The sequence below is a fragment of the Plecotus auritus genome (assembly GCF_963455305.1).
Source record: "Plecotus auritus genome assembly, chromosome: 7".
NCBI classification, from domain to species: domain Eukaryota; kingdom Metazoa; phylum Chordata; class Mammalia; order Chiroptera; family Vespertilionidae; genus Plecotus; species Plecotus auritus.
The window spans coordinates 33258166-33400856 of NC_137774.1; the positions used below are offsets into that span (position 1 = coordinate 33258166).

Below are 142691 nucleotides of genomic sequence, written 5' to 3' on the forward strand. Positions count from 1 at the left end.
ACCTTGGTTGTGGGCACATCCCCAGTGGGAGGTGTGCAGGAGGCAGCTGATTGATGTTTCTCTCTCATCGATGTTTCTAGCTCTCTATCCCTCTCCCTTCCTCTCTGTAAAATATCAATAAAATATATTTAAATAAATAAATAAATAAATAAGAACTTGCAAAGGGGACCAGAAAACCCCATATTTGGGAGACAAAGAGGGTAAAAAGGTATAAATACAGGAAACTTCCTGTGTGATGGGGCTCCGAATTTGAGAGACATTTTCCTCTGGGCCCGTGCGTAATAATAATAACAACAACAACAACAACAATAATAATAATAATAAAGGTAACTCCATCTCTCTAAGCGTTGCTTGGTTCTTCTCCGGTTTTATGTAACATGACCTTGGGCACCTTCTGCCAACGTGGCACCTATCTGACCTTTAACTGTTCATTCAGGCTTGACTGATAGCTCATTGGTTTTCTCTCTAGCACATTGTAGGGACCTGCTTGACTTCAGGTAAGTTTATTGTCCCCCCACCCCCACCCCGCTCTACTTTCCAATCTACTCCTTGGACCCAGCCTATCTTGCTAGTCTCTGTTTAATCATTTCCCTTAACTCAGTGCTGAAGCCAGTTAAAGGCAATTCATTCAATGTTACCCTGCCCTCCACGTCATTTGAATAGACTTCTCTCTGTTGTTTTTTTAAATCCTCACACAAGGATATTTTTTCCCCATTGATTTTCAGACAGAGTGAAAGGGAAATAGGGTGTGTGTGAGAGAGAAACATTAATTGGTTGCCTCCCGCACACACCCCAACTGGAGCTGGGGATTGAACCTGCAATGGAGATACCTGCCCTTGACTGGGAATGGAACCTGTGACCCTTAGCTCCGTGGGCTGATGCTCTAACCACTTAGCAAAACTGGCCAGGGCTCTTCTCCATATTCTAAAGCACAGAAAGAAAAGGGAGAGAGGATGAGAGAGGGAAGAGAAGAAAGATGTAAATTCACTGAGAGGGAACTCAGAAGCTCCTGGGGTACCACTATAACGGATATCATAACATCCATTAAGAGGTTTTCCATTTGTAAAACATCTTTTTCTACATGATGATGTATTCATAAGAGGGACAGAATTTTAAAGGAGAGCAATACCTTTTTGTGAATCTAACTGTCCTCATAGAGATCAGGCTGCCACTAGTGAGCCCTGTGACCTTGGACATGTCTCTGAGCCTCAGTTTCTCTGTGTGTAAGGTGAGTATAACCAGGCCTTCCAGCACCACCACCACCCCTCCCTGTGTGGCCCTGTCAAGTAGCCCATTGTTTTCAGGACATTGTGACTGAGCATGCTCAGGCAACACAGCCATCAGGAGACACAGCCATACACCCACGGACAGCAGCCTCTGAAACTCGCTGTCATGTCAGTGGCCAGACTCTGTGAACCTGTACACGAACCGAAAACAATTCAGAAAGGAAGGAAAAGTCAGTGGAGTGGGAGTATCTGCTTACCTGTCCCTGAGTCCCATCCTGGCCCCTTCTCCCCCAGCACTTTCCCTTTCCCTTTCTATAAATCCACTTCCTCTTGCTCCTGGCTCCTCCCCATGGAATAACTGCCAAATAGCTTTGTTTTCTGTTTCATAGTAAAGTCCTTCCCAGTGCAGAGACTGCCTGGCTGGTGTGAGGAGCAGCCAGAGGTGACCACAGAGGTGGTGAAGAGATGGCCCTCAGCAGCGACCTGCTTTCCTTCGTGAACCCAGTGAGTTCCCAGGCTGTGGGCACAGGCCTGCAGGGCTGAGCTGGCTGCCTTGCAGGGAAGCCGCTCTGGGTCTCCTAGGAAACCAGGCTGGGGTGGCAGAGGGTGCATGGGGGGCTGACATGCCCGATGGGGCAATCCTGACACAACCTCTGCCCCAGGCCGGTCTCACCTGCCTCTCAGGACCGAGGGATGATAATCACCGCAGTGGTGCATTGCACAGATGGTGCTGAGCTCCCTCTGGGCGCCCGTCCTGTCCTGGGTGCTGAGGGGCAGAAGGTCCCTGGTCAGCACTGGGAGAGTGGGGCTTTGTTGGAATGAAAGGGGAAGCCAGCAGGGCTTCCGGGGAGCCCAGCAGCCGGGCCTGGGCACTGACTTAGGAGATGGCCTCCCTGGGTTCGTCCGTTTCCTAGCTAGGTGACCTCAGGCGAGCTGCTTTTCCCTCTCTGGGCTCAGTTTCCACATCTGTAAAATAGGGGTAATCCTTGAGCCGCCTCCCAGGATTGGGGTAAGGATGGAGGTAGCATATCTAGGGTGTTTGAACAGTGTCTGGCACGCGGTGGGGGCTTTTGAAGTGTTGAGCATGATTAGGAGTCTGGGGGCAGCAGGGAAGACCTCCTGAGGGGGTGTCTGCTCCCTGGGGGGTGAGTTATCAAGGGCAGGTCCAGGGTGTGTGCAGAGGGCCCTCTGGGGAGTGAGGGAGGAGGGGGCTGCCCTGTAGTGTGGGATGCAAAGGGCTGCCTTTCCCACCTTTTGGCCACATGTGTGGGCCCCGTCTGGGTGCCTGTGTTTAAACCCTCTGAGCTTTGTTATCCCCACGCCATCCATGAGAACCTGAGACTCACACACGTTGAGGCCACTTACCACATGTCCCCAGATGGTGGAGAGGGAGGGTGCCTTGATTTACCCCAGAAGGGGAGGTGCCCACAGGGAGAGCAGTAATGGGGGAAGGCAGGCAGGTGGCAGCCAGGAGGTCACTGTGCCCTGGACCGGCCCCGTGAAAGCCTCTCCCAGCCTCGGCAAACAGTTTCCCGAGGGCCGGGAGGTGGAGTGACAGGGCCCTTTCTGGGTGGGGCACGGGGTAGGTGGGTGGCCTCAGGGTGAGAGCGTGTCACCTTAGGCTCACTGTAAAATGGGAGATCCCAGCCTCCTTCCAGGCACTGACATTTTCTTATCTTGGTGACTGTTTTTTACTTCTCAGACCTTGGATTCAAATGCCAGTTCTTTCAAATTAGAATGAAAATCCTGCTTGGGCGGCAGAGAGTTCAAACAGGGCCTTGGAGTACAAACAGAAAAGGGATGGGTGTAGCCGCCAGAGGCGTGAGGAGAACCCATCCACCCACGTAGTCACCCTCTCCCTGGTGACCCAGTGATTTCCATCAGGCAGCATTCACCTCCCTCTTCCTCCAACGTGTGCCAGGAAGAGCCCCTGGCCTGGCTGTTCTGAGGACCAGCTGAACACATGAGGGTCTGCCCCAGGGGCCTCACCCCCATTCCTTGCCCAAGCCCCACAGGCCGCATCTGGCCCAGCCTCCTCAGAGGCCAGGGTGGAAGCTGGAACCGCATGCAGGACAGGACTCGCTGTTTGGTTGGGGAAGCCCTCAGGGAGCCAGGAGCCAGATGCTCTGTGCTTCATCCTGAGAAGCAGCCTGTGTGGGGCTTCACAGCATGGGTGCTGGGATCCAAACCCCACTCTATTACGGACCAGCTGGGTGGCTTTGGGCAAGTTACCAGACCATCTGTGCTCAGTTTCCTCATCTGTAGGGGTGACCCTGATAATGGCCAGGGCTTTTGCCAGAATAACTAGGAACAGCCAGGGAAATGGGCCCCAGAAGCACCTCAGAACCCTGAAAGGCTCCCACTGGCACCTGCAGTGAGCCCCGTGTGCCAGCTGTGGCTGGGTGCCCGCTGGTGAAACTGGGCCTCCAGAAGGAGGCTGCGCACCCTCTGGCCTGGGGGCCTGGCTCTGCTGTCTGAACCTCCAGAGAGGAAGAGGAAGAAAGAAACCACAGTCTCCAGGCCTGGCCAAGAGCTGAGAGCAAGCTCTGACCCAGCAGAGGGGTTAATCCATCTAAATTATTTACTTAGAGCTGAGAGGACGCTGTTCCTTTCGATGAGAGAGTTGGTGTCTACTTTGTCATAGTCTCTGCCACTCCCTATTGTCCCCTACCTGACAATCTCCCTCATACACATCACCAGCCTGGCTCTTATAAGCATTTCAGTTTTGTAGGGAGTTGACTTAAAGAGAAGACATTAACTACTAGAGAAATGTGAAGATTGACTAAGAGCTACAAGTTATCTCCTAGGTCAGTGGTAGGCAAACTCATTAGTCAACTGAGTGGCAAACAGCAGCTCGCGAGCCGCATGTGGCTTGCGAGCCGCAGTTTGCTGACCACTGTCCTAGGTTAATGCAGGTTAAGAGCACATCAGATAAAAGGCATCCTGGAGGTTAGCTTAAAAGTCAAGAAGAAACGAATTTTGGAATTTTGCTCAGAGAGACCAAGAGGGAAGGGGGTGGTAGAGACACCTACTATGTGCCAGTCTCTTTCCCAGCCCTTTTCTCACTAAATCATTGATCTTACGCAGAAGGTAAGATTTATCCCTATGTTACAGATGAGGAAACTGAGGCAAAAGAGGTTACATAAGCTTCCTGAGGTCACTCAGGAAACGAGCAGCAGAATTAGGCTCCAAACCTGGATGATGCCTGGCTCTAAAACGATGCAAGCCTCACCACAACCATTGTTCCTTTCAAGTGGCCCGGCAAGGGCATTTGACAAAGTGGGCTCTATGGGGCCTAGGAGGCGTGCAGATACCTCACTAGGGCCTCGGAGGTTGCCCAGGGCCTGGGGAGGGACTGGGGAGCAGCAGCAGGAGAGGAGGAGGCTGCCCGGAGGCTGCAGAGCATCCAGGACCAGGTGCTACCTGAGGTGGCTGGGAGGGCAAAGGTCATGGTCACCCTGTTCAATGGTGGGGTGGGCTGGAGGATGCCTTCTTCTTGGCCTTCTCAGGGGAGCAGAAGGTTTATCCTTTAGAATAGGCTGCTGGCCTCCTTGGTCCCTTGGGTTTCTGAGTCTTCAACCAGGGTCCTGGGGCCTTTGCCAGGAGCCCCTCTCACTACCCTGGTTCCTTCCCCTCTCAGAGCCATGTTCATGCTACTTCCTCCTCCTTTAGCCTGCTACTTCCTCCTAAGGGAGGTCAGCTCTGGGTTACATGGTCTCAGAACCCTGCGGTCTCCTTATCAGTCTCAGAATGAATGTGTAACTCCCCGGATTCAGGTCCAATTCCTCACAGGCGGGAAGATCCAAGAGACTGAGAGTCCATATGCCCAATTCACAACTGCATCCGGCCCTGGCATGTTGCTTGACACACCAGGCCGGCCACTAGCAAGTGCCAGAGGGATCAGACAGAGGGAGCAGGACCCTAACTGACTGCCTTCTTCTCCCTGAAGATCGTCCCCTTCTTTAGGGCCACACCATGGGGCCTCCAGTATGGACATCAGATCACTGTCAAAGGGATGTTTCTTCAGTCCTGTGGAACCAGGTACCTGGAAGTGTTGTTGCTCTCCAGCCTTGACCCTTTGTGAAATGTCAACTGTCTGCTCAGGGTGGTTCACCCGGCACTCTCCAAGCTGCCTGTGCCTGGCTCAGGGGATGCTGGATGTGTAGGGCCTAGCCCCTGCCAACACTGCATGGTACCTGCCCTCTGCCAGTAGAATCTGGACACCATTAATGTAGACTCCCCATAGACACAGGGAGCTCATAGTCTAAGGCCAGCCCCGGGGCAGATCATGGGCTAGGATTGAATTTTGCAGAGGAAGACCCAGAGATGCAAAAACGATGCCTCCTTTATTTCCCTTAACGGCCTTCATTCACGTCGAAGCCCTCATTTGGCTGATGTGGAAATCTTTTTTATCTATATATTTTTTAATTTAAAATCTTTATTGTTTAAAGTATTACATGTGTCTCCTTCCCCCCGCCCCCGCATTGACCTCTCCCTAGCCACCCCCAACCCGCTGCACATGCCTTCTGTCTATGTGCATTGGTTATGCTTATATGCGCACATACAAATCCTTTGGTTGATCTCTTACCCCCCTCCCACATCCTCCCCTGTGTTCCCTCTGAGGTTTGACAGTCTGATCGAAGCTTCTATGTCTCTGGATCTTTTTGTTCATCAGTTTATGTTGTTCATTATATTCCACAAATGAGTGAGATCATGTGATATTTATCTTTCTCCGACTGGCTTATTTTGCTTAGCATCATGCTCTCCAGGTCCATCCATGCTGTTGCAAATGGTAAGAGTTCCTTCTTTTTTACTGCAGCATAGTATTCCATTGTGTAGATGTACCACAGTTTTCTAATCCACTCATCTGCTGACGGGCTCTTAGGCTGTTTCCAAATCTTAGCTATTGTAAATTGTGCTGCTATGAACATGGGGGTGCATATATCCTTTCTGATTTGTGTTTCTAGTTTCTTGGGATATATTCCTAGAAGTGGGATTACTGGGTCAAATGGGAATTCCATTTTTAATGTTTTGAGGAAACTCCATACTGTTCTCCACAGTGGCTGCACCAGTTTGCATTCCCACCAGCAGTGCACAAGTGTTCCTTTTTCTCCACATCCTCACCAGCACTTGTCGTTTGTTGATTTGTTGATAGCCATTCTGACAGGTGTGAGATAGTATTTCATTGTTGTTTTGATTTGCATCTTCCTGATGATTAGTGACTTTGAGCATGTTTTCATATGTCTTTTGGCCTTCTGTATGTCCTCTTTTGAAAAGTGTCTATTTAGGTCCTTTGCCCATATTTTGATTGGATTGTTTATCTTCCTTTTGTTAAGTTGTAAGGGTTCCCTATAAATTTTGGAGATTAAACCCTTATTGGATATAACATTGGCAAATATGTTCTCCCATGCAGTGGGCTCTCTTGTTTTATTGATGGTTTCGTTTGCTGTACAGAAGCTTTTTATTTTGATGTAGTCCCATTTGTTTATTAAAAAATCTTTTTGTTGAGAGTATTACAGATGTTCCTCTTTTTCCCCCCTCTATTGCCACTCTCCATCCAGTTCCCACCCCGCCCCAGCCCTTCACCAGGCTATTGTTTGTGTCCATAGTTAATGCATATATGCATATAAGGTCTTTGGCTAATCTCTTCCTAATCCTTCTCTGAGATTCATCAGTTCATTCCATGTTTCCATGCCTCTGATTCTATTTTATTCATCAGTTTATTTTGTTCATTAGATTTCTTGTCATTTGTTTTGAATTTTAGATTCAATTTTTTGGTGGATATGTATTTATTGCCATTTCATCGTTCATATTATTTTTATTTTTATCTTTTTTTTTTCCTCTTCTTAAAGAATACCCTTCAACATTTCATGTAATACTGGTTTGTTGGTGATGAACTCCTTTAGCTTTTTCTTGTCTGTGAAGCTCTTATTCTGATCTTCAATTCTATGATAGCTTTGCTGGGTAAAGTAATCTTGGTTGCACTTAAAATATTTAAATTTGCCATCAAATGTAATTTTTTAGAAATATATTTGTATTGATTTCAGAGGGGGAAGGGAGAGAAGAGAGATAGAAACATCAATGATGAGAGAGAATCATTGATCGGCTGCCTCCTGCATGCCCCCTACCGAGGACTGAGCCCACAACCCAGGCATGTGCCCTTGACTGGAATTGAACCTGGGAGCCTTCAGTCTCCAGGCCAATGCTTTATCCACTGAACCAAACTCCCTAGAGCTCAAATGTAATTTGATCTCTTTCTGTTTCAAGTTCCTTCCTGGAAAATACTAAGTCATTTCAAAATACAAACATCTTCTCAGCACTGTTTCCCACCCAAGAGGGGACTTTGGGGAACAGGGAAGAGCTTGTACATCTTCCCAGAGGCTGGAGAGCCCTCTAATTCTCAAGCAGGCCTGGCTGCCCTCTGCTGAGGTCCAGGTGGTGTGGAGGTGTGGGGCTCTTGCCTGATTTGGGTGGGGCTCTGCAGGAATTGAATAGAATGTCTATCTAGGGTCACCTTTGGGCTTGGTTCAGAGCCTGGCCCTGTGGGGGGTGCAGAAGACATGAAAGCGGTTGGGGGGCTTCCCTGAGTGCTGTGCATTAGTTGGGAACACCAGAATGACCCCAAGAAGCAGGCTATGAACCATGCTCATGCTGAGCTCGGGGAAGGCAGGAGTATACAGTGACTCCTTGGATTGGGACTGGTTTTAGGACAGGTGCCTGGGAAAGGGCAGAACAAACATTTATTGCGCCCCTTTCGTGAGCCTGGCTCTTTGGGAAGGTTCTTTTGTTCTAATTCCTCACCTTAGAGCAGGGGTGGGCAAACTTTTTGACTCGAGGGCCACAATGGGTTCTTAAACTGGACCGGAGGGCCAGAACAAAAGCATGGATGGAGTGTTTGTGTGAACTAATATAAATTCAAAGTAAAGGAGCGGAGGGGAGAGCAAGAGAACCGGATAGAACAGCCGGATCCGGCCCGCGGGCCGTAGTTTGCCCAAGGCTGCCTTAGAGCCATAGCTATCCCCAAAGGAAGTTTTGAAGGCGAGGGCTTCCTTCTGAGGAAGGAATTAAAATTTACTTTTGTGGAGACTTCCTGAACTCCTCATTAATCATCCCCAAAAGAAGGAAGTCAGCCCCGCCCTGGATGCTTTGATACCAGGGTAGTGTTTTCCAGGTCACCTCCAAAAACTAACAGTATGAGTTGGGGTCAGGGTGGGACACACACCAATCTCTGATGAAGGACAGACACACATCCCGGAAGTTCTCATGCCTGGAGAGCCAATATTCATCCCATGCCTCCCCTGTTAGACACCGTCTTTGCAGGTAAACTCCATCAATGTCACATGTTCTCTCCATTTGTTCTCTTCCTTCCCAACTGAGCAGCCATGGGCTGGCCTCTAACCAGTGCCCACTGGGCATGAGAGGCTCTTGCTTCTGGGCATATTCCTGGATTTGCATCTTCATACAAATGTGAGATCAGTTTCCAAGACCTATGCTTCGTGAGGCTCGAGTCTACATTGTTCTTTACCCAGTTCCTGCTTATTTCTGGAAAGTCACGCTGGAAAGGGCAAAATGCAATAATTACACAAAACACACTAAGCGCAAATTAGGTAAACAAAAAGGAAGGCAGCAAAGTGGGATGGGTGCAAGCTGCCTCACAGGTTGTATGCAAGTTTCCAGAAACTGCCAAGTCAGAAGCCCCGGGCCCTCCTGCTCCTACCATTGGCAATAACCCAGACACTGTCTGATTTCCATCCACCTAGGTTTGCTGTGAACTTTCAGACCGGCTTCAGTGACAATGACATTGCCTTCCACTTCAACCCTCGGTTTGAAGAGGGCGGGTATGTGGTCTGTAACACCAAGCAGAAAAAATGGTCTAAGCACGAGGAGAGGATGATGATAAATCCCTTCCGGATGGGAATTCCTTTTGAGATCAGCTTCCTGGTGGAGAACTCTGGATTCCAGGTGAGCAGAATTCTCCTCCCTCCCTCCTGCTGCCTGACCCCTGCCCTATGAGGCCTGGAGAAAAGCCTGTAAATAATTACCCAAGCAATGCCATATAAAGATCAGAGGAGGTTACACACCTTCACCTGCACCTACAGAGCACCTGTTGCTTCTGTTGCCAGGAAATAAGAGCTGGGTAAGTTGCCCTCCCCACCTGCTCTTTGGCCTCGGGTGCCAGGTGACTTCCATCCTCTGCTGCAGCCTCGTCCGTTCCAGGTCCTTGACAGCATCTGGTTTTGGTGATGCTGTGGCAGCCCTTCTGCAGGCCCAGGGGTGGCTCAGGGCTGCGTGGTGTAGTCATTGCTCTCGCAGGCAGAGCAGTGCTGCTGGGCTCGGGGAGAGGGATGGCTGTGTCTGTGCTTCTCTGTGTGAATGGGCGCTCCCAGGCCCTCAGTGTGCAACCTGAGGTCCCCTCTCCTCTGCTCCCATGAGCACTTTATGCCCATTTAAATGCGCATATTGAAATGGCATCCCAGGTAGGCTGAGAAAGACAAACCCAGAGCAAGAAACAAACAAGCACTCAGAAGCCAAAACTAGAGCCAAGTGGTGACTGGGTTTGGCTGCATTTGGGATCACATGCGTGTTCCTGTACCTGGAGCAGCTCTGAAGGCTGGGCCCCCACCTACAGGGCACGGAGGTGAAAACCGGACAGGCCTTAATTTCTAGAAGCAGGGGTCCTAGTGCTCAGGTGTGCTCCCGCCCTGGTCTGGGACCCCTCTCCTGGACTGTGTGCTCCTGTTGACAGGTGATGGTGAATGGAAACTTCTTTACCAACTACACACACCGGGTGCCCTTCCACCGCGTGGACACCATCTCCTTCACCGGTGGTGTGGAGGTGAAACAGATCAGCATCGAGGTTAGATTGTCCATCTGGCACTTGTCCCACCGTCTGGGTGCAGGGACAGGTCTAGCTATGCCTAGGCCCTGTTGGGTGGGTCCAAAAGTTCCAGCCGATCTCTCACTCAGGTGGCTTTAGGGACACACCTTTGGCTCCCCCATCCCGCTCTTCCAGTGTCACTGTCTCTGTCCAGAGCACCTGCCTCAGCTTCCCTGACTCCTTCCACTCTTGCCTGTCCCTCTCTACTTCCACCCTAGAAAGAACCCAGCTTGGGAATCACACTGAATCTAGCTCAGATCCCAGCTGTGCCATTGTCACCAGCTGTGGGATCTCAGACAAGTGAGTCTGCCTCTCCCAGCCTCAGTTTCCTCATCTGTGCAAGGGGCCTAGTCACAGCCTCCCCAGGAGGTATTGTGTGGGCGCAATGAGGCGATACATGTCAGAGGTCACATAATGGCCCCATGGGTCCACACCAGGGTCTACTGGACCCTCTCTGTGTTTTCCCATTTTTGAATGTGTTGCCAACATCTACAAGGTCAGGAACAGGTTAGCATTGTGGAGCTGAGTGCTGGTGATGGCTGCACAACAGTGTGAAGGTATTGAATGCCCCTCCACTGTACTCGAAAAAATGGTGAAGGTGATAAATTTTATGTGCATTTTACCAAAAATTTTCAAGGTCAGGTGATATCATATGGAAATCTGGATGTCTTGCTTTTTGTGAAAACTGGGAAGATTGGGGTATGCCTGCCCCACTTTCCCAAGGGACCCCAGGCGCCTGGATTAGAGATGTTAGTTCCACATCGGTATTTGAGTGTGCTCCTGAGATGGGAAAAGCACACAGTAGGCCCGCAACAAATATGAGCTCCTCCCTCTTTGGTCCCATCTCTTACTCTCTCCCTCTCACCTACTCTGTCCCTGCCTGCCTGGCTTTCTCCCCCTTCTCCGGGCCCCTGCCTTTCCACTCTTCCTTGGCTCATTAAAGCTTCCCTTCACTCCATGTCGCCTTTTCTTTAACAGGACACCCGTGCAGTCTCTGACCAGAAGATGATCTCTGAGGTGCAATCCAACCCCAGTCCCTGTGGGTCACCTGAGTCCGAAGAGCAGAAACCAAAAGTGAGTTGAACATGGACACCTGAGAGGCTGAGCAGTCAGCAGAAAGGACAGAGGTCTGAGAGAGGCTACTTCCAGCCAGCAGGCAGTTAGGGTGTCTAAGCCCCATCATGTGCACCCAAGGTTCCCTATCTCCAACCACCAGGCACTCAGGCCCGGGACCTGGGAGGCGTTCTTGGTCCTTCCCTCCCTTCCTTAATATCCTTCCAGGGCACCAAGGCCTCCACTCCTGAAGCCACTGCCTTGGTCCAGACCATCTGACCCATCCCCCTCTCTCCCCTCACACCCACCCACTGCCACAGTGACCTTCCCTTAAGCAAATCTTGTCTCATTCTCTTCCTGCTTAAATCTCTTAAAGGCCCCAGGCTCAAATAAACCTCCAACTCCCCAGCTGGATGTGCAGAATTCTATCCATTCTTGCCCAGCCCATCTGCCGGGGGGCCCCCCACCACACCCACGAAGACCCTCCGTCAGCCTCCACTGCTCACTCCAGGCTCCTTCCGGCCACCACACTTTTGCATCTGCTGTCCTGGGGCGGAAAGGACCCTTTGCCACCTCACCCCAGCCAACCCCTAACTGCCCTTCAATGCTCTGCTGAAATGTGGCTCCTCACGGGCATCTTCCCTGCCTGGCAGGTTGCTGGATGCCCCAGCCCCTCCCTGTCTCAATGGACATTTCACAACTCTGCACGCCAGGCACCATGTCCTGTTGTAACTGTATTTACATGTCTGTCTCCGTCACTCTACCCGTCCTTGTCTCAACCTGTGAGCTTGGAATTGTGACTTGTCCTTTTGTGTATCCCCAGCACTTTGCACAGTGCCTGGAGTTCAGTAGGGACTGGATCAATGAATGAAGGATGTGGTTTGCACAGTCAGTAGAAGGAGAGACCAGTCAGGGAAAGCAGACCAGTCTGCTGGGTGGGGAGGGGCTTCGGGCAGGAAAAGGAGCAGGGCCTGGCCCTACCTTGGCCACTTGAACAGTGGGGGCAAGGACAAGGGTGTCTCCCTACCCAGCTTCCTGTGGCCCATCACGGTGCATGGTGGGCCCCTGCCACCTGCCACACTGACTTTAGGATGGTGGAGCTCCAAGGAGCCTTTGCAGGGCAGCCCGACTTTGGCCCTGGCCTTGGGCGGACAGGGTATGCTCATACAACCAGACATAACTGGGCACCATTTTGTTTTTGATCGCTTGCTACCGGGACCGGCTTGGGCAAGGTGCTTAACCTCTTTGAGCCTGTTCTCTCACTTAGCAAAACGAAGCTAAGGATGTCTCCCTCATAAAGCACTGAAGCCAGAGCTTGGCACACAGTAGGCCTCACTAAATACTAGTTGTCACCCTCCTGGTGAAATAGGACACGGCAAGCAATGGTTTTGCCTCTGGGAGCTGAGGTGAGCTGTATGTTCTATGTCAGACACATCCTTCTCGCTCTCTAGAGGAGCCGGCGGGATGTCCCCTCTCCTCCACCCGCCCCCTCCCTGTTTTCAACCATAGTTACCTGGGATGGTGGGTGAGCATCTGGGCACCACAGGCTCAGGGCGGCTTGCTTGGGAGCAGGAAGGAAGCGAGCGTGAGTCTGGCAGGCATTTCTGACCACTGTTTCGGCTGTCATCTCCCTGTCCAGTGGCACCAATATTAACCACCATTTTTATTTTTTGTCCCCTTCAGCCTCCAAGTTATTGGCAGGCCATCGCAGCTCCCATTGTAAGTCTCTTGCTCTCTCTTTGGAAACTCTTCATTTTGGTTCTTCCTGTGGGTTAAAAGGAGGAGGCAGGGCCAGGCATTAGGCCTCTGCCACAGGGCGACTGGTGCAGCTGAGGCCACACCCCTGGGCCACCCTCCTGACTGTGGTGGTGGCGGGGGTAGGGTTTAGGGGGGCAGGGGTGGTTGGCTGGGCTGATGAATTGGGAAACAAGCTGAATTGCCCAAGCCCCTGCCATTCTGTGGACACGATGGCCCGCAATTACTTCCTCCTGCAAAGTGAACCTGTGCTAGAGAAATTCCCCTGAGAAGGAAGATGGGCCAACAGGCAATTTTCAGTCTGGTCTGGGCTACTGAGAGGGTTCCCCACTGGCAGCTGCTGGGAGGGTGTGTGTTAAGTGGTGCCCTCTGGTGGCAGATGGCGGTCTTCGCGCTGGTGAAAGCAGGTTAAAAACCCCATTTCTTTCTTCCAGACGCAGTCATCCACACAGTGCAGAGCACCCCTGGACAGATGTTCCCTGTAAGTCTGCAAGCTCCAGTCAGCGCACAACCCCGCTCCCTCCTGCTGGTACAAGTCAGGCGGGAGCCCTGGAGTTAGGGGAGCTGCCTGTGGAGGGCTGAGGGCAGGTGGCCATGATGGGGTCTGGGACAATGGCAGGAAGTTGCACCAAGGCTGACAGGAGAGGGAAGGCGAATGGGAGAATCCAGGGGCGGAAGCCTCACACTGGAGCATCCCCTCTAGAGTGCGTGGGGGCCTGGGTGCAGGCGCAATCCCACACTGAATTCCCTGGTCTCTTTTCAACAGAATCCCATAATCCCCCCGATGGCATACTCCAGCCCCCCTTGGGGCCACCATCTTGAAACAGCAAAGGCCAACCCCCTCCTTTGAATTAGCCAATCGCGAAAGACTGTGCGCCTGAGCTCCAACCAAGAGATGCATCAGGGATTATAGAGCCGAGCAGACCACCTGCTTCCAGACCATGTGTGCGTGCGCTTCTGCATAGAAATAAAGATGTTTGCCTTGCTGCCTGGCTCCTGAGTATGTTTTGTGTTCTACCAGGACCTCTGAATTGGGGGCTTTGCCTTATTTCTAACAGGTATAAATACTAATACAGTAGAACCTCGGTTCTCAAACTTAAATCATTCTGGAAGGCTGTTAGAATAGCGATTTATTAAAAAACCGAATCAATTTTCCCATTAGACACAATGTAAATTGAATTAATTCATTCCAGATCCGCAAATGATTCTTTGTTTTAACCTTTCTTTTATACAGTGCATGTCTAATGTACTGTTTAATCTATGAACTAACACTTCTTTTCTTAAATGTATCTAACCACCCCCTAATCACGTTCGGCACTTGTTTCAGGGGTGTCTTTCAGGAAGTCAGCATGCTGCATCTTCACTTTTTCATTTAGAACTGCCTCAGAAATGCTATCACTGACTAACTGCTTTTCATTTATCCAAATCAGCAAAAGTTTCCTACCTCTTCAATTGCTTGTCATCCTGTTTTTTTTCCACAGGCTTAGCAACATTAGCACTCTTGATGGCCTCTTAATGTTTCAAAATGGTCCTAATCATCCATTTCACCAGCCAGGAAAGAAAAAAAAAAACACCACAAAAATATTCACAGCACGATTTCTTGAGAGGTTAACAACAGGAGGTTTAGGGGAAAACTGAATCTCATTCTTTCCTTTGTTTGTGACCTACGAGATGCTTTTTGTCATGCTGAGGTAGCAGCATGAAAGGGTTGTCAGGTTGAGAACCAAATCTTGTTCAACAGGAAGACATTTTTTTCCGTGAACATCTTGGTAGAGAACTGAATTGTCCAGGATGGAAGACCTCTGAGACCTCTGAGAAGGTCTGATTGTATTGCATTGTTTCATCTACACCCAAGGCCTGATGAACCGCATATGTCTCCGTACAGTCACCAGGGCATCTCTTGTTAGAAATGCTCTTAACCAGTGTCTCGGGGATAAAATAGACGCTTGAAAATGGATTGACAAGGCACTCTACTTCTGCAGAAGGGTGCAATGCCCCAGCAACAATATGGTGGGCAAGCACAAAGAACAGGCAGTCCGTCTCCTTTGATCCCTGACGTGTTACTGCACCATACCCTGACTGGCTTAAGGGCATGGTTTCACAATCTGTCACGAATGTCTAACTTCAGAGGGGCAGCCCAAGTTACAAGTGGGGGCCATTTCAAATGCCTGTCTGGAAATGGTGCAAAACTATGTCTTGTCTCCTACAGGAATGTCTGCGGTTTTAACTACCTGTTAGACTTTAACTAGGAAATGGGGGAGAGCTATGCCTTTGTCTTTTCGAGGAAGGGAGGCCTGGGTGGATTTGAGTACAAAATAAAGGGTTATTAAAAAAAAAAAGAAATGGAGTGAATATCTATACTATAGCTTTGATAGGAAAAACTTCCTAATTCTTACATCTCTGTCTCCTCATCCCAGAGTGTCAGGCTCTCCCACATTCTCCAGGACATAGGGGTCCAATGCCAGATTTTGCTCCTCTGACCCCAGCTTTCTGATTTTGGCCACTCTCTTTAGGGGGACACATTCCTGACGGTGTCATTATCACTGAGGAAGCTAAGGCCAGGGAGCTAGTCCTATGGCTGGAAGGCCCGAGATTGTAGATTTCACTAGTTTACCTCTCCTCCTGCCTGTCACCCTGTGCTGTGCTCTCCACATGGACAGAGAGCCTCCCCTTAGCACAGGAAGTGGGTACCCTGGAGCCTCCCAGGGACAGTGTCCTCTCCCCGGTGAAGACTTTCTGGACCCAATAAAACCCCTTGAAAAATCAGCCTGGTATCCTGCTTACAGAGTTCCCCACAGCCACACCAGGTGATTGAGGAAGGCCCAGGACCTCAAGATATTTTGAGAACCATGAGAAGAGAGGAATTCACTCAAATCTATAGGTATCCCAGGTGAAGTCTGATGGCACGTCCTTGGTTGCCTGGCTTCAGAAATATTCTAAAAAGCCCAATCTGAGATTCCTTATGAAAAACTCTAGCACCCTCTGGATATCAGATTCTAGTCCTGTTAATTGTCCTTGAGATTTTATCTTCCACCTGTACACTGGCCCAGATCCTGAATTCTTCTCGTTTCCCCCAACATTTGACTACAACTCTCCAAACCAATGTTTCCAATTTCCACTCCCACTCCTCCGACTTGGAATCCTGGAGAACTAACACTGCCCTTTTCCTGAAACCACGGAAACTGAAGCTGGACAACTTGATATAAACCGCAGAGAAGTCGACACAGCACACGTATGGACAATCCTCGTGTCTAGAGACATTCACACTGCAAACTAAGAGCAGCTGTCGGCATCACCATTGCCTACCCTCTCTCCATCTAAACATGCTGGAGCCAACAGCTAGGAAACGTCTTCCCTGGCTGACTCCAGACTCAGACTGGGTGCACAGTCTTCTCCCAGCATTAACCTGTGTTTCCACAGAAATGCCTTAGTAAACACCCGATAGCTTTAGCCATAGTCCTAATTTTTGGAACCCAACTGCATACCTGCGCCCTAAACTGACCTATTGTCAGGACCAAGAGACGGGTTCCTTGAGATGGAACAATCTACCTTCTTAACTTCTGAGACTTCTCCGGAAAGTTTCAAAGGCAGAACTGAAGGGGAACAAAAACTCCCCACAGCCCAAATATGTGTCTTTGGCATATGTATTATTTAAACTGGTTATTTTTAAGACAGAAAATTCAGGAAATTTTTTAAACCGCCTCTGCCCTCCAACTGCTTAAAAGAATTGGGATAGGGAGGAAGAGAGCTCTTACCAAAGACAGCCTCTATTTATACTAGAAAGACTTCTCTGCCTGGCATGGCAAACATTGGGTAAGCAAACGTTTGTTCTTCCCATCTCCCTGTGAATTGTCTTCCTTCCCTGGGAAGTCCCAGGCCCCTACTCCTTCTCCTGACCTTAGGGCAGCATATGAGCCTCAACTGTCTGACTGCCTGTGGGCCTCATATTCTTATGGAGCCCTTGTACATGCAGAATTATATTTGGTTTTTCTCTTGTTAATCTGTCTCACATCAATTTAATTATAAGGTAGAGGAAAAATGTTCCCTCTCTGACATGTCACTTCCATCCACCCACAAATCTTTTTTCAACTTACAAAACTGAAACCCTGTAGCTATTAACAACAAATTATTTTCCACTCCCCCCATGTGCCTGGAAACCACAGTCTACTTCCTTTTCTATAAGTTTGACTGCGCCAGGGACCGCGTAGGAGTGGAGCCATCCAGTATTTGTCTTTTGTGTCTGGCTTATTTCACTTAGCATAGTGCCCTCCAGGCTCATCCACGATGTAGCATGAGTCAGCACTTCTCTCCTTTTTGGAGAATCCAAGTGGGTGAAGAGGGCAAAGCGAGTCAACTCCACAGCCGCAAAGCTGGTGAGAAGGGTGTCCTGCTGGGCATCGACCATCTGCAGACAAACCAGTTTTAAAATGTCACATTTGCCTGGCGGGTGTGGTTCAATGGTTGAATATTGACCCAGGAACCAGGAAGTCACTGGCTCCATTCCAGGTCAGGGCACATGCCCAGGTTGAGGGTTCGGTCCCCAGTGTGGGGAACGGGATGGGGGGGGGGACGGGGGGGGGTGCAGGATGCAGCCAGTTAATGATGTTTCTCTGTCATTGATGTTTCTGTCTCTCTATCTCTCTACCTTCCTCTCTCTCTAAAAATCAATAAAAACATATTTTTTTAAAGTCACATTTGATATATCTACTGAAGATGTGGGCATCTTTGATGTCAAATCCAGATTCCTGGGTGTTGAGATGGAGAAGGTGCAGCTCCATATTCAGGATTTACTTGAGATGCCATCTCAAGGAGTAGCTTTAAGGGAAATGTTTTGATGAGGTTAAAGTGAATGTAAACCTTTGCATATACTTGCTGAACAAGAAATTCCATGACCCAGCTGGTGTGGCTCAGTGGTTGAGCATCGACCTATAAACCAGGTGATCAGGGTTTGATTCCTGGTCAGGGCACATGTCCAGGTTGTGAGCTAGATCCCTAGTTGCGGGAGGGGCATGCATGAGGTACCCAATCATCCTTCATCATTGATTCTCCTTCATCATTGAAGTTGCTATCTATCACTCTCTCTTCTCTCCCTTTCTCTCTGAAATCAATAAGAATATATTTTAAAAAACCCAAAATTTCATGGAAAGTGAAATGCCTGTGGAAATTTCATAGATTTTGTATCATCTGGATTAAGAAATCAATCTGTCGCCCTAGCCAGTTTGGCTCAGTGTATGGAGCGTTGGCCTGTGGAGTGAAGGGTCCTGGGTTTGATTCCAGCCAGGGGCACATGCCTGGGTTGCGGGCTCGATCCCCAGCAGAGGGCGTGCAGGAGGCAGTTGATCAATGATTCTCTCATCATTGATGTTTCTATCTCTCTCTCTATCCCTCTCCCTTCCTCTCTAAAATCAATAAAAATAATTTTAAAAAAAGAAATAAATCTGTTCAGTATTTTTGTTTTTAAACATGATTGCAATCACTGGTTATAAAAATGTCATTTTTAAAAAAGTATATTTTATTGATTTTTTACAGCAAGAAAGGGAGAGGGATAGAGACTTAGAAATATCGATGAGAGAGAAACGTCAATCAGCTGCCTCTTGCACACCTCCTACTGGGGATGTGCCCGCAACCAAGGTACGTGCCCTTGACCGGAATTGAACCTGGGACCTTTCAGTCTGCAGACCGACGCTCTACTCACTGAGCCAAACTGGTTAGGGCAAAAAATGTCATATTTTTAGAAAAGAAGACCAAAACTGTTTAGAAGAATGTACATTTTTGGTCATTTGATACTACAGCACAGTGATACGCAAAATGAATGACTCTAAACACTTCCACATATACTGTGGAATAGGTATAGAGCATTCTGTGATTTGTTTTAAAGTAGGGAAAAAAATGAATTAACTGACTAGCGGCAAATGTGTAAGCCTATTTTCTTAAGAAAAACATTTGTGTCCCATTTGAATGATGTAATTCTTCATAGAGTTTTTTAAATCTGTGTAGAAATGGAAACCTAATTATTTGTAATGAGTCATTTACACAGGTGAAACAGCTGTGTGACCACCATCCAGATCAAGTTCCAGAACTTCTGCTGCCAGAAGACTGCCCGCCCAGCTTCATTGTCCAATCTGAGGTCACTGAGGTTTCCTGTGTCACAGCTCCTTCTGGTTGCTGGGGCCCTTCCATGGTACGAGCACCATCATTTGTTCCTTTTCTCCTGCTGGTGCACACTTGTGTGGTTTCCTGTTCGGAGCTATGGGAGTGAAGCTGTTGTGAATGTCTGTTCTCATCTCTCTTGACTTGTTTTCCAAAGTTGTGCTATTTCACACTCCAATCGGCAAGGAATGACAGTTCCACTGGATCCGTGTCCCCATCAGTGATGACATTGTCCCTGGTGTCCCTGCTGCTGGAGAGGATAGCAAAGAATTGTGCTTCTGTTCCCTCTGTCCCCCTTAAACCGATTAAATTCCAGTTGATTCAGTAATATACTAGGCATGAGGGTGGCGTGCGGGGACACGTGACCTCGGTTTACAGGAGCATCTGAAAGAAGTCAATCTTTGCAAATTCTGGTGCATCTAGACAAGGCTCAGGAAGGAAGAGAGGTACAGACCTATGTGTGACCCTGGGCACCTTCTACCCACATGGCGCTTATCTGACCCTTAACTGTTCATTCAGGCTTGACTGGTAGCTCATTGGTTTTCTCTCTAGCACATTGCAGGGACCTGCTTGACTTCAGGTAAGTTCATTATCGCCACGGCTCTCCTCTCCTCCCCACTCCCCAACCCAGCTTATCCTGTTCATCTCCATTTAATCATTTCCCTTAACTAGGTGCTGAGGCCAGTTCATGGCAATTTATTTAATGTAACCCTGACCTCCATGTCATTTGGAGTACCCCATTATGTCCAAGACTTCTCCTCTCCCTATTCTTTTTTTTAAAATAGATTTTTATTGATTTCAGAGAGGAAGGGAGAGGGAGAGAGAGATAGAAACATCAATGATGAGAGAGAATCATTGATCGGCTGCCTTCTGCACGCCCCCTATTGGGGACCGAGCCAGCAACCCAGGCATATGCCCTTGACTGGAATCAAACTTCAGTCCGTAGACCAATGCTCTATCCACTGAGCCAAACCAGCTAGGGCACCTCTCCCTATTCTGAAGCCCAAAAAGAAAAGGGAGAGAGGAGGGGAGCGAGAGGAGAGAAGAAAGAGATACATTCACAGAGCGGGGCCTCAGAAGCTCCCAGGGTACCCTATAATAGGGATATCACATCCTCCATGATGAGATTCTCTATTTGGAAAACACTTCTTTCTACATGATACCTTTATATGAGGAGAGAAATGCCTTTTTGCGAATCTAACTATCCTCATAGAGGTCGGGCTGCCACTAGTGAGCCATGTGACTTTGGACATGTCCCCTAGCCTCTCTGAGCCTCACTTTCTCTGTGTGTAAAGTGAGTATAACCAGGCCTTCCAGCACCACCACCACCCCTCCCTGTGTCCCTCTCAAGCAGCCCATGGTTGTCTAGACATTGTCACTGAGCATGCTGTACAAAAACCGGACACAACACAATTCCGTCTTGGGTGGAGCACAGGAGGAGAAGTGAAGGAAAGGTCACAGGAGTCACAGGAGTGGGAGTATCTACTTTCCTGTTCCAGAGTCCCACCCTTGGGCCTCTTTCCCCAGCACTTTCTCTTTCTCTTTCTCTTTCTCTAAACCCTCTTCTTCTTGCTCCTGGCTTCCCTTTAACCCCCACCGCCCAATTTTGTTTTTTCTCCCCAGTGCAGAGAACTGCCTGGCTGGTGTGAGGAGTAGCCAGAGGTGACCACAGAGGTGGTGGAGAGATGGCCTCCAGTAGCGACCCACGTTCCTTCGTGAGCCCAGTGAGTTCCCAGGCTGTGGGCACAGGCGATGCTGCAGGGCCGACTGGCTGCCTTGCCAGGGAAGCCACTCTAGGTTTCCTGGGAAACCAGACTGGGGTGGCAGAGGGTGCATGGGGGGCTGACATGCCCGATGGGGCAATCCTGACACAACCTCTGCCCCAGGCCGGTCTCACCTGCCTCTCAGGACCGAGGGTTGATAATCACCGCAGTGGTGCATTGCACAGATGGTGCTGAGCTCCCTCTGGGTGCCCGTCCTGTCCTGGGTGCTGAGGGGAAGGAGGGCACTGGTCAGCACTGGGAGAGTGGGGCTTCGTTGGAATGAAAGGGGAAGCCAGCAGGGCTTCCGGGGAGCCCAGCAGCCGGGCCTGGGCACTGACTTAGGAGATGGCCTCCCTGGGTTCAGCCGTTTCCTAGCTAGGTGACCTCAGGCGAGCTGCTTTTCCCTCTCTGGGCCTCAGTTTCCACATCTGTAAAATAGGGGTAACCCTCGCCTCAGAACCCTTAGCTTGATCCACTCTGGGACACAGGACATTCTGAGGTTTCTGTGGGTGGACAGATAAGGGACTCGGTGTAAAACTCTTGTCTGTTGTGTGCACCTGTAAATACTGTACATAAGAGTGTCTGTTAATGGCTCTTTTGTTTCTCTTTGTGGCTCAGTTTAATTTGTTTAAAGATGGGGGCATATCCAACTTAGCTGGGGGTCCACCTGCTTGTGGAGGACTGAACCCTTAGCAGGGATTGCAGGAGCTTCCCAGCAGCTGCCAAGAGTTCTTTATCTCAGGGACCTTCCCTGCTCTCCCTCTCCAGGCATCCGCTGCCCAAAACGCTTAGCTAGTGTAAGAAAATCGGTCTGTTCTGTTTGAGAACTCTCTGCGAGCTCCTGTCTGTCTACAATGTAACTTTGATTACAGATATTCTTTGCTTAGTTTCTCATCTTTTGGGGAGTCAGCTGGCTGTTCGCTGTTGAATCCTCTGTCTCTGCTGTTGGAGCTTCGTGCCATTCAGGCCTTAAAAAAGGTCACTTGCTGCACCAGTTGGTATGAAATAAGATTCTAAAGCTAAAGTCCCCATACCTCCTTTTGAGTACTCATTGTTTTACTTTAGTGATTATTTTTGTTTCTGTTTTGAAACGGGATAAGATCTCTTTTGATATACAGGCTTTCATGTTGTTCCATCATAAGGATTCTATTCAGAAAGAAAAATACAGGGAATAAATCTTTTAAATGCCCCCAAGTCTTTCTCCTAGAGGGCTGGAGCTACAGAAGTACCCTCAAGCAGGCTGCCAAAGCTGCAGCGGGGGCCACTCCCATCATATGTATATATGTATCCTATGTAATAAAAGCCGAATATGCTAAGTGTCTGGTTGACCAGTCAGCCATTCAACCAATCAAAGCGTAATATGCTAATGATATGCTAAGGCCGCTCAACTGCTCACTACGATGTGCACTGACCACCAGGGGGCAGAAGCTTCAACCGGTAGGTTAGCTTGCTGCTGGGGTCTGGCCGATTGGGACTGATCGAGATGGGCCAGACACGCCCTGGAGCCCTCCCACTATCCCTCCCTGGTTGACCAACCTCCTGCATCCCTCCCTGGCCCCGATAATGCACTGGTGGGGTCCCTCGGCTTGGCCTGTGCCCTCTCACAATCCGGGACCCCTCGGGGAATGTCAGAAAGCTGGTTTCAGCCAGATCCCGCAGGCCAGGCCGAGGGACCCCACTGGTGCATGAATTTGTGCACCATGCCTCTAGTCCATATACATAAAAGCGACCGTTAAGGTGGAACAACCAGAATGACTGGTCGCTATGATACGCACTGACCACCAGGGGGCAGACACTCAACACAGGAGCTCCCACAAGGTTAGCGCCACTCAGCCAGAAGCCAGGCTCACAGCTGGAGAGTGCAGCTGACACAGCTTTGGAGCCTCTCACGACTCTGTGGCAGCACTATTGAGCAGTGGCAGCAGGCACAGCAGGCCAGGATGAGTGTAAGCAGTGAGGCACCCAGTCCCAATTTGGTCTCCTTTCTGGCCGCCTGCCTGCTCGGTGCACTGCTACATCCCCTGAGAGGTCCTGGACTGAGAGGGGGATGTCCGACTGCCAGCTTAGGCCTGATCCCGGTGCCGTTCTCTGTAGAAGGCAGTCAGTCTGAACAACTCAGTGACTCAGGGAAGCACAGGGAACTCAAGGTGAGCCTGCCTCCACTCTTGACTCACCCACTCGATGGTGTTCGCAGGACAGACCGTGGTGGCCCAGCCCGTGCATGTGCAGCAGCTACTGAAGCTCAAGCAGCAGGCTGTGCAGCAGCAGAAGGCCATCCAGCCACAAGCTGGCAGTTGGACATCCCCCGAGTTACTGGACTGCGAGAGGGCGCCGGCCAGGCTGAGAGACCCCCCTTCAGTACACAAATTTCATGCACCAGGCCTCTAGTGTATATATAAAAAGCAATATTTTTACATTAAAGCCACCGGGCCTGATATCTGCCTTCTCCCCCTGCCACTTCTCCAGGATCCTAAAAATTGTCAAGGTGTTAACCCTGTTACAAAATTTGCCAGAAAAGTGGCTTGGATAATAATGGACTTTAACATCTTATAAAATTATTAAGACAGAATAAATAAAAATAATTAAATGAAAGGTTTTTCTAAAACTTCCTATATCTAAACATAATTTCCCAAGGTATTTAATAACTTGAAACTTTAGAGTTTTACTGGGTTAAAAAATCAAAATTATTAAATATTTAGATATTTTAGAATAATGAATTACTGAAATACACCATGTCCCAAAAAAATGTATATGCACTGTAATAGCCGACAGCACAATTTTGGAAATGAAATGTATTTTACTAAACACTGACTTTAAAATTATTCCAAGTGTGTGTATACATTTTTGAGGGACACCCTATATTAATTAATCTGAGTTTGCCTACTTTTGGCTTCTTATTGCAGGAAAGTTTAAAAAATGGATTTAAATCTGTTAATAAATATATCTTATATTTTATTTTTAAAATATCTCTTTAAAATTTGAGTATGTTTACCAATAAAAAACCTGTTTGTAGAAACTATAAAATATATTTGCCAATCTGAGAAATGGTAATTACTTGCTTGTCACTAAAACGGTCAAGGTTTCTAAAAATTAAGAAGTTCAATTAAAATTTAAAAATTACATAATTTTTAAAAATATAAAATTAAAGATAAATGATTCTTAAATTTAATTTTTCTATATAAATTTATTTAAAAAACCCAAAGAATTGCAGAGGGTCTATATAAACTGAAAAAATTATAGAAAAAAGCAAAAAATATAAATAAACTAAATAATAAATGTAATTAAATAAGTAAGTCTAAACTAATACAGAATTTATTTGCTTCTTGTCAAGTCTGTTAAATGGAGAAAAGTTTTTCCTATCTGTGCCTAGGAAACAAAGGTTTCATACATTTTTACAATGGTTATATGTTACTAGAGGCCTGTTGCACGAAGATTCGTGCAAGAATAGGCCTTCCTTCCCCTGGCTGCCGGCATCAATTTTCCTCCAGCACCTGGGACCCAGGCCTTTGCTCCAGCCGCTGCCTTCTGCCTTCACTCTGGCCGGAGTCTTCGCTCCAGGCGGGAGCCTGCAGCCTTCGCTCCCAGATGCAGAGGAAGTTTCCGCCCTGCTCCCTGCCGCTCAGCATGAACATCCACAGCATCACCAGAGACGCAGAGGATGTTCCCGCCTAGTGGCGGGCGAGCCTGCAGTCTTTGCTCCTGGCCAGAGCGCCACTCTTGTAGCTCCCTCCACCCCCTGCCCTCCCCGTCATAGCAGGCATTCTGCCCCACTGGGCCGCTCTGTGCCTGTGCATGCAAATTAACCCGCCATCTTTGTTGGCTTAATTTGCATACTCATACCTGATTGGCTGTGAGTGTTGCAGAGGTATGGTCAATTCGCATATTACTCTTTTATTAGTGTAGATGTTATATTGGTCAGGTACCTGATTACTGAAAAACCCATCTTCTTAATCATGAAAACTGAACTTTATTAGCCTGTGTTTGTGTTTAATATCTTTTGTTGTCACTTGATAATACATTAATAATTTAATATTTTTCATAATAATATATAATCTTTTGGTAAAATATATATACACATATTTTATTTTTATTTTTTTAAACAGATCAAGGCCAGGACACACTTTGACTTAGTTGCTGTACCTGAACACTGACCTGCCTCCGGGAGATTGCCTTAGGAATGCTGACCATTCTCTGGTCCCAGGAATAGGCTGAGCTATTTGTATCATCATAAAAAATTAGCCACATCATCATCAGAATTCTTCTGAAGGGCAGACTGCAGAACTACAGAACCTCACCTCCCCTCTCCTTTTCCCTGTTATACTTCCATCGGCACTTAAAACAGGGCCTTGGAGTCAGGGCAAAAAAGACGGTGGAAGCACCTGTCCCCCCCACATAGTCACCCTCTCCCAGTGACCAGGTGAATTCCATCAGGCAGCATTCACCTCCCTCTTCCTCCAAATTGTGCTAGGAAGAGCCCCCGGTCTGTCTGTTCTGAGGACCAGCTGAACACCATGAGGGTCTGCCTCAGGGGCCTCACCTCCATTCCTAGCCCAAGCCCCACCAGCTGCCTCTGGCCCAGCCTCCTCAGAGGCCAGGGTGGAAGCTGGAACCGCATGCAGGACAGGACTCGCTGTTTGGTTGGGGAAGCCCTCAGGGAGCCAGGAGCCAGATGCTCTGTGCTTCATCCTGAGAAGCAGCCTGTGTGGGGCTTCACAGCATGGGTGCTGGGATCCAAACCCCACTCTATTACGGACCAGCTGGGTGGCTTTGGGCAAGTTACCAGACCATCTGTGCTCAGTTTCCTCATCTGTAGGGGTGGCCCTGATAATGGCCAGGGCTTTTGCCAGAATAACTAGGAACAGCCAGGGAAATGGGCCCCAGAAGCACCTCAGAACCCTTGGGGCAACAGCCTCTTTAGCTGAAAGGCTCCCACTGGCCCCTGCAGTGAGCCCCGTGTGCCAGCTGTGGCTGGGTGCCCGCTGGTGACACTGGGCCTCCAGAAGGAGGCTGCGCACCCTCTGGCCTGGGGGCCTGGCTCTGTTGTCTGAACCTCCAGAGAGGAAGAGGAAGAAAGAAACCACAGTCTCCAGGCCTGGCCAGGAGCTGAGAGCAAGCTCTGACCCAGCAGAGGGGTTAATCCATCTAAATTATTTACTTAGAGCTGAGAGGACGCTGTTCCTTTAGATGAGAGAGATGGTGTTTACTTTGTCATAGTCTCTGCCACTCCCTATTGTCCCCTACCTACCTGGATCTAATAAGCATTTCATTTTTGTAGGGTGTTGGCATAAAGGAGAAGTTAGAGAAGACATTAACTACTTGAAAAATCTGAAGATTGACTAGGGCTGGTAGTTATCTGCTAAGTAATGCATGTTAACAGCACATCAGATAAAAGGCATCCTGAAGGTTAGCTTTAAAATGTCAAGAAACCAATTTGGAATTTTGCTCAGAGAGACTAAGAAGGAAGGAAGTGGTAGAGACACCTACTATGTGCCAGTCTCTTTCCCAGACATTTTCTCACTAAATCATTGATCTTATGCAGAAGGTAAGATTTATCCCTATGTTACAGATGAGGAAACTGAGGCAAAAGAGGTTACATAAGCTTCCTGAGGTCACTCAGGAAACGAGCAGCAGAATTAGGCTCCAAACCTGGATGATGCCTGGCTCTAAAACGATGCAAGCTTCACCACAACCATTGTTCCTTTCAAGTGGCCCCGCAAGGGCATTTGACAAAGTGGGCTCTATGGGGCCTAGGAGGCGTGCAGATACCTCACTAGGGCCTCGGAGGTTGCCCAGGGCCTGGGGAGGGACTGGGGAGCAGCAGCAGGAGAGGAGGAGGCTGCCCGGAGGCTGCAGAGCATCCAGGACCAGGTGCTACCTGAGGTGCCTGGGAGGGCAAAGGTCATGGTCACCCTGTTCAATGGTGGGGTGGGCTGGAGGATGCCTTCTTCTTGGCCTTCTCAGGGGAGCAGAAGGTTTATCCTTTAGAATAGGCTGCTGGCCTCCTTGGTCCCTTGGGTTTCTGAGTCTTCAACCAGGGTCCTGGGGCCTTTGCTAGGAGCCCCTCTCTCTACCCTGGTTTCTTCCCCTCTCAGAGCCATGTTCATGCTACTTCCTCCTCCTTAAACCTGCTACTTCCTCCTAAGGGAGGTCAGCTCTGGGTTACATCGTCTCAGAACCCTGTGGTCTCCTTAACTGTCTCAGAATGAATGTGTAACTCCCTGGATTCAGGTCCAGTTCCTCACAGGCGGGAAGATCCATGAGACTGGAACTCCATATGCCCAATTCACACCTGAAACTGGCCCCTGGGACATTGTCCGACACACCAGGCCGGCCACTAGCAAGTGCCAGAGGGAACAGACAGAAGGAGCAGGACCCTAACTGACTGCCTTCTTCTCCCTGCAGGCACTCATCATCAAAGGGGGTCTCCAGTATGGATATGTGATCATTATCAAAGGAACTGTTCTTATGTCCAATGGAACCAGGTACCTGGAACTATTGTTTCCCCCAGCCTCGCCCCTTAGCAAACCATGGCGCCTGTCAGCCAGTGGCTCACCCAACACTGTCCAAGCTGCATGTGCCTGGCTCAGGGGACGCTGAAGTGTAGGGCCCGGTCCCTGCCAACACTGCATAGTACCCCTGCCCTCTACCAATAGCATCTGGACACCATTAACATAGGCTCCCCATAGACACAGGGAGAGTGGGAGCTCACAGTCTCGGGCCAGCCCAGGGGCAGATCTTTATGGTCTAGGATTGAACTTTACACGCAAAGACCCAGAGATGCAAAAACAATGCCTCCTTTACTTCCCATGATGGCCTTCACTTACTCCGTGGCCCCTGTTTGGCTGATGTGGGAATATTTAAACTTGGCATCAAATGTAATCCGATCTCTTTCTGTTTCAAGTTCATTCCTAGAAAATACTAAGGCAATTTAAAGGCAGTTCGAAATACATCTCCTTGGCACTGTCTCCCACCCAAGAGGGGACTTTGGGGCTCAGGGAAAACTTTCACATCTTCTCAGAGGCCGAGCGCCCTCTAATGCTGGCCCAGCCCTGGCTGCCCGTGCTGAGGTCCAGGTGATGTGGAGGTGAGGGGCTCTTGCCTCATTTGGTGGCTGCCTGCTGAAACCCACGGTGCCCACAGAAGCCCTTCTGCACACACAGCCCTTTCTTGGAAGCCTCTGTCTCAATCCCAGATGTCTTTTGTCCCCAGTGGTCCTTTCATCACCTCGCACGGGGCCTGGGGACCTTCTGGATCCCTTCACATCCCAGGCCCAGCCCTACCTCAACTTGGCTTGTAGATTCTAGTTGACTTTCTCCACCATCGCCTTTCCTGCCAGGTGGGCATAGGCACGCTCACCCTGTGACATCTCCCCGAGCCCTGAGTGCCTCCAGGAGACGCCAAGGAGAGTGAGGCTCCCAGATGGCCCCAAACCCTGCCATTGGGGAAGCTGAGCCCTCACCTCTGAACCTCCATTCCCTTCTCTCTCCTTCTCCCTCTGCCTACCTCCTATCCTACTGTCCCCACCTCTTCCCATGGGCGCTTTTGCACACTCTCATCCCTGGGGCAGGAGTTTGCAAGGGACCAGAGAAATGGAGCTGGATGACCACAGAGGGAAAGATACATCCAGAGATATTTCAGAAACGATAGCCTCCATGTACAGAGGAATCTGGACTCGGTTTTCTGGTTCCAGAGTCAGTGGGAGCCTCCTTTCCGGGCTTGCTGGGCTCTGGGCTGAGGGCCCCCAGAGGGAGCTGGTATTGAGGAGGCCCCCAGAGCTCGGCCTCCTCCACAGAGACACCAAATGGGCTCTGCAGGAATTAGATAGAATGTCTAATGGGCCACCTCTGGGCTTGGTACAGTGCCTAGCCCTGTGGGGGAAGCAGAAGACACGAAAGCGGGGGCACGGGGGAGCCTTCCCTGAGTGCTGTGCATTGGCTGGGGACACCAGAGTGACCCCAAGAAGCAAGCTATTTACCATGTTCCTGCTGAGATCAGGGAAGGCTGGAGTAGATGCCTCGGTGGAGAACCTCGGATTGGGGCTGGTTTTAGGCCATGTGTCCGGGAAAAGGCAGAACAAATGTTTATTCTGGCCCTTTTGTGAGCCTGGCTCCTTGGAAGGTTCTTTTTCTTTTCTTTTTTAATTTTTTTGGTTAATCTTCACCCAAGGATATTTTTTTTCCAATCATTTTTAGAGAGAGTGGAAGGAAGGGGGAGAGACAGAGAAGGAGAAACATCTATGTGAGAGAGACACATTGATTGGTCGCCTCCCTCACACTCCCCAACCAGGTCCAGGGATCAAGCCTATAACGGAGGCACGTGCTCTTGTCCGGAATCAAACCTGGGACCTTTTGGTCAGCGGTTGGGTGCTCTATCCACTGAGCCAAAGAGGCTAAGACTCTTTTTTTTTAAGTATATTTTTATTGATTTCAGAGATGAAGGGAGAGGGAAATGGAGATAGAAACATCAACGATGTGAGAGAATCATTGATTGGATGGCCTCCTGCTGGGAACTGAGCCTGCAACCTGGCCTGTATCCCGACCAGGAATTGAACCATGACCTCCTGGTTCATAGATCGATGCTCAACCACTGAGCACACTGCCTGGGCTGGAAGGTTCTTTTGTTTTAATTCCTCACCTTAGAACCCAAAGGAAGTTTTGAAGGTGAGGACTTCCTGCTGAGGAGAGAGACAGGAATGAATATCCACCTATGTGGGGGCTTTCTGAATACTGCCTCATTAATCATCCCCAAAGAAGGGATTCACCCCCTTTCCTGGGTTCAGTGAGACCATAGTTCTGAGTCATTCTCCCCACCCCCCGCACCCCCCCTTCCACAACCACCCACATGACAAACAGTACCAGCTGGGGTCAGGGTCCAGGCCTAGGAACTTTAGGGCACCCACTCCACACCTCATGTGTGGGACACACACCAGCCTCTGATGAGGGACAGACACACACACTGGCAGTTCTCATGCCTGGAGAGCCCATATTCATCCCATGCCTCCCCTGTTAAACACCATCTTTGCAGGTAAACTCCATCAATGTCACATGTTCTCTCCATTTGTTCTCTTCCTTCCCAACTGAGCAGCCATGGGCTGGCCTCTAAGTGCCCACTGGGCATGAGAGGCTCTTGCTTCTGGGCATATTCCTGGATTTGCATCTTCATACAAATGTGAGATCAGTTTCCAAGATCTATGCTTCCTGAGGCTCCAGTCTACATTGTTCTTTACCCAGTTCCTGCTTATTTCTGGAAAGTCACGCTGGAAAGGGCAAAATGCAATAATTACACAAAACACACTAAGCGCAAATTAGGTAAACAAAAAGGAAGGCAGCAAAGTGGGATGGGTGCAAGCTGCCTCACAGGTTGTATGCAAGTTCCCAGGCACACATGGAAGTCAGAGGCCCCGGGCCCTCCTGCTCCTACCATTGGCAATAACCCAGACACTGTCTGATTTCCGTCCACCTAGGTTTGCTGTGAACTTTCAGACCGACTTCAGTGACAATGACATTGCCTTCCACTTCAACCCCCGGTTTGAAGAGAGGGGGTATGTGGTCTGTAACACCAAGCAGAAAGGATGCTGGGGACAGGAGGAGAGGACGATGAGAAATCCCTTCAAGACGGGGGAGCCCTTTGAGATCAGCATCCTGGTGGAGAGCGCCAATTTCCAGGTGAGCAGGATTCTCCTCCCCCCCCACTGCCTGTCCCCCTGCCCTATTGTAAACAGACAACCAATGTGTCCGCACTGCCTGTCACTACTTGAGCCAATTCAGCAGAGACAGGGTTGAATCATAATGAGTGTTTATTCCAATACTGCCAGCAATATGGGGAGAGCAGCAGGTCATCCACAAAAATCTGCTCTGCACCCCATAAGCCAGCTGCTTATATTGGATAGAAGGACAAAGGATTGATGGGGAAATAGCTGAAGGGGATGCCGAATGGGCAGTTAACAAGTAAGCAGGCTGGAAATTTGCAAAGGCCTGCAGGTATGAAAAAGGGCGTGGGTCTTCAAAGGGATAGTGATATGCAAGGGCTGGGGCCTTCAAAGAGCTGGTAGCTCTGGTTTCTGCAACAAAGTTGTTAATCTTTCCATGATAATAGGTAGCTCCACATGGGGAGGATGGGCTGCATTTCCAGGTGAGTCCCCAGGTCCCACAGAACTGCCAGCCAGGTTAGAATGTGCCTTCTTTAATCAAAAGAAAACAATCACAGTTAACAGCATGAGTAATACGTCTTAAAATTCTAGGTGGTTCTCAGCATTCTATTACTGCCCTTATCACTATCAGGCATGGAGAAACGCCTTTAACTAATTACTCAAGCAATGCCATTATACAGAAAACAGGACTTTACACTCTTCACCTGCACCTACAGAGCACCTGTTGCTTCTGTTACCAGGAAATAAGAGCTGGATAAGTTGCCCTCCCCACCTGCTCTTTGGCCTCGGGTGCCAGGTGACTTCCATCCTCTGCTGCAGCCTCGTCCGCTCCAGGTCCTTGACAGCATCTGGTTTTGGTGATGCTGTGGCAGCCCTTCTGCAGGCCCAGGGGTGGCTCAGGGCTGCGTGGTGTAGTCATTGCTCTTGCAGGCAGAGCAGTGCTGCTGGGCTCGGGGAGAGGGATGGCTGTGTCTGTGCTTCTCTGTGTGAACGGGCGCTCCCAGGCCCTCAGTGTGCAACCTGAGGTCCCCTCTCCTCTGCTCCCATGAGCACTTTATGCCCATTTAAATGCGCATATTGAAATGGCATCCCAGGTAGGCTGAGAAAGACAAACGCAGAGCAAGAAACAAACAAGAACTCAGAAGCCAAAACTAGAGCCAAGTGGTGACTGGGTTTGGCTGCATTTGGGATCACATGCGTGTTCCTGTACCTGGAGCAGCTCTGAAGGCTGGGCCCCCACCTACAGGGCACGGAGGTGAAAACCGGACAGGCCTTAATTTCTAGAAGCAGGGGTCCTAGTGCTCAGGTGTGCTCCCGCCCTGGTCTGGGACCCCTCTCCTGGACTATGTGCTCCTGTTGACAGGTGAAGGTGAATGGAGATGGCTTTGTGCTGTATGAACACCGCGTGCCCTTCCACCTCGTGGACAACATCTCTGTCACTGGCCCTGTGGGGCTGACACACATCAGCTTCCAGGTCAGATTGTCCAAATGCCACCTGTCCCAGGGGCTGGGTGCGGGGGCCAGTCTACTATGCCTAGGCCCTTTGGGTGGAGACAAAGGTTCCAGCCAATCTCTCATCCAGGTGACTCTGGGGATAGAACATACCTCTGGCTATCCCTGTCCCATCCTTCTTATGTCACCTCTTCTGTCCAGAGCAGCTGCTTCAGCCAGACTCCTTCCCCTCTTGTCTATCATCCTGTACTCCAACTCTGGTTAGCAGGCCAGGTGGTTCCAGAAAGTACCCAGCTTGGGAATCAAACTGAATCTAGCTCATTGTCATCAGCTGTGGGATCTCAGACTAGTGAGTCTGCCTCTCCCAGCCTCAGTTTCCTCATCTGTGCAAGGGGCACAGTCACAGCCTCCCCAGGAGGTATTGTGTGGGCGCAATGAGGCGATACATGTCAGAGGTCACAAAATGGCCCCTGAGAACCCACACCAGGGTCTATTGGACTCTCTCTGCATTTTCCAAGTTTTGAATGTGGTGCCAACATCTGAAAGGTCAGGAGCAGGTTTGCATTGTGGAGCTGAGTGCTGGTGATGGCTGCACAACAGTGTGAAGGCCCTGAATGGCCCTGGGCTGTACACTCTAAAATGGTGACGGTGGTAAATTTTATGTGCATTTTACCAAACATTTTCCAGGTCAGGTGATATCACATGGAAATCTGAATGTCTCACTTTTTGTGAAAACTGGGAAGATTGGGGTATGCCTGGCCCACATTCCCACAGGGCTTCAGGCGCCTGGATTAGAGATGTTGGTTCCACATCGTTATTTGAGTGTGCTCCTGAGATGGGAAAAGCACACAGTAGGCCCGCAACAAATATGAGCTCCTCCCTCTTTGGTCCCATCTCTTACTCTCTCCCTCTCACCTACTCTGTCCCTGCCTGCCTGGCTTTCTCCCCCTTCTCCGGGCCCCTGCCTTTCCACTCTTCCTTGGCTCATTAAAGCTTCCCTTCACTCCATGTCGCCTTTTGTTTACCAGGACACCCGTGCAGTCTCTGACCAGAAGATGATCTCTGAGGTGCAATCCAACCCCAGTCCCTGTGGGTCACCTGAGTCCAAAGAGCAGAAACCAAAAGGAGTTGAACATGGACACCTGAGAGGCTGAGCAGTCAGCAGGAAGGACAGGGGTCTGAGAGAGAGGCTACTTCCAGCCAGCAGGCAGTTAGGGCGTCTAAGCCCCATCCTGTGCACCCAAGGTTCCCTATCTCCAACCACCAGGCACTCAGGCCCGGGACCTGGGAGGCGTTCTTGGTCCTTCCCTCCCTTCCTTAATATCCTTCCAGGGCACCAAGGCCTCCACTCCTGAAGCCACTGCCTTGGTCCAGACCATCTGACCCATCCCCCCACTCTCCCCTCACACCCACCCACTGCCACAGTGACCTTCCCTTAAGCAAATCTTGTCTCATTCTCTTCCTGCTTAAATCTCTTAAAGGCCCCAGGCTCAAATAAAGCTCCAACTCCCAAGCTGGATGTGCAGAATTCTCCCTAGTCCTGCCCAGCCCAGCTCCCAGCCTCCCACCACACCCACGAAGACTCTCAGGCAGCCTCCACTGCTCACTCAGGCTCCTTCCAGCCACCACGCTTTTGCATCTGCTGTCTTGGTGCCTAAAGTATCTGATAGATCCTCCCTTCCCCCAACTGATGGACGGAGTATGACATAAACTCCACCTGCAGCCGGACATTCCTCAACACCTTATATGGACTGTACATTGAACCACCAATCAGCACCTGCCAAATACCCTAAGCCCCTGATTCCTAAGTCCCTAGGTCCCTAATCATGTACCTTACATGAAACCACCAATCAGCGTGTGCTGAGTACCCTAAGCCCCGTCCCCTCCTTTCCTCCCCTCAGCACGCCCTCTTTTTCTCTCTGGAAGGGAGCCAGCAGGGGTCTTCTCTCCTGGCATCCTGGTTCTCCGGCCTCTGTTTCATCTTTCAGTATCCTTCCCACCTCACCCCAGTTAACCCCTAACTGCCCTTCAATGCTCTGCTGAAATGTGGCTCCTCAGGGGCATCTTCCCTGCCTGGCAGGTTGCTGGATGCCCCACCCCTCCTTGACCTGATGGACTTTTTACAACTCTGCATGCCAGGCACCATGTCCTGTTGTAACTATATTTACATGTCTGTCTCCGTCACTCCACCCATCTTTGCCCGAACCCGTGAGCTTGGAATTGTGACTTGTCCCTTTGTGTACCCCCAGCACTTTGCACAGTGCCTGGAGTGCAGTAGGGACTGGATCAATTAATAAGGGATGTGGTTTGCACAGTCAGTAGAAGGAGAGACCGTCAGGGCAAAAAGACCAGTCTGCTGGGTGGGGCGGGGCCTCGGGCAGGAACAGGAGCAGGGCCTGGCCCTTCCTTGGCCACTTGAACAGTGGGGGCAAGGGCAAGGGTGTCTCCCTACCCAGCTTCCTGTGGCCCATCACGGTGCATGGTGGGCCCCTGCCACCTGCCACACTGACTTTAGGATGGTGGAGCTCCAGGGAGCCTTTGCAGGGCAGCCCGACTTTGGCCCTGGCCTTGGGCGGACAGGGTATGCTCATACAACCAGACACAACTGGGTACCATTTTGTATTTGATCGCTTGCTACCGGGACCGGCTTGGGCAAGGTGCTTAACCTCTCTGAGCCTGTTCTCTCACTTAGCAAAACGGAAGCTGACCCTGGGGCAGACACAGGCGGGATTCCTGCCCTGGGATCTCAGGCTGGAGCATGTTGCTGTCCGTATCTGCTTTCACCTCTGCCTTCCCTGTCCCTGCCGCAGCCCCCGCCCTCCCAGCCCTTCTCGGATCTGGGGCTTTTCTGGAGAAACCAGGCCCTTGTCTGCCCTGCTGGGGCTCCTTCTGCCCAAATCCTAACATCTGAGGATGGGGGTGGGGGGGCAAGGGGGTTGGGGTCAGTGCAGGTTGAAGCCCATGTTCAGTCCCCTCAGCAGAAAGGGAGCATCCTGGGCCTTCCCAAGCTCCCAGACCGGGCCTACCCCTCATCTACCTCTTGGCCCCATCCCCACCCTCCATTCAAGTCCCCCTCAGGCTCAAGCCACCAGCTGGTCACTCCCCTGGGAGGTGGTCTCTTCAGCCCCTCCCCTTTCTCCAACCTTTAACCTTTGCTTTCAGTCTGTACCTATCCTTCCCCCACTCCAGGAACGTGACCCTGATTGACACCTGCTGGTCTCTACCACCTGACCTTTTCCAGCTGGACGCCCCTCTTTCCCAGTGCCCTTCAAATAAAGAGAGAAAAAAAACTTGGGGTTGGTACATACCCACAGCAGTTTATTCAATGTGTTTGGAGACATGCTGGTGTCTGGGATCAGGGCGTCCTGGCCAAGGAGAGAGCATAGGGTCATTCTGATGGGGATGGGGGTGCAGATCCATTTCTGCTCTCAGTGGGTCCCCCAAAATCCCACCAGGTGTGGGAGAAAGCAGCCAGCCTCAGGCTTTATAGACAGAATTTCTGACAGGAAGCCTGGTAACAGAGGTGAACCCAGGAAACAACCCCAAGCTTCTGAGGTGGGCCAAGGGCTGGGCCAGAGCCTGGAGGGCCAGAACAGGGCCAGGAGGGCTGAGGGCAGGGCCAGCTCATCAGAGCCCTGTGTCCCAGTGGGAGTGAAGCATCCATCTTATATAAATACTGCTGTTTGAAATTTTAGCCCTGCTATTTGGCTTCTGTAAATTCTTGCTTGCTAAGACTACTCCCACTTCAGAGAGGCCATTAAACCTTCCCCAGACAAGGTTATCAGTGCTGGCGCCAGGCCAGGCCTCTGGTTGAGGTCTCAAGGCCCCAGCACATACGGGCTCTTTAAGAACTTGCAAAAGGGGCCGGAAACACCCCATATTTGGGAGACAAGAAGGTAAAAACATATAAATAGGGAAAATTCCTGCATGTTGGGGCCCAGAATTTGAGAGACATTTTCCTCTGGACCCGCGAGTAATAAAAGCAACTCCATCTCTCTAAGTATTGCTTTCTTCTTCTTCGGTTTTCTGTAACAGGAGGAGGTGGCAGCTGGAGTCAGAAGAAGCTGACTCAGAAGAGAGACTTGTGTGTGTTTTTCCACTGTGGGCCCCCCGGCATTAGGTGTTAGTGTGGTGGGGAAAGTGGCTCCGTGTGTGGGGTTCTGCCAGCCCCTGGGCCAGTGCCGAGGGACCCAGGTCTGTGCCCACATCCTGCTAATCCCATGAAGAATCCAGTGCCTCAGGGACCAGGATGCTGGCTCAAAGTGTAGTCCTGGAACCAGCAGTATCTACAGCACCAGGGAGCTTGTTACAAATGCAGAATCTGGGGCCAGCCACAGACCTGAATCAGTCTGCACTGGAAGGAGATCTCAGAAGGTTGCGTGTATGAAAGCATGAGAGTCCCCGGTCCAAGTGGCCGTGTTCTTGACCACCGTTGCTCTGATGATCTGCTGGGACCCTATAGATTGGCATGTCCTCTTCACCCACCCCCATCACTCCATCAGAGTAGGGAGGCCAAGGAGCCAATGAATCAGACGCCAAACCCACGCTGGGAGCCAGATTTTGCCAGTCCCCACTTAGGCCTGACTGAGGGCCTTCCTGGTTCCGAGAGCAGGAAACATGGCTCAGTCCCTTCAGCAGCCTTCCGCGGGGAACATGTGTGTCCTTCACTCACTGCCATGTCCTTGACCCTTAGCCCCACCTCACGGGCTTTGTCATCCAGGTGCCCAATCATTATTAGCCAAACTCTCACGAAGCTGGAGGCCCCAGAGCAAAACACAGAGACTGTAAGACAGGCTGTGCTCAGGCCTCCGCTAAAGAGCTAGCATCACCCCATCCATCGCCCACGGGAGATGCCTCCTGTGTGGGGCTCAGCTGAAGCCTGTGCTCCCTCCCTCCATCCCAGGTTGTCAGATGAGGTGCATGTGTGCTGCCCTCCTATCCATTTCAGGTCAAACTAGCATATCCCTTTGTGGGGGAGGGGTTTGTCCAGGCTGCTGCACCCAACAGTCGCCAAGTCTATATAACTTAGGGCTGTTCCCCTTATAAAACACAACACACACAATGTGATTAAAATAAAATGCATTTCATATAAATATCTTCATCAAGAGGTCATACAGGGAAGGCCTAAATAGCCTCAGGAGCTGACTAGGATTTGCTTTTTTAAATACAAGGGCATAAATAACTGTACATTGGGAGAAGGGCTGGGCTAAATACAGAGTGGCTCGTCGTCACCTCCTGGTGGTCCCTCCTAGAGGTGCACTCAGAAGAAGGATCCATCCTCACCCACTGGCCAGGCCTGACATTGCAGATCTACTCTCCAAGGGACCAGGGACAACCCAGTTCTCCATGATCCAGGGAAGGGTGGGCTCAAAGGAGACAAGAAGGTTCCACTCAGTGCAGGCTGCTACTTGGTAGCAAGTCAAGTAAAGGGGAAGGAGATGGGGAAATAAGATGGGAGACTTGAGGATATAATTTCCCACCATCTCCCCAGACCCTGTGACGTCAGATAATTGAGAGTTGGCTCCATCCTGCAATTCTGCAGCAGCACCTTTAACTTCTCCTGTGGGCAGTTGGAGCTCTGGGATCGCTAGGCTGCCCCGCTGCCCCATCCTTTTTCATCTTGTAGGGAAATACAGCACTGAAGATATCTTCGTGATAGCGCTTCTGGCTCTTTAAGGGAAAAGGATCACCGTGTCAGTTCTGCTGGTCCAGCTACCTCTCATTCATCAGGTCCAGGCTAGAATGAGCTCCTGGGGTTCCCCAGCTTCCCCATCACTCCTACACTCATGAGCCATTTGTCTTCCCAACTGTCATGCTTGGATCATGCTTGAACCTCTCTTAGAATCTTTAACCCCTCCTCTGTGTGCTCTGATGGGGACCTCCTAAACATCTTTCCAGGCTTTATGATGGACAGAATAGCTGGCCTAGTGCTCTTCCCACAGGACGCTCCCGGAAATGTGGGCTGTGAGAGACTTACATTTGGTGAATGCTACACACTTTCGCTGAGTTTCAAAGCATCACTTTGCACAGGAGCATGTTAGAGGCTCTGAAAGTCTTATCGTAAAGCAGCGTGTCTGCCTTTGTTTATCTGAGCAACCGTACCCGGCTGCACAGTCAGGCCTCTGACAGCCCCTCCAGCTCTGGCCTCCGCCACCTCTTGGAGTCCTTAGACATTCATGACTGTGCCGAGCCTGGCTCCCCTGGTCCTGGCTCCCTGGCCCAGGCCCCTGACCTGCATCCTAGCCTGCACCCCGGCTGCCATACCTTCAGCTGGAAGAAATAGTCCTCGACCTGCTCCTCACTCAGGCTCAGCCTGGCAGCCATGAGCTGCTTCAGTGTGTGGGCCACATCCCGGGCCATGCGCACGTCCCCACAGACATAGAGGTGGCCTTGCTCCTGGTGGAGCACGTGGAGCACCTCGTCGGCCAGCTGCTGCTGAAGGATGTCTTGAACATAGACCTGAAAGCAGAGGAGATGGTGAGGCCAGGCCCCTGCTGCTGGGTGGGGAGGGCAGCCAAGCGTGCAGTCAGGCCTGCTGGCCATCGGGAGGTGACAAGGTGGGTGATGGACTGCAGGCTGAGCATCTCCCTGCTAGGACATCTAGGGCTGGGCCTAGAGAGATGAATTCTGGCCAAAGCCCTGCCCTTGAGGAGTTGGTGGTCCAGTGGGGTACTGGATGTACTCTGCATTCACCAGGCTTCAAAGAGGCATCAATCAAGCCACTTGCCCTGCCCAGGCTCTGAGGCCCACCTGCCTACACTCCAGAAAAGGGATTCTCTCAGTGCAGACTATCTGTGGGCTCTCCACTGTAATGCAGAGCAGGGCACAGAATCCTGGACCCCCCAGTGACATACAAGTCCAGAAGTCAATTGGGGCTCCCAGTGACCCCAGCACAGGGCCTGGAGCACTGGCTCTGGGAGGAGCCCTGATGGGACAAGTTCATAAGGGAGGAGCCAAGAGTCTGTCCCAACTCCCCAGGCTCAAGGGGTAAAGAGTTTCCTGGGCCTGTGGTGGGAGCAGTGGCCGCCCTCCAGCCTGGCTGTGGTTGTGCATAAAGCGGCCTGGACCACCTCTCCCCAGGCAAGTGAGTTTCAGGGGGAGGATCTCAGCAGGCTGTGCCCGGGGATTAACCCACCATGTGGCCCTGACTTAGTCCTGAAGGTCTCAGGGCCTGTCTCTTCTCCTGGAAGAGTGAATGGAAGAGCTTCCCAGCATTGCTCTGACAGTGTAACTGCCTACCTTTTAGAGCTGAGCAGATGAACGCTCAGAGATGCGAGGGGCATGTGTGTGGGGAGCCAGGGCACACACCATAGTCTGCTTTTAATGCTCCTCCCACTGCACGGGCTGTTGCCCCATTACCTTGGGCTGGCCAGGCAGGCGAGAATAGGCTGTGTGCACCTCATGCAGCACCCCCTTCCGGGCCATCTCCAACATCTCCTCCCGGTACAGGTGGTCCTCATCTGGGCGCCGGCACCCAAACACCAGGGTCATGTGACCTCTCTGGAGCCCTGCAAGACCCAGCAGGCTGCAGTTACAAGGGTGGCCACCAGAGGGTCGGCTTCAAGACCTGACTAGCTGGCCACCCGACTTGAATTCTCATTTCATCCCTGCGAGTGTCCTATCTAGTACTTTGCCCACCTCACAGACAAGGAAGCTGATGCCCAGGGCATGCATATCACTTGTCCACACAGGCTGAGGCCAACTGGGATAGGGGCCAAGCAATGTCTGTGGGCAGTGGCATAACTCTCTTGCAGCTCAGTTCTGGCAGGTGCTGGCCACCTGGTGCCCCCCATTCCAACACTCAGAACCCCCCAGCAGTACCTTTGTGCTCAGTGTCATGGAGTCGCTGCTGCCAGAAACTGCGGAAGGGAGCAATGCCCGTGCCGGGCCCAATGAGGATGCAAGGATGGGAGGCGTCCTCGGGGAGCTGGAAGCCGCTGGCACTGATGGGGACAGAAAGAGAGAGGCCCTCGTCCTCAGACACCATGGGCTGGATGCACATGCAGGACAGAGACTGGGTAGCTGGGGTGTGTGCTTTGGGTGGTAGTGTTGGGGGGTGTGGAGAAGACAGTTATCTCAAATTTGATTCCCAAGTCCTGCAGGCAGCTTCATTTCCTCTGACCTGACCCACCATCACCTTGCCCTGGGCTCCTTTTTAAAGAGGCTAAGCCTCATTGTCCTCTGGGCTTCATCACCACTATCATCTCCATCCCTGCTAGAGTCTTGGCCATGTTCTCTAGACAGGAGGTAGAATGGAGAGGCCCCGTGTGACCCCTATGCCTTCTCTATGGGACAAGGGGTCCAGAGTGGCACCTGCACCCAGGTCCCTCCCTTTCAACCCCAAACTCCCAGAGCCAGTGGTTCCACCGCATGCAGAATGGAGGGGGTGCTTACCTTCTTACAAAACAGGGCACAGGGTCTTGGGGTTTCAGGCTGCTGAGCCATGTGCTGCAGACACCGTGGTGCAGGGGACCTTGGCCATCTGCAAGGACAGCACAGAACTGACCAACATAGCCCCCACCCCCGGTGTGTGAACTGCCCCAGTGGCTCCTGGAACTCGGTGGGCTTTAATATGGGAGCTGTTTTTCTCCTGGTTCTGAGATCTGCCCTCCATATAATCAGAGCTGGTGAATGTGGAACGGGATATGAGAGCAGGCAAGCCTCTCCTTTTGCCACTGCAGAAATTGAGTCTCAGAGGGATAGTGACTTGCACAAGGCCACTCAGGTAGAAGAAGAAGCAGGCTGAAGCTCAGCTTCCCTGACCCCTACTCCAATGCTCCTTCTAAGAGTTTCTCCAGGGACCCTCCCAGCCACCACTCGGCTCCAATGACAATTGCACAAAGGGGCCCTTGGGGATGGCTAGTCACTGCCCCAGAGTGTCTTCCCGAATACAGCCCCGACTGGAAGGAAGCCTGGGTGATGGACAAACTCCTGAGATTTCCAATCAGTTCTGACATGTGTGTGTGGCCCTTCCTTGACTTCTGGAAACCCCAGCTTTTTCTGGAGTACATTCCTTTTCCAATGGCCCAGAATTTAAGGGACCTCCAGGCAACTTGAGAAGTCCCTTTGGTTTTCCTCTGGATGGAATCTTGCTCTCATGGAACGTGCCTGCCTCTCCTCTCCTGGGCTGAGGACTGAGCCTGGGCCTGTGCGACATTGTCTAGCACGGCAAATGGTCTCTGCCCAGAGATTAGAACTGTGTGACTGTGCTGCTCAGAGCACAGAGGACTCTGAGGTGTGTGCTGGCTCCCCTGCTTTGCCACCCCAGGCAATGCTCTGTTACCAAGGGCAAGGCAGGGGCACAGTCCTTCCAGGGGAGGAGCCAAGCGCAACTGGACAAGGTTTTGGACCTTCAAGTCTGTGTCAGTCCATCCCCATCCCCTGCCCTCATAGCACCCTGCACATCCTTCTCAGCACATCCACAATGAAAACTATCTATTTCTGTGGGTCTCTCTTCCTTGCACCCTCTCGATGGGAAGCTCCATGAGGGCAGGGGCTCCATGTGCTGTATTTCTACACTGACCATGGTGCCAAGGGTAGAGAAGTATGAAACAAATCATCACTGGATGAGTGTGTGAAGGAATGAACAATCAAGGCGGAATCAGCTCTGTGTTCAGGCTGGACTATCAGGAAACTAAGACTCATTGGGCTCCCACTAATTATTGGGTATTTTCCACATTTGATCTCATTAAGTTGCCCCAATAGAAGTAGGACTTCGAAGTGTAGTAGGGTGGTTAAGTATTTGCTCTCTGCAGATGACCTGGGTTTGAATCTCAGTTCTCTACTTGCTAATGGTGTGACTTCAAACAAGTGGCCTCAGTTTCCTCACCTGTAAAAAGCACACAGTACCCATCTCACATGATTACTGATGATACGCATACAAAGGGGCGAGCTCAGTGCCTGGTTCAGAGTAATCTCTCTCCCACACACCTCCTACTGCTGTAACAACTCTGCAAGGTGGGTGTTTACTGACGAGACCAAAGCTCAGACACGTTGAACAGCTGTCCAGTGAATAGCAGAGTTGGACTGCACCAAAACCTCTGCCTCAGCCTTACCTCGGGTGCGGTAGGTGAGCACGGCCACGGTGAGGTGGACCTCCGTGGGGGTGCGGTCCCTGGAGGAGCTGATGGAGTAGTACCGGGGTTTCAGGACAGGGAGCTGGGAGAGCAGGAAGCTGGCAGATACCCGCAGGGACGGGAACTCCTCCAGCACCTCAAGGAATGTGGGACTGTTGGTGAACTTCCACTTGTTGTATTCTGAGGGCTAAAAGGTAAAGGCAGTGTGAGCTACTCAGGGCACCTGCCCCACTCCAAGGGAAAAGGCTGTCACAGTCCAGGTTTCATTCATTCGTTCATTCATTCATTCTCATTCATTCCCTCTCTCAACAAAGACTTAAAAGTACCGGGCGCTGTCCAGGGTGCTGAGACTACGAAGGTGGAGAGACAATACTATTTCCTGTCCTGGAAGAACACAGGCCAGTGAGTAGCATTGATCTCACTTTTGTGCTGAGAACTTCACTGTCAGCAACTTGTGGGCAAGAGCCAAATCTTTATTATAATCTCATTTGGAATCATACAGACCTGGGTTCAAATCTTGACTGGATGTTTGTCTTAGAGCTGTGGGATCCTGTCCCAATTGCTTCTGTGAAATGAGGATAGCATCACCTACTTTCTTGTATTAAGTGAGAAAATGTGTGCCAAGTTACAGCAGCACAGCCTCGAAATAATGGCAGTGGAGGTGTCTGGAATCACGATAATTAGCAATAATGATGATATAATAATGACATCCAGTGCTTTTTGCAAAGACTTGGGCTTAGAAAGTTGCAGGTGGGTTAATGCATTCTCTTATTAATTTGTTAATTCAACTACCCATCTGTCACTATGCCCATTTATCCATTCAGCTACACCATCCATCCTCCAACACTTTCTACATCCCAGACTTGTCTCAGGCTTGTCCAAGATTTGGAAATACAAAAACAAAATAGTGGCTCACTTTTCCTAGATAATTTCTAAGGATGTGCACTTTGCTTGCATCCTGCAGACACTCAGAAAAATCCAGTTTATTCAACACAATTGTGCCTAGAAATGGGATGGGACAGGATGCCTGACTTCCCACCTGACTTTGACAAGTCTCGCTTTGGACAGCTGGGGTGGATCCCACTTGGAGGTGAAAGGCCAGCTCTGAGCTCTGGCTTCCCCCAACTCCAGGCCCTGCCAGCAGCCCTGAACTTCACCTGGCACAGGGTCTCTAGCCTCTGCCTCTCCGGTTCTTCTGTGGCCAGCTGAGCCAGCTTTCGGAGCAGCAGCTGGGTTGGGGGCGTGGTGATGTCCAGGAAGTAGGTGAGGGCCTGGCTGAGGGAGCAGGGGGGCAGCCGCTTGTCCCTGACCCAGTAGCTGCCTAGGAAACAGTCAGATGGAAAAGGTCCCATTTAGGTTTCCCAAAGGGAGATGAGGTCTCTGGAGCAGACCCCCTCCTCCCTCTGGCTGTCTTTTCAGGGGAGAGAAGACACTGAAGTTCTGGCTCCAGGAACAGCAACAGGGCTCATGTGCCCAACTCATGTGCAGGAAGATGGGCTCAGATATATGGGTGCAGGGAAGGCTGGTCAACAGCTTTCCAAGGGGCACTCATGGTGACTCAATCCTATAAACTAACTATGCACCAGAGTCCAGTCCCTCTCTCACCCAGACCTGATACCCACAGGTGAATTACAGACTCACAGTGACTAAGTCCACCAAAGACTGATGTATGCCCAGAGGCCAGTTGCTTGTTTAGAGAAGAGCTCATGACTGCAGTCCCCTGGGGTTCTATACCGGGAGGTGCTAAAAGAGCCACCAATCACCCCGAGTGAGGTGGTGAGTCTCAAGGAGTCTTGAGGAGCTCTATACAGGGTGGTCACAGCATGGATGCTTGGACCAGTAGATGTGGGTTCAAACTCTGGCTCCCCACTTACTAGCTGGGTGACTGAACTCTCCGAGCCTTAGATTCTGCCTCTGTGAAATGGATGTAATAACACAACTTGTCTCGCTGAGTTTGTATGAGCATTGAATGAAATAGTGCAGTATGATAGCTAGTACAGTGTCTGGGACACAGGTGCTCAATAAACATTAGGTAAAAATATTAGTATTACATTGTTTCATCTAGACCCAAGGCCCAATGAACCACATCTGACTCTCTACAGTCACAAGGACATCTCTGTCTCCTCATGCCTAAGTGTTGGGCTCTCTCACATTCTCCAGGACATTGGGGTGCAATGCCAGACTTTGCTCCTCTGACTCCGGCTTTCTGATTTTGGCCACTCTCTTTAGGGGGACACATTCCTGACTGTGTCATTATCACTGAGGAAGCTAAGGCCAGGGAGCTAGTCCTATGGCTGGGAGGCCTGAGATGGTAGATTTCACTAGTTAACCTCTCCTCCTGCCTGCCACCCTGTGCTGTGCTCTCCACATGGACGGAGAGCCTCCCCTTAGCACAGGACGGGGGTGCCCTGGGGCCTCCCACGGACAGTGTCCTCTCCCCGGTGAGGATGGCCAGGAGGAGCCACACTCTCAGTGAGCCCTGCTCACTGCCCTGGGAGGGTGGGAATAAACCAGACCCTTGGCGGGGCCGCAGTATGATATTAGAATGCCATGAAAACGTGAAGAGGTTATATATTTGGGGATCTGAGGAGGCTCTTATGGTGTATTCTCTGACTTTTGGACAGATGTTCATTAGCCTGTGTGGAAACGAACCTCCCTCCATTCCTGAGTTTATTTGCTGCTAGGAATTGTGGTGAAGGTTGCACTTATATTCACTCATTTGTTCTTCACAACAAGCCTACAGAGAAGGCTCTTATCATCTCTATTTTAGAGAAAAGAAATAAAGCCTAGAGCGATTAACTCATATGCCCAAGGTCACATATCTGGATCAGGGACTTGAACCTTCAAACCTCACCATTTTTACACTGTTTCCACATTTCTCTCTCTGTCACCATGCAAGCTGCACATATATGCCTTGGGTGGGGACTAAAGAGGCAGTGCATGTAAAATGCTGGCATATAGTAATTACCCAACAAATACTAGCTGCTACTGTTATTGTTATAATAATTATGATGAATAATATTCTTGCATATCTGCATCGTGTACTAGATGGTGAGCTCTCTGAGGGCAGACACCAAGTCTCATTCATTTATTAGCCCAGAGCCTGTCTGTTATATAGACGAGACCAGTTAAAATTGCGCTGGAAAAATAAAGGAATCAGTCAATCATTTAAAAAGTGGCCAGATAAGCAAAAGAATGAAGGGAAAAGGCTTTCCAGCCTCTGATGTTGGGCAGATAGTCCCAAAGAAGCACCCCTTTTTGCTGGCCTGCCACCTGGCTGAGAACTGTTTGTAAGGCGCAGGCTTGGGTGGCCCCCTCCCCCAGCAGGAAGGGCAGGGTTAGCTGCCTGCAGTGCAGGCCCAGGCCCAGCCCATCAGCTGGTTGGGGGGATGGTGGGAGGATGTTGGGACCGCCTCAGCAGAGGGTCCGCATAAAGGGCTCACCGGTCTCGCTGAGGGTCTCCAGGCACATGGGTTGGTGGGGTGCGGGGCCGTCCACCACTCGCTCCAAAATGCCTTGAACCAGGGCTGGCTGGTTGCTTGGGAAAACCCCCAGGTGCTCTCCAGGCTGGTAGCTGAGGCCTGGGCTGCCCTCGCAGGAGAGTTCCACCAGGAGCGTGGTGCGGCTGGAAATGGGAAGAAGCCCCTGGTAACCCACCAGGACTTCCTCCAGAGCTCCCAGCAGGTGGGCTGCTTTCCCCTGGAAATATGCCCTCCTTTCATTTTCCTGCCTGATTCCATGAGCACGGGTCACCAGCACCCCCCTGAGGCGGGGCATCCAAGGGGACCTGAGGCTGACCAGACTACTTGAGGCTTCTCCGTGGGGAGAGGGTGGGCTGCACCCCTCCCTGTGCAGTCCTCCCAAGCCCACGAGGGCCTGACCACAGACTCTGCCTAAAGAAAGCATCCCTCCAGGAGAGATGGAGGCAAATCCGGTTCTTACTAGAACAAAGCCCAGTTTTGCTAATGAATGGGGAGGACAGCACAGAGAAACAAAACCTAGAGAATCCACAGCGTGAGTCTACCCTGGAGGGAAAGTCCTTCCCTGCTAGATTTTTCCTGAAAGTTTTTAAGAAAGAGTCAAATGGCCCTGGCTGGTTTGGCTCAGTGGATAGAGCATTGGCCTGTGGACTGAAGGGTCCCAGGTTCGATTCTGGTCAAGGGCATGTGCCCGGGTTGCAACTCGATCCCCAGTAGGGGGCATGCAGGAGGCAGCCAACCAATGATTCTCTCTTATCATTGATGTTTCTATCTCTCTCTCCCTCTCCCTTCCTCTGAAATCAATAAAAATATATTTTTTTAAAAAAAGCCAAATGGTTGAATTTCTCTTACCCCCCTTTTTGGTGAGAGAATTAAGTGACAAAGGGCAGGAAGTGAGGCAGGCCCCCAGTTGGGAAACTGGTCCAGGATGAATGGAGACCAGACGTAGAGGCACTGGTGGCCACGGGGTTGCTGGTCAAGCTGGTCCTCACTGCTAATGCCAGTGGACACATCTCTCTTCTCAAAGGCTGACTTGCCCTGCACTTCCTTTCATTAAAATGAAACCTGTGGACCATCGCCCAGAGCCCTGTGCTCTACCCTACCTGGATTTTGGGCTCTGTAGATTCTGCCGCGATTTGAGCTTCATGGTGAACACATTCTTGGCGTGCATACCGCTGAGGGCTGTGGGGACAGAGAGGCGGTGAAATGGCCAATGGCTCCCAAGCACTGGCGGGGCAGCCTCCGTGTGCCTGGGTCAATGCCATCCGGACGCAGCCCTCGGGAGGGCCCGCTGTGGGCGTGGGAGGGTTTTCTTTCCTTTTCCCCGCTGTGTCTCTGAATCACAAATAAGGACCTTTGGTCTGACCCAGGGTGGTTGTGCTGCTGCTGGGTGTTGAGAAATGCAACTCAGATGCCCAAATATGGGGATTCCGAGGACATCCTGGATCCACAGGAGAGCATTGTGGAAGTCGGGGATATCCTAAACAAGCAGAAATCTGCAGGACCACCGGACGCATGGGACAATAAAAGGGGAGCATGTAGGCACGGCATCTGGGAGGCACCACTGAGAGTTCTCAGGCTGCAGAATGTTCTGGAATTGCCTCTGCAGAATGTTCTTTACAATACGTGGCTGCCATCGAAGCTGGAAGGATGGGGCTTAGATCTCAACTTGGCCACATGCTAGCAACTCACATCGCCTCCCTGAAGTTCATTTTCTCTGTGCCTGTCTTGCAGGATGAGTGTCAGGGCTCGCTTAGAGCAGGTGGGCAAAGAGCCCAGCACAGTGCCTGGCACACAGGAGGCCCTCAGTTGGTGTGGCCCCCTTCTCTCTCCACCTCCCTCCCTCCCAGGGCTTCCTCCTTAAATGGCCTCCCTCAGAGACAAAGCAAGGCCTTGATTTTGGCACCCTAACCGGCTCTTGTAGGCAACAAGAGAGAGACGCCTGGCAGCCCTAGGCCAGCTGCCCCTGTTCAGAGGGTCCAGTGCTCAAAGACCCCACCGGGCAGGAAGGGCAAACCAGCCCCGTGTGGTGCAGGGAGGCAGGTACCTTTGTTGAGGTCCAAAGGCTGAGAGTCCCGCACGAGCCGGTAGTGGTGCGGGTCCCAGGTCACATTGGTGGTGTAGAGCTTGGGGATCTGAACGCAGTGTTTGCCTCGAACATCGAACGCCTCACAGGCTGCCTGGAAGGAGACAGAGGGAATCCGTGTTCGTGAGCGCCATCGTCATCAGCGGTACCACCATCACTGGGGAAACACTTTGCTTAAGGGAGGAGTTTGCTAAGTCAGAGGAGTCAAACCTTGGGCAACAAAGACCTGCACTGTGTGGTCCCCTTCCCCAAGCTCTCTGTCCCCAACAAGACCAGGTTGTCAAGAGGCGCTGGATAATCAGAGGGGAAAAGATCTTAAACCAAAGCTCCCAGGAGTCAGGGAGGTGTCCTGCTACCTTCTCCTACCCAGGGACACATGCCTAAAGTGGAGCTCTTCTGGGGGGTCGAGGAAGAGCAGCAGCGACCTGAGCTCACAGGCCTGCAACCCCAGCCACAGCTGGGACCATGCCTACAGGACCAGGCAGAGGTCATGCCACCCAGGATGCCCGGCACAGATGTCCTGGGCACAAATGCACCACCGCCCCCTGTCTGTGCTGTGGGGCAGCACCAGCTATGAACTGACCTTGAAGGTTTGCACGGCCCAGCTGCGGAAGGCCTCTTCCTGCCCACTGAGCTCGTCCCCTTCCCCTGTCGGGGTGAGCTGAGACGCTCCCAGGTGGGACAACTTCTGGTCGACATCATGAGCAAAGGCGCAGAACCGAGGGTACATGCTGGAACCGAGGCCAAACACGGCATACCTGTCCGAGGAGGACACACACACACAGACTGGAGTGAGCCAGCCATGCAAGCCTCTCCCAGCAGCACCAACAGCCCATAGGCCGGGCTCAGGCACTCCCAGTGCAACCGGGCACAGGGCCAAACAGTGTATGTCCCCGTCTGGGCTTCCCTAGTGCCAGAAGCTTGTCACCAGCGCCCATGACCAGCCCTAAGTTTGGCCTGCAGACCTGTAAGAGGGGCTTGGATCCCCTGGCTTGAGGACAGGCTCTCTCCAGGCCTGGACATCCCAGAGAGGACCCTCTAACATACACCCAGTGCCAGACTCTGGGCCCATCAGGCAGGGCTCCGACAAGATGGGCTGGGAACAGCCTTACCTGAACTTGTTGGTGAGCTCTTTCAGCATGAAGAGGGATTTCTTCAGTTTCTAGAAAGAGAGAGAAGCACGAAGGTGTCAGGACAGGATTCATAAAAGCAAATGCTGCTTCTTTTCTTCTGGTGGCCCGTTTCAGAATGGCCACATCTGACAGAAGGTTCAAGATCCACAGAGGTGCCCTAACCGGTTTGGCTCAGTGGCAAGAGCGTCGGCCTGGGGACTGAGGGGTCCCGGGTTCGATTCCGGTCAAGGGCATGTACCTTGGTTGCGGGCACATCCCCAGTGGGGGGTGTGCAGGAGGCAGCTGATCGATGTCTCTCTCTCATCGATGTTTCTAACTCTCTATCCCTCTCCCTTCCTCTCCGTGAAAAATCAATAAAATATATTTAAAAAAAAAAAAAAGATCCATAGAGGCAAGTTGGTTTATGTGTACCTGGCTGGGGCTCAGGGACAAGTCCAGCCTAAGCCACTCATGTGGCCTTGACCCTCAGTACGCGACCCGGAAACAGCCCATCCCCCACCCCACCCAGCCCTGTAGAGAGGGCCTGCCTTATAGTAGGGCAGCTCCTGAGGGTTTCCTAATGGGAGTGCGAGTGAGCCTCGCTTCCTATTTGGAACCCAGTAAGAGCAACAACAGTTCCCGTGTTTTCTAAAATAACCCTGATTTCCCAGGAGCTCAAGATAATTTTAGGTGGCACATGACTTAGCAGATATAGTGTCAGATCTCATGGTAAGATAGTATTCTCTCCTCTGTAATTTTTTTTAGTTATTCCCATTTCAACTTTTTGTTGTTCTCTTAAACACCAGGGAGAAAGTCTCACATTGGTATAATGGAGCCTTAACACCTCTCTAATACTTGCCTACTACTCTTTTTTTAAAAAAAACTAAGCAAACCATGGTCAGCTAATAGTATGTAGCTAAAATTCAATAACTCCGTTTGGTTTTTATTGGAGTTATTGAGAGTGAGATAGAGTTACCTTTAAATATGAATTGTTGAATTTGAAAGGTAGATCAGTTTGCTGAAATCTATTAACTATGTCATAGGAAAGGTGACACATGTGTATGGCGATCATTACGAAGGACACAGGCAAATGGCTGATGTTGGGCAACCCAGAGAGATCTGAGCACTCACCCCCCAAATGTCTTCCTCAGGATATGCTGAACCCCCACATCCCTTCCTTGGGCCCTACCACCCCCCCAGACCTCTGGGACCTGGGCCACCTACCTCTCCATTGCCGGGGGAGTCTCCGTTCCCAAAGGTGCTGGTCACCACCAGCAGCAGCTGCTCCTCCTCCAGGCTTCTCAGCCTGTACTCGTCCATGCAGAGAACCTGCATGGCACCGAGGGTGGGTATCAGCCCTGGTTCCCAGGCTGGAGCCCTCTGTGCCCTCCCCAGACACCCTGCGCTTTCCTGCCCCGACCCAGGCCCTTAGCCCCCTTCATCACCCAGGCCCCCCGCCTTCCCCAGCACAGGTGCAGCACAGAGAAGGTGAGTGCTTAACAAATCCGTCAAATGAACCTCCTTGAATACACAGCCTCGATTCTCCCTGCCTCAAGCCCCACCACTACCATGTCAGCAAGCTGGGGGGTCTGCCTCCAAACTACTGCCCGTCCCAAATCAAAACACTTTTGCCACTTCCATGGCTATTTTGGATTCTTAGTGCATGGACGTATCTTCCACAAAAATGGGGAGAGCCGGTTACAAAAATGACAACTCCTCTGGCACCTCCGGAACCCAAACACTTTGCCTGACGCTAATGTCAAGTGAAGAGTGTCACTGCCTCACTCCTACTCGGCCCACCTGCCTTGGGAGGCCTGCAGGGGTGAAGAATGAAGTCCAGCACTGACGGGATGGGTTAGTCACCCTTTGGGGTTTTATCTGTCTGCATTTTGTTCACCCTTTGCCTCCTTCACATTTAGCACTGCACCCTGTAGGGAAGGTGTGCAGTGAACGGGAATAAAATTCATCTAGAGCAGCTCATGGAAACTGAGACTTGAACTCATTAGGAAAGTGTTTCTTGCCTGACCAGTGTGGCTCAGTGGTTGGGCACCAACCTATGATCCAGGAGGTCACGGTTCAATTCCCGGTCAGGGCACATGCCCGGGTTATGGGCTTGATCCCCAGTGGGGGTGTACAGGAGGCAGCCAATGGATGATTCTCTCTCATCATTGATGTTTCTTTCTCTCCCTTCCTCTCTGAAATAAAAAATATATGGAAGGAAGGAAAGAAGGTAGGAAGGAAGGAAGGGTTTCTCAACCTATGTTCCCTGGAACACTCTGAAAGGCGTATCAACTGTGTAAGTTTGAGAACCCCTGGACACACCTATCCTCCTATGTGTGATTTACAATGTAGAGCCGCACATCCAGGCTCTGAGACATCCTGGAGCAGAGCAAGCACTCTGACTTTCCCAGACTTCCCTGCACACAGGCAGGGGAACGGCACATGTCCAGCCGGGTCAGGTACCTTGGGGTTGAAGGCACAGCTGAACAAGGCCCCTAGGTCCTGGGCCAGCGTTTCCGATTTTCCCGTCTCTGTCGCAAAGAGGATGGTGGCTCTGACTCGGGACGCCATGGTCTTGCGCATCAGCATAGAGGCAAAGAGCACGGCTCTGTGGGGACAGACAGACAGATACTGTGCCGGGTCATCCTTCCAGAGGAAGATGGGGGCCCAGGAGGGTGGGAGGGGGCAGTGTTTAAAGTGGGCAGGTTGAGTTAAAAGAACCCACATTTCTCACCAGCTATCAACCCTGACTCATCACCTTCCCCTCCCCTCGCCCGCTCCACCTGCTGCTTAGCCCCTTTGGGAAAATGGAGGAGAGAGAAGGTTGGGACAACAGTGACAGATGACCCTTGGAATTTGTGTGGGGACCTCTGGGAGCCAAACTCCATCAAGATCATCTTTCTTTGTTCCCTGCCCTTCCAGGCCTAGAAGGGCAGGCTGACTGGAAGGAAGATGTCAACACTGGCCACTCTCACTTACTTAACCAAGACTTGAAACCGAATCTCTCTTCTCCGGGGCCTCCGCTTCCCGTCCTGCCAGACGTGGGTTTTCCAGGCCTCCACCTTCAGGAAAGAAGACACATGTGAGAGCCAGGCAGGCCCGAGCTCAGCTTGGACTTGGGAAAGCTGATTGAGCATCGACCCATGAACCAAGATTTCCCCCATTAGATTCCTATTCAGGGCACATGCCCAGATTGCGGGCTCAATCCCCGGTAGAGGGTATGCAGGAGGCAGCCAATCAGTGTCTTTCTCTCATCGATGTTCCATCTCTCTCTCTAAAATCAATAAAAACATATATTTTTAAAAAAGAATACCTTTACAAAATGAATAAAAAGTATTAAGAATGTCTGTGTTCTTGGTCCTTCCCCATATGTTCTGCATGAGTGAGCATGCACATGCACACGTGGATGCACATGCATACACATGCATGCATGTGTACATACATGCATACATGTGCAGACACACACTGTCTCTACCCCTGAGTTCCCAAGACAGAGAAAAGAGGAAAGCCCTCTGTTACCTGGTAGTAGTAGAAAGGGGACAGAACATAGTTTAACATCTCCTGGTGGAACACGGGGGTGATGCTTCCAGAAATCGGGGGCACCAGCCAAATCCAGTCGGCGGGGCAGCCCCCTCGGGACCGGTACTCATTCTGCATGTACTTCATGAAGGACTCTGCAGCAGAGTGGTGGTCCATGATGGTCACATTTTGCTTCTAAATCAGAAGGAGGCAAGAGGGGGAGTTGAGACAAGGGACGGGGGAATCAGGAGAGTGGTCTGTTGACTGCAGGGTTCCCAGGTAAACCATGGGAAGGCCTGGAAATCTGTAAAATGGGACAGCAATTTCTCCTGGTCCCTCCTCATGGCTGAAAATAAATATCCAAAAGGAAGGCACTCTGAAGGAGCCAGAAAAATCACCATCACCATGGTCAGCCCACAGATCAGATGGTGGCCTCCTATTGGCCCTCTGGGGCAGTGTCCAGCTTCTCAGGCCATGCCCACAGGTCTCCCCAAATTCCCGCAGGTTGCTCTCTCTCTGGATGCTGATAAATCAAACCACAGTGCATTTTTGTTGGAAAAGAATCCCATGAGTCACTTCCCCACGGATGTGGCTCTCTTGGCCAAGAAGGAACTAGACCCCTCTGAAGAGGATGGAAGAAGCACTGGGGGAACTGTAGTGTCTGGAAGACAAGTGACCAAAATCCTAAAATTAAAAGCTAAGGGGTCTGAGCTTCCCACAATGACCCAACAAGGGCCACAACCTCAATGCCAGAGGCAACCCATGCAGCCAGGAGACATTTGCTTCATGTAGTGATTCCAACGTTGGCCTCTTATTGGCCCTGTGACCACAAGTCATTAGTTCCTGAACCTCACTAAGCCTCAGTTGCCTCATCTGTAAAGTGGGGATGCTAACAGTTCCTCATGAGGTTATAGAAAGGATGCAACACGTTATTACAAGTAAAGCACAGGACAAATAATGGCTATTATTTCTATCTGCCAGGCAGTGCATGAGGCACTGGCACTATAGACATGAGAGACACGGCCCCTTCATGCATCAGATTGTATTCTAACTAGGGGAGGAAGAAGAAAGTCCGCTTTTCATGTGGTCTGATAGCAGCTACGTGGAGGTGGGTGCAGGTGCTGATGGAGGGCAGAGGAGAGGGCTTAGCTCAGAGGTCTGGAGGAGAGATGGGGCTTCCAGGGACAGCTTATAAGAGGAGGTGAGTCCTGAGAGATGGGTACACATTAGGCCAGAGACGGGCATTCCTGAAAGAGGACACAAACATGAGTCAAGGCCAAGAGGAGGAGAGGAGCTAGCTGATGGAGGTCCCAGGAGGCCCCCTCACACCTTCCAAAATTTACACATACACATATGGCAGCTCCCAGGTTCCAGATCAGTTTTAAGCTCTGGAATTGATGATGATTGTTGTGATAATGACAGTAACAATAATAAATAATAATAACAACAAAATGAGTGCTTGCTAAGTGTTCACTATGGGCCAGGCAGTTCTGCTAAATTGCATCTATTTCATTTAATTCTTACAGTAACCTAGGGAGGGAGGGACAATTATTATCTCTGTTTTAAAAATTAGGAAACGAGGCCAAGTCTTTTGAAGTTTACCGTAAGGAGGGTCAGTGACAAGGAAGTCTTGGAGACTCAAAAACAGTGACGAGACGTGACCAGCAATGGTCAAGAGCCAGTGAAGGATCAGCAGATTTTCTGAGACAGATCCGCATCCTGCCAGAGTCAGGGCTGATGCTGGGAGCCCCAGGAGTCAGGATGTATGGTCCATGGGTGGCCACTGGGGCCTTCCCAAGCTAGGCCAGCCCCAGGGGGCTCTTCCTGTCCGTCTCAAGGCCACCCCCTCCCTGAATCAAGCACAAGCTTGACCTACCTATGGGGTGACCTGCCCTGGGGAACAGTGTGTGATCGTAAATATTTACTGGCTTATTGTTTAATGTCAGCTCCCCACTACACTTCACAAGGACAAATTTTTGTCTAGTTTGTTCACCACTCACGTCTGTGGCCCAGCCTAGGGCCTGGCACATGGAAAACGTTCAATAAAACTTTGCTGAATGAATGAATGACTCTCTGCCCAGTGCTTTGGCCACCAGGACACCTGCCAGTTTTGTGGAGATGATCCCAGCTTCTAAAGTAATATCTTCACACATCCCATGCCTCCTTCCCAAAAGAAAGGAATGTGTTCATATGCGTAAGAGCAGCAGATGGTCCAGGGGGCTCAGTCTCACACAGGAACCAACCTGCTGTGTGTAGGTCCAAGGGGTGGACACTGTCGCTCAGAAATAAAAGCACCACTGCTCATGTGGATGTGGGCTCTCTCATTCATTCACTCAACACACTTTTTTTTTTTTTTTTTTTACCACGTACCAGACACTCTTCTGGACTCTAGAGGTAGAGCAGTAAACAAGAGAGACAAGACACCTGCTGCCCTATGGAGCTTACATTCTGGGGTGGGTGGGGGTGGGGACAAAACAACAAAGAAAGAAAGAAGTAGATGTAGTATATATTGTCAGGATCTAATAAGTATTATGAAGAAAAATAAAGAGCGTTAAGGGAAGAAGAGAGAGAGACAGGGTGGAGATGGGGTGAGGGTGCCGTTTTATATGGCATGGTCAGGAAGGGCTCCTCTGAGGAGGTGACATTGGCACCTCGATGAAGGGAAGGGGCCGGTTGTGGGATGACTTGTGGGAAGAGTGTTCTAGGAAGAGGGAAAAGCAAGTGCAAAGGCCCTGAGGTAGGAACTATATTGGTGAGTCTGAAAAACAGCAAGAATTCTGGTGTCGCTGGAAGGTTGGTGGGAGATAAAGGCCTGACGAGAGTGGCTGGGGGATGCGGAAATGTAAGGAGATCCTTCCTTGGTTTTGTTGTAAAGGGACATAGAAAACAAGGTGGTGGGTGGGGGAGGCATTTGGTTAGCTAGCCATTGACTCTTTGAGATGAGAACCATTACAGCCTATTGATATTGATGGAAATATCAATATTGATATTGGTGGAGAGGGAGACAGTGGAGAGACAGGAGAGAGAAGGGGAGAATTTTCAGGATTAAAGTCCTTGAGAAATTGAGAGAGGACAGGATTCAGTGCTTAAACGCAGGGGTTGACCAGTCTTGGGAGGAAAGTAGCTGCCTGTTGCTAGAAGCATGCAAGCTGTACTAGGAGACCTCGAGTTAGTGAGAGGGCTTATCTGTCTGTATCCCCAGCACCTAGCACCGTGTGTGGCACAAGCTGGGTGTCCCATGCTTGTTTGGTGCATAAATAAATGGACAGTGCTATAAGGGGAAGTCAAGCATGGCATGCGAGGCTGGGCCAGATGACCTTCTAACCAGAAAGGCCCACAGAACACCAGTCATACCTGGAAACTGTGGAGCACAGCGACATTGATCTCAACGACAGCCTGGTCTTTCCAGAGTGAGGCCAACTTGTGCGTCTCCAGGCCCATCCTTCTGCCCACTTCCTGCAGAGGCAGAGAAATGGCGGTGCATCAGTCCTTGGGACCAAACCACAGGCCCACACCTCCCGCTGGCCCGGCTGGACCGTCCTCCTTACCTCCAGGATGTTGTAGCGCTGGACGTCACAAAAGTCCCGGACCCCGATCTCTGTGCCCATGTACCAGCCGTTGAAGGGGCACCCTGGGAACTCCAGGCCACCCACCTCGAGCAGCATGTTGGACACGGCAGGCAGGGCGTACCACTTCAGCCCCAGCTCCCGGAACCACTCGTATCTGGCAGGGACACATAGCCAATGGGTATTGGGGCCTTCGCTTCTGCCCACTCTCACCTCCCCCCCCCCAAAAAAAAAGCTTCAGAAAGAGTCAATCAAGAAAGCTCTTTTCCAAGGGTTGATCTCAAGGTTCATCCCCCCTGGAGGGGTGAATGGGTGCACGAGGTGTCCTTCACTGATTATGCATTCATTCACTCATTCATTAATTCACCCAGTCGTATAGTAAGCATCAAGTATGTGACAGGCCCTGTGCAAGTGCTGAGAACCCAACAATACATGGTGGTTAAGGACTCCAGTGTCAGAAAGCCTGGCTTCAAGTCCTGCCTTACTGCTGACCAGCTGTGTGAACTTGGGATGTTATTTAGCCTCTCTGAGCCTCACTATCCTCACCAACAAAACAGAGATAATAGCATCAAACTCGTGAGATTACTGTGAAGATAGTAGTATCATTCACTTGTGTATTCATTTATTCCAGGAATATTTATAATTGAGTACCTACTATGTGCTAGGCACCCTGCTAGGTGTTGAAGATATATTGCTGAACAAGAAAGGCAAGACCCTGCCCTGGCCGGTGTGCTCAGTGGTTAGAGAGTCACCCCATGCACCAAAGGGTCGTGGACTTGGTTCCCGATCAAGGGCACATACCCAGTCAGGGCACATGCGGGAGACAACCGATCTATGTCTCTTTCACATCTCTCTCTCTCTCTCTCTCTCTCTCTCTCTCTCTCTCTCTCTCTCTCTTCCCCCCTAAAAAAAAAAAAATCAATGGAAAAATATCCTCAGGTGAGGATTAACAACAAAAAGGCAAGATCCCTATTCTCAAGGAGTTTACAGTCTATAGACTCCAGTCTAGACTATAAACAGGTAAACAAACAAATAAATAGGAAAATAAAAACCAGGTGCTGTGTTAAACAGAAGGTGAGGGTGCTACTCTAGATCAGGAGGGCTTCTGGGAGGGGGTAACATTCAGGAATACCGCACTGACAAGAAGAAATGAACTCCGAGGAAAGGGCACCGGGAAACAGCAAGTGCAAAGGCCCTGAGGCGGACTGAGTTCAGGATATTCAAGGCTCACACACAGAAAGAGAGCCCGGCCCAATGATTGCGACATAGTGAGTCCCAACATAGGCAGGTATTTTTGTGATTGTGAGAGCTGTCTGGAGCAAGGGCTGAACCAGATGAGCTCTTGAAGTCACTGTAACCTATGCTTTCATCACAGTCAGGCGAGGCACAGCTAAGAGAACCGGCAGGAAGGCAAAGAGGCCTGGGATGCTCAGTGTGAGAATCTCAGAGCCCTCCAAGGGTTCCTCTCCCAAGGTCACTGCTTCCCAAGCTCCTAGGGCCCCATCTGTCCAAGGCTGCGCTTCCCCCTCCTCATCAACATACCCTCATAAGTCTGAAGCCCCAGACACAAGTGCAGAGTTTCTGCATAAGGGTGACAAGGGGGTCCTTGAAAGCAAGCCCTTTCGGGCACCTGCTGCTGACTGGGCTTTGGAGGAGCTGCGAAGAGGGGCCTGAGGATTGAGGTCTCACTCAGGAAAGGAGGGGGACATGCCTGTTAACTCCCACCCAGCACCCTCAGCCTGCTTACTTGGGATGTTCCATAGGCACCTCGAGCACAAGGTCAGGTGGAATTTCGAAGAGCTCAGGGTCGCGGCCACCGGCCTGCAGGACCAGAGGCACCACGTCGAAGCGGCCGTACTTGGGTTTCCAGCCCAGATCGATGCACAGCTGGGGACAAGACAGGCCAGTGAGTCTGCAGACCCAGGCACCTTGCCCCCTCTAGGCTCCACTGTCCCCCTCCAAGGCTGGATCTGGTACCTGGGTGAACTCCACGCAGGCAGGGTCCCCTCTGATGGTGCCATCAGGCATCTGGTAGCCGGCATAGCGGATGAGCTGGGAGTTCCAGACCCGGAAGTCGTGCTTCCCATCGCTCCGCTGGGGGAACACAGTGATGGCCGACCTTCCCCAAGACAAGGACAGTGATGTTTACCACCTGGCTCTGGTGGGGGCTCCCAGCCATACCCCTCTGGTTCCCTGCCCCTTCTTGTCTTCCCCCCACTCCCCAGCCCTCTACACCTGAGCCTACTGAACCCAACTCCTGCAGCTCCCCAACATGCCCACTCCCCCTGGCCTCTGTGTAACCTGCCCCATTTCCTGAAATACTGTCTCCTTCTCTCTTCCATCTTAAAGACCCCCCATCCCCTCCAAATGGTTCCAAGTCTGAAGGAAACCAAGGATACAGGCTATTGAGGGGGGGCTAAGCTCGCGGAGGCTCTGCTCATTACTAGGGCTCCCTAAAGAAGCCCGAGTCTCCGCTCTCTTTCTCCCTGTTTTTTCCTGGAGCCAGAGACGCCACCCCTAAACCCATTTGTATCATCTGGCTGCGTCTGGAGGTGGGTGGACCCCAGCCATCGCCTCAGGAAAGGGGCTCCCACCTGATGTTGCCATTGTTGGTGGCATAACGCAGGTGTCTGCAGATGTGCTCGAACATTTCCTGGGCAGTGGAACAGCTCCGGGCGTCGAAGACCTGCACACAGACCCCCAGACCATGCCCACCAAGATCCGTGAGAACTCAGGTCTCAGGAATGATCAGAAGCTAAATCATGAGGATCCAAGGGTGTGCCCCAGACCCCTGGGGCCAAACACCAAGCAGAGAAGTGCATCGACACCTCCCACCTCAGGGCTGCCCCGTCCAGCCTTTCTCCTGCTCTCCTAGGGGAGCCCAAGCACCCCCACTTGGAAGATCCTATCAAAACCCAAATCCCAAGAGAACTCGATGGCAAGCACCATGAATCAGGATTCCCACAGCCCAGCCTAGTTTCTTTACAAGGTGAGCACATGTGACACCAGGCCTCCAGCACATTTTGTTACAGGCGGAGTTGCTTTCACTGGCATCGCTCATCGATTTCTCTGTCCAAGGACTTGCGATATTCTCCAGCAATACAAGATCCCCTCAATGTAAAGATGTCCTAGGAGGCTAAGATAAAGAAAATGTTTTCTAGGGGCCAAGGATCCAAACAGTCCAGGCAGACGACCTCTCTTGCGGCACCAGGGCTTCCACAATAATAATAACAAGGTCATTTGGTTTAATGTTGGCCCCTAGTCTCCCACCTTTAACATCAGACAGAGAAGATCAGCTGGAAATCCTGGGGCTGAAATCGGACTCTAGACTTCCCACAGGGGCCCATCTCAGGTTCAGGGGTGTGCAGAGAGAAGCTGAGGCCCTGGGTTCAGTCTGGGAGCCCTGGGCACAGCTCTGCTTGGCGGTTCGGGGGGCCTCTGCCCAGGGCCCGTCTGTCTACCGCTTCCTCTCCAGCTAGGCTCTAAGGAAGTGCACCTGTAAGTTGGACCACTGGATCCTCCCGATGCAGCGTGGGGCATTGCGCCAGGCCTGCTTGGTGGCGTAGATGAGCTCATCTCCCGTCAGCTGGTAGGTTCCTGTTGTTTCTATCTCCTTTGTTACAGCTTCCACCCTGGCCAGATGTTCCTCTATTTTTGCCCTGGGGGACAGGAAGACATCAGGAAGATCAACAAGGAGATAGCCTTACACGGGCATTAATTCAATCCACAGAAGCAGGAACTGAATCAGGACACCAGGAGGTCAAGATGTCTTCTGGAGACCGTCGCCTCCAGGTCAGCTTCGTGGGCGAGTGACCTGGGCCCTGAGCTTAGAAGGGCCCGGTGCTTGGTTCCATGCTCTGCTGTCACTGTGTTCAAATTCGGAATCACTTTTGAACAGGGAGCCCGTGTTTTCAATTTTACACTGGGCCCTGCAAGCTATGTAGCTGCTCCCGATCCCATCAGCACCCTTGTGGTTTCTAGGCACTTTTTCTCTAATCATGTACATCTCCGCTTGGCGAGCATGAGCAAGGAGTGCGTGCAATCCCCCTCAGACACACGCGAGGCCCAGAGGAGCATCCATCACGCCACAGTCCCGCCCTGCCGCTCAGCTGGGGAGCAGCCGACCACCTTCCCATGGAGAAGAGATGAGCCAATCAATCCCTCCCCAGCATCTCCTGTGCACTGAGTACCTGCTAGGAGCCAGGTACTGGTGAAGTCACTCACAGTCGGTGTCTCATTGGGCCTGTGAGGGAGGCATTTTTGTGTCCATGTTATAGTCAAATGTATCAAGGTTCTAGGAGGTTAAGTACCCCCAGAGAACGGAAGTGTAATAAAGAGCAAAGTCAGGACTCAGATTCAGGTTTCCCTGATGCCACGCCTAGGCTCTTCACCTTCCACCTCCTACCCTAGGGGGAGTGCAAGCCCAGAGATGCTGAGGGCCTTCCCACGCTCTCCTGCTCAGACTCTGACAGGGACTGGCTCTCAGGACTCTGCCTGCAGGGCCCCAGGGCCTGCTCAGGGAGGAGCCCTCCACAGCAGGGTCCAACATCCCAGGCTCTCCACAGCCCAGGGTTTCTCAACCTCTGCCCCTCTCAGCCAGCAATCCCAGGTGAGGGTTCTACACTGGCTCCTCCCCTCTCCTCCCCTCCCAGGCTTCAAAAATACCCCACAGGGAGGCATTCAGGCAGAAAGGCTTTGAAACACACACACACACACACACACACACACACACACACACACACACGGCACACCACAACCTTGGGATTTCCAATCAGCACCAAAAATGTTTGAAATGGCAACAAACAAAACTATTTAAGGAATGAACTCCTGATTAAGGAGAGTGGACAACTCAGAACAAAATGGCCTTTCTGTGGAAGAAGATGGTCCCCACGACTCTTCCTTGATTAAAGAAAAAGCTCAAAGACAAAACACTTGACACCCTTTATCTTCAAGGATACGCCTCTGCTGGCTGAAGGCTGAGGAAGCCCTTTCTCCTTAAACAAAGCTCCTAGCAACACTGGCTGCGCCGCACCCAAGCATGGAAACAGCAGCCATGACCAGGACACAGATGCCTCGCGCATACTTGTTACCATGTGACCATGTAGAAAGAAATCTTTTTTACATTTTTACCCCACTCCTTTACAGTTTTACATTTTGCCACTACTTTCATACAGTCACATTTCAGAGGCACTGAAAATGCTATGATGCCTATTAGTTCTGGGAAAAAAAAGAAAAGAAAAAGAAAGTGGCTCTTGGCATCAGTGAACTGGATTTGAACAGAATATTGAGCAAGTTATGATTTCTATCTATACATTCCTTCCTTCATGAAAGACTGAACCAGCCCAGCTGCCTGTGGCTGCTCGTGTAATTGTGGAGATGGAATGCTATTTGTCCTCCACAGCTCTCAGGACCCCATGGGGGTCCCAAGTATGGACTTGTGACTGTGAGAAATGGCTCTGCCCTCAGTGAGAAGCAGAGCAGCCCTGAGGCCTCCCCCAGCTAACATCCGCCCAGCTGCCTTCCAGACACCAGCAGGACCGGCATGGAACATTGAGGTTAAAGCAGGGGCTCTAGCACCAAGCTGCTGGGGTTCAAACCCCAGCTCTGGGACTTCAGAATGTGTGACTTTGAGTAGGTTCATCTCCTCCACAGCCTCAGTTTCCATGTCTGAAACATGCGGAGGATAATAATGGTGCCAATCTCATTGAGGCGTGGTGAGCATTACTCACAAGGCACTTACGCAGGGCCCAGAACATACTTAGCGCTCAGAAAGTGTTAGCATCGATATAGTGGCCCAAGGAAGCCCGTGGGGAAAATTCCCGCCCCCTGAAAGGTTCATTAGTCAACAACCTCACTGACACCCAAGGAGCATGAGCCTCCCAGTCACCCAGCACCCTGCAGAGGTTCCAGTTTCCCAACACACAGCCTGCACTCCCCCGCGTGAATAGGGCTCTCAGTCCAGCTGTGTGTTAGCATCGCCCGGAGAGCTTTGAAAGAACCTGGATGTCTTCTGCCTCCCCACTTCCTGGGGCTCTGACACTCGTGGCCCAAGAGACCCTGACATCAGCATTTTGCAATGTCCTCAGGCGACTCTACTGCGCAGCCAAGGGTTGAGGATCACTGGCCCTGCGAGGTCACATTTCTGAGGCACTGAAAATGTTATGATGCCTATTAGTTCTGAAAAAAAGGAAGTGGTCCCTGCAGCTCAGACATTGTCTGGCCATAGGAGAGGGCATGTGGTCTCACCAGAACCACTCTTTCTGCCATGGGGGTCCCAGGTGCACTTCTGTGGCTCACTTCATGCAGCAAAGTGCCACATGGGGCTGCACTATAAAAGCCACACTTCCCTCCCAGCCCATAAACCAGCCAATCCATGCTCTTGGCCATTCTGTCTCACAATCCTTTGTGCATTTCTTATTTTAAAGTTTTAAAGAGGCCTAAGTGAAAAGTCATATGTTTTATGAAACCCAGGAGTGTAGAACCCCACAAAGTTCAGTGCAAAGAGCATGGCCAGCCTTCTCCAAGTCGGTGGCCTGAATTCTAGCTACTGGGTGACCTCAGGTGTGTCACTATGCTTCCTTGTTCATACCTGTAGAAGGACTTGGCTAGGTGGTCTCCAAGGTCCTATCTATTGCAAACATTTAATAATGAAAATGTGCATATCAAGTCACAATCAAAGTGACTTTGAGCCAGGACATGGTTTGAAATCCTCACAGCAATCTTATGAGCAAGATTCTATCACCACCCCCGTCTGTTACAGATGAGGAAGTTGAGGCACAGAGAAGGTGAACAGATTTTCCAAGGATGCAGGACTAGTTACTGGGGGAGTCAGGATTTGAGCTCAGTTACACTCCTGACCCATACTTTTAACCACTATTGCTCTGCCTCTTTGTCTTACGATGATGAAAACCCACTCTGGGTCTTTTTCCCTTGGGAGACTGTGCTTTAGCCCTGGATCCACTGCGAATCTGGGAAGGAAAAGGGCCTGGAGTCAGAGGGAAATAAATAAATGGCTGGAGACAGGAGAGCTCCCAGGAAGGGAGAGTCAGCAGGTCCTGCAAGAAGTGAGCCTTACTCTTTGAAGGAGCTGTAATACTGGTTAACAAATTCGATAGCTTGAGGTAGAAGCTCGTCTGGGGAGGTAGGCTTGTCCCTGGGTCCTCTGGTCAAACTTTTGGAGTTCATGATGGATCCCAAGCAACACTTGGACTTGCAAGCCAAATCCTGCAAAGAGAGAGGTGGGTGGTGAGGTGGGCAGTTTTGATGGCCATCTTCTCCAGGGCTAGCTCTCTGGGCCATGTCCTTCCACTCTGGCTGCTCCAGGACCCCACCATCCCTCTCCACCCCTTTGGCACCTCCTCCTTGGTGTCCATCAGGCTTTCTCCCAACCTAGATTTCTTTTCCTCTACTGGTTGGACCCCACTGTGTGTGACCTGAGGTTGCTCCCCCTCACCCAGGTTCAGCTTCTTGGTCCTATTCCCAGCCGGCCCCAGACCCAGAGCAAAGTCAACAGCTCTATCCCTGGGGACATCTCAACTACCTTCTCAGTTAAAGAGGCTGATGTGGCTCCTGGGAACACACTATTGGTGTTCAGCCAAAATGAACTGAAATGAGATGGTGCAAATCCCAAAGTCAGAGGGTGGCATAGAAAAAGTACTGGAAGGAAGTACACCCAGATGTTAACTGTGATAATTTCTGGAAAGTGTGGAAAATCATTCTGCTTTCACAGTCTTGAAATTTTCAATTCTTTCCCACTTAGATGCATTAGATAGAATGCATTCTAAATTGAGAATGCCAAATGTAGAAAATCAAAGGGCCTTAAAGGACACTTAGTACAACTACTCACTGGGTGCTTGAACCCCTCTCTAATATCCCTAAACTATAGGCCCAGTGCACAGATTTGTGCACCAGTGGGGTCCCTAGACCTGGCCTGGCCTGCGCCCTCTCACAATCTGGGACCCCTTGGGGGATGTCAGAGAGCTGGTTTCAGCCCAGTCCCTGCAGGCCAGGCCAAGGGACCCCACCAGTACACAAATCCGTGCACCGGGCCTCTAATATGCATATAAGATCTTTGGTTAACCTCTGCCTGCCCTCCCCCCTTCCCTCTGAGATTCATTAGTCTGTTCCATGTTTCCATACCTGTGCATTGAACGTCTGCCCCCTGGTGGTCAGTGCACATCATAGCTACCGGTCGAACGGTTGCTTAGGCTTTTATATATATAGATAGCTCTTGAATCCTTCTAGTGACAGGAAACTCACTACCTCTTGATGTAGTTCAGTTAAGTTTGGGCAGGTCTGTTACAAAGTTCTCCCTGATACTATGCTAAAATCTATGTCTCTCTGGAAAAGAATTAATTTGATCTTGTAATCGTTAATATCACCTCTGGATTATCCATGAGGGAGGTTCACAGGGAGTTGGCCTCATTTACTTCCTACTGTTATTTATAAGGAACACAGGTCGCTGTTCCCAGTACCCTTTACCCAAGTGGAAGACTGCTTGCTTTGCCCAGGGGGACATCTGTCTGATCCTCTAAGGGCCCTGATGGCTTCTCCGACTTGGGACAAAGGTGGTTGCCCCTGAAGCCCCAGACTTCTCACCGCTTTGGCCTTGTGGTGAAGTGTGTCTTGGAGAGTCATCCCACTGCCCCAGTTTTTGACCCTCACATGTCGTGGGCAGGCCGATGGGGGCGCATCCAGCTTAACCAGGGATTCTGGAGACTTCTAAAAGAGAGAAGAAAATAGGGATTTCCAAATGCCTCTAACTCCAGGCCCCCAGCTTTGGTTCAGCTCCCTTCATGCTGGGCCCTGCCTTGTCTTTGGGTGGGGTGGGGAGCTAGGGTGGGTACACGAGCCAGGGTGTCAATCCATGTCCCTCCTCCCTTCCTGGCAGCCCGGCCACCTGGACCAGTGCCTGCTCAGAGTTCCAGGTGCCTGGGCCACTGGCCAGGCTTCTCTCCTCACCCAAGGCCCTGCCAAATGCTCCCTCAGAAGAATTGCAACAGTGGGGAATAAGGTTAGATGCGAAGGAGACTACTGTCACAGTCAATACCACTGAGAACAGAAACCAGGATGAGGAATAACCTTCCACAGAGGCATTTAAGAAAATGAAAACCATCTTCTCTCCCAGATCCCCCCCACCAACCCCCATTCTCTGCCCACCTCCCTGGAACGCTGAGGTCCAAAGCACTTAGGGAAGACAGAACCAGTGGGACAGAGGCTGGGGCTGGGACCAAAAGCCTCAGCTGTCGAGTCTGGGGCAATTTTGGAGTGCCACTTCTGACTCCATGAATGGTCTCCTCTCACCCATGCCAAGTCCTCCAGGTGCCAATGCATCTTGGGGGCCACCACTCCAGATCACCATGGATCATCGTGCTCTCCCAAAGTCCTTCCTCATCCCCACCTGTGTCCCCTGGGTCTCCACTCACTGCTCAGACCCCAGCTTCCACCAGGCTGCTCAGCCTGCATCTGCCTGGGCGAGGGAGGAAGGGGCTTCCCACACCCTTGTGACTCACTGACCTTTGCCATCCCCGTGAAGGGCTGGGGGGCCTCATTCCGGTGCTTGCTGAGGCTGTGACACTTCGGGTCATCCTGTGTCACTGGACTGTGAAAGGAAACAACTGTGATGAGATGGAGTATCTGAGGGCAGAGAGGGGTCTTGGAGTCCCTTCTGCCAGCCTGTCATTTGATGGGTGAGGGGACTGAGGTCCGGAGAGTGGGAAGGAATTGCTCATGGTCTCCAGCCAAGGAGGATGTGTGTATGTGGCAGGGGAAGCAGTCAGTCAGATCCAATCACCCCACCATCACCACCCTCCCTCTTCTTCTCTTGCCTTCCCTCTACAAAGCCAAAACAACATGAAGGGAGCTGAACCAAAGCTGGGGGCCAAAGGACGACCCACAGACGCTTCAGGAAGATGCCTCCCTCAAAAGCTGAGTACAGCCTGGCCAGCATGGCTCAGTGGTTGAGCATCAACCTATGAACCAGGAGGTCACAGTCCTATTCCGGGTCAGGGCACATGCCGGGGTTGTGGACTCGATCCTCAGTTGGGGCGCACAGGAGGCAGCTGATCAATGATTCTCATCATTGATGTTTCTATCTCTCTCTCCCTCTCCCTTCCTCTCTGGAATCAATAAAAGTGTTATTTTAAAGCCAAGTACAATCGTGGGTGGGCAGATAATGGCTCCTCCCAGCCCAGCAACACTGCCCACCACCCACTCATTTTGGAGTACTTGAGCATTTTTATTTAAAGCATTCGATTTGTCTCGGTTTATTTACATATTCTACATTTTTATTATGAAAAGTGTTAAACATACACAGTAGAGATAATAGAATAAATAATAAACCCCATGGGCCCTTCACCCAGATTCAACCCCATCAACAATTATCAACCCATGGCCAACCCTGTTGCAGCTCCACTCTTTCAGCCCCCACCAGCAGTCTAAAGCAAGTCTGAGATGCCCTGTTGTCCTTAAATATCTCAGTAAGTGTTTCTGGAAGATAAGGACTCTTTAAAATAAAACATATGGGTTACATTATCTTAAAACAATAGATTTAAAGAACTTAGCCTGGCCCAGCCAGTGTGGCTCATGGTTGAGCATTACCCTATGTACCAGGAAGTCATGGTTCGATTCCCAGTCAGAGCACATACCTGGGTTGCAGGCTCAGTTCCCAGTGTGGGGTGTACAGGAGGTAGCCAATCAATGTTTCTCTCTCAGCATTGATGTTTCTATCTCTCTCTCCCTCTCCCTTCCTCTCTAAAATCAATAAAAATATATTTTTTAAAAAAGAATTTAGTCTGGCCAAAACCGGTTTGGCTCAGTGGATAGAGCGTCGGCCTGCGGACTCAAGGGTCCCAGGTTCGATTCCGGTCAAGGGCATGTACCTTGGTTGCGGGCACATCCCCAGTAGGGGGCGTGCAAGAGGCAGCTGATCGATGTTTCTCTCTCATCGATGTTTCTAACTCTCTATCCCTCTCCCTTCCTCTCTTCCTCTCTGTAAAAAAATCAATAAAATATATTAAAAAAAAAAAAAGAATTTAGTCTGTCCTTTGGAGAAAACTCTGATAGTCTAAAATCACTGAGAAACCATTGGTTCTGGTTTGGGATTTCAGGTTCGCTCTCTTGGCAAATGCTGCAGGGGACAGAAGATGTGTGACTCCCCTGGCTGCATAGTCATGAGCACCCATCCAAGCGTCACACCCCACACATGCCTCCTCCTGGGGTGGGTCACACAACAGGGGCACTTCAGTAGGAAAGCTGGTTGTGTTCCATGTTCTTTCCACTATTTTCCGGTTGTACACACACATCAAAGGGGAAGGGGGTTGGAGAGTATTACAAGGGCCTCTCAATGTCCACTTTATACATATCTGTGATGTTGGAATATGACAAATGGGCATGTATTGCTTTTATTACTGACAAAAGTAATATTTAGGTTGTGCCCAGTTTCTTCACTAGTATAAACAACGCCCCAAACTGTGAACATAGTCTGATTGTGTGTGTGTGTGTGTGTGTGTGTGTGTGTACTAGTAAAAGCATAGAAAAACACCAATGTTAACAATGACTAGCATTAAGTGATGAGAGCATGGACATTTAAAATTTTTCTTTAGACTTTTCTGCATTTTCCAACTTTTTACAGTGATCACAAATTCCTTTCATAAATGGAGAAAATTTTTAAATTTGAAAATGAATAAACAAAGCGATGCACAGTCACCTTTCTCCCCAGGTTAGCAGATTTCCGTAGGCTAGCTGTTGGGAGATGGGTGACCAGAAGCCAGATGAGCATCTGAAGGTTCTGGATACTGACTGACAAACTATTGCACTGTCCACTCGGACACTCCGTGCAAGTTGGGTAACCACAGCTGTGCTTGGTCCTGCTTGCGCCTTCGTGGGAACAGGGGACCCTTAAGGACTTGCCCTCTGTCAGCGTGGTGCTTGCTCAGATCCAGAACCAGAGCTGCAGTCTGGTTTGGGGGGAGAAGGGGCTGACCTGGTCCCGACTCTCCTGCAGTTCCCACTCCTCCCTACCCAACCACCGAGGAAGGGCATCAGGGAGGAGCTCTGGAAAATGGACCTTATTTGTAAAACAAGAACCTTCTTGCTCTCTTATATCTGTCCTAAAGGGTGCAGCAGCCCCAGTGCTGAAAGATCTAGCAAGCTCCCAAGTCCTGAAACACCCACAATTCCCACTCCAGTCCTCCTCGACGCGGCTCGCGGGCGCACGCGGGGCTTCCCTGGGTTTTGTGGGCTACTGCATTGCAACCTCTTAGGCGTCCCAACCGAGGAGAGCACTTTAGGCAAATCCTCATCGGAATCCTACAGGAACGAGTATTCCAGCCCTCCTATTTTCACGGGAAACCGACGCTCAGAGAGGGTCAGTGCCACGTCGGGTTGGAGCCCGGTGCCCGCGCGGAGCCGCCCGCCTCCCTCCCAGGGCGAACCCGGCCGGTGGCAGTACCTGGCTCGGCGGGAGCCGCAGGCCGGCTGCGGCCGCAGGATCTTGCGGAGAAGCCCGCAGAGCCGGGGCCGGGCAGCCTCGCACGCCGCACCCAGGCCCTCGCGCATGGTACCCGCTGGGGCGCAGTTCGAAGGGTTCCCCTCTCCGCTCCACGCCAGCCGCTTTATAGCCGCCCGCCCCGCAGCCCCGCAGCCCCGCCCCGGGGAGGAGCAAACAGGAAAATCGCAAACAGGACTGGGCACAGGCTCCAGCCCATGCGTCACCTCCTACCTCGCGGGACCCGCATGCCCGCAACAGGCGTCCGCAGGGAAGTCTGCCTTTTGGATGCCACGAGACTTTCTCTGGGCTAAGCGCCCTGGGCAAGGACCGCGGAGCTTGCACTGTAGTGCTCTACAGTTTACAAAGCAAACCTTATCCTGTTATTTCATCTACTCCTTACTGAATCCATTCAAGAAGGTAACTCTATATTGTCATCCCCGCTTTATTGGGGAGGGGCGGGACAGAGAGGTTAACGATCTTGCCCCAGGCCACGCAGCAGCCCCAGGGCCAGCGCCCAAGCTCTCTCCCCTCGCAGGGCTGCCCTAGGAAGTGCTATTTCTTTTCTTCACGTTCAGTGTGATTCCAGGGAGGAAGCCAAAGAAAGAGCAGGACTGGGGATCACTTTTAGTGGGAGACATGGGTTTTGTGGCTACTGCATTAGGGGCGGGCAATTGCACCAGGAGCCCCCTCAGGTCCTTTCCCAGCTCCTGGTCCTTGCAATCTGGAAGGCACAGGGCCTCTTGACTTTGCTCCGCAGGAAGCAGGATAACTCCTAGCGTCCAGAAAGACAGAGCAGCAGCCCCCGGCCTTAGAGTACACAGAGCCCTCCTGGACATATTCCAGTACATTTAACCCCAACCCAGAATACAGCGGAATGAAAGAAGGTACGCATTTACTCTGAGCCAACTGCAACCCAGCCCAACTGTGTTCCAAGTCACATACAATAGGTTCTGGGTCTTATTTTTTATACCTGAATAGATTTGGAAATGACTTTTAAAAATCAAAATATATTAATTGGTTCCCATTGCTTTCAGTATAAAATCCCCTTTGCAATGCTGCTTCCTCTTCCAGTAATATCCTCCCCCACCCCTTGCCCCCACCTCCCTGCAACTGTAGGTTGCAGTCCAGCTGGACCTACCTCAGTAGAGCTCCTAGAGCCTCAACATTCTCCTGTCACCTCCTACCTCTGTCCCACCCCAGCCCAGTTTATGGAGCTCGTTAACCCCCCATTCTGCATGCACTCCTCTGCAAACCAGTGAGGAAGGCACCATTTGCCCCACCCCTCCCTGACAGCAGGAACTGGGTCTCTTCTCTCTCCCTTTCCCAGCCCAGCACATGATAGGCCCTCAAGGAGAACCCATATACTGTAGAGCTTATGAGACTGAATTTGGTTCAAACCTCAGTTCCACCACTTTCCAGATATTGACCTTGAGTAAATAATTCAACCTTGTAAAAAAAAAAAAAAAAAAAGGATAATAAGATGTTGGCCAGGATGCTGCCCCAGTTCTAACCATTCTCAAGTCAAGGATTCCACATGTCCTTCCCATATACTTCCCCTAGAGATTCCCACCTCCTTTCGGGCCAGGCCTGTGCCATGTCCCCTCCTTTATCACACAGCATCAGGCACAATGAGACACACAATAAACAGCGGTTGCATCAAATTCCAACAGGTACATCCAAGAAGCAACTAGATCAGACCTGACATCCAAGATATGCCTTCCAGTGAGAAGCCAGGGTCAGAGAGAGGAATAGTGAGTTGGTGGCAAAGGGTGGGGGAATGAAAGCAAAGAGGAGATGAGCAGAAGGTGGAGGTGGCAGGGGAAAGCTTACCTGTAGGGAGCACGGATGGTTTCTCCTATATTGTTGTTGATATCTGGTTCCTTCATCAAGAGTGACTTAGCATTGAACAGAAACTTCCAGAGATGAGCCATCTCTGTGGTCTTGCAAAGCAGGTCTGTTCTCTGGATTTGAACTCAGAGGTTCTTCACTGTGGGGCTGAGGAAAGGGAAGGAGATGGTGACAGAAGGTTGATGAAGAGTTTACAGAACTGGGCCTTCTCAATAGGGTTGGTTTACTAAAGAATCATACAAAAGCTAACGTAGGTCTTGAACAGCCACTTCAGCAATGCTGGCTTTGGGGATCCTGCAGATATAGACTTTAATTCTACAAAGCTACATAACAATCTGAAGGAAAAATGCTGGGCTGTAGCTCAAAGGTCAGGGTATAGTCCCTGGAGGTTCCTTTACAGGACCTGCTTGCCCACCTGACTTGAGCAAGAGTTATCGCTGATTGGCCCTGAAACCTGGGCGCCTTTGCCTGAGGCTGCAAAATCTTCTCCAGCAGCTCTAATTAGCAACTGTCAACTGTCGGTTTTACATGGGTTACTGGGGAAGGCACTCAAGTTGTAGCTGCCTTTCTTTTAAGATGTTGCAGTTGTTGTCGGTGCTACCTTTTTAAAAAAATCATTTGGGAGGGAAATAATTATTTGTGAAAAATGCACTCAACTCTTAATATTTGAGATCAATCATATTCTTTTAAAAAGACTAAAAAGAGCCAAAACCGGTTTGGCTCAGTGGATAGAGCGTCAGCCTGCGGACTGAAAGGTCCCAGGTTCAATTCCGGTCAAGGGCATGTACCTTGGTTGCGGGCACATCTCCAGTAGGGGGTGTGCAGGAGGCAGCTGATCGATGTTTCTCTCTCATCGATGTTTCTAACTCTCTATCCCTCTCCCTCTCTGTAAAAAATCAATAAAATATATTTAAAAAAAAATAAAATAAAAAGACTAAAAAGAAACCTAAGTACCTGGCCGGTGTGGCTCAGTGGTTGAGCGTTGACCTATGAACCAGGAGGTCACGGTTCGATTCCACGTCAGGGCACATGCCAGGGTTGCGGGCTCCATCCCCAGTAGAGGGCATGCAGGAGGCAGCTGATCAATGATTCTCATCATTGATTTCTCTCTCTCTCTCTCTCTCTCTCTGAAATCAATAAAAGTATATTTAAAAAATAAATAAGTAAGTAAATAAATAAAAGGAAACCTAAGTGGAGGCCCAGGTCTGGTCTGGGCTGTAGCCAGCATACCTCCTCACTGGAAAAAACCCCTTACAGTGGGAGGCAATGTGGTCCAGGTAAGCATTCCAGAGCCCCTACTGGTTACATGACCTGGACCAAGTTATTTAACGCAGACTTATTTCTTCATCCATAAAATGGGCTTAATAAATATCCATCTGAAATGAATTTATTCAGGAGGGGAGAGATGCATGTTATAAGAATTGCATAAGATAATCTATGTGTTTGGTTTTTTTTAAAATCTTAGATTACTTTCCACTCTCCAGCCTGAAATTTCCAAAAAGTGTTTTTCTTGAAATGTAGCAACCTCAGCAAATTTTTGCAGGAAAAAGAAAAATCTGAATAAGATGCCCTGTTCCAATGGCCAGGCCTCTTGTTGACATTTCTCAGGCTTTCCACCAGTTTATCTTTGCAGGCAGAAAATTCCCAAAGTTTTCTGAGCCTTCCCAAACAGGAAGAAGCAAACCCTCTCCAAACAGCAGCTTCCCCAGAAATGAAGACAACTCACCTCTCGGCTGTGATGCCCCAACAGACCAGCAAACTGGGGAGGAGACCTGAGCCTTGAGACCTTCGGAACCGTCTATAACTGCCCTCACCAAGGCTGGCTGAGAGATTTTAAACCAGTGATGCTGAGTTTCCTAGGGCCAGAGAGCCTTAGTCTTCAACTCGTTGCAGAGTTATGATCACACTGGAAAGCTAAGAGGTATTTATATCCCCCTGTGCTGCTCAGGGAGCCGTTTTTGCATAAAGGTCCCTTTTTTTTTTGTTTCCAAAGGGAGTTTCCCGGGCTGGGTGTGCAGTTAGCTCATTTATGATGAGGACTCCTGGCCCATGGGTGACTTGACTCTGCTGTGACATCACCCCGTGTGGTGGATGCTCAGTAAATCCACCTCTTCCTGGTCCCAGGTCCAAGGCAGTTAAGTAGCTCTTCAGCAGGTAGCAAGGACGATTAAGGCGTCATCCTGGAGCCAGGTTTTATTTAGCTAAGCCCACAGTGCTTCACTTTCAACATCTGGGGATTTTTTATTTTAAATCTCAGCAGGTGGCTCTCTGCTTAATTCCTGTCCAGCCTCTCAGTTTTCCAGTTTGCGGCAGGAGTCCAGGAAGCTGGGGAGCAGTGACAGTATGGAACACACTGGGAAATGCCCGATTACAGCAGGCCAGTGATGCTGGGTGGTGCCAGTGTTCCAAACAGGTCCTGGAAATATTCAGCTTGAGGTTGTGGGAAGGGAAGAGGAGCCACTGGCACAGAGAGACCTCTCAGATGGTGGTGTCACTAACGTCTCACCCTGCAGCTCTACATAAGCTATGGTAGAATTATTTTCTACAGAGAAAAAAATTCCTTCGTGATCATAGAAATTGTCATATAACTTCTAATATGGAAACAATTTTTTAATTTATTTTTTAAAATTATAAGGTTTTTATAATTTCATTTATTATAGTACTTCAAAGAAAATATTCCTATGTGGTATGGATTTTTCCATTAGAGAAGTAAAATAGCCCTAGCTGGTTTGGCTCAGTGCATAGAGGGGGATTGGCCTGCAAACTGAATGGTCCCAGGTTTGATTCCTGTCAAGGGCATATGCCCGAGTTGCAGGCTCAATCCCCAGTAGGGGGCATGCAGAAGGCAGTCCATCAGTGATTGTCATCATTGAGGTTTCTATCTCTTGCTCCCTCTCCCTTCTCTCTGAAATCAATACAAATATATTTCAAGAAAAGTAAAATAACAACAACATTAGGGGAGAGTACAAAAATGGAAGGAAAACACACACACACCCTGGATCTCACCATCCTAACGCATCTCGGCCATCATCCATTCATTTCCTTCCCATCTTTCCCAAATTAAATGCAGCATTATGATGAATTGAATTTGTCGAAGATGAAGTTACAAAAAAAAAGACATGAATAGGATCTTTGTTCATTGAATGAATGAATGAAAATAGTAGTCGACTGCAATGAGTTTCAACATACCAAAGCTATCCTCTTTGAGACTTCAGCCAGTTTGTTCAAGGAAACCAGTACTGCTTGAGGAAAGATCAAGTCCCTGGGCCTAAAAAGTGCAAAGCCTAAAGAAAGGAATGAACAATTATTGTACATGGAGTGATGGAGGGATGGAACGGCACCAAAGTAGCTGAATCTGCATTGCTCAGGGAAGGTTCACAAGGTAGAGGACTCTAGAGCAGGCTTTTGTGGGATGATTAAGAGTTCGTTTCACTCTAACTCCTGTACCTGCATTCACATATTTTGGCTATACCTGCAGCAAATACATGTATTAACTCCTTCAACAACCCTACGAGGTAGGTACTATTACTTGTCTTTCATGGAATCCTCTAGAATCCCATCTACTTGGCATCAGAGCAGCTGGTTGGTTTTGCTTCAGAAAGTGCGGTTATTCAGTTATTCGAGCTGGTAAACATGTGATTGCATGGGCAGTGAAATCCTAGGACGTGCGTGCACTGCCCTTCACTTGAGGCTGGTACATGGCTCACTCTCTTGGATGCTCCCACCCTGGATGGAGAGGACCGCTCCCAGATGCAGTCCCTGGGGCATCTTTATGTCCTCATTATCTTGGCGGCTTGCCTCCTCAAGGGGCCTGCCTTGCATGACCCACCCCGAAGTGTGTGATGCTTATAACCACCCAGCTACCTGTGTGTCCATTGCCTTCTTTGATTCCTCATACCCTGAACAGGTGTGGAAATCCAGGCACCTGGAGACTCAGGTGAGTCTGTGGCCCAGAAAGGCAGGAACCCAAATCTCCTGACTGGTTCCCCTCTGAGGCTCCCCTGTGCTGTCCTTACCACCAATATCCCCAACACCTACTGATTGGCACAGAGTGGCACTCACAAAAGCATTAGCTGAAGGTATGATAATGGGATGATGAATGAATGAGGAGTGGTGTTAATCAAAGGGTGTCTGGATTGGCTGTGTTGGTGGCGGTGGGAATGGCGGGGTCAGACCAGACCTGGGTTCAGCAACCTCGGTACTTGGGTTCTGGCTGGGAAAGAATTCAGAGCCAAGACCCAAACTATAAGAGAACATCTATTTAGAAAGTCACAGAGGTAAGAAGAAGTGAGTGGTAGAAGAAATGGGCTCAGGAAACACGTTACAGAGACAAAAGAAAGGCCTTTGGAGCTTAGGAGAGAGGAGGGTAAAGGTAATTCACCTGGGGCAGGGAAAGGGGGATGAAAAAGGGTAGGGAGGAAAAAGGCAAGGGCCTGCTTCCGGGAGGGAGTCCTCTGAAATAAGGGCTTTTAAAGGTGGAGATTTTAGGGAAGGTCCCAGGGGATGATCTCAATAGAATATTCATCCGTTTTGCAAGTGTGTCCTTTCAGGGTCCCGATCTTCACTAAATAGTTGGCACCAGAGCAGAGGGTCCTTAGTCAATGCAGCTGGTCCTGAGGTCAGCCACGGCATCACTTGTCTGGTTTTGCTACTTTTCTAGGCCTGGAGCTGAAACACAACTGGGGCCTAGATGTTATCCCTATGGAGGAAAGGTCAGGGGTCTAAACCACATTACCAGAGATATGAAAGGTCTGGGCGTCCAAACCGCATGACCAGCAATATGCTAGGGGAGAAAAGGGTCACCCTAGGGGTGAGGTCCTCATTTTCCCAGTTTTGCCTGTTGGTAGGCACCCGAGGCTTTCCACCCTGGTGACCTTCTGCACCTGGCCCATCATCCTTGCTCTGCTCATGTCTGTCTAACTGCCTCCCACACCTGGTGCAAGGCAAAGGCTTAGTAATCATTTCCCTGTTCCTTTTGCATTCTGGGAAAGTTATGAGCCTGAGTTTCAAGGCTACCACATCACCTCAGGCCGTGCTCTAACCCGTCATCCGCCAACGTGGCATTCTTGGCCCGCGGCAGGGTTTTGGTCAGCAGTTACTGTCCAATCAGAGCACCAGGCTTTGAGTACATGGCTGGAATTCACTTGAAAGGTCGTGGGTTCTTGGAATAGACTACTGAGTTGCGGTGGAACCTCAAAGAAGCCCCACTTTTTTTATTTTTTTTTAAATATATTTTATTGATTTTTTACAGAGAGGAAGGGAGAGGGAGAGAGAGAAACATCGATCAGCTGCCTCCTGCACACTCCCCATTGGGGATGTGCCCACAACCAAGGTACATGCCCTTGACCGGAACTGAACCTGGGACCCTTCACTCCACAGGCCGACGCTCTATCCACTGAGCCAAACCAGTTAGAGTGAGCCCCACTTTTTACATGACAAATGGCGGCCAAGATAAAGTGGGTAATGAGATATAAGAAAATGCTTTGAGCTGTGGTGCAAAAAGGCAGCCAAGCAAGACTTGTTGGTCCCTGCTGTGTCAGAGAATAATAATTTACCTTTTGACAAAGAGCAAGTAGGTACTATGAGCAAGAAGGGTAATGTAAGTGTTACCCTTCTGCAGACGGGCAGGGTTCCACCACATTTGCTTTTAAATCCCTACTCTTTCTCTTTTTGTAACACTGCATTCAGTTATTTTTTTAAAAATTGGGATAAAACTCACATAACATAAAATTCATCCATTTAACTATTTTAAAGTGTACACGTCAGTGGTTTTTGATGTGCTCACAATATTGTGTGTAACTGTCACCACTATCCCAATACTCTCTTCATTGATGAGCAGCGAGGAGGGGAGTAAAAATAACAAGAAGGGTTGTGACACACAGATAGGATAAGAGGGTCACCCTGGACACACAGCAGGCAGTCTCAGAGCCAGGACAAACAGGGAGTCCTGATGCCCAGCCAGAGCTCTAGTCTGTGGGTCCAGGGCTGGCCCCCTCCTGGAGGTTGGCATGGTTTTCCCTCTCTGCATACCCCGTGGCTATCTGAGCTCCACGGCTGCCTCGCCCTTGGCCCCGCTCACCCTATAGGCCAAACTCCTGGGCTCCTTCTGATGATGGACACTGCAGATGCGTGCTGCCGGGCACCTGAAGGGCAGAGTGGGAGCCGGTGGGCCACCAGGAGGGTGGGGATGGAGGCTTCTGAGGCCGCTGTGGAGAAAGGCTCTCCTCTCTTCGTTGCAGCACATCATGGGCACCACACCAATACCAACCAGCACTGGAGTTTCTCAGTCATTCTGGGGCTGATTTTTCCATCAAGTAAAGTTGATCTGTCCCTACACCAGGTTGTGGAGTTGGTTCAGCTCTGGTTGGCCCTTGGGAGTTAGCAACTTCGAAGCTCTTCCTACTGAAACAATGATCAGAGAGGACACTTACTAACAAAGCATTTATACGCATCAACCGTTTAATCCACGCAATAGGCTGAGGTGAGAATTACTGCTGGCCCCATTTTATAGGTGGGGAAACTGAGGCTCTGCAAAGTTAAATGGCTTGTCCAAGATCACACAGCCAGGCGGTGGCGAACCTAAACCCTGGAGTCCCCTGCCTTCCCCCTCCCACCCACCCCCTGCGAAGGGCAGAACCTGGACACAGCCCCAGGCTCCTGCACCACCTCCATGGCCTTTCTTGGAGTCGTTTCTCCCCGGCCCTCCTGTAATAATAATTGGAGACGAGAGTAATCACAGCTCCTGCGATGGAGCACTTGCTCAAAAACTATAGGCAGGTCCTGAGCTTTTATCATCCCACTCAGTCCTCCAGCAGCCCCCTGTGAAGTACTGTCATTACGTCTATTTCACAGGTAAAGTAACTGAGACACAAAAGGGGTGAGCCACCAGCCCTATATCCCTCAACTCAAAAGGGACGGAGCTGAGGCTTGGCCCTGCTCTGAGACCAAGGTCCTCGCAGGGTTGCAGGGGACACCCCCCCCCCCCGCCGCCTTGTGCGCCTCTGTGTGCATGCCCATTTCTGCATGTGGGCACACCCAGGGGCAAGGTGAAGAAGTGGCAGGATGGGGGTGGAAAACTAAGGCCAAGGTAAGAGCTGAGTATGACCTGGGGTTGAATGTTCTCCCCCCTCTCCCCCAGAGCCAGTCTCTGGTGCCAGCAATATGGGGCGGGGGATGCAGGAAGGAGGAGACCCTGCTGTGTGCCACTGCTTCACAGAAGCCCCTGTGGAATCCTCTCGCCGGCTCTTTGAGGAAGCTGCTGTCATCTCTAACTACAGAGCAGGAACCTGTAGTTCAGAGAAGGAAAGCGACTTGCCAGAATCACCCAGGGAGTTGGGGGCAGAGCTGGGAGTTGAACCCAGAACTGTCAGACTCCAAAGGCAGGTTCTTTCTACGTCATGTGTTTGTGGGGCGCCTGTCACACTTACGGCTGTATGCCTGTGGTTCACAGTAAGTGGGTGCTCAAACACTGACTGCATGGAGAATTGTGTGCTTCCTATGTGCATGGCACTTTACCCAACCTGTGACAACCTTGCAATGAAAGAGCCATTGTTCCGGTGGTAGAAAGTTAGACAGACATGAGTAGAGCAAGGGCAATGGCCAGGGGCAGAAGGTGACCTTGGCGGAAAACCCTGGGTGTCTAGCAAAGGACAGTTATAGGGTGGGACCTAGTCCCCAGGGTGACCTTTCCTCCCCTAGCTGCTAGAAACATGCTAGGCCTAGCATATCACTGGTCATGCTGTTTGGACCCCCCTGACCTTTCCTCCTAGAGAGAACTTCTAGGCCTCAGTTGTATTTCAGCTCCAGGCCCAGAAAAGCAGCAAAACCAGACGAGCGACACCAAGGCTGACCTCAGGACCAGCTGCACTGAATAATGACCCCCCGCCCTGGTGCCAATCAATCAGTGGAGACCTAGACCCTGAAATGACACACCTGGAAAGCTACTGAATATTCTATTGAGACCTTCCGGTGGGGCCTCCCCTAAAACCTCCACCCTTCAACCCTTAGGAAGGAGGACCCAGCTTGCCCACCTCTTTTCCTTCCCCTGCCCCTCCCACTCCTCCCAAGCACTTCACCTTTACCTTCTTCACTTCTAAGCTCTCAGGGCCCTTCCTTTACCGCTGTATCTTGCTTTTGAAGTCCATTTCTTCTAGGAATTACTTCTCCTACCTCTGTGATTTACCCAATAAATGTTTTCTTATAGTTTGAGTCTTGGCTCTGAATTCTTTCCCAGCCAGAACTCAAGTACTGAGGTTGCTGAACGCAGGTCCGGTCTGACCCCATGGATCTAACACCTGGTGCCGGTCCCACCACCTAAAACATTCACATTTTACAGGAGGTGGGGTGGGGGCGGGGAGGAGACATTGAGGCTGAGAGAAGTGGCGCACTTGCTCAAGAACCCATGGATCAAAACTGGACAGCCAGAAATGCAGACCTGCGTCCTCCCCGCTCCAAAGACAGGGAGCTGTGCCGAGGGGCACTGCACGGACTCTAGAACTCTACAAAGTGCTCAGCTGTGTTGCCCAGATGCCAAGGGCATCAGACCTGCTGGGGATGGAAGGAGGGGTTGCTCGAGAAGGCTTAGATCCTTCAGGCAAAAGGGGCACTTGAAGGGTGGCTTAGGCCTGTGGCAAAGCCTCAATTTCCATTGCTTCTAAATGAGAGCGTCAGTGTCCCTTCTCTGCAGTGGAGATGCCGTGTCTCTGGGCCCAGGGAATTCCCACTCTCATCCTGGAAGCTCCAGCTCAGCAGCCCTGGCCCCTGGTGTCCCAACAGGAGTTGAGAAACAAGACATCAGAGTGTGGTTGTCATGATGAGCCACAGGGCTCTTGGGGAGGTCAGAGGGTCATGCCACCTGCCCTCGGGGGTCATTGTACCTAAGGCAATCCAGAGGCAATTTGGGGTGGCACCTGGAATAACCATTTTCCCCCTTGTAATAGCTGAAGTATTTGTTGATGTGATTACTGTCTGTGACAGTTCACTGATTTTCCACTTCTGGAAAATAATACAAATTTATTTTAGAAATACATTTAAGTTTTTTAAAAAAGTGAATTCAAGGGGAAAAAATGTTTCAGCAATAACAGTGTAGGTGGTTTGCACGTGTGACAGAAATTAAGAAAGTGGGACACAAATAACCGCAAGGAAAGTATACCGGGGACAGGTGAGTTTGGCTCTGTGTGTGTGTGTGTGTGTGTGTGTGTGTGTGTGTGTGTGTGTGTGTGTGTGTTTGTGTGTCCCATGGCAAGTCACATGTCCAATGCCCCTGTCAAAGGAAGGTGCTGGGAAGAGGCTTTCTAAGAATCCTCCCGGTTCTGGTAACCATCAGGGGTTAGGTCTCAAACAGGCCCTGAGCCCCACGTCATTTCTTGACTGACCACTGGAGGGCGTGAGTCACACAAATTCCAGGCAGCTCCGTAGCTAAGGTCTCCCTGGTGTGTACTAACTTGAATGACATGGGAATGACAGAAGCAGAGGGATTTTTGCTGGAAATGCCCAGGTGGTCACCCACGGTGGACAGACCTAGGGTGGACCAAGACATGGATGGCTTTGCTCGCTGAATCCCTAGAACATGACTCGTGCTGGCTGGCGCAAGCCTGGCACTTCATGGACAGGGCTGGAACAGTGGGCCAGGACCTGACCAGCTGGGGCTCTTGGGGGTGTCCAGCCAAGAATTTTCTTGTCGACATACCCCAGAACATCCTCCCTTCTCTGTCCTTCGTGCTGCTTCCATCCATAGTCACTCCCCATTTTATTCTGCCCCCAGCCCTAAGCAACCACTAACTAGTCTTTTGTTTCTATGGATTTGCCTGTTCTAGACATCCTATATAATAAAAGGCTAATATGCAAATAGGCTGCACCGCGGAACAACCAGAACAACCGGTTGCTATGATGTGCGCTGACCACCAGGGGGTGTGTGCAGAACATGGCGAGTGTTGGCTGCTGCGGGATGGTGGAGCAGGTGAGCAGGGGCGCCAGACCAAGGCGGGGCGCCGGTCGCTGTCATCAGGGTGAGCCTCTGGTGGATACTAAAAATTCTTTGCTCCCACGCACTGCGGTCCTGCCTGGCGTTCACACCTGCTGCCGGCGCCAGCCCCACTCACACCGGCTGCCAGTGCCCAGAGCTGGTCCGATCACTCGGCGCCATCAGCGGGTGCAAGCAGCAGCTGCCAGCCCTGATTGCCCCTGAGGGCTTCTCCACCTTCCCCTGCTCCTGAAGGGTGATTGGGGCAGCAGCTGCCTCTTGCACCCACTGATGGCGCCACTTACTGAGCCGGGGAAGCCAGGGGGAGGAGCTGATGCAGGGGTGGGATCTGATTAGGAAGCTGACGTTGGATGTGTTAAGGTCTGTGGGACATGAAAGTGAAAATGGATGAATGACCCCAGAATGAAAACATAGATGAATGGATGGATGGAGGACCCTCCCCCAGGCAAGGACATTTACAGCCCAGCAGCAGACAGCTCTGGCCAGCCACGTCAGGGAAGCCATGAAGCTGGAGTGTAACACTGAAAAGGGTCCCAGCTGCTTACAACAGGCCAGAGCAGAGAGACACACAGACAGGCAAGAACTGGGGGCAGGTTGTTTTCAACAATGTTTATCCAGATCCCGGGATCCAGCAATGCTCCACCCAGGAGAGGCTGCCGCTCTTCCTACCAGGAAGCCTCCTTCTGAGCCCAGGAGGAGGGCACGGTGGGCACTGCCTCTAGAACTGGGTCCTGCCATCCCCACACCCTGCTCGGGACTCGGTGCATTCCTCAGCAGCCAGGCCGGGGCGGCGGGGCGGCGCAGAGGGGTGATGAGGGATGGGAAAGTTTCAGTCCTCCTCAGGAGACAAAGGGCTCTTCATGGTTTAATTAAAATGCCCATCAAAGGCCTCAGAAGATAGAGGTTAGTTGGGATGAAATAAAAATAGTTGGAGTGAACATATTATAATTTAATATCATTCCTGGGGGGTATCTATGAGGTTCTGGTATCAGAGAGACAATCCATCACTAAATTCTCATCTCTTCTGCCATATTGGGGGCATTTCTGAAGAAGTCCAGGTCCTGTTTCATGAGGACTGAAGAGCTCTCAGCAACTGAGCCCTTCTGCCCATTGTTTCTCAGTGAGAGGAGAACTATAGGGGGTGCGAAAGTGTCTGGTATATGGTGGACATTTAATTAATGTGTGTGGAAGGGAAGGAGGGAAGGAGGGAAGGAGGGAAGGAGGGAAGGAGGGAAGGAAGGAAGGAAGGAAGGAAGGAAGGAAGGAAGGAAGGAAGGAAGGGAAGGAAGGAGGAAGGGAGGAAGGAAGGAAAGAAAAGGGGAAAGGAGGTTTAAAACTAGAATTTGCCTAATCTAAGGGTGAGCCAAAGCCTTGCATGAACAGCTTTTCCTCCGGATAACCCATGCCTCACTTTCTCTCCTCCCTGGAGCCTTTGTTCATGTGTCACCTCCTCACTGAGGCCAACCCTGCCTTCCCTATTTAAAATTACAAGCCTTGCCCTCCCCCGACCCTCCTGATTCCCCTTAGCCTGCTCTATGCATCACCCTGGAACTTAACTTCATATCCTATATAATTTACTTGTTTATTATCTCCTCCTCCCACACACCCGCATGCAGGCCCCATGAGAGCAGGAATTTTTGTCTTTGTTCATATATGTATACCCAGTGCCTAGCACAGTGCCTGCCTCAATCTTTGTTAGGTGAATGATGGACATTCTCTGCCATAATATGACAGAAAATAAAGTATTTGTTCATTGCAATCCTTGGTTGGTGGAGCCCACCCATCCCACTCAGGTCCTTTTCCCCAGGTGCAGCTGCCCCTGCAGACTCCAGGTCCTCAGGGATAACACAGGAGTCAGAGAATGAAATACTCTTCCAGCATTAACTCAAGCGCCAAGGCCCTCACCCCATGTCTGCTCTCTGGCTCCATGCCCACGCATACGCTCCAGAAATGGTGAGAAATAGCAAGCACTCTTCTGCCCCATCCTCCGAGTGTCAGTGTGATGTATACAAAAGCCGCTTTCTTGTCCCTTGCACATGGCAGAGTGCCTGCCGGGTCACACGTAGCCAGAGTGAAGGCCCTGGGGTGCGGTCCAGGAAAGCTCTGGACAGGAGTCATCTGCCTGGAAAATATTAGTCCGCAGTCTGATGCCTGCAGAACCTGAGCCTGGGACACTTTTTCTGTTGGAGAAATAAACAGTTTTGAGTCTCAAAATATCCAGGACTTTCCCTGGTTACCGCTGCTTCCAGTACTGGCTTACTTAGTCCTTCTTGGTTTAAAGCTTGTTTTCTTCCAGAAGCAAAAGTTGGACAGGGGCAATATGAAGAATAATGAAAACATTTTAAAATGCAAAGCCTGGTCCTTTTTTTCTGAGGGTAGTTTCTTGGAAATCTTGTTCTTCCAGCGACTGCGGAAACATCTGGGCCTGGTGTGACATCCTTCTAAAGGTGATGGAGACAGAGACTTTCACAGATGGAGGGAAGCAACCTCCTGTCCCTATGTCTTGTCCCCCTGAGAGTTGATGCCTCCATACTATTCCAGCCCAGAGCATCTAGATGCCACCCCTTCATCTCTTCCCTCCGGGGCATAGTCTAGAGACAGCCTCAGCTTCAAACACACTACAGGTGTCCAGATCCCTTCTAGAGTTCAATGTGAAATGCACTTTTCACCACAGCGGAAAGGATGGTCCTTTCACTAATTGGTACTGGAACAACTGGGTTTCCACGTGAAACTTTGACCCCTACCTCATATCAAACAACCAAATTAATTCATAATGAATTAAAGGCCTAGGTGTGAAAGGTAAAACATAAAGCTTCTAGAAGAAAACATAGAAGAATGTCTTCATGACCTTGGGGGCAGGCAGAGATTTCTTAAACAACACCAAAAGCACTAGCCATAAGAGAAAAAGTTGATAAATGGGACCTCATCACAATTAAAAACTTCTGTTCATTAAAATATGTTATTTTTTATTTTTTAAAATGTTTTTATCAATTTCAGAAAGGAAGGGAGAGGGAGAAAGAAAACATTGATTGGCTGCCTCCTGATTGCCTCCTACTGGGGATGGAGCAAGTAACCCGAGCATGTGCCCTGACTGGGAATTGAACCTCGACCTCCTGGTTCATAGGTCAATGCTCAACCACTGAGCCATGCCGGCCGGGCAAAATATATTATTAAGAAAGCAAAAAGGCAAGCCCTAGACTGAAAGAAGATATTGGCCATACTTATATCTAACAAAGGACTTGTATCCAAAATACATAACAAACTTCTATAAGTAAACAAGAAAAAGACAAGTGATTCCATTTTTAGAAATAGTAAACAGTATTTACTTCAAAAAGGAGAATACCCAAGAGGCCAACAAGCATCAGAAAAGATGCTCTACATCATTACTCACCAGGGAAATGCAAATTAAAATCCACGAGGAGAAATCGCGACACACCTATCCAAATGGCTAAAACTAAAAAAAAAAAAAAAAAAAAAAAAATGGCAATACCAAGTGTTATTGAGGATGTGAAGAAACTTTGCTGGTGAGTGTGAATTGGCACAAGCGCACTGGAATACTGTTTGGCAGTATCTACTAAAGCTGCACGCACGTCCATCTTATGACCTGATGGTCCCACACCTTCCACTCCACAGAGTGAGTGCATATGTTCACAACACACACTGCAGCACGAGCCACTGCATCCAGAGGGGTTAACCCAAATGCCCACAGCAGGAGACTGGATAATGAAATACGCTGTGAACTCCATATAACAGATCTTACACAGCAGGGGTCAGCAACTATGCTCCACGGGCCAACGTGTAGTCTATTGCATGTTGGCTGTGGCTGCACCTGAGCTACAATGGCGGAGTCTGCATAGCCCAAAATATTTATACTGGCCTCTTTCAGAAACAGGTTGCTGACCCCTGGCACACGGCAATGAAAAAGACCAAATCTCGCCCTGGCCAGTGTTACTCAGTGGTTAGACTGCTATCCTGTGCACCGTGAGGGTCTCGGGTTCGATTCCTGGTTAGGGCACATGCCCAGGTTGTGGGTTTGATCTCCATTCAGGGTGCGTGCATGAGGCAACCAATCGATGTTTCTCTCTGTCCTCTCCCTCTTCCTTCTTCTCTCTCTCTCTCTCTCTCTCTCTCTCTCTCTCTCTCTCTCATCAATGAAAAACATATCCTTGGGTGAGGATTTAAAAAAAGCCACACACACAAAAAAGGACTGAATCTCTACTACATGCCAAACCCGGGTGAATCTCACAGACAAATGTGGAGCAAAAAAAGGCCAAACACAAGAGTGCATCCTGTATGGTTCCATTTAGATAAAGGTCACAACAGGGCAAAACTAAACCTACAACGATGGAGGTCAAATGCATGGAGGTTACCTCTGGGCAGGGGTACGAGGAGGAGGGCACGGGGAGCCCATGCTCTATCTCATGGTGTGGGTGTGGTTCCATGGGTGTGTAATTATGCAAAAATGTATCAGGCGGCGCAGAGAGATTTTGTGCACGTCAACAAATAACTTTTCCCTCAATTTTTAAAGGAAAAAAAAATGCCACCTCCAAGCAGGGTCTGCCACTCGCAAAGCACAGTGGGGGGATTTCACCCTTCACCCCAGGCTGGGCTTGGTATTGCACCATGGCTCCTTTCTGAAGAAAGCATGCTGAGATGGCGGCATTTTTACCCACCGGCCACCTGATCACATCCACCGGGTTCCACATACCTGAATCCGAGGGGCGGTGCCAAAAGCCACCTCACACACCCGGCCCTCACACTTTACTGAGTGCGCCTACACATCCTCTGAGAGCTTGCTAGTGGTGCCGATTCCCCACCCCTCCTCTCCCAATCTCTAGTTCCTTCAGGGCCCGGGTGGCCAGTCCTGCAGGTGAATCTGATGCAGAAGATGCAGAGAACACACTTTGAGAAACGCTGCTGTGCAGGCTGTAGCAGGAAGGGCGAGGGCATGAAGGGGAGAAGGCTAGCGAGCTAAATTGCTCAGACCAGACAGTGGGGGAGGGGAGTGCTGAGAGGAAGTTGCAGCAGAAGAGGAGATGAGTGAGGTTGGGGAGCAGGGCGATGCAGTGATGAGCATCGGAAGGGGGTTTGGGGATCTTTGTGAAGTTATGTAGCGTGTAATGGAAAGCCGTTTCCCCATCTCGCCACCAAAGCGTTGTAAAGAACCATTTCTTATTAAAGTGCTCTGATGTGCCACCTCCCAGGTGTGTTAAAGTGCTGGCCCAGCCTTCCAGGATGAAAAAGAAGCGGTCCACAGAGATTTAGTCACATCCAGATTTGATGACCAACTAGGAAAATAAATGTATCTGCTCCTCCTTCCAGCACTTAGGGTCAGTCATTGCCATCAATCCTCTGGGTTCCTCCATAAGGTTCCGGTTTAAAGCTACCCGCCCCCCCCCCCCCCCCATTCAGATAGGTATCTGTGTAGGTGTGTACACAGACACCTGTGTGGACCCCTAACTCACTGTCATGGGCAAGGCCAACTGAGCCAGACACTGTGGCCAGAAGAGTCTTCATTAAACATAACATTAAATAAAGCCCTCTGTAGCTGTTACAAAGAACAAAAAAGGCCTTCATGCACAAATATGCAGTGACCTCTCACGTAGATTTTTAAGTGTAAAAAGCAGGATAGATAGTATATGACTCATGAAAAACCGTTGGGGCGTGGTATATCTATATATGCCTCCATGCATTAAATGTCTCAGAGGGAAACACAGGAAACTGGCACAGAGGTTGCCCCTGGGAAAGGGAACTGGGTGTGGAGAGAATCAAGGTTGCGAGTGAGACTTCATTTTTATACTATCCTCTTTGGTCCTGTTTGATTTATTTTACCCTGCACACATTTTCTCCATTAGTAAATTAAACACTAAGAAAGAACATAAGGAAGAAAGGAAGAGAGGGAGGGAGAGGGAAAAGGGGAGAGAGGGTTAGTAGGTGGGCATTAGTTCTTGAAAAGCCAGTGCAGGGTTCAGAGCTGTCCCGGAGCAAGAAGCAGGCCCAGGCCCACAGGGCTCCCGCTGGCCACACCATGAAGCCGCGTCTGTCCCCTGTGCCTGGGCGCCCTCCTCCAGTGCTTCATCCGCAGGTTGTGGTAGGGATGTGCGGTCTTGCAGTCGTGCCCACACCCCGGGGGGAATGCTGTGTGGTGTGCCAGGGTGGAGTTTCCAGCAGCTCCACCAGGGTAGAAGTTCCAAGATTGTTTTGGGGGGAAAGTGGCCAAGGCAGAAGCAGGAAGGCTGATGCGCAGAAGGCGCAGAAGGTTGGAAAATACAGTAAAGGCTGTCGAAGGGCCTCCTGGTCACCAACAACGTGTAAAGGCAGAGAGGCAGGGTGGGGCAGTGGTTCAGGTTCTAGGCCCATGCTATCTGGAATCACATCCTGGCTTTTCCACTAGAGACTGTGAGCCGTTCAGGGGCATCATTTCCCCCTGGACAGTGACAGAATCCACCGCACAGGGTGCAGTAAGGGTGAAATGAGTTCATGTATATAGTGTCTAAGCAATGCCTGGCACAAACACACACACAACCGATGTGACCTATGATGGCTCATCTCTTATTTGAATTCTAATAAAGTGCTAATGCACTTGTGACTCTAAGTACCCTGGAAGGCAGGAAGAGATTGTCGGCCTATTTTCCTTTGCTACACCAAAGTTTAGATACATAAACTTCATAAGGGCTAGAAGACAGATTCTCTGATACCAAGGGTTTGAGCCATTACATCAGCCTTTCCCAAACTCTGTTCCAAAGAACACTGTCTCATCACCAAAATTTTAATAAATATCTCTTCAAAACAGGGTTTTATGACCTAGATAAGTTTGAGAAACATTAAATTAAGTGAAATTAAACGGGTTATACAGGGCATAGCAAGAGTAGGTTTACAGTTGGAAAAGAATACAATAATTCATAAATAATAATACAAGAATAAACTGTGTTTCACATACGAACAACTGTAACCCTACTTTTGCCCAGTCCTGTATATGGCACGATTTACCAGAGCCTTATAAAGTGCTAATGCACTTGTGACTCTAAGGCGCAGTGGCATTTCCCCAGTCAATGGACCATTAAACATTTGTTTTTTTCATGGCATACCTGTTAACCGAGAGAAGCATTAGGGCTCCATGGAAAATGGCTCTTGGAGATGCTATGTCACACTGTAGGGCAGGTGTGATTAGAAGGTAGCAGAACTAGTCACTTGTCTATTTTCATGTCGGTCTCCATCTAAGAAAATGTCTTCAAATCAGAAAGTGTAGAACACTCTTGGGCGTGGTGGTGAAGAGGGAGATGAGGAGTTGTGGAAAGAACATGAGCACCGGGGTAAGACTGGGATCTGAATTCAGATCCTGACTCCACTGTGAGGGCAGGTCATTTGTTCTCTCAGAACCTCAGTTTCCCCATCTGTAAGTTAGGAGAGTAACGTTTACTTCATTGGGCTGTGGGTTTTGTTGTTGTTTTTGTTTCTTTGTTAATCCTCACTCAATGATATTTTTTTCCATTGATTTTATTTTAAGAGAGAATGCATGGGAGGGAGGAAGAGAGGGGGAGAGAGAAAAAGAGAAATACCGATGTGAGAGAGACACATCAATTGGTTGACTCCGACACATACCCAGACCGGGGCTAGGGATTGAACCTACAACTCAGGTACATACTCTTGACCGAGAATTGAACCTGCAGCTCTTTAGTGCATGGGCCAACATTCTGACCACTGAACCACACGGGCCATGGCATCATTTGGCTGTTTAAAGATTTAAATTTTAAAGTGCTTGCCACAGGATAATTTTTCAGAGTTAGTTTCCTTTCTTCATCAATTAGAGTGTTTTCAGTTGCAAATAGCAGATAGCCAAACTTAACTTGGCTCAAGCAAAAAAGGAAATGTACCAAAGTAAGTAAACGTCCAGGGTTTTTACCAGTTTGTGATATTATTATAGCATTTTCACCATCAGAGAGCTTAATGTCCACCCCTGGAAAAAATCTAGACTGATTATTAAATAAATGCTCTGTGAGTGTCTTGATCTCAAGGAACCAACCCAAATTCACCAAGAACAAGTCATCTGCAGATTCTTTTTTCACTTTTTCAAAAGAACTATTGCATCAGGAGACCAGTGATTCTCAGACTATGTGGGCAGACAACCCTGGCAACTATCAGAATTCCCAGAGGGAGTTTCCACCGAATCTCCTTGACTGGTAGGGATATTTTAAAACCCAGAATAAATAATCATTGCACAGGGCTTGGACAAAAGGGAAAAAATAGTTTGAGAAGCACTATTACAGACGTGGTAAGACCAGATATCAGAAAGGATATTTGACAAAACCTCTCAGGAAAGCTTCGTAGATAAGCTGGAGGCATGTGGGCTAGCTGATGATAACAGCTGCTGTTGGAGACACTACATAGTTCCGTGTAAAAGGCAGAGAACCTCGAATTTCCTATTGAAGCAGAACTTTACATTTTTTATTAAAGTGCAGGAGTTGTATGTATACTGCTCGGTGAATTTTTACATATATATGCCTACATGCCCACCACTCAGATCAAAATATAACACTTCCAGCTCCCTGAAAGCTTCTCCATGTCCCTCTCTTGTCAATCCCCTGCTTTAGAAAACACTATTCTGATTAGCTTTGCCTGTTCCTGAACTTTCTGTAAGTGACCTGATAGAGAACTTCACACACTCTTTTGTTTGTCATTCTTAGCTCCTTGTTATACCTATGAGAGTCCCTGCATTGTCGAATGCAGCAGTAATTCATTCTTTTTCATTGCTATGTAAATTGATTTGATGGGCATTTGGGTTTTGTAGGTTTTTTGTTGATACCATTTATTATAATACCAACAAAATACTGCTAACATCTAATTTAGTAGTAAAATATTGAACACGTTTTTTATGAGTTTGTGAACAAGACAAAAATGTCCACTATCACCACTTACATTCAACACTTTACCAGAGGTCCTAGCCAATGCAATAAGTCAAGAAAAGAAATAGAAGAAGATTGGAAAGAAAGCAGTAAAACTGTCACTTATTTTACAGATGACATATGTTAAAAAGCCAAATAATCCATTACTGGAATTATCAAGTGAATTTAGCAAAGTCATTAGCTACCAGGTCAATAAAAACATCAATTTTATTTCTCTATATTAGCAACATTGAAAAACAAGATTTTAAAAACACCTTGATTTTGAATGTGTGTGTGTATGTGTTGTGTGTGTATGAAAGAGGAGGGTGAATGATAAAACAGATGTAATAAAATATTAAGATTTAGGAAATCTGAAAAGAAGGGTACATATAATTCTTTGTACTAATTTTACAACATTTTTTAGGTTTGAAATTATTTAAAAAAATTTTAAAATATGTTTTTATTAATTTCTGAGAGGAAGTGAGAGAGAGAGAGAGAGAGAGAGAGAGAGATAGAAATACCAATGATGAGAGAGAATCATTGATTGGCTGTCTTTTGCATGCCCCCTGCTGGGGATTGAGCCCTGACTGGGAATCAAACCATGACCTTCTGGTTCATAGGTCAACGCTCAATCACTGAGCCACCCTGGCTGGATGAAAATAAAGTTTTTAAATAATATTAATAATAGCATTAAAATATCAGATACTTAGGAATAATTCTATTAAAAGATGCACAAGAGTTACACTAAAACCATAAAACATTGCTGAGGTAAATTAAAGACAAATAACTGGAGAGAGACACCATATTCATACATGGAAACACTCAATATTGCAAGATGCCATTGACCTAAAGTTTCAATGCAATCTCAACTAAAATCCCAGCAGGATTTTAAAACTATAAGTATACAAAGGACTTAGAATAGCCACGACTAGGGGTTGCAAAAACTTTTTCTGTAAAGGGCCAGGAATATTTGACTTGGAGGCCATTCCATCTTTGTCACAACTACTCAGTTCTGCATTTATAACACAAAAGCAACCGTAGACAATACATAGACAAATGGGCATGACTGTGTTCCAATAAAACTTTATTTATAAAAACAGACTGTGGGGCAAATTTGTCCTGTGGGCCATAGTTTGCTGATCTTGGGCCAAGATAATCATTAAGAAGAAGAAAACAGTTGGAGATTAATAGTACCATATGTCAAGACTTAATAAGACAAACTATAAAGCTAAATGTGGTGTATATGACTAAAGTGGGCTTTGGCTCAGTCAGACTTCAATTTGTGTGCTATAACCTCTCTTAATGTCAGTTTCTAAATTGTCAAGAATGTAGTAGTAATAAAATTTAACTTCCCTTCCCCTGAAGTGGTTACTATCAACAGAAAGGTCTCTCTAATGGGAAGCTATACAACTTTGTGTGTGGCCTTGACCCCCTCAATATTTGTAGTAAAGACTCAAGTGAAGATAACACTTGCCTATATTGACTTAAACCATAGAAGAATGTATAATGTATTAGGAGAGCAAATTGAGGTTCATAAAGATTTGCATAAAGATGAAATAATTTGGTAAAACCAACCAAAAAGAGTTTGGGATGATGAAAAGAGATGGATAGTGGGGATGGTTACACAACAATATGAATGTATTTAATGCCACTGAATTGTACTGTTAAAATGGTAAATTTAACATTAGGTATATTTTATTACAATAAAAATGTATGTGATATTTTATAAATAAAATTGGCAGATATTTTAAAATATATACATTACAGAGCCCATTGTAGGTGACAGTAGCAGAAAACCAACATTCTCATGCCACTTGTGGATGTGTAAAGTCATATGATCTCCTGGAGAGCAATTTGGTATACATTGAAAGCCTTAAAAAATGTCCATACAGGGGAGAAACCAAGATGGCGGCATAGGTAAGCACCTAAACTGCTGCCCCACACAACAATTTCAAAACTACAACTAAAAGATAGAACGGACACCATCCAGAACCACAGGAAAGCTGGCTGAGTGGAAATTCTACAACTAGAAGGAAAGAGGAAATCTCACGGAGAAGGAGCGGCAAAGAGCTGAGGTACGGAGACACGCGCGTACAGAGAGGAAGGGCGGCGGAGTGCCTGGCTGGCTTTCTCTGGCGGGAGGGGGAAAGAAGCCCCCGACTGCACTGAACCCTAGTTCCGACTGCACTGAACCTCAGTTCCGGGCGAAACCCTGTGGACCCAGGTTCATACAGGGGGAGTATGGACTGTCAGGTAGAGAGAAAGGCACACAGAGACTTGGAGACTCAGGGGAGCCGCAGCGGCAGGGGTCTGGAGGCATGAGTGTGCACAAAGACTGACTGCGGAGGTTACCACAGGCTATCGCTAGCGGAAGGGAGTCGGAAGCTCCTGACTGCACTGAACCCCAGTTCCGACTGCACTGAACCGCAGTTCCGGGCGAGCCCCTGGGGACCCATGCTCTTACGGGGGAAATCTGGACTGTAAGGCGGAAACTCGGGAACCGCGGAAGGCAGAGGTCTGGAGACTCACGCGCAAGGGCAGGGTTGACAGGAAGCCAAGACTGCCTGCCCCACCCTGAGACTCCACCCCTTCCAAGCTGAGCACAGAGGCTTTTGCAATTTGGCAAGGCTAATCCTATAAGGCTGTCTCCAGCACCAAAAATCTCCCAGTGTAGACACAGCTGATCCTCACAGCCAACTGGCCTGCAGGTCAATTCCTCCCAGTGATACCAACAACAATCAAGACTTAACTACAACAAGGCTGTACACACAGTCCACAAAGGGGTGCACCAAGAGTGTCCACCTCAGGTTAACTGGGGAGGCCGACCCACTGGGCCATATAGGAAACCTAGCACACAAAGCTACTCTACCAACTCAGGGAAGCAGTGAAAAATGGGGAGACGAAGAAACAGATCACAAATGAAAGAAATGGAGGAAAACAAATGACTGGATATAGAGTTCAAAACCACGGTTATAAGGCTCTTCAAGAATATCCTAGAAAAGGCCGATAAATATAACGAGACCCTCGAAGATATGAAAAAGGACCAACTAGAAATTAAACATACATTGACTGAAATAAAAAATATTATACAGAGACCCAACAGCAGACTAGAGGAACGCAAGAATCAAGTCAAAGATTTGAAATACAAAGAAGCAAAAAACACTCAACTGGAAAAGCAAAAAAAAGAAAAAAGAATCCAAAAAGTTGAAGATAGTGTAAGAAGCCTCTGGGACAACTTCAAGCGTACCAACATCAGAATTATGGGGGTGCCAGAAGAAGAGAGAGAGCAAGATATTGAAAACCTATTTGAAGAAATAATGACAGAAAACTTCCCCGACCTGGTGAAAGAAATAGACTTACAAGTCCAGGAAGCACACAGAACCCCAAACAAAAGGAATCCAAAGAGGACCACACCAAGACACATCATAATTAAAATGCCAAGAGCAAAAGACAAAGAGAGAATATTAAAAGCAGCAAGAAAAAAACAGTTAATTACCTACAAGGGAGCACCCATACGATTGTCAGCTGATTTCTCAACAGAAACTATGCAGGCCAGACGGGAGTGGCAAGAAATATTCAAAGTGATGAATAGCAAGAACCTACAACCAAGACTACTCTGCCCAGCAAAGCTATTATTCAGAATGGAAGGTCAGATAAAGAGCTTCACAGATAAGAAAAAGCTAAAGGAGTTCATCACCACCAAACCAGTATTATGTGAAATGCTGAAAGGTATTCTTTAAGAAGAGGAAGAAGAAAAAAGTAAAGATAAAAATTATGAACAACAAATACATATCTATCAACAAGTGAACCTAAAAATCAAGTGAATTAAAAATCTGAGGAACAGAATAAACTGGTGAATATAATAGAATCAGGGGCATAGAAAGGGAGTGGACTGATAATTCTCAGGGGGAAAGGGGTATGGAGGGTGCAGGAAGAGACTGGACAAAAATCGTACACCTATGGATGAGGACAGTGTCGGGGAGGTAAGGGCAAAGGGTCGGGGGTGGGGGGGAACCGGGTGGAGGGGGGCTATGGGGAGAAAAAGGAGAAACAATTGTAATAATCTGAACAATAAAGATTTATTAAATTAAAAAAAATGTCCATACACTTAGAGCTAACTTGAAGGTGCTCTCTAGCCAAAGACAGGACAATTTGAGCATCAAAAAGAATGAGTGCAATAAATTAAAACACTTTTAATATTTATAAATCCTTAAGTGCATAATGATACTACAAACAGTTCCTTATTTACCTTGGAAGTTGAAGCAACAACTCATTATTCTAAAAATTAATATAGATTATCAAGCAATTATCTTGCTTTTCTGGTAGGAGTATATATAGGGCAACCAAATAATTGATAAGGAAGAGTAATTTATAAATAATCATAGATAATAAATGCAAGAGGAATGTTAAGTTAGAAAATCATCATTTTGAAACTCCAATGAAAAATGGATCACAGCAATAATCATCAATCGCCACTAAAATCATCAAGTGGAAGGAAGGTTGCTAAGAAACTTAATAACAGATGGAACATGTCACCTGAATCCAACGATCTCTCTTAACATCAATTAAATTGAGACAATAGACATTATGTTCTTTCTGATTTAATGCAAGAGATAATAGGAAAACATCTATGAAATAATCATAAAATAAACTTTAATATAATCACGTCTTTAGAGCTAGTTATTAGTTTAAGGGAAATACTGAGGATAAAGGAAACATCTTGAATGCTACCACAAGGATACAATTAGCCAAATCCAGAATGTGGGCAAATTTACAGAACTGACCCAGATTCTTCAACAAATAAATGGCATGAAAATTAAAGCTATTCCCACCAGAATAGCTAAAACAACCACAACAACAAATCTGATCATACCAAGTGGTAACATAGACATGTGGAAATGTAAGTCAGTACTACAACTTTGGGAAACTGCTTGGAAGTCTCTATAAAGCTAAACATATGACCCCACAATTATATTAATCCAAAGAAATGAATTCACGTGTGAATAAAAATAGACATACAAAAATGTTTATAGGAGCTTTATTCATAGTAGTCAAACACTGGAAACAAGCCAAATGTCTATCTACAGGATAAATAAATAAATTGCAGCGTATTCCTACAAGGGAACACTACAACTGCATAAAAAGAACAAACTGAGGTTTACAGAGTGACATAAATGAATCTACAGATATTATGTTGAATGAAAAGAAGGTAGACACAAAAGAGTACCTGCTATGAGATTCCATGTACATGAAGTTCAAGAACAGGCAAAACTAACTGGTGATGATAGAAGTCAGAATAGGGTTACTCTTGGGGAGGGGATAGACAGGGAGAGGGCATCTGAAGATACCAGAGCTCAAGGGACCATGAAGACCTGGCAAAGTCACTTGACATCCTGGCATACCAAGGGGGTATGGTCCTCTTAGGTGGGAGAAGTTCTTTATTGCTGACATTACTTAGGGTTATCTGTGCATAATGATGATCAGCACAAAGGCATCAGTTTTATGATGCCTTTTAAATTCTCTAAATACAGGGCCGCCGCCACCCAATATGCCAGTTGACATTGAGTCCCCTGAAGCAGAGCCCTTATCAGGTGTCTCCTTTGACTTAAAAATCAATCCAAAGATTGGGTGTAAGTCCTCATTTATCTGGAATAAATACCCAGAGTGGGACTGCTGGGTCATGGGGGGCAGAGGGATTGGTGAGAGCAGACACATCTCACATCCCCCGCCCCACCCCCGCCCCAATACATACACCTCAGAAGGAAAGGAAACTTGTGGTGGCCTGGGAGGAGGAGGGAGATTTGGAGCTGAACACAAGACTGAAGTTTTTAAATGGATGTTACATTGTTAATGTTAAGACTTAATAACAAACGTGGCTGTTGGATTTTTTTCTCCTGGCTTTATTGAGGTATAATTGACAAACAAAACTTTATACGTTTAAAATGTACAAAAGAATGTTTTAATAAATACAAATGACTGTTATGAGGACAGACTGAGAAGTCCTTCGAGTTGTTCATCAACAGAAGCAGAAAAAGGGTTGAGAGCACCCCTGGGAGCAAATGTCAGAAAAATGATACCGTACTTTGTTAAATACTTAGTGAGTTGCAGTTCCTCACATAAAGCAGCGCTATTGGAATTCTGTCTGTCATGATGCAAATGTATATTGTTCTGGGGAGAAGGTGATGCTTTCAACATATTCTCAAAAGGCTCCTGGAGACAAGAGCATCAGGGTCCCATCAGGCTGGCTACCGACCCCCCAGACCATTACCTCAAACCACCCTCTCCCACGACACTTTCTTAGTATCCTGTGTTCAGCAGACATCTCCCCACCACTGTGTGACCTTGGGCAAGTTACTAAGCCTCTCTGTTGCCAAAGTTATTTATAAATGAGGATAATGTTCATTTTCTCTTATGAACATCCAGTGAGTAAATGTATGGAAGTGCTGAGAACAGAAGTTGGTACACAGTAAGTGCTACATAAGTGATGGTTGTTATTATTAGTGTTTTTACTAGTGTTACTTCCTGGACCCTGAGGGAACCTAGAGAATTTCTGCGTGGATGTCTGGCTCCCCTGTTAAGTGACACAGCCAAGTGATACCCACTTCTGAGAAGTGTTTTTTCTAGGGCAAAGTCAAGACTTAGAGCCAACAACAGAGAAAGGAAATTAGCCAAAGAGCTGAATCACTTTTCTCACCCAGACAGGGAAAACCCCACGGTTGCCATGCTCAGAACCAAACCGGCGTCTCAGAAGTCACCAGTTTAATAAAGTGGGGGATTTGGGGAGCTCTCTTTCTGTCCTTTGACAGGACATTGGCCTCATGTCCCTCCAGTAGGGGACAGCCCCGTCCCCTGCTTCCCAGTGCCAACCCATGCCCTCTATTGGTCATAAAACAGAATTCTAGAGAGAAGACCATGACTCATCATTCCTGTCCTTCTCTTGGCAGCCAGGAAGGGTCATCCCAAGGGCACATGGCTATGAAGAACCCGTCCCTGACCTGTCCCCGAGTAGAGGGCTGGAATCGGGAGATGGAATGTCTGCCTTTTAAAATTTATTTTTAATTAAAGTTGACATATAATATGACATTAGTTTCAGGTGTACAGCATAGTGATTACACATTTGCGTACCTTATGAAGTGGTCACCATGATAATTCCAGTAACCACCTGACACCATACATCGTTATTACGGTGTTATTGGCTGTATGCCCTATGCTGTACATTACATCCGTGTGACTTATTCTACAACTGGCAGTTTGTACTTCTTAGTCCCCTTCACCCTTTTCACCCATTCCTCCAACTCCCTGGAATGCCTGCACTTAATTCTGTATCTACTCCCTCCTGAAATGTGTTGGTTATCAATCCAGAGAAGTGGGGAGTCTCCCTAGGAATGGCCTACAGGAGTGATAGGGGTCACTCTGGTGCTAAACACTTGAACTTGCAATGCAGATATCTGCAACTGGTTGTAAAAGAACCAGATGAGAGAAGGCAAAAAAAAAGGGGGGGGGGAATTGAATTTCCTGTAGGGTGTATCAGAAAAGCAACCTTTGTATACAAAGTCAAATATTGGACGTGGGCCAGTTTGTCTGCTGGTTGGAAGCCCAGAGCCAGGATAGTGGCTCTTGAGTAGGGACCACTCTTACTACAGATGCAGGCCTGGCTTCCTCGCACCATCTCAGGAAGTCCACACTCAACGTGGAAATGCCAAAATGTGCACGCCGGGTATTTCCAACAGCTGAATCTCCTGCTCCGACTGCGGAGTCAGTGCTGTTTTTCGTGTCTCCTTTGGCCAAGACTCTCCTGGCTGTTTCATTTTCTCTATTGACAGCATCCCATCGGGTAACCACAGTATTGAGCAACACATGGATAAACAGGGCCTGGGAATTTCTAGTGGTTTGTTCAAACTGGCTTGTTTGCATTATTACCTGTATTGGTTGTGCTCTAAAATACATCTTTCTGGAAGTCAACTCATTATGAGCAACCACCTCGCACCCTTGAACCAAAGTTAAAAATAAAAGCGACCTAGGATCTGGCCTTGAGGCAGAAGCTGAATGGAGTTGACGGCTCTCCTCGGAGGAAGAACCAGCATTGATTTGCACTTCCATGATTGCGTGGTAAGACCTAACCATTTTTGTTGCTGCCAAACAACAGTTGAAGACACCTCTGAGCACGTTAACTCAAGCCTCTTACAGGAAGATCAACAGAATCTAGTTTTCCAATAATGTCATGCCAGATGAATGTTTGCTCCTACAAACATAAATATAGCCGCTGCGGCTTCCCTCCTCCATCTCCTTCTCCTCCTCCTTGCCTTTCTTCTTCAGATGATGGTGTTGAAACTCACATGGACCACCATTTCTATTTTTGCCTTGGACACTAGGAAGCTCAGTTTTAAAATTCACACTGAAACTTTTAAACCCACATTCCTGATAGAGTATTTCCTACTTTGCCATAACCAGCTTCCAGTATCATTTTTTAAAATCTTCCTTTTCACTGTATTTAAAATGATAAGATACATCATGTCCTTTTAAATATATATAAACACACAGAATATAATTAAGTAATTAATTAAACTGGACTTTGGGAGTAAGCTCCTGGGCTATTTAAAATAGAACTGAGCACCTCAGTGAGGTGCTTGTTACAGCTTTTTCTCCGAGGGAATTGGCTCTGGGTGGAATCTGGCTTCCTGATTTGAATCTGTTTTCTTGGAGCTGATTTGAATTGATTGTGTGGTGAAGGGACAGTCACTTCTGACACTCTTATTTGCATCACAGCCCAGGGGGGAGGCTGGGGCAGTGACTCAAAACCATTTTTTCTGCTCTACACAAAGCCCTTTCTGTGGCTACACAGATCCACCCGCGGTCTTCTCTTTCAGCCATGCCTTGCAGCAACAAGTAGCAGCCCTGCACACATCTCTACAGAACTGAGGACAGAGTGAAGATAGGGGACATGTAAAATGGAGTCACACTGTAACCAAGCTGCTAAAATTAACATTACAAAGGTGGAAATATGAGGAAAGACTCCATTCTTGTTCCAACTAGCCTGGGAACTTAAACTTTTTTGAACTTTCCAGTCCTACGTCAATGCGTACACATACATCAACCTTCCGGTTGATGCCTAGATATACACCTGGACCTCCAGGTACCCCTCTAACTACCCCTGAAGGACTCACGTAGATATTCACCTGACATCCTTATCCAAACCATGTCCATCTTCCGGACCACCTAGCAACCATTATCTTGATCACCCGTCATCTGACTGATAACCATCCTGGACTAATCCTAGGGCTAAGAATACAGGAATGATCATTCTCTAGGATGTACTTTTTTGTCATGGCCAGTGTGACTCAGTTGGTTGGACATCATCCCAAGGGGACATGCAGGAGGCAGCTGATTGATGTTTCATGCTCACATCAATGTTTTTTTCTCTCTCTCCCCCCTCCTGTCTTCTCTCTAGAAAAATCAGTAAAAATATATGTATTTTTAAATGTACTTTTTTCTATAAGAACTTTTAACGTTTCTTTCTTCTTTGGAACACTTCTGGGTTTTCATCTATCTGTGTTTCCAGTTTGCAGACTCTAAGACCCTTGAATAAATATCTATCACTTATTTCTAGCAAAGCCTCCAGACTTTTTTTTGAGTTTGCTTGACAGGAAAAAATATTCCCAAGCTCTGGGAATTAAAAGAGTTCCACTTATTAAAGCAATGGTCAACTAACAAAGCAGCAGAACAACACTCGGACTGAGCTCAGGTTGGTTGCAATGAGGTGTGAGGGTTCTGGTTTCAAGGATGATCAAACATGGGACACATTCACAAAGTTGCCTTAGAGCCTGGTTATTTGCAAAATCAATGAGCTGCAATTCATTCTATTAGAACGCTCAGTTCGCTGGAATCTTATCCATCCACCTCATTCCCAAGTGTAGGTGGCCCTACTTCTAATATAAAAAGCCAAATAAGAAGTTCCATGTATGTCTGAGAGGTAACAAAAGTACCAATATCCAGGGACTGTCCTTGACTTAACCCAAGTTCTTATGTATCCATATTGCAGGCAGCATTGCTATACCGAACCCGTAGCTTCATCAGTTACTACAGGCAAAAGCATCTTCTTTCAATATAATTCTAACAAGGGCACAAAAGTGTGTCAACCAAGATAGAATGGGTTTCTGTTCGGTTAAACCAGAAAGGGCTTTGCTAAAATGCTTCCCTTCCAAATGTTTCTTCTTGAGGCATTAAAAACAACAATAACAACAACAAAACTTCTGGTGTGGCCTAAAGGGTTCAAGTCAATTTCTTAACAAAGGAATTGTGTCCTCCAGTCAACAAAAAGCTACTGTCTACTCTGTGCTTGGATGAAGGCAGACAGTATGTGTGTGACCCCGCTCCCCTGCGCAAGGCGGACGTGGCTGATGGTCCTGGGGCTCTTGCAGATCACTGGGCAGCCACTATGAATCCATGGAGTCTGAACCTCAACCTCCCACAAGCATGTTCCCTGGGCACCTACTATGTGCAGGGATGGGAAAATAAACATGAACAAGTCCCGGCAGAACTCACAGTCTAAAGGGAGAGGCAGACATACAAACTGACTCCTAAAATAGCAGGAAAGGGATATGACTAAGGTGGTGCCTGGTGCTGTGTGAGTGCAGCATCCAGCCCAGCCCAGTCAGAAAGGTCTCCTGGAGGCAGAGACTGAAACTGAGGCTTGTGTGCACTGCAGTGAAGAGGTTAGGCACATGAGCTCTAGAGGCAGACAAGGTGGGTTCAAATCCTGCCTCACCACTATCTAACCATGTGACCTTGGGCTCTATGCTTAGCCAAAGTTTTTATTTTCTAATTTATAAAATAACTAGAGGCCCGGTGCATGAAATTCGTGCACTTGGGGCGGGGGGGGGGGGGGGGACCCTCAGCCTGGCCTGCACCCTCTTGCAGTCTGGGAGCCCGATGATCAATCGCCCTGCAGATAGAGGCCCCCCCCCCACCCGCGACAGTGATGCCTGCCAGGTAGCCTGGGCTTCCCTCTTTGGGGTGATCAATTGCTGAGGCCTCCCCCTTCCCCACCCCCACCCCATCGATTGCCCCACAGAGAGTGCCCTGGGACTCCTCTGCAGGAACGATCATGGGGTGATGGCGGGACCCCCCCCCCCCAACTGGGGAACCAGCCTACAACCTGGGCATGTGCCCTGACTAAGAATCGAACCATGACCACCTGATTCATAGGTCAACACTCAAACACTGAGCCACGTCAGCCAGATCATTGAACTTTTTTGAGTTTTAATTTCCTCATCCATAAAATGAGGTCATAATAATGACTTTGAGAGTGTTCTGAGTGTTGAATAAAATGAGATGGCTTGCATAATTGTAGCTAGTCAATAAATGTTACTTCCCTTCCCTTAACCTATCAGTCAAGGCAATAGAGGAGACAACGAATTATGCGATTGCTATTGTTTCCATGCTTTGTTTCAATGGTTCAGCAGCCATCACAGGACCAGTTGTGAAGGAGCGTACAAAGTTGTGGCCCAGAATTACATCATTGCATAATTTTCTGGTGTATTTATAGAAATAAAATTTAAGAAAAACATTAAAATTTATTCTTCACCTCCCCTGCCCCCCAAAAAACTTACATAAAATCTATTCCAACTATTTGTTAGCATGGAAAATAGAATTGTCACATGTCTTCAAAAAATTATGTGATAAAGGAAAGCTTTACCACTTTCCTTATATTCAGAGGGTTTCTCTCCAGTTAATTCTTTCTTGTGTTTGTAAGGAACTGGGTGGGATCTCTTTACCACATTGTTTACATTCAAAGGGTCTCTCTCCAGTGAGATGTCTTTCATGCTTCTGAAGATCACTGGGATACTTAAATGCTTCACTACGTTCTTTTTACATCCACAGGCTTCTTCCCAGTGTGATTTATTCCCATGATTTGAAGATTTCTGAGACTACTGAAGGCTTTACCACATTTTTTACCTTCACAGGCTTTCTCTTCTGGTGAGTCCTTTCACATGTTTGAAAAGATTGATGATATCATGGGCTTTTCCACATTGTTTTCATTGATAGAGTTTCTCCCCCAGTGTAGTGCTTTCATGTATTTGAAGTAAAGTGAAGAACTAAAGGTTTTGCCACATTCCTTACATGAATTGGTTTTCTCTCCATTGTGATTTATTCGATGTTTTATAAAACATTGGAAATAACTGAAGGCTCTCCCATATGTATTACATTTATATGGCTTCTCTCTGTGACATTCAGTTTGACCTCTGATGTGCATATTACGGGGTGAATGATGCATGAAGACTTTCCCAGGCACACTGCCTTCCCATGGCTTTCTCCAGGAGAATTTTCTTGTTCGGGTTGAGATTTAGAATAAAATTAAAATTTTCTTCACACTGACTACCCTCTTTCCTGTCACAGATTCTCTCTACCATTTGACTTCTTAGTTTTCTCTCCTGGTTTTTGCACTGATCTTCAATGTCATAATTTTCCCAGTTGTTTTTTGTTTGTTTGTTTGTTTGTTTGTTTGTTTTCCTATTGACAAGAGGCACCTGAAGATTTCCTGCATCACATCTCTATAGAGTTCCTTCTGGGAAGGATCCTGTAAAGCCACTCCTCCAGGGTCATAGAGCCCATTCACAGCCACATCCTCAAGGGCCATAGAGCCCATTTCTAGTTTTCCTGGGTCTCCCTGTGTCCTTCCAAAACAGATCACAGCAGGAGAGAGGCTGTGACACAGCCAGCAGGGCCACGAAGGGCAGGCAGCACCTCTAAGGCAGTTCCTCTGTTCGTGTTTCTTTGCTCTACTCACCTCTATGCCTGATGGCATGTGCTTTACATAGCTTCTGTTCACTCATGGCAAGGAAATATATGTGAGCATGTCTAAATGCATGTTAAATAACCAGGCACAAAGCAAACGGGCACACATGTTATCAAGGAAATTCTCCTCGTGGATGTGCGGTTGTCATTCTAGGATCACAGGGAGTTTGGAATAACATAGCTGTGGAAGAAGACGGACGCATAGGCCTCTGTCACGTGGGCCTGCAGTAGGCTCAGTGTTGAGGCCATAAAATAATAGCTCAGTGGGCACCCAGGCAAAGCACAGGACGTGTTAGGAACTAGAAGGAACTGCTTTTCAAAATATGGTAGTTCTAGGTAAAAAATCACAAATACTGTCCTAGACACTGGGTGCTGATAAACTGGCTCATTGGGGTGCCCTGATGTGCAGTATTTGCTGATTTCCATGGTGAAATACTCTCACTATGGAAGCTTTCAGGCTCCCGATGGTTGAATGGGCTGCTTGCAAAGTTCCTGAATATATAACCATTGGCCCGGGGGAGCCAGGGAGAGCTGGCCCCAGCACATCACTGTGACATCTGCTATTGGTGGGCCCAGTTTTGATGTGGCAGTTAGCATAGTATTTTATCTGTAGTGCATGTAAGAATTTCGTGCACTGGGCCTCTAGTTATTTTATAAATCAGAATGCTTCATGATAAATCTCAGGAGGAGGTAATCACACTGAAGGTGATTTTATGAACCCTGCTCGATCCTCAGGAGACTAAATTTATACTTTGAATTATTTCAGTAGAAATAATTATTTTAATTAGACTCTCATATCACTGCACTTTTTTTGACTGGCTCTTGTGAAAATAGAATCACCAAAATTATATTATTATATTGAATTGAATAGAATGCTAATAATACAAAATAGATTATAAGGTAGTAACAAACTCTTCACAGATAATCTCTTCAGAAAAATAAATTACATATAATATATACACTTATATTACATATACATTTTATATAAGTTTTAAATGAATAAACATTTTGCATTATTTTACATGGTCAGATATTCAGACAATTTGTCCTGATGTTTTAATTTATTACTGAAAAGAAGTTTCACTGTATTTCCTTGTTGACCTAAAATAACTTAGATGAAATGAATTATAGTATTTCAAAGTGAGGGCTTGGCCCTAATTAAAAAATAATAGGCAAGTTTTAGAAAGAAGATCATGGTTTTATTTTTTAGCCTGTGGTCTCAGGATAAAGCATTTTCACTGTCAAATTCTTTTTATTTTTTTAATCTTAAATTATCTCAGGATCCTTGTAACATCATTAATAAGACCATAAGATTGAATGTAAGTGTTTTGAATGTTACATAAATTCTAGTCTTTTGCCCTAGCCGGTTTTGCTCAGTGGATAGAGCATCGACCTGCGGACTGAAGGGTCGCAGGTTCGATTCCGGCTAAGGGTACATGAACAGGTTGTGGGCTCGATCCCCAGTAGGGGGCGTGCAGGAGGCAGCCGATCAATAATTCTCTCTCATCATTGATATTTCTATCTTTCTCTCCCTCTCCCTTCCTCTCTGAAATCAATAAAAATATATTTAAAAATAAATTCTAGTCTTTCAAATATCTACCTCCATTCCTCCAGCATGACTATTATGGACCTGCCTCAGGGTCTTTGTACTTGCCATTCCCTCAGTCTGAAATGCTCTTCTTCCAAATGTCCACACAGCTGACTCCTTTGTTCCATTCAGGTCTCTGCTCAAAGGTCACCTTATTTAAGAGCCCTTCCATGAAGACTCTGTGTGAAATGGCTCTCCCAGCTCTATCTTGTGCTACTGCTTTCCTCTGCTTTATTTCTTTTCATAACATGCATCACAGTCTGACATAGTTTATATTAGTCAGACATTAGTTTATATCTCTATTGACTGTATACTCCTTCCCCCAAACACTAGCATGGTCTGTTAAGCACCATAAGAGCAGGAATTTGTTCTATTCGTAATGTTTCCCTGATGCCTGGAACAATTCCTGCACATTGTTGATACCTAATAAAGATTCGTTGATCTTACTGAATAAAATCAAACAAGAAATCTTTACTGAGAGTCTGCTAGGTACCAGGCACGATGCTAGGCCCTGGAGAGACAATGGAGAGAGAAGTAGACATGGTCTCTGCCTTTACAGAGCTCAAAGACCCACAGAAAAGAACAACATTAACTAAATAATTACAGAAATGGAGGGGATAATAGCTTCTGGGCCTTGAAGAAATACATGGTGCTGGGGAGCTTATAACGTAGTCATAGGGAATTAGTCATGGAGGTGGGTGCAGGGTTTCCTTGAGGAAGGGTAATTGAGCTGAGAGCTAAGGATTGAAAGGGGAAAAAGGGCCTTCTAGGCATCTGGCACTTCATGTACAAAGACCCTGTGAGGGGAGGGAGCTTGGCCTGTTTGGGGAACTAAGAAGAGATGGGTGCACCTGGGGGTAGTGAGTCAGGCAAGCAAAGAGGCAGGCAGTGAGCCTGGAAGGCTAGCAAGGAGCTCACCAGCCGGTCATGTGAGGCCAGTAGGGGGCTGCTCTCTACTTTAAGAGTTAAGGGAAGCCACTGAAGGCTGACACCACCTTTTTAGCCACCCAATGTACGGGGAGCATAATAAACACTGAGTAAAAGATGCTCACATGTTGAAAACACTCTTACGTGTTGCTGGTGAAAGAGTAAATTGATTCAACTTCTCTATGCCTCCCACCCCGCAATTTCCTTCTAAGATCTTATTCTGCAGGTACACTTGGCCAGGTATGAAATGACATTTGTATTATAGTGCTGTTTATTATAGCAGAAGAATGGGAACAAACCAGATGTCTCTCAGTGGGAGATTACTGAAAAAGTCGTGATGCCTCCATGCACTGGACTAAAATGAACCATAAAAAAAAAAAAAAAAAGAATAATGAAGCCTTTTATGCATTTTTAAAAAGAATTCCAAGATATTTTATTAAGTTAAAAAAAAATCAAGGTTCATAGCAGACTTTATAAATGACTATTGTTTGTGTGGGTTAGAAAAACAACAAACCAGACACAGGATGATAATCTATACAGCTTTTCTATGCATTGCACATCTCCGGAAGGAGACCTGAGAAACAGGTCATGTGGCTTTACCTCTGGAGAGGGAGTGGGTTAGAGAGAAATTTTGACAGAGTACTTTCTGAATTTTGAACCATGCAAACATCTTATCTGTCCCATAACTAAATAAATTTGCATAACAAGTATTCATTGGTTCAGTGAACTAATAAATTAGAAAATTAATTTGTTAAACAAATGGCTTTCAGCCAGTACTCCCCTCCTTTAGCGGAAAAGGATTTAGGGAGTCCTGGCCCTGCCCTACTCCCTAATTCCTGGCACGGTCCCCATGGGGATCCACCAACAGAGGAGCTTTTGGAAAGATGGGTGGGATGAAAATATTTATTCAATTGGCATTGTTTCCAGGAAAGGGTCTCCCTCTTTCACCCCAAAACCAGGCTTGTCTCCTGGCCACACAGTTTGGGCGCTTTCCCAGGCTTTTTTAATTATGCTTCTTGCTGAAAGGCTGCACTGTTGGTCTCTGAAGTGGCATCTGGCCCCTAAGATGCAATCACTTCTCCACATTCCTCCACACTCTTACTAAAAAGCCTGGTATCCAATGCTTCCCTGTATAACAATAAGCATCCAAAGGGACTTGCACTATCGGGAAAAGCAGCACAAAGTGGGTAAGGCCAAAATTGCAACAACCTTGAGTGGCCCAATTGCAACAACCGAAGAGTTTGGGCAGTGAGCGCTGATTAAATTCCAGTGGGAAGGACAGTTGATAGTGCAGGTACATGTCTCGGGCCGCTCGATGTCATCACCCTGGCTTGATTAGGAGGATGAAAGGGAGACCAGCTGGCTCAGCTCCAGAAGGAGTTCCCTGTTTCTCTGGGTGGGGAGGCAGTGGGCTCCAGGTGCTAATGAAGTCGAGCAGCTAAGCGCTGTCCTGGAGTCCCCTCTGGCAGGCCTAGGGCTTGGACCAGGCAAGCGGGGCTGGGAGGGGACAAATAAATTAAAGGAGCAACAGAAAAGAATGAGAACAAGGTGAGGAGTGGGGATCTTTAACTTGCAGTCTCCATTTGTACTATAACATGATCATTTCTAAACAACCCTAAGGAGAAATGATTACTTACTACCTTCCCCACCCCTCTGATTGGTCAGCTCGGGTGCTGTACTTTGCCCTGTGCACAAAGTTCTTGCTGGCACCATCGCTGATGTCATTTGAGGACTGTTGAGAATGTCTTTGCCAATCCAAATAAATCTGAAATGACCAACAAGAAAAGTAAAGGGAACAGCAGCTCACTGGTTTCTGTCTACCTGGATCCAATGTTCAATTCACTTCCAGTCAACAAGGACCTACCCAATCCCTTTGTTTGCCCTCAACTGGATAATGAACAGCTCATTCCATGACTTCTAATTTCAACAATGAGCACTAGAGGGCTTGCCCCACAAGATCCATCAGTTTCTGATCATTTCTACTAGTTTTCATCACTGAGACCCTTTCTTCCCCTGTAGATTAGTGTGAGAGGCTCTCCTGATGTCTCTCTTAATGGAATTGAAAACTGAATGAGATAATGATATATGACAGCGCTTTGAAAAAGTTGAAAATTTTACATCCAAATGTCATGATTTTATTGTTGTTAATAACAGGAGTTGTTTCTTCTGTTCCCCATTAATTTTTTCCCTGTTTTTAGAAAAAAAAATAATTGAGTCTCCCTTCTCAAGAGCCTGGGAATGCTGTTTAATGAGAGCCTTAATAGTTGTTTATCGGTAACACCCACAGAAGGTCTTCTCTCACATCCTTTGGCGTTGGAGTCTAGGGTATGGACAGCCTCCTCTGCTCTCTATACAACGCCCTCTGGGGTCTGACTCGGTGGAAATGACAAAGTTGGGTGATTGGTCATCCTGATAAGGACACAGGACATCCTACAGCTGCAATTCTGCCTTGGGCTTCCCTGGTTCAGCCCTCTACCCCCATCTTTTCCTGACTCCATCCACAGTGGTCTATGAGAGGTTTTAGTGCCCCCTCATCTCCATCAAGCTACTCCAAAGCCACCTTATATAGGCATGCAGCCCATAAAAAGCAATATGACTCCTTCGCAATGCAGCTCCACACTATCTCTTAGCTGCTCCCCTTCCAACCGGACTGCTACTCCAAGCCCCCACTATACAAGGACAGTTGAGAATGCACAGCCACCGCCACCTGTAGCAGCCACCACCTCACTTCAATTCGCAAAACTTGACTCAGTGTTGGGATCACACAGACCCAGCATCAATCCTGGGTCTACCATGAACTGTCTGTGAGAGTCTGGGCCAGTCCTTCACTTCTCTGATCCCCAGGGCCCTCATCAGTAAATGGAAACGACATCCCCTCCCATGGTTGCTGCCGGAATCCGAGCTATGTCCCCAGCACCTAGCTCCATATTGAGCACCCACTAAACATGTGCAGAAAGGGTGGATATTGAATAAGCACAATAAGCGTCCTGGGGATGGTAAGATTCTTAGGAAGAGATCAGCGTTACCTGTGGATGGAGGCCAAGAGAGGCTTTGCAAAGGAGCCTTGAAAGAGACTTGAAAGAGGGGCGAGGAGTTTGGCAGATGGACTGAGGGGAGGGCACACGGGCAGGGGAACAGCACAAACAAAGCCTGGGACTGGAGCCCAAAGCACTGGGCCAACTTGGGCAGGAACATGATGCAGCTGGAGAGACGGGGGAGGGGGAGAAAGCCCTGGCATAGGAGGCAGGAGCCAGGAAGGAGTGGATCAGAAGGGCCAAGCCAGGTCATTGTTAGGTTGTAGGGGACATGGTCTGGCGCACAATTTGCCAGATTCTTGTCAGCAAGGGTCATGTCAGAATAAATGAATTATAATAGCAACTGGATAATGAAAAACTCAGTGTCATATATTCAATAAAGCAGGCTGAAGTCTTAGAAGTAAATGGTATTCATCTTAAATTGGAAGACCTGAGGCCAGACCTAAATTCTTCTCATCAATGGGAATCACAAGCCAGGGCCTTGTGAAGACTCAAGCAAATGAACTAGCGCATGGAAAGTGCGTGACACTGAACATAATAAGTGCTGCATGAAACTTCCCCACCACGCACCCACCTCCTCTAGCATCTTTCTGGTTTCCTGGTGATGAGATGATGAACCTGGAAACAGGGCACAGGGATGCTCTTCCTCTGGATTGGCCACATACGGCCCCATCTCGAGCCTCTTTGTGCCTCAGTTTCCCTCACTATACATTGCAGAAAGCAACTCTTGCTGTGTCCTTCACACAAGGGATGGGCAGTCCACAGCCAGAGAAAAGGAAAATGCGAATGGAATGGGACCACCTGGATGGGAAGGCCCTTTGGACAGTTCTTCCCCTCCCCCAGGCCAGGCAGCCCAGTCAATGCTGGCAGATAAGAGGGCTCCGCCAAGCAGCTCCAAAGAGGGACACCCCAGTACCTACCTTAGGGTCTTCATCCCAAGTCCACTTCCTATGTTTTCAAGGATGGTGTTTTATAAAAAATAAATCTTGTTAAAGGTTTTCTAAGAGGACAGTGCACCCGGGCTCTGTATCAGCCAAAGAACAGAAATTGTTCCAGGCATTTCACGAAGGGACTTGCAGAGGAACATAAGTGTTGGAAATCCATCAGAAGGCTGGAGAAGAATAGGTCAGGGAAGCTGCCACTAGCCTTCAGGGGCAGGAAGCTGCTCCTGCTGCCCAGGCCAGGGGCTGCAGGAAAGCATGCCCAGTGGTCACGGCTACCTGCATCCCAGGCCAGGAAATCCATCTCCTGTCTCCCAAAGCCCACACCGCTGCCTGTTGCTGCCACTGCCCTCCACGTGCCTCTCAAATCTCACACAAGGGCCTCCTGAGAGGCCGGCCCAGGAGGGGTATCTTAGAAAGAGGGGAAGGTAAACGGAACATGGAGAGTACATCTAGGACCAAGTCCTTGATGGTCAATAGAGAGCGGGAAATCAAATATAAATCTCCAACCTGGAGAGAAGAAACTCAAAGGTTCAGAGATGAAATAACATAGACTGTGGGGGAGGATAATGGCATTAAAGGCACTGGCTTTGAATTCAATCCCAGCTCTACCACTCACCAGCTGTGTGACTTGGGCAACCTGCGTTACCTCTCTGGGCCTTAATTTCCTCGTCCGAAAAGTGGAGCTAATTATAGCACCTGCCTCTCGGAGAAAAAGCACAGCACACAGAGCTTTACTGCCTGGCAGGTAATAAGCACTAAAAACACAGTCACTCAAAAGTCATTCCAGAACACCGCTCCCACTTTCTTCCCTCTTCTCTATCCCCGTCCCATCCCATTCTCCCCTTGATCTTCTTTTGTTTTCCTGGCCAAACCTAAAAAGATGGCATTTTCAAAAATCCCTGTCTACTAGTATAGCCATGTTTCATCCTTCTTTGTTTTGTTCCTGAAGTCAGAGAATAAGTCAGGAGATTACCCTCCCTTGACCACAGAGGAAACTAAGACATAAAGGAACCAAAATCCTATTAATGATGGTTGGGCCTTTTAAAGAAATTGACTTCCGGGACAGTGTACAGTTCTAGGAGTTTTAACACATGCAGATGTAACCACTACCACAACAGGATACAGAACAGCACCTTCTCCCCAAAAAGCTCCCTCATGCTACCCTTTATAGTCACACCCTCCCCCACTCCTAACCTCTGGTAACCACAGAGCTGTGTCTTTTTGAGACTGTCATGTAAATGGAATCATAACATATGCAACTTTTGTTATGTAGTTACATACATGTAACATATGCATCTTTCCTTCAACATAATGCCTTTGAGGTTTGCCCAAGTTGTCCATGTATTGGTAGTTCTTTTGATTGCTGAGTAGTATTCCATGTTTGGGACTTTTGAAGAGAATTATCAAGCATCCTTGGCGTTGTTTCTTTGTGAAGGTTGTCTCAAAATAATTGGTTCAAAGCAACAAATGGTGTACAGTGTCCCCCCTTATCTGTGGGGGATATGTCCCAAGATCCCAGTGGATTCCGGAAACTGTAGCTAGCACAGAACCCTATAACATACTAGGGTTTTTCCTATACATACACACCTGTAATAAAGTTTGGTTTATAAATCTGCACAGTGAGAGACTGACAATGATAATAAAATAGAACAATTATAACAATATACTGTAATAAGTTATGTGAATATTTTATTGTGCTGCACTCACCCTTCTTGTGATGATATGACATGATACAATGCCTTGAGCTTCTGCTCTTTTTCTTGAACTATGATCACCTGTCCTGTTAATGAGGTTACTCCCTCACATAGAAACGGTCAGGTTTCTTCCTGTCATTGAACAAAGGCTGTTGGATTTGTTTGCCCTGGATGCTCATTAAGCCCCACCCCCTAGAGGAGCAAGATGAAGAGAGGGACAGGTTCATTTCGGGAAGTGGGAAAGAAGTTTGGGTTGCAGCTCTTGGTAACCTTTGCTTTTGAGGGGAATCCTGGAGGAAGTGTTGAGAGGCACCTGTGCAGCTCATCAGGCAGTGACAGTAAGAGTTCTCACTTCCAAATCAGCTCCTGAGTGTAGCGATAAGAGGATCCCCCACACACAACCAGTATTTTGACAAGAACTAATCACCACCTCCCAACCTCCTCCTTTATTAGAAAGCAATAAAAACTCCAACAAAAGCGAGACATCAGTTTGCCTGCTGTTATCACTTTTTCTTGTTCTTTTTTGTTTTGTTAATCCTCACCCACAGATATTTTTCCATTGATTTTTAGAGAGAGTGGGAGAGGGAGAGACAGACAAACATCGATGCAAGAGAGACACATCGATTGGTTGCCTCCCGCATGTGCCCCAAGGAGGGCCTGCAACCAAGGTATGTGCCCTTGACCTGAACCAACCCATGACCAATGCTCTACCTCGGGCCAACGCTCTATCTACCCAGCCAAACCAGCTTGGAATTATTACTCATTCAGCAGAAGCTTAGAGCTGGCATCCTGGGAAGCAGGCACACAGCTGGCCCAGAGGATTCAGTGCATGGTCCCTATCCTCAGGGGGTTCACTCTATGTGGGGGGGAGGCAATTACATAAAGTGATGATTCCAGCACTATCTCTTTGGTCTGTGGTATCTCAACACATTGAACAGATGGGCAATCTTGAGCAAATGGTGCTGCTTCCTACCTTTGCTGAAACTGCCTGCTGCCTAGAATGCCCCTGCACCCCAACCCCACCCCAAGCCAGCAAAGACCCCACCTATGCCTCCTTCTCTGACAGTGGGTTTCCCATCTGTAGCAGAATCCACTAGAAGCCTGGAGAAGCCTCAACCTTAATTTAGGTTCTGCAATTTTATTTTTACCTGGGCCTGGACATTTCAATTAATAAATTGAGACTGTTTGGTGACTTAAAAACAACCATAGCATGGGGCTTTTAACCTAAACTTGGCTAGAAATTTCCGAGGCTTGTGCCAGTTTTTATTCAGGGATAGGGGAAGAATAAAAACGTCCAGAAAAAAATTACAAAGAAATAATGGGAGAATAAAATTTGCATTATAATAACATTCTACAAGCCACATTGTGAGGGGCAGAAATATTAATCATGCTCTGTTAACCAAGTTAACGTAAAAACAAACAAACAAAAAACAACAACATTCCAACCTGTAAAGAATTTTTGTGAGTATTTGAGCCAAACTGTCGACAATTGCCAGGAAGCAGAATCTCAATGTATTGAGCTAATGCTCCAGAGAATGGCAGTTTGCACCTTGTTTTATACATTACAATCAAAGGAAGAGATCTAAGTGGGTTATATGAAATCCATTGGTGATAGATTAGGGAGGTGGGAGAAAGCAAAGTGGGGAAACCTCTGGGATTGGATAAAAAGTAAAATGATAGATACATGCTTCTTTTACATAGGTGGATATAGGATAGTTAACAGTCAACAATTAACAAGATAACAATAACTATGAAGTAATTTGTGGTCTCCATCCTGCCACCCAAGCGCATTTGGTTGTGTCCTAAGGGGTCTGGAAAAAGGGAAGTTACAAGTCACCCTGACATTTCACAGGTATGTTATCTTAGATGCAAAAAGACAATAGGCTCAGTAAGGATCAAAGTTGATCTTTGTCAAGGAAGATACTAATCTAGGATGTGACTACCCACCATAACTGCTTTTAGTTAAAGTTTTAATTTCAGACCATCCTCTGTGGTTACTTTAGGTCTTTGAGTTTGCAAGACCATCATGCAGGCCTTCCCCGAGCTTGTCAGATTAGCATGTGGCCCCTTTTTCATCCATACATCCCCCTTTTGGTCACAAATTAATCCAAAGGATGCACTGATGCATTGATGACCAACCTTTTGGTTGGATAATGGAGTTCCATGGTTCTAGGAAGGCTCATTTCTAGGAAGTCTCAATGTCAGCATTTGTCTTGCTCAACAGGGTGGACCACCAGGGATGGGGCAAGACCATAACCTTAGATGGCATTTAAGGTGGAATTATTATTATTGAAAATAAAAGGCAGGCAAATGGGAGGCAGTCAGATCCTGTATGTCCTTGTTAAAAATATTTTGGATCATTTTTAATTTTTGAGTTGCCATAATCCAAGTATTTTTGCTGCTTGTCTTAAATTTTGTTTTTCTACATCTAGTATAACATTTACATACCAGGAACAAAGCAATAATCTTAAACCAGTAACATTGATTAGGAACAGAAACTGTCTAATATTAGACAAGGAAGGATCTAAGGGGAACAAGCATTCCAGCCAACTGAAAAAACCCTTTACATGTTTTATCATAATTGTTTATTAAGCTAATTGTATGTTTTTCTCCTTCATCCACTTTCACTTTTATCTTATGATACGTTTGGCCAGATGAATTAAGACTTCTACTATTTTATTATCCAGAAATTTTAATTTTTCTTCTGGGCAGTTAGTTTCATCTATTCCTATATTTAGATAATGCTCATCTAAAATAGGTGTTCTTAGGGAGGTGTTCTTGAAGGGGTTTGTTCAATATAGGTCCGTTATAATAGATATAGCCAGGGGAAAAAATGTACCAATGCTTATATTGATAGTAGAAGACCAGTGTGTGGCCAACAAAACATTAGCTTCATTATCATAGCTGATAATCAGAATACTATTTTCTAGTAGGTGGGGAAGATTAGGAGATATCCAAGTTTAATGTTTTTCTTATCTAATAAGGGAGGGAGGTCTAGGGAGGTGGATATTGTTTCTACTAAGAAACCATAAGGAGGATAACCCTATATAACAAAAGCCTAATATGCAAATTGAACAGCAGAACAACAGGTCGGCAGGGGACGAGGCCAGCGAGTGGGTGGCATCAGGCCAGCCAAGGCGGGTGACAGCCTGCAGAGGGAGGGGACGGCAATGGGGGGGGGTGGCAACTGGTGGCAGTGGGGCAATGGGAGGTGGGGCCAGAGCTGCCCCCTGGTGGTCAGTGCGCTCCCACAGGGATGTCTGCGGGGAGTGGGCCTGAGCCATCAGTCAGACATCCCCTGAGGGTTCCCGGACTGTGAGAGCGCACAGGCAGGGCTGAGGGACCCCTCTAGTGCACAAATTTTCATGCACTGGGCCTCTAGTAACAATATAAAAATCATTTTATATACATTCAATCAATAACAACTAGGTGATATAAGAACAAGGTTTGAGCAGCATCAATTTGTGAACATGCCTTGTTGACATGTTAGGACAATTGTCTACCTCCTCTGTAGATGGTGGCTTCTCATCCTTAAGATGAAGGCAAGTGTCAGATACAGGCAGATGTTCATTCATGGTTAGGTACTGATAAAGCAAAGTTCCTTTAACACTGTTGGAGAGAGTCTTTAAGGTGTGTTTCTTGAAAGTGAGAGTGTGTTTAAAATGTGTTCATAGCCCTGACCAGTTTGGCTCAGTGGATAGAGCGTCAGCCTGTGGACTGAAGGGTCCCAGGTTCGATTCCGGTCAAGGGCATGTACCTTGGTTGCGGACACATCCCCAGTAGGAAGTGTGCAGGAGGCAACTGAATCGATGTTTCTCTCTCATCAATGTTTCTAACTTTCTATCCCTCTCCTTCTCCCTTCCTCTCTGTAAAAAATTCAATAAAATATATTTTAAAAAAATGTGTTCATAAAAGTCAATCTAAGGAATGCTGGTCACTTATTTTATTTAGTTATTATTGGAAATTGAGGCTTCTAAGAGTTAATAGTCCACTTTATAGTGGGGCCAGGCTATGTTGCAAAAGAAGACTGGGCTTTTTTTTTTCTTGAGGGACCCCAAGTCAAATTCCTCCCAGTTGAAGAGTTTGTACCCCAAAAGAAAAGGGGACTCTCAAGGCACTGTGGCCTGGTTCCCCATCTACAGAGGCATGCTGAGAGTTAGGGGTATCTCTGTAAGTCTCTGTAAATCTGCACTGTTTGAGCCATTCTGAGTAGGGTGGGTCCCCTGTCAAGCCTTTTCTCCAGCTCTCCTGGAAGTTAATAATGAAGAAAAGATGGTTGGCAAACATTCAGTCAGTCTCAAAATTAGTTTCCTCTTGGGAGGTTCCTTTAAAACCATCGTTTTCCCCTTTTGGCTCAGTATCTGGTTCACTTAGTTCTAAATACATATTACTCTTCTGAAAAAAAAAACATATGTGGGCAACACTGATTTTAAAAATCTCTCCCTATCAGGTGAATTGGGGCCAATTTGACCAGTAAAATATGTTGCCCCTTAACATGCCCTAGTTGAAAGGGGATAGGTTCTGATTTTAAAAAGTCATTGGTTGGTTAGATACCCCTACCATTTGTACAGAAACTTTACTCCAAGGGAGAGGGAAACTTAGATGGGCAGGGTTAAGAACAGATAAGGTAGCCTCAGTATCTACAAGGGCCTTAGTAACTTCCCCTTTTATGATAATCTCAATTTCTCCTAAAGTATTAGTAAAGAGGAGAAAATACCCTCATAATCCTGTAGCAACCCTATGTTTACTTCTGTTTTCTCTTTGTCAATCACACTTCAGTTTGTTTTTTTTCTACAGTTTTTCTTATGGTGACCTGGCTTTTTACAGCAAAAGATTCCTCTACAGTTTCACAATAGACCTTATTTAGTAATTCTGTTGCCTTGCTCTTAGAAACCAGTAGGTGTATTAATTGGAATAGGTCAGAATAGCCAGGATTACATGTTCTAACAGTTAAATTTTTGTCAATCCATCAGGGTCTTAGATAAAGTCAGGAACAGTTACCAGTTCCTCTCTAGCTGAGACCAGTTTTTTTCCAAAAGGAGCTGTTAGAATTCCTATTCTCATTTTCCTTCAAGTCAGTGTCAGTAGAGGAGATGGAAGGAAGAGAGAGGAAAGGGCAAGTTCAGACAAGGAAGCTCAGATAGGAAGAGGGGGAAATGAGGTGTAGGCATTTATTAACTTCAGAATAGTTCCAGGACAATCTCTAAAATTTCTTATCAATTTCCACTTTTTTGAATAATTTTTTCTATGCTTCTCCTTAGAAGCTTTTAATTGCCAAATCAAGATATGCTTCCCATATAGTCATTCAGTTTAATTTTAGAGCTGGCATTTTTCTAATTTTTTTGCATGCAAAATATTAATTTAGGTACCCAAAGACAACTGCATTTTGGCCATTTTTACGTTGATATTTTCTAATGAAATTTTCCCATTCCTGCAAAGCACTTGCATGTAAAGGCTTTCTATCAGGAGTAATAAATGAGGGCTGGGATTTGGGAGTTTCTGGACTTAGAAGCACAATTTCCCATGTTAAATTTTTTTAATGTTTATTTTTGGGTATCTGTAGTCTGAGCAAATTTTCTAGGGATGTTATGTAGAGGGTCGAAGTGTGCTGCTTATGGGTTGAACTGCATGAGGCTCTCACCCCTCGAGTCACAATTCAACCCTTTCACGTGCCTCAGTTTCTCTCCCAGCGGTCTAAAACAACAGGAAGGGCTTGGGGCCCTGGCAGATCAAGCCTTATGGAGGCCTCCTGGACGAGCCAGTTAGCTCATTACAACTGAGTTAACACTTCCCTATGGGGCTCCTGCACATCATGAGGAATGACCTCTGATACCTCCACAAAGATTCTTAGTCACCTAAGAACACCTGAGAATTGGGCTGGAGGGAGGATGTGCCCCTTTATCTTTGGAGCTGAATGAGTTCAGCTCTCATTTATATGGCAAAGGTTGTTTTTTCTCAGACTCAGAAAGCAAATCCAATTGAAAAGCCAAAATCAAAACCAGCCACCCATTTTTTTCCCTCCAGTCTCACATTAGTCTGAGTTCAGTCAACCCTTAACCTTAGTTCCACCTCAAGGATTTAAAAATACAGCTCAAATAAAGTCAGACCCTCTACCAAAAGCAAGGGAAGGTCCCGGGTCCAGGAGACAACTCACCCAAGTTTACCCAATTGGGGAAGGGGGAGGGAAATTGGCAGGCTCAATGGGCCCCTTGCTGGATCCTAGCACTGGGTCCAGGTCTGCGGGATGGTCCTGGGTGAGATTCTTTGGAATCCTGCCAACTACGCCAAGTAATGTTAACATAAAAAAAACTTTCAAACCTGTAAAGAATTTTTGTGAGTTTATTTGAGCCAAACTGTCGACTGGCCAGGAAGCAGAATCTCAACGTATTGGGATAATGCTCTGGAGAATGGTGGTTTCCCCTTTGTTTCATTCATTATAATCAAAGGAAAAGACTTAAGTGGGTTACATGAAATCCATTGGTGATAGATTAGGGAGGTGGGAGAAAGCAAAGTGGGCAAACCTAGGGATTAGATAAAAAGTAAAATGATAGATACACGCTTCTTTTACATAGTTGGGTACAGGATAGTTAACAGTCAACAATTAACAAGATAACAATGACAATGAAGGGATTTGTGGTCTCCTGTCATGATGCCCTGACCCATTGGTTGTGCCCTGAAGGGTCCAGAAAAAGGGAAGTTACAAATTACCCTGACATTCCAATGATATGTTATCATAGATGCAAAAGACAACAGACAGGCTTAGTTAAGGTAAAGAATGACCTTTGTCAGGGAAGATACCGGCCTAGGACATGACTCCCATTATAACTGCTTTTAGTTAAAGGGCTTTTCTTTATTTATTTATTCTTTTTTTTCTTTCTTTTTTTTTTTTTTTTTTTTTTTTTTTTTTGTTGTTGCTGTTAATCCCTACCCGAGGATATTTTTCCATTAGTTTTTTAGGGAGAGTGGAAGAGAGAAAGACAGAGAAACATCAATGTGAGAGTAACACATTGAATGGTTGCCTCCTGCACACACCCGACCAGGGCCCAGGCTGGGTAGAAGCCTGGTACGTGTCCTTGGTATGTGTCCTTGACCGGAATCGAACCTGGGACCCTGTGGTCCACATGCTGATGCTCTATCACTGAGCCAAACTGGCAAGGGCAGTTAAAGTTTTAATTTCAGACCATCCTTTGTGGTTACTTTAGGTCTTTGAGTGTGTAAGACCACCATTCAGGCCTTCCCTGAGCTTGTCAGATTAGCATGTGGCCCCTTTTTCTGTCTACAACACCTTGTATGAAAGCTAGCACACAGTAGGGAACAACAAGTGGCAAGAAGACACCAAGTTTTCACAGTTTGAAGTATTTACTTCATTGTCTGCTGATCAGTCGAATGCACATAGATGTAGCTGAGTCACTTTAAGCCATATAATTGCCAGGACATAAACACATGCTAGCTCATCCCTGGCTGAGTCCTCGGGGGTACTCAAGTCCCAGTGTGGCCTCTGGTTGTTCCACCTGCTCTGGCCAGTTCCCCCTGATCCTTCCCTGTTGCTCTCCTCCTTCCTTATCCCTCCTCCCTCCCTCCCGTTCTCCTTCCTTCCCTCTTTCCCTGATGCTCTCCTTTCCCTCCCAAGTCTGTGCTGTTTGGTAGATTCAGACAGACCAAGCTTAAGGGCTTTGTGACCCTGAAAAGAGGCTCAACCTCTCTGACCTTCCATCTCCCACTTGCAAAGCAGGGCTCCCTAATAGTTGTAGCTGGTAACCACGGGCTGGCCATGCAGCCAGCTCCCCATGCCAGGCTCTGGGTGAGCACTTGGCATGCATTAGATCTCATTATTCCTCACCACAGCTCTCGAGGTAGGTATGGCCATTATCCCATTGGACAGAATGGAAAAGTAAGGCTGAAAGGGGCGAGGTAAGTTATCCAAGCACAATTTGAGCAGAACTGGGATGCGATCTGGGTCTGTCTTTCTCCACCAATTTCAGGCTCGTAAAAATCCACATGACTGCTTGCCGGCTTCCCTCCTCCCCTCCTTCTGAGATGGTGGCAAAGGAGGGAAGGGACAGTCAAGACAGATGGCAGGTTCACAGAAACCTAAACACGTGGGCACTACTGGAGGTGTTTGGCAGACTGCTGGGTGCAGTGCAACTGTGAAGGCTCAGGGGCCTGGTGGGGGAGGGGGACAGTGGAGACAAGCAGGGACAGGACAAGTCCACAAGCAAACGGACCAAGATGCTGTGGGCTAGAGCGAGATACCCGGAGCCCTGTGGGAGCAGAGGAGGGAGCGGGGAGGGCGGCTTCCTCAGAGGGTCATCATGTACCATATCCTGTGTTAGGCTCTGTGACTTCATCTTATTTAATTCTCACAAGAGAGGAAACCAAGCTCAAAGTTAACGCCCTTGAAAAGCCGCTGAGCTGGGATTCAAATCCAGATCTTTCAGGTTCTGACACCCATGCCCTGTCCTCCATAGAGGCCGCCATCTGAGGGGACGCCCACTCGGGTCTCAAAGAACGAGATTCAGAATAAATGAACCACTTTCAGAGCAAAGTGACAAAACACATTCTCCCCAAATCACACATCATAACTGCCTGGAAAAGCAAACATAAAGGTCACCGGGGACACAAACAGCTTGAGAAGAGCCATTTGAGCAAATATCAGCTGTTTCCACACCTGGTGTCCTGCTCTCTCCACCAGCAGGACATGGAGAGTCTAGAACTGCTGCTGCTGGTTCCTTCCAGGGAGGCCTCTCATCTTCAGGGTCTTCAGGGCAGCTTCACTCTTTGAGTCTCAGTTTTGCTTTTTATACTGCAAGACAGAGAGGTCATTAGAAGTGGGTGAGGAAAGCCAATGCGAGAGGGAGGGCCAGGGAAATGCCGAGACTGTGGTCAGCTAGGTAGGCCTCAGAGGCCCCCCGCAGAGACTTCTTGAAGTGATGGGACCCAGGCTGTTGAATCTAGTTGGTGCCTGGATCACCCCTTTCTTCTTTAGTGGAAAAGGTAGTTGATGGGGTTGGGAGGAAGGGTAAGAAAGACACTGGGGAACTAGAATGAAACACAGTGGCATGTCCATCATTCTCTTTAAGTGAGTCTTGTTTGGAGGGAGGAAAAACCTCAGGTAGAGGCGGAACCTCAAAAGCCATCTAGTCCAATCACTGAGTTTAAAAAATTGAATCCTGGGCCCAGTAACTGGAGATTCTGATTTAGAAAGACAGAGAAGTAGGACATGTTTTCTAACACCAAAGTGTAAGGACCAGCAAGCCAGTCTATGTTACTGACTCTCCTTCTCCACCAAAACAGACACTTGCATATTTCCTCAATAACCCTGCCTCAGTGGAAATACCTGCAGAGACAGAGAGCTCACTACCCACCCCCAAGACAGCTCTCTTCTCTTCCCAACACTGTGGTCAGCTTTGTCATATTGCTTCCAGTAAGATTGCTCCCTTCCTTCTCCCTGCTGCCCCATCTCACTCTCCCATTGATGTTTCTCTCTCTCTCTCTCTCTCTCTCTCTCTCTCTCTCTCTCTCTCTCTCTCTCTCCCTTCCCCTCTCTAAAAATCAAGGGGAAAAATATCCTCGGGTGAGAATTAACAAAAAAAGAAATTTGTCTTTAGGGATTGAGGGTGTCCCCCTGTCCCCTCAAACACAACAAACTCACAAATACAATCAGAAGGGCATCTGCCATCACCTTTTGGCTCCTAGAGGTGGGGAGCAGCTGACTGTTCTCAATGTGGAGCAGAAGCGACCCCTGCTGGTCAATGAGATTACAGCTCACAGGTATAGGTAGCAGCCAAGCACTTACTTTGTTCATGATCCAGTCAGCATCTTCAATGGCTCTTTTAATTATCTGCTGGATTCTCTCAGGATTGTCTTCATCTGAGTGAACTCGAAAACTCTGAAAGTTTAGGCATAAAAAAAGATGATGGCAAAAATCACAGGACCGGCAGCTTCAGAGCACCAGTCACAGGCCAGGCACACTGTGGGCACTTTATACTCAGCATGTCTCTTACCCTCCATGAAGAGTTACGATTCCACATAGAGATGAGGAAACCTGCTGCTAAGCAGTGGTGTCAGCATTGGACTTCCGGTCTATTCAACTGCACAGCACATATTCTTGCCAGCAGGGCAGTGAAATGGAAGACTGGTCCCTAAGTTACCACCCAAACCAAGCTGGACCCAAAGGTTATCAGGTGGGGGGAAGGGTGATGGAGGGCCTACGGGAAATTCCCATCACTGTTTCGTTTGCTCCTCCCGGGAAGCTGATTTCACTAGGGGGAGATCTCTGCATGGCTTTCCAACCGGGAAGAACAGGGCTTCTCCGGCCCATGCTGGAAAGCCAAGCAGAGAGGGAAGGGGCCGTGGAGAGGGTGGTGTGGGAAACCCAGCCAAGCCCAGTGCAGAGCCCAGGCTGCTGTTTGCTTCTGACCAGATGGTCCCCCGTGAGGAGCAATGTGAGATTCAGGTTCATTCAGGACACTCGGGCACTGGTACCTCCTCTGCCCTGTTACTCTCGACCCCACACACCTTCCTTGTCAAGTGCTCGCTCCTGGGAAGTCCTCTCTGACTCCCGCAGACAACTAACTGTTCCCTTCTCCACGTTTCCACAGCCCTCTGCTGCTTCCTCTATCATTTCCAGTTTCCACATTCTATTTGTATTAATTTTAGTTTTTAACTTTTTATTTGGAAATCATTTTTAACCTAAAGAAAAGCTGCAAGAATAATACAGAAGAACTGCCTTCAGAATCACCAGGTGTTAACATTTTGCCACATTTGCTTTACTATTCTCTCTTCATGTGTTTGCATTAAACTTTTGGAAGCACTTAAAAGTTTCAGACAAGCCCTTAACCCCCCTAAACACTTGGGTGTGTATTTCCTAACAACAAGGGCATTCTCTTAACAACAGTAATCAAATTCAGAAAATTTAATATTGATACAGTACTAGTGTGTCTATCTAATTCACAGCCCAAATTCCAACTTCATGAATTTCCCCCAACAATGTTCTTTATAAGAATTGTTTCTCTGGTCCAGGATCCCGTCTGGAATCATGCACTACATTTAGCATTCACACCTGTTTATTCCCCTTTAAACCAGAGCAGCTCTGGTGCCTTCCTCTGTGTTTCACGACGTTGATGTGTTTGACAAGAACAGGCCAGTTATGTGTGGACGGCCCCTCAGTGTGGGCTTTCCTGATGTTTTCTCATGGTTAAAGTCAGGCATGCTTTGTCGACAGAGACATCTGTCACAATGAGGATGTGTCCCACAATATTTTAATTATGCATTTGGCTGCCTATTTCAAGGCTTGGCACAGAGCTGGTGGGCTGGATGGCACATCCATCCTCTGTTTCCTCAACAAAAACCAGAGAGAAGAGCTGGGCTGCCCAGCACCGATATTCAGTGGCTCTTACTAAACTGCCACCCCCACAGCCTGAAAGACCATCTCTGCCCCTGTTCCTGCCCCTGCCCCTCAGATAGGCCCTCTATTAGAGGAATCTCCCCCACCCCCAGGCCCAGCATATCCTGCTCCCACCTGCCTGACAGCATGTCTGTAATGTTCCTGGATGCCCTTGGTGGGCAGCTGTCGGCAACAGCGCAGCAGGTATCGGTAGAGCTGCAGAGGCGTCTGGACCAGCTCTGACCCCGGTAGCGGGGCCATCTGCAAGGCCGTCTGTCCCTGGAAAACACAGAGCATCACGTCTAAGGCATCAAGCCAATACCCAGTCCTGGCCCTCAGGTTCCAGCGCCCTGTGAAGGAGGCTTGATAACAGCACAGAGGCCAGGTCGCCCTTATATCACACCCCTCAGAACCCCGACCCTGAGCTCCGGCTGTGTATTCAGTCTTGCAGGAGTCTCAGCCCAGAGCAGGCCACAAGGAACAAAAGTGAGATGTTCAGCCTCATCTTCTTTCTGAACACCAACTCCAGGTGGTGGGTAAGGAGGTGTCGCTGACCGGCGGAGTAGGAGAGACAAGCAGGAAAATCACACATTCAATTGCTGAGAAATCATCTAACCTCAAGCAACAGAGGGCAGGATGAAAGGTTTGAGCCTCACTACTCAAAAGGTAGACAGAAGCATCGACATCACCTGAGAGCTTGTTAGAAATGCAGAGTCTCAGGCCCCACCCCAGACCTGCTAGACAGAACCTGCATTGTAACAAGATGTCCAGGAGATTCACATGCAGTTAAAGTTTGAGAAACACGATTCCAGAGGACTCTGCGTAAAGAAGCAGCTACATAAAAAGTTGCCATGATACACATGATTTCACTTTACTGTGTGTTAGAAATAGGAATAATAATAAGCTCTTGCCCTGGCAGGGTGGCTCACTTGGGTGGAGTGTTGTCCCATACACCAAAAGGTGGCAGGTTCAATTCCTGGTCAGGGCACATAACTCGGTTGCGGGTTCGAGCCCCAATCGGGGCACATACGGGAAGCAACTGATCAATGTTTCTCTGTTCCTCTCTCTCTCTCATCAATAAACATATCCTCAGGTGAAGATTAATAAATAAAATAATAATGAGCTCTTATTCTGTCCTATTTGCTTTACATGTGATTAATGCACACATTTTTTTAAAATCAAGCACCAAAAAGAAAAAATCAGCACAGAGAGGTCTGATAAGGATAGAGCTGGGATTTGAACCCAGACAGGCTCCAGAGCCCACCTCTTCTTTTTATTAAACCTTAAAAACTTTATTGATATGTACTTAACATACAATCAACATACTTAAAGTGTACACTTTGATAAGTTTTGACATATGTACTAGTATACACCTAAGACACCATCATCAAAAGCAAAAGAGTGAACATCTCCATCACCCACACAAATTTCCTGGAGCCTCTCTGTAATCCCTCCCTCCTGCCCTCGCCACTCCCCCATCCCAAAGCAACCTCTGCTTTCTGTCATTACAGATTAGTTTGCATTTTCCTGAGTTTTACATAAAAGGAATCATACGTCATGTATTCCTTTGTGTCTGCAGAACCCATATTTTTAAAAAAATATATTTTATTGCTTTTTTACAGAGAGGAAGGGAGAGGGATAGTTAGAAACATCGATGAGAGAGAAACATCGATCAGCTGCCTTCTGCACACCTCCTACTGGGGATGTGCCCGCAACCAAGGTACATACCCTTGACGGGAATCGAACCTGGGACCCTTCAGTACGCAGGCCAACGCTCTATCCACTGAGCCAAACCAGTTAGGGCCATGTTTCTCTCCAAAGAACCTATAACTCTAATCTGGCCTCTTATTTTCTAAAGCAGGAAACTCAACTAAGAACGTAGATTCCACCCCCCCAACCCCGCCCAATGATAGAATCTAGAACATAAGGATTTGTTAAGCTTCCATTAAGTACCTCCCAGCCCATAACAGTACCCTCCTCTATGCTCACTGCCCTGTAGGCTCCTGCCTGGACCTCTGCCACAGCATCTTGCCTGTGTTCCTGCCTCACCCATCGTGTCCCAGTCTCCTCCACACTGATGCCTGGACTTATCCCACACTCAGCCACAAGGACCTTCTCCCAGATGCTCCAAAACCACAACTAAGTCACCTCGTGGTGCCTTTGCACATGCAGCTGCCTGAGCATGGAGCTCCCTTCCCCTCTCCATGTGAGGAACTCATGTTTATCCTGCCAGGCCCAGTTCAATGTCACTTCTTCTGGGAAGCCCTTCCTGACTGGCCCTCCGGTGGGGCGGGGGGGTTGGGGGGAAGCAGTACCCTGTTTATGGAGCTGGTACTGTGCTTCCCACATTGCCAGGATTCATGCGCTGCCAGGCCTGGGCAGCCTGGCCCAGGCCCCAGTGCTTCGTGCCCTGTTTACTGAACTGGACTGAATGGAATCTGTTATCTCCTCTGTCCAGATTTCCCCTGTGACAGAGAAGCTCACTATGCTCCAAATGAAGGAGCTAAAAGACCAAGATTAAGTGACTGGCCCTGGTTTTAAATCTATCAGAGGTCCTGAAACTGAGAAAAGAAACTCATTAAGTGGCTGGTTTCAGAGGCTCCTTCATTCCATTTCCAGCATATCTTCCTGGCAACAACAAAGGTCTATCTCCATAGCTAAGTTTCCCATTTGCTCGTGGTGCTCGGGGCTCTCGCTCTGACACTGGGGTAGGTAGGTGGTTGTCTGCCCCCACCACCCATCTGGTAACAGCCCCAGATGTGCGGCTGGTGATCCGGAGAGGCCAGGTCTCAGCCCACAAGGTCTGGGTGGAGCGCCACTCCAAGCCTGACCAATCAGAGACCTGCATCCACGTGGTGGCAGGGATTGGTTCACAGCTGGGCACATGAAGGAAGCTGAGTGAATCTCAGCATGTCTACAGGAGTGACTAGACCTGATGGTGAGAGGACTCATCCTCTCTCAGGGAAGCCATCTTGCCTCCTCTTGAAGCCGGAGACTGAAGCCACAAAGGGCAGAGCTGAGAACCTGAGTAAAACCACGTCTGAAGAATTCATTTGAGCCCTAAAACCATTCACCTGAAGGCAGTCCCACCCCTAGACTCTGCAATGATCCAAGACAATTAATCCCATTTGCCAAAGCAGTTTGGGTTTGTTTTGTCACTTGCAGCCAAAATAGTTGAAACGGATAGAAAAATCTTCATCTCCCAGATTCTATTTCCATGATGAGCTGTGATCATTCCAGCTCTGAGGAAGAGTGCAAACAGGGCAGGGTTCCCCAAGGTCCTCGTGCTCCAAATATCAACCTGCCAGTCTCACTTCAGTCCAACACACTGAGGGGAACCCCATACAATGGGGGCAAAGACCTTCAAGTACCACCGGAGAGGACATATCACTGAAGCCCCCAAGCTGATGGGCAGAGTCCACTGGCAGGCTTCCCCAAACTATATAAAGTGCTAATCAAATATTGTAAAATGCTAGTGGTGTAACAGATGGTTACCAGCTGCAGTCTTCAAAATTAACATTTGGAAAGAGCACAACTTAGTTTCATTACTTAAAAACCCAAGCAATACTTAGAAACCGACCCAGCAAGTATGGGCGGGAGACTATTTTCAGCTCAATTATAATTCTTAGTCCTTCTCAGTAATAACTGGCAGAGAAGGCATGTGTGGGTCCACTCAGAAGAGTTAAACTAAAAACGTCTCAATTTAATTTAAAGTGTGGGTTTGCTATGATTTAAGGGGCAATGAACCTCACAGCATCATTGCCAAAACTGTAGCCAAACCCTGTGGCCCTGGGAATGCTCGCGTGGCACATCCTACTCCTTGGACTTGACCCTCCACCTGGGCTCCCTGCCTCGGTGAAAACATCACCCTCTTCCTAGGCAACCAAGCCAAAACCATCACAGAGCCAGACTCCTCCTTCTCCCTCCACTCCTATGTCACTGGTCTCTAAGTCCTTTCAAATTCTACACCTAAATGCCCCTCAAATCTGTCCCCTCCTATTTCCATTGTAAGAGCCTTGGTTAAGGCTCCTATCTTAGCTCACAGGGACAACTCCAAGAGTTCCCAGCTGGTCTCCCTGTCTTCCAAGCTATTCTTCACTCAACAGCCAGAGTGAATCTTTCCAAATGTAACCCTCAGCATGTCGCGTTCCTGCCTAAAACCCCTAATAGCCTCCTTGACCCCCTATCACTCCTGACAACTTTCCCCAAAATGTGGGACAAACATAAAATTATTTTAAGCAGTCTATGGACCAACGTCTTTTTATTGTAATGATTTTATGTTTATTTTCATGTGTAATGAGAAAAATCCCACAATTTCATAAGTATTATGGCAAAGTGAGACTGGGAGAGCTTTGTGGAGTTCCTTGATTCAGTTAGCTCTGCATACATCAAGAAGAAGAATATATATCTTTTTTTCTTTTAAATCAAACAAAAGATCAGGTGAAGTTTATTTAGCTCTTTCCCAACTCAGAACTGAGTTCTGGTTAGTCATCCTGTAGCCTTTCATGAATTAGAAAGTTATAAAAACACCTCAGGGAGTGTGGCTTGCCTCACAGTAGGCTCTCAGTAAAAGGTGTTAACTGAATGAACAGAAAAACAGTCCAAAGTAGGCAGTCTTTCAAAACCAGAATATCAAAGAGCTGAAAGCCACCGTCTCCCATCCAGTGTGAAAGAAATCTCTCCTCCACATCCTTGGCAGCCCGAGCTGTCAGAAATTCCTTTTGGTTCTGGGCTAAAATCTGCTCTGAAAAGTTCCACATATTAGTCTGACCGCTGCCTTTTGGGGCTAAAGTCTCTGGTGACCTACCCCCAAGTCCAGTCTTTCATTATTCAAAGTCAACTGCCCCAGCCATTCAGCAGTTTCTTTTCCAAGATAACCATCCTGCTATAATCTCCCAGTGTTTCTCCAACCCACTCTGGACACACACACACCCTCATTATTGATCCCACCCTCAAAACCACAGTTTGCTTTTGTTCTGACCAGCTCTGTGGGCACTGGTACCTGCTACAACATGGGTGAACCTTGAAAACATTACTCAGATGGCAATGTCACCTTTCTACTTGGGAGTTCAAGGAATGCAACTTAGCATTCTCTGTTTTAGCTTACCTGGCCCTGGCATTCAGCTAGAAGGTACCTTTATTTCCATGAACTATTCTTTTTTGCTTTCCATGAACTATTCTTAAGTCTCTTTCCCCATCTTTACTAGTTCAGTCCAGAGTCACTGGGGTGTGCCACAGTCTCTGGGGTGCCTGATCCTGTCTGTTATCCAATTCAACTCAATTCAGCACAACAATAGCACAATCACATACCAGGTACAAAGAGAGAGAGAGATGAAAGCCAGCAAGCTGTGTCAGTCACCCATACACGGCCATTCAGAGCAGCTAATATGTGTGTGGCTCTGGACTCAGCCCTGGGACCAAAGATGAAAGGCCTGACATTTACCGATGGATAAACAAAACATGGTACCTTCATACAATGGGTTATTTTATAATTAAAAAGAAATGAACTACTGATACATTCTACAACATGGGTGAACCTTGAAATCATTACTCTACGTGAAAGAAGCTAATACCAAATATTGTATGATTCCATTTATGCAAAATGTGCAGAATAGGCAAATCTATAGAGACACAAAGTAGCTCAGTGCTTGCTAGGGCTGGAGGGAAGGGGCGGTTGGGGTGATGAGAGCTAAAAGAGGAGTTGCTTTGGGAGTAATGAAAATGTTCTAAAATTGACTATGGTGATGGATAATGCTCCAATCTGTGAATGTACTAAAGAACATTCAATTGTGCATTTTAAATGGGTGAGTTGTATGCAATGTAAAAGCAAACAAAAGATTAGTCTTAAGGGCTAAGGGGTCTCAGCCACAGAGTGATTTGATCCGTCCTTCAGAAGCAGAAATCAAAATGCGAAGGTTATTCCAGGTAAGCTCGCTCCCGGGGTGCTCCAGGAAGGGGGGCCGTGGAGGGGCCACATCTACTTGTTAAAGCGGGCAAACGGAGGCTAACCACGGAGGTGTGCGCACCAGACAATGAACATTTCCCCAGTGGGCCCGCAGCCAGGCTTCGGGGAGGCTTCTGGAGACCCCGGGCTCCCTGCGGGCCCCACGCCCCTCTCCAAGTCCTGGGCCTTCCCTGCTGCTCTGAGTCGCGCCGGCGAGGCCTGCTGCGGGCCTGGGCGTCCGGGCATCCGGCCCTCCCGAGGCACGACAACGGGCAGGGAGGGGAACGGGGCGGCGCGAGTCGCTTAAAGGTCTTCCCAGGCCACACAAAGCCGAGGGCACCCGAGGCCTCACATCCCCAGCCCGCCCTCCACCCCAGCGGCTCCAGGCCCTATGCGCCCGCCCGGCCCCCTCCCTCCGCCTACGCCGCGCGCTCACCGCCTCCACTGGGAAACGTCAACCCCGGCCAGGGCGGACGCGGGGCCACGAGTGCGCCTGCGTCTCCGGATCTGAGCAGCCCCGCCCCCGCCTGGCCACTGCGCGCTGAGCGCCCTCTGTCGGCCGCGCGCGGAACTTGGGGTCTGTTTGTAAGGAAACCCAACCTGCCATATCTACTGGGTGCCCCTTCCCCAATCCGCCCCACTCAGTTGAAAAAGAAAGCCGTTCCACCAACATCCTTCGTTACACATCCACACCTCCTTTTGGCTGTTGCTACCTCGGCTATAAGCCCTGAAGGCAGGCTCTCCCCCATATTCCTGAACATGGATTGATGCTAAAACATCAGAGGCGTTCAAGATGTGTGAAATGGCTTACTAGAGAACTTTCCTAAACCATTCGGGCTGATGACAGGAATTATATTTAGATGGGAAATTGCGTTTTGAGTCATTCCATCAAATTACAGTCCCATAACACCTGTCAAAAGAATAAATATGACAGTAATAGGCATGCTTCCTTTCAGACCCATCTATAATTATAATTGAGGAAAAGAATACAGAATTTAAACTCAGAGCTACTGCCAGTATCATTCTTTGAAAATGAAATAATGCTGTTTTATTAAATAGGCTCTCCCTGCTCTCTACTGTTTAAAGCTAAAGTGCTTCTCTGAATTGATTTAAATACAAGTTTTATATCCTGAAAGAAAAAAAGATGAGTCTTTATCTTCAGACAAACCCCCTGTTCAATGCTGCTGCTGATCTTCTCTCAGCTGATGTCTAAAAGGGAGTTGGGCTCTTAGTGGATAATATTGCTTCTGTTCACGTCTCTCTTCTCTGGGGCTTTTTAAACCTATTTGTAATGAAAAGGCTGATTTCCTCACACAGACAGACTCCATGTGTAGCTGATTTAACAGGACAACTTTTTTTTCTCTCTTCTTTTTTTTCAAGGAAACATTGCTCCCTGGTGGCACCTGGGAATCTATTTTTCTCCTTTTAGGATAAAGAGAAGTTGGAAAGGGGAGGGGAGAGATATTTCTTAACAGTGGTGGTTTTCAGGTTTCTCTCTCTTTTGTTTTCCCCTAACTCCCTGTAGAGCTTTCTCTCCCTTTTTTGTTTTACCTCTTCACCTGACATACTAGCCTTCCTCCAAATCAGGTGGGGGTTCCAGCCCTGATAATTGCCTCAACCATTCCATTTATTTTGAATATATAGACTTGAACCAAATATATCTGAAAGACATGATTGAACCTTCTTAAAGAAGCCTTCTTATTTATACATGCATATTCAGGGGCACATCATTAGTGCAGATTCAATCAATAAATCATTAAGCTTTTAAAGCCCTTACTAGGAGCAATCTGCAGTATCACCATCATTTCCTGTTTTCAGCATTAGGATCACTTAATATTTTGAAAAAATTTCACAGTTTGTCTTTGGCTCCATCTCCCTTTTGCTCCTTGATTGCTATGTTCCTGCATAGAAACAGTGTTCCAAGACAGCCATTGTCAACCTTTTTCATTTCATGGCACACAAACTAATTACTAAAATTCTGCGGCACACCAAAAATGTATTATATTTTTTTGCCAGCCTGACAAAAATTAGTTATAATTTTTATTGAATGTATTGGCGTGACATTCGTTTGCAAAAGCATACAAGTTTCAATTGTACAACTCAATAAAACATCTGCACACTGCATTGTGCACCCATTGCCCCAAGCAAAGTCTCTTTCCATCCCCATTTTCTTCCCCTTTGCCTACCTCCACCTGACCCTTAACCCCCTTTCCCTCTGGCTATCACTACACTGTTGTCTGTGACCAAAATCAGCTGATGAACAAAATAGCAACAGAGGCATGGATACATGGAACACACTGACAGCTGTCAAAGGGGAGGAGCACTGGGGGACTGAATACAAGAAGGTGAAGGGATTAACAAAAAATAGGTATAATTTTGAATTAATCACACCTGATGCCAATTGTCAATTGTGCTGGCTGTTGTCAATTTTTAATTTGACAGTCTAAACTTAAAGAGGTCAGTGCCCCTGACTAAATAGGTATTACATGTTTTAAAAAGTCCTGTGGCACACTGCTTGAAAATCGCTGTTCTAATGCCCAGATCTCATAAAATATTCAAGATGCAAGCTGTTCCCTTTACCTCAAAAAGACTCCACTTTCAGAATCTCCTTGTGCCTCTCTGTCTAAACACACAAGATTTTACCTTTCTCAAAAATTCCTCGTAAACATCCAAACACCAAGAGAAAAAAATAACCCAAAGTAAGATGGCCTGAATAACAATTTCCGATTTTTTCCAACTCATAAAGAAACCTAGAGATTTTGAATAATCTGATTATAATACTTTGAACTTGACATCAACCTTGCATTCTCACGCTTCAGTGGTAAAACTAAAGAATTCTTACCAGTCCACACATTTACTAAAATGACACCTGGTCCATGATCGAATGAAAACCCAACCATTCTTACTAGGTATTTTCCTCTACATTGAAATTTAAGCAGACAAACACCCTCATGTCAGACAATGCAGGATATTTTCCAATAAATGGAATTGAAAGCCTTTTTACCTGAGATATTTGTCACCCAAGTTGGTCCAGGGGACATGTTCTCATGGGGGAGTTTATCGCCTTTTATAAGAAACACATCACCACATTCTCCTGATTTATGACATTATGCCATTTAACCTGACACCTGCAGGTTTGTAACCAATATTTGTAGGAAACAATACAAGTCCTGATGCTTCTTCCAGTTTAAACCTGTTTTTAGATTTCAAAGAGAAATGATACATTTGCATCCTCTGATTAAATCAGGTTATTGTCTCAAAGGTTGACCATGTAAATAATTCAAATTAATTCATCACTGTACAATAGGTTTAATAAGCATAATAAACACTTTGAAGAAAACATGCAGGACCCTCGGCCTGCCCTTGCTCTCACTCTTATTATCTCAGATTTCCCTGTGAACGGAATGAGTGGTACCACGTTGTTCTCTTCTATTCAAAATATGCAAAGTTGCTATTTACCAGTTTGCAATTTGCATGTCTCAAATCCTGCCAGAACACAGGGTGAGGGGCTTGGGGTTGCTTGGTGAAAGTGCCAAAAGGGGAAACCAGAGTGGAAATGAAACACCCAATGAACAGATCTACACCCCCAGGGGCCTGCAAAGCATAACCCTCACCAACTACTGAAGATTCGTTTTTAAGAAAATGAAAACACTGGGTGTACAAGGTTGTGTGAAATCTTAGATATCTAGTTCCTTGTTTCTTGAGTTGCTGGTTGAAGAAGGGGATGAGCAAGGATTTCAAGATTTTTATATAAAGGAATACAAGAGGGAAAAGGGTACAATTGTGACTATTTACAACATATTCTTTTTCTTTTTAATATATATTTTTTTTATTTCAGAGAGGAAGGGGAGAAGGAGAGAGAGATAGAAACATCAATGATGAGAGAGAATCATTGATTGGCTGCTCCTGCACACCCCCAACTAGAGATCAAGCTCTCAACCCAATCTGGGCATGTGCCCTCGAACCGGGGCCCTTCAGTCCGCATGCCGAGGCTCTATCCACTGAGCCAAACCGGTTTCGGCCAGCAGTTCAACCTTGCATTTCATCAAACATTCGCTGAGACTCCTCCAAGTGCAAAGCTCCATGCAAAGCCCTGAGCTGTAGCAGAGGCCCCTGAACTCCCTTTCTCCCACTCCCACTCTCCTGACCTTCTCCACTGATGCTGTCGCTGTCCCTCTTGAGCCCCCTTACTGGCTTCTCAGTGTTCTCTGAAGAGATACCCTCAGCCCCTTATCACATCCTACAAGACCCTGCAGGGTCTGGTCTCAGGCTTCACTCTATGTCCCAGGCCCCTGCTGCAGCCAAAGTGTCCTTTCAGACCCTCAAATGCCCCATGTTCCTTCCACCTGTCCGTCCTCTTGATCCCACCTCACAGGTCTCTTCCTCAACATCCCTGATGCCCCACCTCCCACTCAACAGTGGGGCAGATAGCTCCTCCTCCCAAATGGTAGCCTGTCTCTTTCTCCATCATTTATTTGGTAGGTGATGCTAGGAAATGCCCAGGAAGGGAATAGAGACAGGGAAAGGAAGGCAGCCCATAAAGAGAATCTTGCCCATCAAGTCACCACCATGGGCAACTGAGCCTCATCCTGAGGGAAACCAATGCGGAACACACACCTGCTATCCCACCCTAGGGTCATGAGAGCTGGGGTATTTACTGGTTGAATGATGCTCTCTGGATGCGAACCCCCTGGTACTGCTCCTGGCCTTCCATGCTCTCAGAGATGCAGATGCTGGCAGTTTTAAGTCTGCCAGATTTACACAGCAGAAGGCTCAAGGCACTATGGGGGCGGATCTGCTAGTTACATATACATGTACATTTACATATAATACGTACATTTGTGTGTGTGTGTTGTCTTCCACTAGAGCTCCTGGAGAGCAGGGACTGAGTAGCCATGTCTCTCCCAGTGCCTGTGCCTCACTTCCTCTGGTCCACCATTAAAATCACTCTCCCCCTTCACTTTGTAAATTACATAATTATCTAGCCACTATGCTGTACGCCTGAAACTAATATATAATAATATTGAATGTCAACTAAAATTGAAAATTTTTTAAATTAATAATTAATTTTTAAAGTCACTCCCCCTTACCAATGCCCTCAACTCTCTGGTTCCTCTCACCCTGTCTCACACACTCTGAATGAACCTACCATCCTCCCTCTCCAACCTGCTCCCAAGCAGATTAATGTTGAGACAGTGACACAACACAGCTGATGGGTTTTACCTTAAATGTATTATTCAAGCTCAAAGGCGTTCTGGATGCTGCCTGGGAATAAAATGACTGTTTCTTTTAGAACTCCCATGGCTCACCTCCACCCTCACTCTAAGCTGTGACCTCATTAATTAATTAGACACCCCAGTCAAGACCTTCCTCCTCTTCTCACCCCTTCTCCTCCTTCCTTCCTGTTACATTGAGGAAAGTCTCCTAACACCTTTGAAAAAACAAATCCTCCACGGGTTGTCTGGCTTCCATCCCCTCTGCCTTCCTAAATCTTTGCTGCTATCATTAGCCCCTCTCTCCTGCTTCCTTCATCACTTCTCCTGTTCATTCTAAGCAATATTTCAAATAGGTGTTGAGGCCTTGCTACTCAAATGTGGCTCATAGACCAATAGCAGCGGCCTCGCTTGGGAGCTTGTTAGAAATGCAGAATCTGCCCCCCCACCCCCCCTTCCAGACCTGCAGGCTCCGAATCTACATTAAACAAGATCCCCACGTGATTTCTGGGCACATTCTAGTTTGAGAATGCACGTTGTCTCTGCTCTATTTCTCCACTCTCCCCTACAGCCGCACTTTCATTCACTCATTCAGCAAATGTTTATAGAACATCTACCAGGTACCAAGCAGTCTTTTAGGTTCTGGGGATACAGGGGAAAAAAACAACAACAAACATGATCATAGTTGTGTGTGTGTGGTGACCTAGTGGCAGAGAACCACAAAGAAAGATGGCATGATCAGGTCATAAATAAGTGCAAAGAAATCAGATATGGTTATGTGATAGTCGCCAGATGGCTACTCTAGGTCACTCCAAAAAGGTGACATTTACACTGAGACCTAAATGACAAGAAGTCATCATCAGAGTTGTCCACACAGGCTGCCTCACTTTCTCACTCATTCACCCATTCACCTTTCCAGGATGCAATTGGTTCCCATCTTAGCAGTACTGAACCTGCTCGAACAAGTTTTCCAATGGCTTCCCCATAGCCATAAGCAACTGTTGTGTCTCTGTCCTTAGCTTCCTCTACTCAGCACCCTTGGGTCAGCTGACCACACCCTCCTTCTTGAAAGTTGTTAAATTAATTTAATCACCTAATAAACCTTTTCCTTGCCATGTATTGTTCAATGTCAGCTCTTACTAGAAAAACAAATTAAAGACGTTTCTGGGTAAGGGAAGAAACGGCAGAGAGATGAAGGGGAAGGCGATCAAAGAGATTGGTTTTCTTCAAGCACACACATGTAATTCCAAATCAGAAAAAAATACATTTTATTTTATGATCTTTAAAAATCCTTGGTTGTGTCAGGTGTGGCTGGAAATGAGGTAGATAACTGCTTTGATCACCAGCTCACAAAGGAAAAAGCTGACTCATCATTTCTTCCAGACCTGCCTCCCTGAGCCCTGTCTTAGCTCTCAGGGACTCTGGGTGGGAAGGAGAGCGGGCAGGGACTGTGCGGCTTCCCACGGGACCACCAGTCTAAACTCGGTGCCAGTCCTAAAGGAAAGTTGGCACAGTGAGGGAAATAGGGGGTGGGAAGGAGGAAAATCATTTGCTGGAAACTACAGAACCTCACCTAGAAGATGGATGAAAGTTGTTATTAGCCTGCTGATATATAGAAGACTAAATTCAGCCCAGGGAAGGTGGTTTAGGAATGTCAATATATAGTCTACCAAAGCATGGGTTCATAGACATAGAGGTATTCAGTCTGTATACCACATTTACTACACATGGATTGTCCAAACTCTTAACCTAGATATTTCTTTTCTTTGTTTAAAATATATTTTTATTGATTTCAGAGAGGAAGGGAGAGGAAGAGAGAGATAGAAACATCAATGATGAGAGAGAATCATTGATCGGCTGCTTCCTGCATGCCCCCTACTGGGGATTGAGCCCACAACCCAGGCATGTGCCCTTGACCAGAATCGAACCAGGGACCCTTCAGTCCACAGCCTACGCTCTATCCACTGAGCCAAACCAGTTAGGGCACTATTTCTTTTTAATTACCAAGTACTGTTAAGCCGGTCAGGAGCCCACTGTCCTCGTGTTGCCTGAGTGCTGCATGCTGAAGCTTGGGCCTGGGCCACAGCAGTGATGGAGCCCCAAGTGCACACGTGTACCATCATAGTCACCTGATGCCCTGACTTGGAGGCTATCGGCCCCCTGGATTCAAGCTCCTCAGCACTTGGCTCGTTGTAGCCATGGGGATATGACCAAAGGCAAAGAAAACCATGGAGATGGTTACAACGTCACGCCCCTGCATACCCCAATAGCATAGGACAATAATGAAATTAAAGAAAATCTTTTGTGATTTGAGAAAATTACACAAAATCCATATTTCAGTGTCCATAAGTAAAATTTTATTGGAACATAGTGATGGTCGTTCATTTACTTATTGTCTGTGGCTGCTTTAGTGCTACAATAGCAGAATCGAGTAGTTGTGACAGAGACCACGTGTCCTGCAAAGCCTAAAATATTGACTCTCTGGCCTACAGAAAGCGGTGTGGATGTTTCAGCCTGGATTCTAGGTTCTGTGAGATGGAGCCCAACTGACCTTCACAGCATCCCCTATAGTGTCTTCCTTCACATTCCTCCCATGGCCACTAAACATCTTCTTGTTTCTCGTTTAAATTGTATGCTGTTCCACCTCTGTGTTTTCTTTCAGCTGTTTCCCTCATCTGGAAACCACACCCAATACTTTCAATTTGCTTTTATGCCAATTTGTCCCCACCTTTGAGCAGGCCTTCCTGAATCTCTCAGCTATAATTTCTTCCTCCACCCTCTTTTTTTGGCCATACTTCTTTCTGTACTGTTTCATGATACACTAGTTTCCTACTTTGCATTATAATTATTTCCCCACCAGACAGACTATACACTCCTTGAAGAATGCACTGGCTCATTACAAAATTAGCATTCTGAGAACCCTTATTTGCATCACACATAAGATCTCTTGTCTTCAGCAAAAAGGAGTATACTTATGACACATATAATTGGCACTTATCACACAAATCAATGATAATGGGAACAAGGGCAAGACAGTTAATTAAAACCTACAGCAAATCCCTCTAAAATTCACGTTTGCCTCCCCTCCCGCTTTACCAATGTAATATGCACGGGCTTGCATTAAATTCCCTTTCTGCACACATTGTAGACATGTAACTGCATTGAACACCGAGCAGTTAGTAGAAGCGGAAAAAATCAGAAGTGAACAACCCACCAACTGAAATCATCAGGCCTTCAGTAATGGAAAGCTTCCCAAGATTCTTTGCAGTGAGGTTATGAGCCTTTGAACTTTCCACCCGCAGGTCTCCATAAAGAGTTGAATTTGTGTCCATGCCATTTGGAACTTAGACACAGAACAATAATATTGTTTGTTTGTTTGTTAATCCTCACCCAAGGATATTTTTCCATTGATTTTGAGGGAGAGTGGAAGAGAGAGAGAAAGACAGAGAGAAACATTGATGTGAGAGAAACACATCGATTGGTTGCCTCTTGCATGAGCCCTGACCAGGGCCCCAGTCTGGGGAGGAGCCTGCAACCAAGATACATGCCCTTGACTGGAATCGAACCCAGGATCCACTCTCTCCACTGAACCAAACCGGCGATGGCAGATCAATAATCTGTTAATTAAAAGAATAAGTGAATTTAATGTAAAATTAAAATAAAACAATCAAGTTCCCTGCACATATGTTTGATTAGGCAGGCCAAATATTCTATCACAAACATTAATTCAACAAGAAATGATAAGGAAGTAAAATAAACATGAAAAGTAACCCTGCTTGCCAAAGCAACATATGCGTTTGGGATGATTCTCTGCACCCATGACTAGTGTAAACAAATATTGTGTTAAACCTCTCCTCCTAATAGCCTCATTTCTCACATGCTCTACAGAGGAAAAAATGTGATGCTAATTTAAAACGACTTATCCTGCTAAGCACATAAATAAAAAAATAGTTCAGAATCCTGAACATGACAGAACTCCCCTTTCCTGTCTAAATAAGTACTTTTAATTGTCAGACTGTGTATTTCGGGCTGGAGAGAAGAAGGTAGTAAGATGCAACAGAGGCAATGTGGGGCATGTACAATTGCTTTATCGTTAAGTGATGCAGAAATGTGATGTTAGGCGTGGAAAAAAGGCAACTATCTATACATCTGGGAAGGAATTTGCAGTGAACAGGGCAAATGCTAGAGGGTCTGATCATGATTATAAAATGTCATTTAGAAGGATATTTACATTGTTAATTAAGCAATGAAGCTGATAACTGCTACTCTGTAAATTGTGCTAATTACCCCAGTGCCTTGAAAGGTTTTCTAATCAGCCAGATCAATAGGCTCCTGCTTTATGCTAATAATGCAGTGTCATACTCCTCCTGAAGTGCTTTGCTTACAGAAGTCTGAACCCCGTACAGCTCTGCCCACTGTCCTGTGCTAGAGGCAGCCAGCATTCATCTGTCTGCCCACATCACAGTGGTGAGGCTGATGCCCACTCACCCCCTAGGCCCATAGCGAAGAAACAACAATCCCACCATGCACTGCGTCTCCATCAATTGTTCCAGGAGAGAGGCCTGAGCCTTTGTGCTCTGTGAGATTTTTATATAGCTGCAGCCCTGTTTTTCTCCCACAATTAGAAAGATCACATGGTCCTGAGGGACAAGGGTTACGAAGGAAGACCTAGATTCAAGTTTCCCCTCTGCCGCTGACTTTGACCTTGAAGCCTTGCCATTGACCTGGAAGCAGGACATGCCAATTGTTTGGATGAGTATATGTGTAGTCCAAGTAAGAGAGTCAGTTCAATTCAACTACTGGGTGGACATTTGGGGATTTTTGTTTGGTTTGTTTCTCACTGAATTAAGTGATTGTTAGTATGAACAGACTGGTCTTTTGAGCCAGAACTAAACTGCTATGTCCCCCAACACATCGTCAGCATCTCCAGAGCCCCAGCATGACAATAAGGGATCTGAAATATGTAATAAAAGGCAAAGACAGTCTAATGTAGAGTGCTCTCATGTGTTCGTTCACCTGGCTCTTGGTCATCTACAGGGATGGGGAGCGTATGCATGAAGCTGACCCAGAAATAATTTTTTTACCTTGTTGCAACCTGTAGTTTCTAACTCCTTCCCCATCAAACCTCAAAAAATCAAAAGTGGCCTGGTTTAAAGATTATTTGCTTCCCCTCTCATTCCTTGATAGTTGGTATCCTAATGAATAGTCAAAACCCCAGTTGGAGGGTAATGGGGTAAAAAAGAAAATTAGCAAAAGGCTTGGGTAACTCATAGATTGATAAATCAGTCCCCAAAGAATTGAAAGTTGAATACACATGAACTATACCCAGCGGTAAGGAAGGGCTTGGAGGAGGGGAGTCAAGGTGAGAGAGACGGCACAATTAAGGTTAGAAACAGCTGGGATCCATTTCTTCACTTGAGAAACAACTCCTTCTGTGTACCTCTGCATGGGGCTCCCAAACTTTCATCGCCAGCTCCCCAGTCCCCGTGGGCAAAGCCTCTGAGTTCAAGGCCAACTCCTGTGCTGGGCTTTGGGATGGGGCCAATTTGTTGAGTTGTTTCAGTGCTTTGATGTGTAAACTAATCATCTGTCATTGTGCTCTAATTAAGCCTAAATGGTGCAATGGATTTGCTGTCATAGAGGCCAGAGCCATTCCTGGGTTGGGGGAGGGAGGAGAAGCTTCTCTCCGCTGAAAACAGCACTGCCCTGGGAGAACAGACATGAATATGAAAGGAGCTGGAAATCCTGTCATCCAGAGACTGGAGAAAATGTGACAAACCAGGAACCAAGGCCGGTCTGTGAGTCTGATTTCCTAGGTGATGTCGCCCTCAGCATGAGTGTCTAGAAATAACAAGCGCAGGTCAACTGGGTAACTACAAGGTGACCTTACTGTTTGTCATGGTAAGAGATCTCTCAGGGCCAGATGACCTGGCATCATCAAAATGTAACCCAGCCCTAACCGGTTTGGCTCAGTGGATAGAGCTTCGGCCTGCGGACTGAAAGGTCCCAGGTTCGATTCCGGTCAAGGGCATGTACCTTGGTTGTGGGCACATCCCCAGTAGGGGATGTGCAGGAGGCAGCTGATCGATGTTTCTCTCATTGATGTTTCTAACTCTCTATCCCTCTCCCTTCCTCTCAAAAAAAATCAATAAAATCTATTTTTTTTTTAATGTAACCCAGTTTCATAAGGTGAATGAGCAATTTCCAACTCTATACCCAAACCAGATGACCAAAAAGTACAGGAAGGTCCATTTCAGAACTCTAGAAAATGTTGATCCTTCTGATTATTTTGCCCCCAAATATTTGCATTCTGACTCAAATGAAATGTTTCTAAAATTAGGGAGGGGAGAGTGGATCTTCCTTATAAAGAAGAGCCAGAGGAAAGGGGGAGAGGATGGTAGTGGTGCAGTTGACTTTGTGACATGTATTTTGGGAGTAGAGTCAACCTGGTCCCAGATCTGACTCTTCTCCGGCTCCAGTGTATCACCAGAGGGCAAGGAAGGAGATATTTAGGTCCCTCACTGCTCCAGCATTTTGTGAGGCCTCAACATGGGCAATGCTGATTTATTTGTGCTGTTGGCTCAACATAATTGACAAATCCAACTCCATAGAGACAAGGTAATGGAATAATGAAAAAGCTTTTCTCTTCTCCCGTGTATTCATTCAGCACTATTGACTGAGCATCTAAGTGTAATAAGGCACGCTACAAGATCAAGGCTGTGCAAGATACAACCTCTGCCATGAAAGACCTCATACCCTCAGAGGACAGGTAAAATGACCACACATGATTTGACAATTGCAAATAATTCAGTAGTAAATGTACCTTGGAAAGTGGGGGGCGGGGGGAGGAGGGTCAAGCGTATCATATGTAACTGTCGGGACATCTACAATAAGGCAGTTTAGGGGAAGAACAAGGGTGGCAGACACTGCCACTGATCCCTGCCCTCCTCACACCCCCATATCTGCTCTCTCATTCTCTGGTAATAGAAATTTTAGCCTTAAATGGTTGCCCAAATAAAAACTGCCTTTACCAGCCTCCCTTTCCATGCAGCTAGGTCCTGAAAATGAGATGAGAATGGATGTGATGTGTGCTACTTCCCTGTTGCACCTTAAAACAAACAAACAAACAAAACAAAAACACCCAGCCTGTCTGCCCTTTTCTTTATGTCCCTTCCGGCTGGTTAGGACACAGTTGTGGGGAGCCACCTTCAACCATGCAAGTGCAGGTGACATATGAGGGACGGCAGAGCTACTAACTAGCAGGATGCTCAGTGCCCCACACCACGAAGGCAACCATATCTGTTTGGACTGCTTCTGCTCTGACTCTGACATGGAAGCAATATACTATCTTGTTTTAATCACTGGTATTGTGACTCTTGTTGTTACAGGTGTATTCCAACCAATACAGATTGGTACAAACCAAGTAACAGGTGCAAAGGAGAGGAAATCATCATGAAAAATGTCAACTATAAAAAAAAATGGGTTTTTTTTAGTGTGTTTTTTATCTAGCACCTATTATGTGCCAGGAATTTTTTTATCTCTGGGGATTAAAAATTAAATGGAGCACAATCCCCGGCCTCAAGAAAGAAACACGTAAAACAATCAATTAAGATGGAAATAGCAGTAATAGCAATAATCACAGGACGTCATGAATGAATGGGACATGAACACCTATTTCAGCCTAAAGGGGTCAGGCATTGAACCTGGGCCTGGCAAAACCAGGTTGGATTTTAGTGGTGAAGACAGAAGGTGGAAAAGAGTGGAGGAAAACTTGTTAGCAGAAGCTGCCTCCTTGCCTGGCTTGGGTTAGTCCCACTACCTGGAATTGCTGTCTGGGATGTTCTCCTCTCTCTCCAGGTACTACACATTTTTGTAAGCATGGTTTAAAGACCCACCTTCTCTGGAATACTCTGCTGAGCCTCCCTCACTCTGATTCTGAAGAAATATCTCCAATGACATTGGCGTCTAACCAGCAGCAACACAAGACCACATGTCAAATATGTTTGTATGATTGACTTCTTCCCCATTTAGGTTAAACTCTCCCAGGGCTGGAATGATGTTTTCCAAAGTTCTGAGTATCCCACTCAGCACATGGTACAGAGCCTAAAATTGGGTGCCCAGAGCAGTGGTCGGCAAACTCCTTAGTCAACAGAGCCAAAGATCAACAGTACAATGATTGAAATTTCTTTTGAGAGCCAAATTTTTTAAACTTAAACTTCTTCTAACACCACTTCTTCAAAATAAACTCGCCCAGGCCGTGATATTTTGTGGAAGAGCCACACTCAAGGGGCCAAAGAGCCACATGTGGCTCACGAGCCGCAGTTTGCCGACCACTGGCCCAGAGCAATGTAAAAAGAACTTGCACTTTGGACTAAGGCTAACAGAGGTTCAACTCCCGACTGACTGTGTGGGACCTTAAGTAAGTTTCTTGTCCCTCTGAGCCTCACTTTTCTCATCTATGAAAATAGGAGTAACAGAACCCATTTGGAAGAACTGTTGTAGCTGTTGAATATGATAATGTTTGTAAAAGCACCTAGCGGGGTGCCTGGCACAAAGATAATTTCTTTTCCTTTTTAAAATAAACATTTGTTCAAAATGTCCTTAAGCTGCACATGTGATATTATGTATTAGAAACCGCAGCACAAGCACTCTGCTCATTCACATTGACTACATGCTGAGGAGTTCAGAGGATTCCAATAGATAGAGTCTAAATTTAACTGACTTAAGTGTCATGATCTTTACCAATGCTAAGCAAGGTAGGTGTGTGTTGAGTGTATGAGAAGCAGATAGGGGGGAGTTTACTGGTCATTTCTGGACCTCATTTACAAAGTTGGCTATTTATTAAACCTTTAACATTTGCCAGATTAGACCTTCAAAGCAAAGATTGTTATCAGCAACTCAAGGTAAGAAAATAGATCATCCATTGCTGGTTGCCTCCTAGAGGCATTTCTTGGACAGAGAAAGGAGATATGACATAGCATTTGCAATCCACTGGCCTTGGGTTTTTGAACCCTCCAACACATAGTCCCTGTTCCCCCTGCCAAAAAAAAACAAACACCAAAAACAAAAAAGGCCTGTTCCTGCCCTGGTCTTTCCTGGTCTTTCCCCTGTCAGTAAATGGCACCACCATCATCCATTACCAAAGCCACAAGCCCAGGAGTCATCCTTGATTCTCCTTTCCCCTCACTTCACATAGGTCCTTCAGTAAGTCCTGTTGATTTTCTCCCCAATCTACCGCTTAAATCCATCCTCTTCCCTCCATCCCACCAGCAATGTAGTCCAAGCCACCATGGTCTGTTGGGTAGCTTGGAGTCTTGCTACTCAAAGAATGGTCTGGGAACCAGCAGAATTCACAACATTCAAAAGCTTGTTGTAAATGCAGAGTCCCAGGCCCCACCCCCAACCTAGGGAATCAGAACCTGCATTTTAATAGGATCCCAGAGGATTCATTTACACATTAAAGTCTAAGAAGCACCAAGAATACTGCAGAAGCTACCCAACCAGTCAACTTCTCATCCTGCCTAACTCTAACCCACTGGTCTGGGACCAATCTGCCAATTCCCTCAACACCCAGTGTAATTTTTTTCTTTTACTCCTCCCCTTCACATGGCACAGTATTGAGGTTCTAATATCGTACAGATTCCCTTTCCTACCTGAGCTGGTGAGGGAAGGTAGTTTAGCCATCTCCTGGGGGACCCCTCTTAAGGTCCTGCATTTATGAAAGGGTTTCAGTTCTAAGTCCTCTTTTTAAGTGGCCCCAAGCCTTCTCCCCTGTCCTAGCACAGTCATGAAAACTCCAGCCCATATCCCTTAGTGTTTGTATTCTAGAACCTTCCCCTGACCTCACATCCACCCCCAAGCAGCCAGAGTCCACTTGGCATCTTATATCTCTGCTATGTCTTTAACTTTTCTCTTACTCTCTGACCCAAGAGTATTTGCCTTTCTAGCAAACTCAGATATATAGTCAGTTTCATTTTATTTACTTTTATTTTTAAATGAAGGCATTTCTGTGTGTTTGTAGGAGGGAAGGGGAAGGAAACAGTCTCTATGGGCCCCACTTACCCTGTTTCCAGCTAGAGCCATCTTCTTTATTTTTATTATATGTATGGTTTTAGAAAGAGAGGAAGGGGGAGAGAGAGGAGGAGAGACAGAGAAAAAAAGAGAGAGAGAGAGATACATCGATTTGCTGTTCCACACAT

General features: G+C 47.8%; 4 protein-coding genes across 7 annotated transcripts; 2 read left to right on the forward strand and 2 right to left on the reverse strand.

Annotated features, from left to right (window-relative positions):
- Positions 1–1326: 1326 nt before the first annotated feature.
- Positions 1327–13899, forward strand: LOC308253814 (galectin-9-like). 2 transcript variants are annotated; one of them, XM_080679571.1, is made up of 9 exons: positions 1327–1456; positions 1616–1730; positions 5176–5267; positions 8987–9188; positions 9973–10083; positions 11083–11178; positions 12841–12876; positions 13347–13393; positions 13679–13899. In XM_080679571.1, exons 2-9 carry the CDS (start codon positions 1692–1694, stop codon positions 13686–13688), a joined length of 633 nt encoding a protein of 210 aa, XP_080535697.1. In that variant the 5' UTR covers positions 1327–1456; positions 1616–1691; the 3' UTR covers positions 13689–13899. The 2 variants fall into 2 exon arrangements, with proteins under 2 accessions (XP_080535697.1, XP_080535698.1); XM_080679572.1 differs by lacking the exon at positions 9973–10083 and having other exon boundaries at positions 1332–1456.
- Positions 13900–23006: 9107 nt separating this feature from the next.
- Positions 23007–33080, forward strand: LOC308252535 (galectin-9C-like; the record flags this gene model as incomplete). The annotated part of the gene is made up of 5 exons (XM_080677329.1): positions 23007–23081; positions 27228–27307; positions 30289–30490; positions 31838–31948; positions 32955–33080. The coding sequence occupies 5 exons, from the start codon at positions 23007–23009 to the stop codon at positions 33078–33080; spliced, it is 594 nt and encodes a 197-aa protein (XP_080533455.1).
- A 4396-nt stretch (positions 33081–37476) lies between these two features.
- Positions 37477–62964, reverse strand: NOS2 (nitric oxide synthase 2; the record flags this gene model as incomplete). The annotated part of the gene is made up of 23 exons (XM_080678707.1): positions 62840–62964; positions 59261–59423; positions 58359–58450; positions 57742–57883; positions 57512–57651; positions 55747–55921; positions 55553–55654; positions 52199–52393; positions 51659–51741; positions 51143–51287; positions 49904–50008; positions 48680–48729; positions 48151–48325; positions 47529–47661; positions 46585–46663; positions 45446–45627; positions 43160–43323; positions 41982–42189; positions 40321–40408; positions 39748–39869; positions 39286–39434; positions 38191–38385; positions 37477–37596 (listed from the first exon to the last, which is right to left on the reverse strand). The coding sequence occupies exons 1-23, from the start codon at positions 62947–62949 to the stop codon at positions 37477–37479; spliced, it is 3117 nt and encodes a 1038-aa protein (XP_080534833.1). The 5' UTR covers positions 62950–62964.
- Positions 62965–104681: 41717 nt separating this feature from the next.
- Positions 104682–127768, reverse strand: LYRM9 (LYR motif containing 9). Of its 3 annotated transcripts, XR_013961337.1 has the most exons (6): positions 127716–127768; positions 121471–121614; positions 119746–119838; positions 118618–118752; positions 105917–106041; positions 104696–105773 (listed from the first exon to the last, which is right to left on the reverse strand). XR_013961337.1 is itself a non-coding variant. In XM_080682800.1 (4 exons), exons 2-4 carry the CDS (start codon positions 121594–121596, stop codon positions 118735–118737), a joined length of 237 nt encoding a protein of 78 aa, XP_080538926.1. In that variant the 5' UTR covers positions 121597–121614; positions 127716–127768; the 3' UTR covers positions 111243–118734. The 3 variants fall into 3 exon arrangements, 1 of the variants encoding a protein (XP_080538926.1); XR_013961336.1 differs by lacking the exon at positions 105917–106041 and having other exon boundaries at positions 104682–105773; XM_080682800.1 differs by lacking the exons at positions 104696–105773; positions 105917–106041 and having other exon boundaries at positions 111243–118752.
- Positions 127769–142691: the final 14923 nt, after the last annotated feature.

Excerpts from the sequence above, each read along its gene's own strand:
- LOC308253814 (XM_080679571.1), top strand. The coding sequence starts at position 1,692 with ATGGCCCTCAGCAGCGACCTGCTTTCCTTCGTGAACCCA. Across the intron at positions 10,084-11,082 it reads TGAAACAGATCAGCATCGAG|GACACCCGTGCAGTCTCTGA; the intron begins GTTAGATTGTCC and ends TTTCTTTAACAG. Across the intron at positions 12,877-13,346 it reads AGGCCATCGCAGCTCCCATT|ACGCAGTCATCCACACAGTG; the intron begins GTAAGTCTCTTG and ends TCTTTCTTCCAG.
- LYRM9 (XM_080682800.1), bottom strand. The coding sequence starts at position 121,596 with ATGGCCCCGCTACCGGGGTCAGAGCTGGTCCAGACGCCTCTGCAGCTC. Across the intron at positions 119,839-121,470 it reads ACAGACATGCTGTCAGGCAG|AGTTTTCGAGTTCACTCAGA; the intron begins GTGGGAGCAGGA and ends CTAAACTTTCAG.